Source organism: Cervus canadensis, chromosome 8 (assembly GCF_019320065.1).
Source record: "Cervus canadensis isolate Bull #8, Minnesota chromosome 8, ASM1932006v1, whole genome shotgun sequence".
Taxonomy (NCBI): domain Eukaryota; kingdom Metazoa; phylum Chordata; class Mammalia; order Artiodactyla; family Cervidae; genus Cervus; species Cervus canadensis.
The window spans coordinates 66,153,990-66,297,040 of NC_057393.1; the positions used below are offsets into that span (position 1 = coordinate 66,153,990).

Genomic DNA, 143,051 nt, shown 5'->3' on the forward strand with positions numbered 1-143,051 from the left:
TATTCTTGGGCTTCCCTTGTGGCTCAGCTGGTAAAGAATCCACCTGCAATGCGGGAGACCTGGGTTTGACCCCTAGGTTGGGAAGATCCCCCGGAGGAGGGCATGGCAACCCACTCCAGTATTCTTGCCTGGAGAATCCCCATGGACAGAGGAGCCTGGTGGGCTGCAGCCCATGAGACCGCAAAGAGTCGGACACAACTGAGCGACTAAGCACAGCACACAGCACAAAGAGTCCAAAGGTCTCAAAGAGTAGACACAACTTAGCAACTAAACACCACCACCAACAGAGTCTAAGAACCCAGGTCAGTAACCCTGGCACCCCAGAAGCTCCTGTGTTCCAGTTACTGTGGCTGCAAAATGAATGACCCCAAAATGTAGTGTATAAAACAACTGTTTATTATATTACAGATTCTGTGAGTCAGGAATTTGGTTTAAGCACTTGGCTCAAGGTCACTCGGAAAGCAGATGATGGAGTCTGGGTTCAAACCTAGGGCAGGCAGACCCCTGAACTTATCCCCTTAAAGCCATAGCTGAGATGGGGCTATGGGTAAAATAACTTCTATTTCCTGAGCCTCCTCAGTGCCACACCTCGTGCTTGGCACCTCCCAGGTGGTGGCTTTTATGCCTCCCACACCCTAGATGTGGGCACCATCGTCACTCCCTGTGGGAGTCAAGTAGCAGAGGCAAGTGAGCAGGAACCCAGGGAGCACAGAACCACATGGGGATGCTGAGCCACATCACGTGAGGACCTGGGAGCATTTGATTGGGGCAGAAGTGGCTCCAGGGTGGACCATGAGGGCTGTTTTCAAATGTTTGAGAAGTTTTTAGGGACTAGAAGACTTTTAAAACTTATTCTTGTTGGTTCTTGAAGGTAAAATCAACCCCTTACGGTGAAAGTAAGTCAGCACTCAAATGCCAGCAATTATTACTGTTAATAAGTAATGAGTTCCCCAACCCTGAAAGTATTCAAGCAGAGCTTGGTCAAGCCCATGTGTAGGCCATTGTGAAGGGAATGCTGGCATCGGGTGAGTGTAGATTAGCGAATGGTCAAGAACCCCAGCTCTGCATCCTAGATGTCTGTGAAATGGATCCCAACGAACCCCTGCAGTCCGCAGGGACTGCCTCTGCCCAGTGTAACCCCCTTGGGTAGTCACAGTATTTACTGGTGTGAGTGCAGGGCATCCGTGCCTGAGTTCCTGGTCATGGGGGCATCGCTGGGACCTGAGGGCTGGCAGCTTAGCCCCGCCCTGGGTCTCATCAGGAGAGGAGCAGCTGAGGCCACCATCGGGTGGAGGGATGAAGGAGGGGGGCTGGGACAGGGGCCACTGTCCCTCTGACACAACCTGAAGAAAGCAGCACCCAGGCAGGGCCTCTGGCAGTCTGCAGAGAGGACCAGGGTCTCAGGAGGGTGTCCTGGCTGCCCCTCTCAGCCTGGCTTCTGCCCGGTCCTGGTGTACCCACTATAAGAATTTGCTTTTCATTCTGTTGAGCTGTTTGAGGGCTGAGTCCAGGTCTGATTCACCCCTGTGTACTGTGCTGTGTCAGTCTATGGATCAGATCAATAAATATTGATTGAATTTCCAAATATCCAGACCTTCTCCTTGAGGAAGCTTCTTGGCCTGAAGAACTGGGATGGGCAGATTCAAATCCCCTGCAGTGTGGCCTGGGCTGGGCCAGCCCTTCAGGACTGCGGGAATAGCAGACTCGCTGGTTCCCCCTCCCACAGACTCTCCCCCGCCTCCCTCTCCCAGGTTAGGATCCTTAAGGGGACACCAGCCCACCCACACCCCTCACACTCACACACAAACACACAGATAGGGCCCTGAAGCCACCCCAGCACCTCTGGCAGACAGCAGCCTTCACATCTGGCCCATCACCTGCTAAAAGGACATCAGCGCCTTCTCTGTGTAAGAAGTTTCATTAAAAAAAAAAAAAATTGCTGCCGACTTTTGCCTGAAAGCATCTTCCACAAAATGCGTAATTGAGAGAGACTGATTCAGAGACACCGACCCTAGCATTCTAAAACATCATTATTCCATAAAGTCTTTGTGGAACCCCCAGGCTTAGTTGGAGCTTCTGTGGTCCCCTTGCCCATCTGTTTCCCTGTCTCCCCCTCGGCCATGGCTCTGAGGGCAGTGTGTGCTGCCTGGACCTGGTACCCAGCAGTGATGGGCCCCGTGCCCAGTGAGATGTGAAGCAGCATGGAGGCACGCCCTGCCCCACCAGTTTGTGTTTTGAAGTATCAGGTCCTGGCGGTTCCTCATCTCCTGTCCCTGTAACGATGGTCCAGGGCAGGGATTATGGTTAGAAACGGCAACGTTTCTAGGAACGGCCCCTAGCCTCCCCCGCGTCCATTTGGAGAAGGCTGGGGTTTTGGAGTGAGATTCGTGTACCTGGTGTAGGAGGCTGCAACCGGTTTGATGGCAGCTTTTCAGATGAAGTGACAAGGGTGTAGGCTGAGAGGAAGGAAGATATCCGGAAGTTGGAAGCTGGGAGTGGTTGGCAGAGGCAGTAGAGGGGGAGGGCAAGGGGGAGGTGCAGAGAGCTGGCAGCACAGCCCCCAGTGGCCTGTAGAGGGCGCTCCCAGGGACTTAGTTAAACATGTGGTTGGGAGTTCCAAGACGGATCGGTTGAGTCTTAGCAACCAAAATGAATCTGTCTTAATAACTGCAAGGGAGAGAAAAGTTAGGGACCTCCGTGGAGACATCGTTAAGGGAGTTTGCTATCCAGCGGGAAAGATGGTGTCAACAAAATGAATATCTGAGCAGTTATTGGAAAAATAAAACTAGTTCATATTTATACCTTGAGGGGTTGAGACTCTTGGATCAAACCCATTATATTTAAATATTTACATGTACAAATATATGTGTGCATATGCATAGATCTTCCTGAGGGGATATATAAGAAAAGTAACAATTGCCTCTATGGGGGGAGGACTGGGAATGGGGAGGGTGGCAGGGGAGGGGTGAGACAGGAGGAGGTGGGGTATCTACTTTTCACCTATTCTTTTGTACCTTAATTTTTAAACCATAGGAATTATAGCATTTTGAATTAAAACGAGCAAAGTTTCCAAAATTTGCCAAACAGGAATGGATGAAGTCTTCGTGAGTCTGATCTTAAGCTGTCAGCTGGGGTTGGAATGGACTTTCTCTCCTTCTGGCCCCTAGTGAAGGAAGGGGCAACTGGTGAAACCTGAACCCAGCAACCCTTCCAGGGCAACAGCGGGTGGCCTGAAGATCGTGCCTGTGCCAGGCTGGCTGGCATGTGCGGCAGCCTTGTCACCTTGCTGCTCTGCTCTAGGGCATCTCACGTGGGTACCCGGTTACAAGGGCAGAACTGGCCCATCTTCTGCCTGCCCCTGGTTTTCCATCATCTGCCCTGGGACAGCGATAGAGGAGGGTCCAAGGGGTGGGGCTGTCACCTCCCTTCCCCCAATTACAGAACCACACCAGCCGGAGGAAGCTTACAGAGCAACAGGTCTAAGGCTGCCATTTCATGGATGGGGAAACTGAGGCTTGGGAAGGAAAAGTGACCCCCACAACATCAGGACCAGAATCCAGTCTCCTGTCTCCCAGGCTGGAACTCTTTGCACCCCACCAAGGAGCAGGTGGCAATCAAGGCCTTCCTGCTTAGGTGATGGGATAGATTTAGGGGTTTTAAATGGGTGGCTCCTGGGGGGACCACAGATAACCTACCTGCCTATGGAGGCTACTTCCCACCCCCTCTCTGGGCTGCTGCCCACCTCAGGCTATATCCTCTTTCCTTTTGTACACACACACACATATGATGGCTCTAAGTACTCCTGGACTCCAGGAAAGGATGACAGTCTGAGTCATAGGTCTATGTACGTGTATGTATATGTGCCTTGTTTATCCTGCCTTCCCCACTAGGCCATAAGCTCCCAGGGGACCCAGCCCACAGGTGCTCCCTATCCCCAGGGGGACAGCCAGGCCATCCTTGGCACACACCCCAGAGCCACAGTTCCCTGCAAGTCAGAGCTGTCAGGACCCTTCAGGGCATGAAAGGTTTAGAAAAGGGTCCCACAATAGATAATAAATAAAGAGCTACTGTATAGCACAGGGAACTCCACTCAATACTCTATAATGGCCTGTAGAGAAAAAGATTCTGAAAAAAATGGATATATGTAAAACTCATTCACTTTGCCGTATACCTGAAACAGTGTAAACCAACTATACTGCAATAAAAAATTTAAATATAAACAGAAAACGTATCCCATGGCCAAATACATGTGGTACACCCTCTATTATGAGACCAGCATCTTCACACAGGCCTGCTCAGGGCCTTTAATGTGCTACGACTCTCTACCACGAAGCCAGAGGGTGCTCTCACCCCAGAATTTAGAGATCGCAGAATTCATCTGCAGAATAGGCAATGAGTGCTGGAAAATGCTGGGACCAGACTCAACTCACACAGGGAGAGCTGAAGTCTACAGGGCAGCTATGATTGTATGGTACCTTGCTGTAAATTAGGAAAAAAATTCCCTCAAGACATTTTCAGCTATAGGAAAATTAACACCAACAGATTGATGTTATTAGAACAAGGCCCTTTACGGTCCTCAGCTGGAAATATCTCATAGTATGATAAATACACAAGTCTTCAATCTGAGTGGGAAAGGCACCACCTTCCCCCTTAGATATGGCTTTCTTGTTCAGTATGTAACCTGCCCAACCATCATGGCAGCCATGGGCCCAAAGCCACACAAGCCCAGCCTGCCCATCATTCCCTTTCTGCTGGCATGATTTTGTCTCAGGTGAGTGCTCTCAGCCGACCTCAGCCTCGGCCCCAGCTGGGAAACATGCTTCTGAATGTCTCACAGGCAGACAAGGACGCTGAGGGCTTCACCTCTGTTGTTCCTCTCGCTCATCACCTAGCCCTTGACAGGCTCAAATGACTGACCCTGAACACATCCCACAAATGCTTCCACAGTGAGAGCACTGGCTGGGGAGCAGGGATGTGCTCAGAGTCAGCGTGGGCTCCAGCTTGCTGCGTGGCCAACGGGGAAGTTCTCAGTCCTCTCTGGGCCACTTTCCCCTTGTAGAAAATCAGGCAGTTGCACTTGATCATTTCCAGGAGCTCAGAGGGAGCTCTGGCAATGACCCCTTGTCCCCAAACTCATGGAATTTTGAGAAGAGCAGGAAGATCATTCCCAACTGCTGACAGAAAGGCAGTCAAAAAGACAGCAGACTACAACCTGAATTTTTTATTAGACTAGGAAATATAATTTATTTCATAAAAATTAATTTTGTTACAATAGGAATGCTAAATGTTATTTACAGGTTGTAGTACAGAATAAACAGAGGTGGGACTGGGGCCAGCCCGGCAGCCCTTGGGCATATAACCATGTCCACTGCCCAGGCGGGTGGTACAGCCCTTGGCCCGCAGGAGAGCTGCTCCCTGCACCCAGGCTCCTGGTCACCTCTCCCCAGAGGGCCTGTTAAGGGAACTGGCTCAGCTGCCTGGTTGCTGGGGGAAGGAGACCAGAGGGCCTTGGAGTATCCAGGAGAGGGGAGGGCCCCTCTGGAGCCCAGAACCCTACGAGAGAAGGCAGAGGGAGAGGCACGTAGAAGAGACACTGACTGACCCTGTGTACTCAGAGAGGCAACCTCCAGGCGGCCCAGCGTGGACTCGAGGAGGGCACACACGCACACACAGGTGGGGACATGTTCCCGGAGAGGCACGCTGATGTGCCCACAGATAAAAGCACATGCATACACGCACAGATGTGCAAGCACACCCCAGAGACGAGAGAGACGTCAACACAGTGCTAGGCCTTGCAGCGGCACTTAATCTGTGGCTCTCAAGGTATTCGGGCTGCGTGGGGCTGCCTCTTAGGCCTGAATAAGCTGAGAAACCTCCATGCCACCCTGAGGCGGGCAGTCTGCAGACACAGTCACAGTGGCCCAAGCAGATTGATGGAGCCAGCAAATCCTTTCCAGGCTTTTCTTATAAAGCTGGACAGTTTGAGCCCTCCCAGGAGGATTTAGCCAATTGGTTCTGTGCTCCAGGCCCTGGTACACAATTTCTGGAAATCAGGTCAGAAATGGCACCTGGGTGGCTGGCCTGGCCTCATCCAACAAGAGCTCCTGGGTGCTAAGGAAGCAGGTTTCTCAGGGTGGGGCAGGGAGGAGGGGCAGGGAGGGAGGAGGGAAGGGAGGAGGGGCAGGGAAGGAGGAGGGAAGGGAGGAGGGACAGGGAAGGAGGATGAAGGTGGGGCAGGGAGGATGGATGGAAGGGAGGGAGGAGGGGAAGGGAGGGAGGAGGGGCAGCGAGGATGGAGGGAAGCGGGGGAGGAGGGAAGGGAGGGAGGAGGGGCAGGGAGGATGGAGGGAAGGGAGGGAGGAGGGGCAGGGAAGGAGGGACAGGGAGAAGGAGAGACAGGGAGAAGGAGGGACAGGGAGGAGAGGAAGGGAGGGAGGAAGGACAGGGAAGCAGGGGCAGGGAGAAGAGCCATGGCAGACCACAGTCAACTTCAACCCACCAGGGTTCACCTCAGAAGCCTAAAATGACTTATCAGAGACCCAAGGGCCTCAGACAGCAGTTGTGGAGGCTTCTAGGTCTAAAAAGGAAAGAGGCCTTGAGAAGGCAGTCACACACCTGAAGTCACACAGGGGCCTCAGCAAAGCTGGAGCTTGAACACTGGTCCATGGACTCCAGACTGCCCCCATGTGACCACCCAGGCCCACATGGGTGGGGGTGGGCAGGGAGACTGAGCCCGAGGTGGACGGCACCTTTGGCAGGGAAGGCTCGCTGCTTTTGTTGAGGCAACGTCCACACAGGCACTGGGGTAAAAGTAAGTCTGTGGTCTCAGCCTCAGGGGCTCAAGCCTGATGCAGGCCTGGCCCCTTGAGCAGCCTTGATAAAAAGGAACGTCTCTCAAACCCAGGAGGCCCTCAATGGCCAGCCGGCAGCCCGTTCCCCAGGGGGCTGGGGAGTGATGAAAATCTCACTGTCCCCACACGCCCCCGAGTACATGGCTGGGACGCCAGGCTTAGGACACTGGCTGGGACTACAGCCCCCTAACCTGCTTTTCTCCCAGGAGATCAGACTTTCAAAGGCCAGGATACGCCCAGGCTGGTCCCAGCAGCTGCTCCTGGACCTGCTGGGGCAAGCCCTGGGGTGAGTGCCCAGAGCTGGCACTTGCTTTGGCCTGGGTGCCAAGAGGAGAGGCCTTTGATGTGGCCTCTGTGCCAGCTCAAGAGTCTGGTTCCAGCTATCACCAGATGGTGGAAAGGGACCTTGATGGCCCTCAGAACATCCTGGAACAGGCAGGCTGGAGAGGGGGTGCCACACCCGCCTCCACCCTGCTGGTCAAAGCTTCCTTCAGACTCTCCCAGACAGCAGCAGGAGAGTGAGAAGAGGGTTGCAGGGAGATGCCTGGGGAGATCAGAGCTGGGAAAATAGCCCTCCACCCCTCCTCCTCCACTCCGGGCAGGTGTGCAAAGCACAGCCAGACCAGCCGCCTCCCTGCCTCCCACGCCGCCCACAGGGCTGGCTGCTCACACGTTCCTCAAAGCCGCACCAACCCCAGGAGCTCAGGCTTCTGAAGCAGGAGAGCCCGTCCTATCCTCCCCTTGTTTTACAGAAGGAGAAATGGAAGGGAATCTGCAAGGAAGGGCAGATCCTGGATTCCTGGGCATTAAAAGAAGGCCCACCTGCTCCAGCCCAGCTGGTCTAGAGGCTGGGGTGTCCCAGCTGGCCCCACCTTGGGGGGAGGGGGAAGAGAGGTGTCCACAGGGGATTCTCATTCCTGACTCCTTTCTCTGTGAGGACCCTCTCTGGGCCACGCCCCCTCTCCAGGAGCCCCCAGACCATAGGACTCCCTGGCTGGGCTGGCCCACCCACATTTTCCATCCCAGGTCCTTTTAATCTAGATTCCTGGGAACCTGGAGGAGCCATGGGGGCACCTGCCTGGGGCTGTGAGAGGGAGGCAGGACCCCACCCCACGCCAGACTTCAGGTCTCCTTGGCTTTACTGATTCAGCATCTGTTTAAGATTTCAGAAAGAAACACGGGACCACGTCTCAGACCTCATCTGAACCTGTAGAAGTGCGGAAGCTGAGGGCTTGTTAGAATTTAGTCTAAGATGGAATCATTAGCAGCAAAGGGTTTCCTATTCAGTCTCTCTCTCCCTGATTCTCTCTCTCTCTCACACACATACACACACACAGGCTGCTGGCCAGAATCACGAGCACGCCCACACCCACACTCAAGAAAAGCATTTTCTATTTTTTTGTGTTGTTTTTTCATTTTCTTTTTTTTTCTTAAAAAGAACTTATCCAAATATCTGGATAATAAATCATTTGCGTTTCCTAAGAAACTGGGTTTTCTTTTCCCTTGTGGTTTTGGTGTTTTTCCTTTTTTTTGAGCCTTACTAGTGGTTGGAAGCTTTCTTTCTTTCCTCTTCATTTTCACTTGTGGACAGGAGAAAGCAGTTTCTCTGAATTGTACTTGACTCTTCAAAGAGGAAAATGGTGTGAACGGAGAGGGAGGAGGGAGAATCAATAACTGAGGAAGAGAATAAAGAACACAACTAAAACAGGTGCCCCGAGAGTTCCTGGGGCTGAGGGTGGGATGGCCACCTCCTTGTTCCCCTAGCTGCCTCCAGAGGGCCCGGCCCCTCCTGCTTCCTGCACAGAGGTCTGAGGTCAGGAGAGACAGCATGGGGTGGAGAAGGACCGCTGAGTCCTCCCAACAACGAAGTCCATGGATCTCCTAAGGCTGGTTGTGGTCTGCGGGTGGGGCAAGTGGGGGGAGGAGGAGGAGGGGCGATTCTGGCTGTGAGCTCGGGGGCAGAGGAGGCCCAATTGCCCCCCAGGAGGCTGCCCCGGGCCTGCCTGTGCCCGCCTCCTGCTGGTCCCTCCCAGCCCGCAGGTGCGGGCCAGCTCAGCACTCTCCATCGGTGGCCATGGCCACCAGCATCTCGCTCTTGCCCATCTCCTCCAAGGCACTCGCCAGGCTGTTGAGGTCCCCGTCGTCCTGCTGCAGAGCTTCCCAGAGGTCCAGGATCACACCTGTGGGGCTTGCTTTGGTGGCAAAGTAGTTCAGGTACCTGATGGAGGGAAGGATAAGGACCCTGGGCTCCCCAGACGCTCAGCCCCTCCTAGGGGCCGTGGGTTGAGGGGCCCCTGGGAGGACCTCCCCAGAGCACCGGGACTGTGGGCTCTGGGCCCCCACAATCCTGGGTCTGAGTCCCAGCCCCTCTGCTTGCAGGTTGAATGGCCCCAGGCCATACACTGCTCCTCTTTGAGCCCCAATGAGGATGTCTGTTGCCATTATATTTATCCAGCATTTTAAGCTCTCCAGAAGAGTTCTGACACCAGGATGTATTCTGTCACCCAGCAAGCATTTCCAGGACACCTGATGTCCTGGGCACAGGGCTGCTGCTGATCACACCTGGCTGGTATCCTGGCTCAACCTGATTCTCACGGGCTGGCACTCTGAGCATGATGCTCTTCAAGGAACCACTATCAGGCTGCCTGCCCCGTGGAGACACTGGAAAGGGGGGCGGCTATGGCTCCAGCCCAGCAGACCGTCCCTACACTCACCGGTCCATGGAGAGCTTCTGTGCCAACAGCCGCCAGTCATTGCCACGTGAGTTGGGGGCATCCAGGCTGTTGCATATCTTCTGGCGGATGGACAGGGGGATCTTGAAGGCGTAGGGTCCCAGTTGGGTGGTGGCCACACTGCTGGGCGCAGAGCAGAGGGCGTCTAGGGAGCCAGCAGGCGTCTGGAAGGAAAGGAAGCAAGGGTGAGATGGGGAGAGGGCTCCCTGTGTGCGAAGCCACTGGCCATCTGTCCCTCCAGCCTCCCTGCCCAGGGACTGTGAGCTCGGGGAGACTCTGGCATCTCTCTGTGCTCTGGGTGGGCTCCAGCTGCTCAAAGGCCTCGTCCCCTGGAAGGTGAGCGCTCCGGGACTGGGGTGGCACACCCTTCCCCAGCCTCAGGGTGCACATGCTAAGGCATGGCCCTGGCTAGTGCTGATGCTGTCTCGTGATTACAAAGCCACGAGGGCCTCAGCCACAGTCTCATCCACATGGACCCACTTTTACACAAGCTAAAATGAAGTCTAGAAAGGGGAAGTGACTATCCATGGTCACATGGTGAGTCAGTGACAGGGGTGGGTCTAGACTATATCCAGCACTCTCTACACTGCACTGCAGGGAGGGCCCAGTACTGTCCCCCTGGGTGCCTTAGGTTTTATAAACCTCAATCTGGGCTATAGTGATGGAGAACGACAGGCTCGGGCCGAGCATCAGCCTGATACAAGATCCACAATCCCTGCCCTCCATTAAATCTTTTTTCTCATCTCCCAGGTGGGGATCCTCGTATTTGTCTCCCTGGTGGTTGTGAAGATCTGGTGAGATTTGGTACAGGTCAGGCCCAGGCTTGCACTCAGTAAGTCACAGCTGTTGGCCAACAGTGAGGATGTCCCAGCCCAGACATGGGAGGTGAGGGGTTTCCTAGGTGGTGCCAGTGGTAAAGAACCCACCTGCCAATGCAGGAGACATGAGAGACACGGGTTCGATCCCTAGGTTGGGAAGATCCCCTGGAGGAGGGCATGACAACCCACTCTAGTATTCTTGCCTAGAGAATCCCATGGACAGAGGAGCCTGGCAGGCTACAGTCCATGGGGTCACAAAGAGTTGGACACGACTGAAGTGACTTAGCATGCATGTTGGCCAAGAGTGAGCACGTCCCAACTCAGACATGGGAGGCGAGGGCACAGTTCTGTGGGAGGTGGCCCTTCCCCCAAATGAGGGGGAGCCTCGGGTCTGCACCCTGCAGCGCCCAGCCCCAAGGGGTGTCCGCGCTCTGGCCCTCACCTCTGCCAGCGTGGTATGAAGCTGGAATATCTGGCCCTCTCCCTCCACCTGCCGCACGCAGATCTTGCAGGTGAGCTCCGTGGAGGCCAGGCTGTGCCTCTCCAGCGTGAAGGTGCAGTGCAGGGCCTTCTGGCTGCCACTCCAAATGTGATAGAAGGGGATCTCCTGGGGGAGGCAGGCAGGGTTAGGGAGGTGAGGCCAGCTGGCCCTGCCCTCAGGGAATGGAGGCGCAGGCAGGGAAGGGGCCCAGCCTCAGGAAGGGCTAGGACTTTCTCATCCAGGCAGGCAGAGGAAGAAGAGCTGGGCAAGGGCCCTCCAACTGAGAAAGGGAGTATATAGGCAAGAAGGCACGAGTTTGAATATATATCGCTCTCTGTGTGTGTGTGTGTGTGTGTGTGTGTGTACGTATCTGTGTGTGAGACTGTGGGACTGGGAAGCCCTGTGGACTCAATAATTTCACACAGATGGGCATGGGCAGAGGGATGTGACCATCAGAGATTAGTCTGGACAATCTGGCAGTATGAATGCTCTTAGAGATGGTAGGACCTCTTTAAAGATGATGTATACAGACTGTGTGTGGGAGTGTATGACCGGGGTACAGGGGGAGAAAGAGAGACACAAGGGTGGGTGTGGGGACCGAGGCTGCAGGATGGAGAGGGAAGGTGGGGAGGAGGGATTGGCTTTCTCTGGGCAGCCCCTGCCCCAGCTCCACCCTCCTCCCTCCTTTGGCCCAGCCCTCACCTGGTACTTGGCCAGCAGCTTGCTCCTCCAGTGGGCATGGGGGATGTCGTGGAGGGAGAGGCGCAGGTTATGGTAACTGTCCTTAAACAGCAAGGGTTTTGGCTCCTCCACTAGGTAGCCACCCAGGGTCCGTTCCAGCTCCAGCACCTCCTGTGGGCCAGGGAGCAATGAGAAAGGGGAGCCCATCACACTAGGCCAGCAGGCTCTTTCTTGCTGCAGGTTTGAGACTTGGGGACACATGTGGGCAGAGGGAACCAGGCTGTAACATTGAGAGCAGGGGCCCATCTGAGCCACAGGACTGGACATTTGGTAAGTGCTCAAAGAAAACTTACTGTGTGGGTGGATGCATGGATGGATAGACAGAAAAAATGGATTAATGAATGGACACAGAGTGGAACAAGTGGATGGATGAATGGATTTATAGATGACCAAATAGATACATGGATGGCTCAATAGACGGGTTGACAAATAGATGGGTGGATAGATACAGACAGACAAAATGATGTGTAGATGAAAATACAAACGGATGGGTGTGTAAACAGAAGGACAGATGGAAGAAAAGATAAATGGATGGGTGAGTAATGGCTGGATGACTGGATAGATGGACAGAGGTTGAATAAACAAAGAATGACATCAAACCAATATGTGGCAACTTCCCTCTTGATCTCCATTCCATTCTCTGACCATAACTGGATGTTAGCCAGTGCCCTAGAACCAAGAGATCCAGGCTTCAAAAACACCTTCCCAGAGCCTCTAACCCATTATGGGCCTCCTGGAATTTCAGGTCAGCCTGGTCTCAGGAGGAGACTCTCTCCCATGAGGCCTTTTCACCTGTGTTGCATCAGTCAGCAACTTGGAGCCTGAGACAAGTCACATGAGACCGGGAAGCAAAGGAGCTAGAAGAGCCCACAGACCATGGGTGGAAGAAGCCACAGGAGCTCTTTCCTGGAGCCACAGGAAAGGAGGAGGATTCAGAGAGGCGGGAGATGGAAAGATGGAAAAGGAAAAGGGGTTTAAACAGGGCCAAGGGTCTGTGCTCTCCCACTGTTTGTCAGGATGAGACTGAGGTCCTGGGAACCGGTGGGAGGGTGGGCAGACAATGGACAGGGTCTTAGTGGCTAGGGAGACAGGGAGGTACTAACACCTTCTGTTACCAGGTTGTAGGTGCTAAAATCCTTCTCTCTCTACCTTCCCTGAACCCCTCCTGATCTGCCATGGCCCCCCTCACTTAGGGGCACGATCCACTGTTCTGCACACACTAGGAGCTTGGCTGTCAGTCCTGACCCTTCCTCCCCTTACTCTTTCCATTGGTCAGTGCTTCTGTCCATTCTACTAACTAAACAGAGTTCAGCCCCCTTGCCTGCCTGTTGTCCAGGGTCCAGCTCAAGGTCTGGCTGCAGCCTCCCAGTCTTTTGTCTATCCATCCCTGCAGAATAGCTTTCAAGAGAGCACCTGTGAATAGGTGTCCACCAGGTCTCTGCCCCCACCCACTGGATGGCTTCCAAATTCCTTGGCATGACCCCAAGGCCATTGGGAGGCTGAGCCCTGCCATCTCTCGAGCCCCGCCTCTCACACCACAGCACGCTTCGGCACACAGACTACCACACCTGCCTGTGCATAAACTGCTGTCTACTGGAATGCCCTTCTCCCTTCTCTGCCCGGAGCTCCCACCTGTCCCCGGGAGCTTAGGGCTAAGGTCAGCTCTGAGAAGGCTGTGAAGCCTTCTCAGACGCCCTCCCCAACAACCAAGCCCTGCCAGCCCGCATCCCCAGGCTGAAGCTCCCTCAGCCCCGCATCAGCTATCCTCAGGTCTGTTTCCACCTCTAGCCCGCAGCTTGGTGAGGGCAGAACTGTGTCTGACTCATCTCTGTATCGCGAGGGTCTGATGCCATTTCAGTGTTTGAGGAATGAAGGAATGACTGGATGAGGCTGATGGTGGCAGAGGGTGCCTGGCAGGTGCCATGATCCCGGGGAGGGAGTACTGGAAGGTACCATGCAGTGGGCTGGTTGTGGATGAGGCACCCACAGTGTGCGGGCCTGTGCGGGCGTCCACGGTCTGGCCTTACCTTCAGCGCTACAGGCGTGTCCTCCAGGCAGTAGACTCTGAGGCTGTACTCCAGGGAGGTGCAGAGGGCTGGGGCAAAGATGGCCAGCTGGAGCCGCTTGACTGCCGAGCGGGAGTAAGACTCACCCGTGAACACGTAGGTGCCCAGCTGGTCCAGCAGGATGTGGCAGGACCTGGCCTCCAGCTGGCAGTAGCAGGGGGTGTTCAGGGTCTCCTCGTCCAGGGTCACCACTTCCTGTAGGGTCATGGGGGGTGGGGGTGAGGTAGCCGGGTCAGCCAAGGACCTGGAGGGGGTCCATCCAGGTTGGACTAGGACGAAAAGGGCTTTCAGATCCCAAGGCCCCCCAGCCTTGCCTCCTCACCTCCCAGTGGCCCTGGTGGGCCTGGGTCTTGAGCTGGAAAATCCAGTTGCCAGCACTGACTTCTGCGCAGTGGGGCACCGTGAGGATGACGGGGCGGCATAGCAAGAGGCCTGTGGGCCCGCAGGTCACTGCGGGGCTCAATACTGTCTGGGTCCCTTCTGAAAGTGGGCTGGGGCAGGGTGGGGGGTAAGAGGGAGGCAGTGAGGAAGCGGGGCTGGGCTCCCCCCCGCCCCCGCCCTGAAGGCAGCTCTGTACCCCTGGGGCTCCCAGAGTTAAGGAAAAATGGCACAGGCCTTGAGATTGTTTCTAAATTTTTGCTATTACATTGCAACATTCTCATAGTCAAATCTTTGCTCCTATTTTCAAAGGTTCTGCACTCTGCAGATGCTGTGGATAGGTACTGCTAAAAGGCCCTCTGGAAAACTACTACCCATCCACACTCCCACCAACGCGTCATGGGAGGGCTGTGTTCCCACACTCTTGCCAGTATGAAGGTACTATGGCATTTGAAAATATCTTTGCAAATTCATGAGCAGAGAAACTTCCAGCGCCTCATAGCTCTTTTACTATTTCTTTGATTACAAATTATGTTGAACATTTCCTCATAACCTACTGGCCACTGTGTGTGTGTGTGTGCATGGATCTGTATGTATGACAGTGTGTGTGTGAATCACTTGTTCATATCCTTTGCCCATTTTTGTACTGAGATGTTCAGTTTTTCTTACTGGTCTCTCAAACCTCTTCACATAGTTAGGATATTAGCTCTTTGTCATATTGTAGCCAGCTGGTCATCTGGCTTTCAGTTTTATGATTTGTTGAGCTGGTTTTGTATGACTTAAATGGGAAAAAATATCAAGCAATGTCTTCCTTGGAGAACTATCTCTGGTCTTGGCACTGGGCTTAGAAGGGGATATACTTGAGCCCAAGGTGGGCAAGCAGCAGGGAGACAGAGGCCAAGCAGGGGACAGCCAGGCTGGGGCTGGGTCTCTCTACTCACAGGGTGTTTTCTGCCTTGTTGATGATGAGGTACATCTCGTAGAACTTGCCCTGGGGGATGGCTCCGTTGGGCACCAGCAGGCTGACCCCTAGGGGGAGGGAGAGGTTAGTAGGGAGGGGCTATAAGGAGTCCAGGAGCTTAGCACAGGGTATGGGGATTTGGCCTCCAGCTTGCAATAGGGAGAGAAAGACATTTTCTGAGATCCTGGTGGTCACCAGCAAGGCATGGGGAGAGTGGTTGGGTGCCAGGAAAGGCCAGGTCACTGACCGCAGGGAGTCTGTCCAGAGGGACCGCACAGAGGAGGCATTGCAATGGGATATAGAGATAGGCCAAAGTCCTGGAGGCTGAAGGGGTGGTTCCAGTCCCAGCCTAGCTCAATGTATGACACTAGGAAACTGTCAACTGCTGGCTATGCAACCTGAGCTGGGCAGCTCTGTCTTTTTAACAGCATCCTGTGGGTTTGTTGACTACATGGCAGTATTCTTTCCCACTTACTAGATAGTGAAATTGAGGTTTAGAGAGTTCCCCTCCCCCGCGAGGCAGAGGCAGGCCTGGACCCCAGGTTTTCATTTTATCATCACTTTATCCCCTTTGGGCCTCACTTTCCATGTCTCTAAAATGGGACCAGGAATTCCTATTTTTGGCTGGGTGAGTGTTAGACTGTCTAGAGGGGAACATGCCGAGGCCAGGCTAACGGGCAAGGAGAGCAGGGACCCACCTGTGCCGGGGATGCTGAGCCTCCCGCCCAGGCAGCCAAAGGTGCCACTGACACTGCTGCCCGGGTCACGGGGCAGGCCCAGGAGCTGCTGGGAGCCGAGGCTGGCACTGCGCAGGTGCAGGAAGTGGGTGTCCCGGGCAAAATCACCAGGGTACGTGCCGGGCGGCAGGACTCCCAGCAGGTCGGCCCCATCTGCCAGGCCTGGCCCAGAGCCGGTGGTGCCAGAGCTGTAGACCTTGATCTTGAGGTTGGGCAGCGGGTCCAGCAGCGGCGAGTTGGTCATGGGGATCTTGTCGGCTGAGTCTTGCAGGGCGTACTTTGGCCCGCGGTAGATGCTGGCACTGGCAGTGAGGTCAGGAGGCACGGATGGGTGCAGGAGCTGTGGGTTGTCTGCAGGGCAGGGCTGCAGTCAGACTCAGCCTGCGGTGCCTCCCTGGCCCCATCCCACCCTCTGCTACTGTTGGGGGCCCTTCTTTTACAGGCTGGTAATCCCATCCAAATTCCAGCTCTGAAAGGTTCCATTGCCAACTGAGGCAGGAAGCTTAGGGACTTGCCACCTGAGTGAGTTCTTCTCTTTCCTGCATCGCTCTCATCCATACTTGTCCAATGATCTTTATTAAAAAAAACTCTAGAGAAACCTCAGGAGGGACTCAGGCACCTCTGCTCTGGTCTGGCTGGTCTGGCTGCCAAGCCCGCTGAGGACCCTGCCCTCACCCACCACCCCAGGTGTTCCCAGGTCCTTACTGGGCCTTGCAGTCTTGAAGTTGACTGGGTGGAAGCCGCCGGTGAGGGCGGCGGACGAGTCGGTGATGTCGGTGTCAAAGTCCCGGCAGTTGCGGCGGTACACCACCACCGCCACCACTATGAGGACAACCACCACCACGAAGACGGACACCACAAGGCCCGCATACAGCGCCACGTCCCCCGAGGTCTCCAGGACTGCGGGGACAGGAGGGCCGAGTGAGGGGCAGGGGGCAGAGACCCAGGCCTTGGGGGAGCCAGACATTCCCTTGGTCCCCTGGGAGAGGCAGGGCCTGGGACAGACTGGTGCTGTCCTAGGTTTAAATCTGAGCCCCGCCAGACAGGCTGGTGACCTCAGGCAAGCCTTGAAGCTCTCTGAGCATCAGTCTCTATAAGTAAAACAGTCTAAATGCCCCTGCCCCCATGCTCTGCTTCCTTCCCAGTGTAGTAAGGAGAGGAACAGGCACTCCTGGGGTGGACACTCCCAAGAGTGAAGTTGAAGTCACTGCTCTCTGCTCAGGAGGTGACAGGGCCTGTGGCTCAAAGTCAGGGGGCCAGAGAGTGTCCTGTCCAAGGTGGGAGTAAACCCAGGGCCTCACTTGCAGCCTGCAGCAATCTCCGTAGGACCCAAGGTCCTGGTTCCCAGAAATCTCTGCAAGTAGCCCTCTAAGCTCACTTCCATTCTGGACTGAGGGCGGGAGGGGGAGGGGAAGCAGGAGGAGGAGAATGAGATGCATGGTGATGGATGGAGAGGAGGGAAGGGAAGGGAGAGCTGGAAGGGAAGGAAGGGGCTCAGGGAGGCAACCCCAGGTTATACTCCCACCCCAGACAGGCTGCTAAGCTGGAGGATACCCCGCTCCGGACAGTGCGCAGGGCAGGCTGCTGCAGAGCTAGAAGCAACAGCAGGCAGCCAGGCAGAGAGGTGTTCCATCCAATAGAACTTTCTAGGATGATGGCGTATCCCATGTCTACACTGGTTCCCATGATAGCTGCCAGCCACGTGCGGTTATTAAACAACTAAAATGTGGCTGGCTTGGCTGAGGAAAAGAGTTCTTAGGCATATTTATTTTCAGCTAAGATAAATATAATTTTCAAGCCACACATGTCTAGCAGCTACTACACTGGACAGTGCAGCAGAGCCAAAACGGCTGACCCTCCCCCGCCCCCCATTTCCTCTGGGAGCTCAGGGAAGCCCCTGTCTACTCTCCCCCAGCCCCTACGGGCCCTCAGAGAGGGAGGCTGGCTTTCCTGCCCGAACTGGGGGGAGGCCTGAGCTTCAGCAAGGTAGGGCGGGGCCCTCAGCCCTGAGGTTTGCCTGATTCCACCACCTGCCGGACCTCCATCTCTCCTCATTCTTGGGCTCCCTGGGGAGAGCTGCCAGAGCAGGTCCCCAGGGCTGGGCTCCCATCTCTCTGGGGGCTCTGCCTCACCACCTCATCAATATCATGGGGGGTGGTCACTTGCCTGGTGATTTACAATATCTAATCAGTCACCAGTCTGCCCCCGCTGTGAACTGCATTCAGGGCCTCACCACTGAATTTATAATTCTGGAATTATTTGGAAATTGTGGCTGAATTACCACAGGCCAATCTGCCCAAGTGGCTTTACCGCAATGCAGCACAGCCCCTGGGGGCTGACGCAGGGCAGCGGGTGTCCCAGGGCCTTAGGAGGTGTCAGTCGGCTGCTGGGGGGAACAGTGAGAGGCACTGGGAGGGGTAGGTGTGGGCCTGCCTGCTGGCCCCATCCCACAGAGGAAAACCGGGGGCTGGGGCCAGGAGCAGAAGCTCTGGCCAAATATTTAGGTTCCAATCCTAACTGGCTCCTTGGGTAAGTCCCTTCTCTCTTGAGACTCAGTTTCTTCTCCTATAATGGGAAGGTCAAGATAGTGTCTGGGGGCCCTTCTTTCAGCTGAGGGTCTGCCTGTCTGACCATGATGGAGACCATGCCACATGCAGTGTTGGGCGCGGGGAGCCCCACAGAGCTTATAGGGGAGCACCTTCAACTCTCCGTGCCCCTTGCCCTGCCCTGCACTTCACCCCTTGAAAAAACCAGCCAAGGAAACCATGGGTCCCCCCAGAGGAAAGAGGATAGCCATGAAATGGGACTTACGGTGGCTTTTGGGGTCACTTAGAGTTTTCTTATCTGTCGAGGGAAATAAGGAAAGAAAGATAATGACACGGATGACAGGGAGCGGGTGGTAGCGAGGGTGACGGGGAGATGCGTGGGTGAGACGACAGCATGTGGGCGGGCAGGTCTGCGGCACTGCAGGCCAGGAGGGGGGCCTCTCTGGCTCCAGAGCCCCCACCCTGGGCCCAGCCCTCTGAAGACTCACTTTGCACGCACAGCCCGTCAGTGCAGTTCTTGGAGTCGAGCAGGGTCCCGCTGCAGTCCCGGCCTCCGTTCTGCGGCGGGGGCGCCATGCACTCTCGGCTGCGCCAGTGTGCACACTCGGTGCTACAGGCCGACCACTTGCTCCACTCCGTCCACCCGCCGTCGACTGTGGGGACACAGCGCGTGGTTCGTGGGGACCCGGGCACGCACGGCTGCCTGCACACACGGTTACATGTGCCCAGCACAGCAGTGCACGCACACATGGAGTGCAGCAGGACAAGAGGGATCGGGACACACACAGGCCGGCCAGAGAAATCCGCGAGAGTCAGAGGAGCACAGGGGGCAAAGACAGCTCCAGACACGTGCGTAAGATCACCGACGCAGACTCAGCACAAGGGTTCACACACAGGCACAAACCCAGGGTGAAAAACACCGCGCATTCACACAAACACGTCATCAGAGAGAGGGAACACAGATCAACCGATGGGGATACAGAATAAGACACGAGGAAAAGAGGACTGCAGCAAGACGGTGGTCACAGGCCAGGCGTGCTGAGCAGTCAAGGGACAGGCACTCTGACTCCGGGTGCCTCTGGGACCCTGGCCTGGGGGCTGACACGGAGAATTCCCAGCCTGGGGAGGGGGGGCAGAGAGCCTACCCCCAAGAGCCTCCGCCTCCGTCTCTCCCATAGCACAGGGTGGAACAGAGGTCAGAGGCCACAGCATCTGGTCCAGCAGGGTCAGCCAGCTGTGGCTCCCAGGACAAGCCCAGGAGAGAAGTCAGTGGTCCTGGCTCTGTGACCGCATAGCACAGGAGGCAGGGCTGGGCACGGGTGCGGTGCCACCTGGCTTGTGGCCTTACCTGGGCACACGGTCGTGCAGGCAGTCTTCTGGAAGGCCTGGCCCTCGCAGAAGGCGCCTCCGTTGAGGGGGGCAGGGTTGGTGCAGGTCCGCGTGCGCTTCTGCCAGCCGCGGCCACAGCGGTTGGAGCAGGGCGACCACTCTGCCCAGCTGGACCAGCCACCGTTCACTGCGAGGGTAGTAGGTGTCACCCAGCTGGCCTGGCTCTTCACCCTGAGGGCCCCCCAGGCCCCATCCCACAGCCCTGAGGAGGCCCCTCTGCTGGGGACTGGCCCTCCCAAGTTGGACCGCTTCTGCCATCAAGGCTGGGGACTCAGACACCGGCGGGCAGACCTGGGTTGCATTCAGCACCAGAGGGGACCAATGACTCCCTGCCTTTCTGTACAATGGCAAGTAGAGGTTCAGAGACGGCTGGCACCCAAGGTCTCCCCATGAGGAATTCGGGGGGTCTATAACTGGAACCCAGTACAGGGTTCTATCTACAATACTCATCTCAGCCATGACTCCGCCCTCCCACCCAAGGGGACAGCAAGGAATTGCTGAGGGGCCTGAGCAGCAGTCCCAAACTCTGCTAGAATAATGCACTTGAGGATGGGGCTCCCAAGTGGCCCCTGCCTCAGCCCCGACTCCCAGAGAACTGGGTCTTCTTCGGGGATAAGCAAAGGGCTTGAGAAGGGGCGAGTGCTCCTGGCTGGGGGCCCAGGAGTGCCTGACCTCACCACTAAATTTGCTGTGTGACCCTGGAGAAGCCTCCTCCTCCCCACCTGTTCACCAGGGTCCTGCTGGCCTTTGGGTAGGACAGGGTCAGGCGGGCTGTACAGCCCAGGCTCCCGCCCACCTCCAGTATGTGCGCCCACCACCGCCCGCTCGGGGCCGCACCGTATACAATGACAGTGGCCGTGGTGCTGCGGCGCTTGGCCACCATGTTCTTGGCCACGCAGGTGTAGTTGGCCGTATCCGACAGGCGGGCCTGGCGGATGATGAGGTTGTGGTCGATGGTGAGCAGGAAGTTGGTGTCCTGGGTGGGGTCGATGACGTCCTCATTCTTGAGCCATTCCACCTACAGGGGAGGGATTGGGGGTGTCAGGGCCCAGTGCCTGATCCCTGCACCTCGGAGAGTGTGCCCTCTCTGCAGGGGGTAGGTGGGGAAGGCCCGAATTAAACAGGACAGCAGTTCTATCCATGTCCAACCTTGGTGGTGACCCAGGATGCAGGGCCTCTACAGGCCAGGCACTGTGCTGGACACTGCAGAACACAGTGGTTAAGACAACCACCCACCAGCTGGCGGCCTTGGGATGGGACTTCCACTGAGCCCCGGTTTCATCACCTATAAGTGAATATTCAATAGCGCTATCCAAAGGCTACTGTGAGGATGAAAGGAGTCTGTATATAGAAAGTGTGGAGCACATGCCTGGCTCACAGTAAGTACTAAATAAATGCGTGTCTTCATCATTGACTCTCTAAACGGACTCCCTTAGTCAGGGTAAGAGGCCTGGCAGGTGATTAAAAACATGGTCCTCGTTTTGGCAGACCTGGGTGAGCAGATCCCAGCTCCGCTACTCACAAGCTGGGTGACCCTGGTTGACCACTTCCCCTGGCCCAGTGCTGCGTTCCCAGCCCTAAGATGGGATGACATGGGTTGCTCTGAGGACCACTGTGCCAGGTGCTGGGCATGTGTGGGAGCCCCACGAGGGTACCTGTCACGAAGGGTGTCTGAGCTCATTTCCAGATGGTGGCCTGGGCTGGGGGGAGTGATGCCAAGATTCTGATGTGTGATCCTGAGCTGGAAGCCCAGGGGCCCATCTTCCCCAACCCTGTGCTACTGAGGTCCCTAGCAGCAAAGCTGAGATGTTTCCCCATGCCCTGCTCTGACTCCAGGATCACCAGTGCGGGCAGTGGGAGAGAGGAAGCAGGTCTGGAATACAAGCAGGGCAGTGAGGGGACAGGTGGGCATCACCCAGGGATGTGGTGGTACAGAAAGTACCAGAAGGTGGCACATGTGGTACCAGAAGGTGTGATGAACTCAGACACACGCATCGTGAGACTCTTTGGTGTCCATAAAGCTGGGTTCTTGGGTTCTGGGAGACAGTGTGTGCAGCCACTTCCCTTGCAGGAGACCAAGCCTGGGGTCAGCCCAAGGAGTCCTGAGGGATCCTTCCCCAGTTCTGCCCCATCCATGAGGTGAGATTATGCCTGTGGAGGGCCCAGCTGGGACCTGGGATGTGCTGAGTTCTAAAGAGATGGCAGTTCTTTCCTCTGTCTGTGAAACGGGAGGGCTCTGGGAGGCTGAGTTACCATGGCTGGTGGTAAATACCATACCTGGGTGGCCTCTGCCATGCCCAGTATTTCCCACGTCCTCACTCACCTCAGCCACAGGCACCCCCTCTGGTGGGCGGCACTGCAGGAGAACTTCATGGTCCAGGGGCACTTCTTTGCCCAGAGGCTCCTGATCAAAGTTCTTGCGCAGGTCTGGGAGAAGGGAAAGGGTTCCATGGCACCGTCAGGCCAGGGCAGGGAGGAGGCCAGTCAGGCAGAGCTGGATCCTGAAGTGCCCCATTCTAGCCACGAGGTGGCAGTGGACACCAAGGAAATCTCACCAGGACTCCTGGCCTTTACCAGGGGAGTCTCTTCTCCAAGATGGGGGCCTCACCAGGTGGACTTAGGGGGACAAAGTTCCCTCCCTAACTCTGGGATCCTCTGCACATGATGACTAGGGAAGCTGATGGCTTTGTTATATAAATAAGTAGGCAAAAAAGGGCCATTAGAAATTCTGGCACCAAAGGTGGCACAGGCTCTGGGTCTTGGAGCCTTCTTCTGAGCTGGTGGCCCCTGTGCCCTCATGTCTGTGTGTAGAACGCTCTCTCCAGGATCCACGGGGGAAGGGGGAAGGGCCCGAGGGGACGGGGTCGGGGTGTCCGGGCAGCGTACATGCGATGCGGACGTAGGCCCGGCGGCTCTTGGTGGTGCCCGCAGAGCTCCAGGCTACGCATTGGCACCAGTAATCCTCCAGCCCGAACAGCTCCTCCACCTGCTGCCGCGACACCTCGATCTGCACCTTTCGCACCTGCAGGCCTGGGAGGAGGAGAGAGATGCCGCTGATGGGGGGGCAGGTCTGAGGACAGGAGACCCAGGATGTGGGACCATATCTCACTCCTTTTCACCTGGGGGTTCCTCTCCCACTGCCTTCTGTTTCCATTTTACTCATCTCTTCTGCTTTGAGCCTGGCCCAAGCCACCACTGCAGCTCACCTGGAAACAATAGTGGCTAACCCAAGCCCTCTGCCCTCATTCAATCCACTTTCCACCCTGCAGACAGTGTGTGCTCTTTGAAAGGTACAAGTGGCATGCCATTCCCCTGCTACATCCCTGTCATCCCAGTGTAAAGACCCAGACCCTCCATGTGGCCTCCAGGCCCTGTAAGATCTATCCACTGCAGCCTCACTGGGCATCTTTGAGGCCCTCATGTTCCCCCAGCCTCTCTAGTCACAGGGCCTTTGCACATCCAATCCCTTGCCTGGGACGACTCTTCTGTCCTTTCTGTGTCCAGTGAATTCCCAGTCACCATCCGCTTTGGGCTAGATCTCACTTCGGAAGGAAGCCCCTCAATGCTGGCCCACCCCCACCAACTCTCAAAGTACCACTCAGCACTCCCATGGGTACACTGGACACTGGTCTGTGCAGTTGTCATTTCCTACCCACCCCGATTCCCTCATGACACTAACCATGGTCTGAAACTGTATTATTTATTGACATGTTCATGTATTAACTGAATCTCCTGCAGGAGAATGAGGTGGGGCTTTGCCCTGTTCATTGCTGTGGCCCAGGGCCTAGGACAGTCAGTGAGCTCAACGAATATGAGGTAAGCACGTGGTCTCTCTCTGGTCATGGCTCAGGAGCCTGTGGGGTTGAAACTAAGAGGAGGCCCCTTTTCCTGGGAACCCTCCAACCTCTCAATGGCTCCCTGTTGGGGCCCGAGGGGTTCCCTGGATAACTGAAGCCACCAGCACACACAAAAGGAATTATTTACTCTTTTGCCATCGCTCCCTCAATGACAAAATGCTCTACGTTCAAGTAAGGGATGAAGCCTCCTGGATGAGGGTGTCCATCTGAAGCTCCTCCCAAAGCTTGTGATAGAACTGAGACTTCCTCTTCCAGGAAGCCCTCCCTGACTGCCCTGTCTCTCCTCCTTGACATCAGGTATCTAAGTTCATCCTCTCCTGGTTGCATGTGGGTTCTGATAAGCCCCTCAAGGGCAGGAATGTTGAGTGTACACCTTGTGGTACTATGGCTTGGTGGTTAGGTGGAGGACTGGATAGGTTCTTGACAGATTTGAATCCTAGCCCCACCCTCACTCCCCATCTGTGTGACCTTAGCTAAGTTATTGATTCTTAGCCTCTCTGAGCCTTGGTTCCCTCACCATAGTAAAACACTCAAGGTAAATTCTAAATGAGTCATGGCAATTACAGCACCCAGACCAGGCTGGACACACATCTACTCTGGCAGCTCATGTGGATCTCATTCAATTCTAGGGAGAAACTGAAACTCAGAGACGGTAGGTGGCAGGCCCAAAGTCCCACAGCAAATTGCCAGCAAAGCTGAGATCAGCTACTAGGCATCTTGCCCCAGTTAGAGCTCTGCCCTGTAATGACACCTCTCTGAACCTCTCCCAATGAAATCATTGCCTTAACTCTCCTGCATCCTAAGGGAGGGGGGCCCTTACACTGGGAGCTGAGGCAGTAAGGAATCCCCTCCTGATGGCAGGGGATCTAAATTGGGGGTGGAGGCTGGGAGTTTTCTAGCAGGGAGCACCAGGAGGGAAGAGGCTTCTTGCAGAAGGTTTTGGGGTGGGGGTGCCTGGCCCACAGGCAGCAGTGGCTGCCTGGAGTGCTTGCTCCCAAGAGATACTGCATGGTCTGGGGTAGGAGAGTGGGGCCCTGCCCTTTACTTACCAGGCTAGGAGCCTGGAGGAATGGCCTCTCTCAAGGGGGCCATCCACCCAGAAGGTTTCAGGAGCACCCAAGTATTGGACAGACAAACCCCAGCCAGTAGGGCTTGACACCTTGGCAGTGGTCACCAGCAGGCAGACAGGAGGCCAGGGGCCTTCAGCCTTCTGGACTTGGGCCCCAGACGAGGTGTCCCCCAGCACGACAGGCAGTGCCTGACTAGGACGCCCAGGGTTGGGCTGCCTGCCTCGATCTGGCATGAGCTAATGGGTGGGCTTGCCCTGCCTCTGTTGGCCCCCTCTGTCATCCTCTGTGTTTCCAAGGGCTTCAGAGAGGGCCAGGGAGGGCTTGGGGTGGGAGCAGGAGGAACCAGCCACAGTGCTGCCAAGGGCGGGGCCTGCTGGACCATTGTCCATTCTTTGTAGCTAATGGGGACAACGGTGCCTTGACTTCTAGGATGGGCAGGGCTTGTGTGCGGTAGCAGGGGAGTAAGAGCCACACTGTAGTCACAGGGTCTGTAAGGGGCCCCAGCAGGATACCGCTGTCTCCTTGCTCTTCAGGGCCAGAGGGGGTCGGGGGACACAGAAGTAACAACAAGTTTCCAGAGGAAAGAGGCCAAAAGAGAAAAACCCAGAAGGAAGATGGAGGAAATGGGCATTTATTAAGCGCCTGCTGAGTCCCGGCAGTGTGCTCAGTGCTATGCTGGCACCACCTTGTTCCATCCTCACGAGGACCTTCTGGTAACATCTCAGTTTATAAGGAGAGGAACTGAGGCACAGAGAGGTTGAGTGACTACCTCAGGGTCACACAGCCAGAGCAGGGAGGCAGCTGGGATACAGGTTATGTTTCCCTTTTAAAAATTCTTCTTTTAATTTTAAGATTTTGGGTGAGAATGGGATTCCAAATCTAACTTTGTAAATTCTTGAGATTCTTTAAAAAATTTTGGTAAAATATACATAAGCTACAACTTACCATTTTGACCAATTTTTAGGATATAGTGTTGAGTGGCATGAAGTACATTCTGGGGTATGATTTTAAGCCTGAATGTTCTGAAGTCTGTCAGCTTTTCATAGAGAAATAGGAGTTGAAGAAGGAGAGAGAATGAAAGAGAGTATGTCAGGGGAGAGACACAAGAATGAAAAAGAGAGAGATACAAAAAAGAGAGAGACATAAAGAAAAAAAGACGATGTATAAAATATGGAACTAATGAGAATCTACAGTATAGTTCAGGGAACTGTACTGACTGTCCTGTGGTGACCTAAACAGGAAGGAAATCCAAAAAAGAGGGGATGTATGTATACATATAACTGATTCACTTTGCTGTACAGTAGACAATAACACAACATTATAAAGCAACTATACTCCAATAAAAGTGAATTAAAAGAAAAAAGAAGAAAAGGCAGACACAAAAGGAGACAGGGATGAGAAGGGAGAGATAGGAAAGACAGAAGGAAGGAGGGACGGGATGAATAAGGAGGAGAAAGAAAAGATCAGGGGAGAGAGGTTAAAAATGAAATCAAAGACAAGGCAGGATCTGGGGTGAAGGAACCACCTGGAGGCTGGGGTTGGCTGGGGTTGCGTAACCTGGCCGCCCACGGTGACCAGAGTGGACGGCCCCCCTTGCTGGCCTGAGTCTGGGAAAGGCTCTCCACCCCCAAGGGTCCTGTGCTGTAAGCAGGGGCTGGACTCGTGAGCTGAGAGGAGCCTGGGCCTCTGCCTCCTGCCCGGAGTGGGGGTTGCCCAGGGAACCGCACACATCTCACTCTTCCTCCTCATTTCCCACACTTCTGTCACCCTCCTTTCCTGCAGGACTCGGTGACATCTTAGCACCACCTCTATGGTTATTTACTTAGTATTATTAACCTGTTTTTTTTTTTTCTTTTTCTTTGTTTACTGAAAGATAATTTCTTTACAGAATTTTGTTCTTTTCTGTCGAACCTCAACATGAATCAGCCATAAGTATACATATATCCCTTTCCTTTTGTGCCTCATTCCCATCTCCCTCCCCATCCCCCCCCCCCAGGTTGATACAGAGCTCCTGTTTGAGTTTGCTGAGCCACACAGCAAATTCCTGTGGGCTATCTATTTTACATATGGTAATGTAAGCTTCCATGTTACTCTTTCCATACATCTCACCCTCTCTGCCCCTCTCCCCATGTCCGTAAGTCTGTTCTCTATGTCTGTTTCTCCACTGCTGCCCTGTAAATAAGTTTTTCAGTACCATTTTTCTAGATTCCGTTTATATGCATTAGAATACAATATTTATCTTTCTCTGACTCACTTCACTCTGTATAATAGGTTCTAGGTCATCCACCTCATCAGAACTGACTCAAATGTGTTCCTTTGTATGGCTGAGTAATATTCCATTGTGTATATGTACCACAACTTCTTTATCCATTCATCTGTTGATGGACATCTAGGTTGCTTCCATGTTCTAGCTGTTGTAAATAGTGCTGCAATGAACAATCGGATACATTTGTTTTTTTCCAATTTTGGTTTCCTCAGGTACATGCCTAGGAGTAGGATTGCTGGGTCATATGGTGTTTTTATTCTTAGTTTTTTAAGGAATCTCCATACCGTCTTCCATAGTGACTGTATCAATTTACATTCCCACCAACGGTGCAAGAGCATTCCCTTTTCTCCACACCCTCTCCAGCATTTATTGTTTGTAGACTTTTTGATGATGGCCATTCTGACCAGTGTGAGGTGATATCTCATTGTAGTTTTGATTTGCATTTCTCTAATAATGAGCAATGTTGAGCATCTTTTCATGTGTTTGTTAGCCATCTCTATGTCTTCTTTGGAGAAATGTCTGTTTAGGTCTTTTTCCCACTTTTTGATTGGGTTGCTTTGAATGGGGCAATATAGAACTGCCCCATTGTATATTTTTGCCTCCTTTGTCGAAAATAAGGTACCCATAGGTGCATGGGTTCATTTCTGGGCTTTCTATCTTGTTCCATTGGTCTACATTTCTGTTTTTGTGCCAGTACCATACTGTCTTGATGACTGTAGTTTTGCCTATTTCCTCTTCATTGAGTTGTATGGGTTGCTTGTATATTTTGGAAATTAATCCTTTGTCAGCTCTTTCATTTGCTATTATTTTCTCCCATTCTGAGTGTTGTCGTTTCACCTTGTTTATAGCTTCCTTTGCTGTGCAAAAGCTTTTAAGTTTAATCAGGTCCCACTTGTTTACTTTTGTTTTTATTTCCATTGGTCTATATTCCTGTTTTTGTGCCAGTACCGTACTGTCCTGATGACTGTAGTTGTGTCATTTCCTCTTCACTTATTTGGACTTCTCTGTTTCTCATTTGTTCTTTCATTTGTGTAGTATTTTTTCTGCCTTTTCATTATTTTTTTTTTTTAACTTATTGTGTTTGAGGTCTCCTTTTCCCAGGCTTCAAGGTTGAATTCTTTCTTCCTTTTGGCTTCTGCCCTCCTAAGGTTGGTTCAATGGTTTGTGTAAGCTTAGCACAGGGTGAGATTTGTGTTGAGTTTTTGTTTGTTTGTTTTTCCTCTGATGGGCAAGGCTGAGTGAGGTGGTAATCCTGTCTGCTGATGATTGGCTTTGTATTTTTGTTTTGTTTGTGGTTTAGCGCCCTGGCATCCTGCACAGGGTGCTACTGGTGGTTGGTGACGCCTGGTCTTGTATTCAAGTGGTTTCCTTTGTGCGAGTTCTCACTTTTTGATACTCCCAGTGTTCTTGCCTGGAGAATCCCAGGGACAGAGGAGCCTGGTGGGCTGCCATCTATAGGGTCTCACAGAGTCAGACAGGACTGAAGCGACTTAGCAGCAGCAGCAGCAGGGTTAGTTCTCTGGTGGTCTACGGTCTTGGAGTCAGTGCTCCCACTCCAAAGGCTCAGGGCTTGATCTCCTTCTTAATTTTCTCTTCTTCTCCTCTTTTACTTCCTGCTACCCTTACCCAAGGACACCTGCACCACTGCACTTGCCAGGCCTCTCTGTGCCTAACCCTTTTTTTTTTTTTAAACCTAAACCAGTTAATTTCTATGAATGACATGTTGCATCATCATCATGAACAGAAAACAGTATCACTTCTCACAAACCCAGAGGACCTGGTCGAGAATTCTGGTTGGGGGCCAGGGGCAGGGCTGTGAGACAGGACCAGCTCCTCTTTCTCAACAGGGAGCAGAGCAGGTGCTGGGGAGAGGGGGAAAGAACCCGAGCGCTGGACTGGACCTGCTCTCAGATGCAAGCAGAGGATGGAAAGAAACTGGAAAAGGGAGCAAGCACTCAGCAAGCGATGTGGTGCTGTTTCACCTGGTCACCCAAAGCCAGGCAGGGCGGGAGGCCGAGTCTTGGGAAGACACTGATCCAGGGTGAACCCCAGAGGGGAACCAAGGCCCTGGGGGGACCATGGCCATGTGAGGGCTCCCAGGGAGCCAGTGTGGAGCCAGGCCCAGAGCCCTCTGGGCTCGGAGTGACAGGGGGTGCCGGGGGCGGGGGGTGGGGGTGGGGTGGCACAGGCTCACCGGTGGCCTCGTCCAGGCCCTCTTGGGTGACGTGGTCACTCTGGCTGACCCACTCGCCGTTGCACTTGAAGTAGATCTGCGTGGCGGGGAAGGCACGGCAGCCCAGCTCCACGGGCTTGTTCTTCACGATGTAGGCGTCCTGCGGCTCCTGCAGGAAGTGGGGCAGCGTCTCTGCTGGCGCCGATGGGAAGGAGTCGGGGAGCTCTTCCCTGCCCGAGTCAGTGCCTGTAGAGAGTGGAGGGCTCTGTGAGGCCACGGGTGGGAGGTCCCAGGTCCCTTCCAACCCCTGGGGGCTGTGACAGAGAGAGGAGGTGGGGGGAGGCAGAGGTGGGGGGAGGCAGAGGGGAGGGCAGCTGGAGGAGACCTGCCAGGATGCCCGCTGTGACCTAGACAAGGTCTGGCACTTCTGGAGCCTCAGTTTCTCCACTGTGCCCTGCTTTTAGGATTTTTTATTTTGGAGCCAGTCCCAGCTCTATGATGCTATACGAGTCTACTTCTTTACAGGTGGAGGAGGCAGGGGAGCCCAGGGAGGTGAGGCAATCCATCAGGGCAAGGACACCCCTCTCCAGTCCTCCCCAGTATCCCCTGCACTGGCCTTCCAGGGCTTCCCTCCAGTTTCCCGTGGTGATGCCACAGCATGTGAAGAACTGGAAACAGGCCTGAGGCTGGAGTGCAAACCCGGCCAGCTCTGCCCTGAAGCCACAGCTGCCCTTTGCAGCCCCAGCCAGGCAGGCTGATGGACATGGGAAGACGAGCCAGGTCCCGCAGGGGTAAGGGGAGGGATGAGGTGAGGTAGCAACACCAGGCTGGGCTCCCCAGTGCTCGTTCCCAGAGTGCCTCCTCTTCCCGGAAGTCCAGGGCAGGCAGCAACGTGGAGGGGCAGACCACATTCCCTGCAGCCTCCCCCCAGCCCCTCCTCTCCTCTGGTCTGTGGCTCTGATCCATCCCCTTCTGCCAAATCCACACCCTTGGCCTATGGATGAGGACACGGGGAGGCTGGGAAGTCAGTGAGGCTGTGCCGGCAGCCATCTCCTCCCCGAAAGGGGCCAAATGGAAACCCTGGCCCTGCCCGCCTGCCTGGAAAGAACAGCACCTCGGGAGGTGAGACAAACAGGAAGGGAGAGGGGTCTGGCCACCACCAGCGTGGGGAGAGAGGAAAACCAGGCCGGGCCAGGCTACTGGTTTACAATCCACTTAGGAAAATTGACTTTCCAGTGCCAAGCACCAAACAATCAGTTGGCTGGGGACAAGCGGTGGGGGGCTTGTCCTCCTCTGCTAACTGCTCCCGAGGAAACAGCGAATTAAGCTGCAAGGGTGTGTGTCTGCCTAGCCCCTCACCAGCCTGCCACATGCCTGCCCCTGGTCCAGCGCTCCAGTCCCTCAAGTGCAGCTGGGGTCCTAGAAGGCCAAGAGTGGGACACACTCTAGGGAGTCCCCCTATGGGCAGAGGTGCCAAAGGGACACCTAGTTCTTCAAGAACAGAATGAACAACATTTGCCCAACATGTCTAAGCCACATCATCTCCTGGAGGACCATGAGCTCCTGCTGCGATGTGGGCTCTGAGAAAACGCACAGGTTGTCACTGGCTCTCAGCTCTGGGCCCTGGGGTGTGTGGGCATGGCCTGGGGGAGTGAAGGGGAAGCCAGCAAAGAGGAGGAGGAATCCAGCTCCATCTGGCATGTTCTGTGTGACCCAAGGAGAGCACGTATTACTCTGTCTCATTACTCCGACCTCATTACTCTGTCTCTGAAGTGAACAGACAAATGAACACACTTCCTCTCTCTGGGCTCTTTTGAGGATCATGCGAGATAAATGTGCATGAGGGCCTAGACCTAGGAGAGGTCTAGCACCAGTACAAGTTGCTGCATCAAAATAGCAATGAATGCTTCCCTGGAATTAGTAGCTATGTTTTCAGTTACCCAGTTAACTTACCAAATTCTTGCAACAACTTCGTAAGGTATGATATATTGGTCCCCAGTTTATTGATGGGGGAAGCTGAGGTTCAGAGCAGTTAAGCAACCTGCCCAAGGTCACACAGCTAGTGAGAGGCAGAGCCAAGGTTTGAACCCAGGAAATCAGACTTCAGTGTTTGGGATGCTGCCTATCCCAAACAGGACTCCACACTGCCTATCCCTGGAGTAGCTTCATAACACTGTGAGTGTCCCCGCACCTGAGAATCCTAACAGACCCTGACACTGGCCAGGTCTCTACAATTATGGCGCTCTCTCACAGAAAGACTGGGCTTCTCCAGTGGCTCAGCGGTAAAGAATCCACCTGCAATGCAGAGTCACAGGTTTGATGTCCAGGTTAGGAAGATCCCCTGGAGGAAGGCATGGCAACCCACTCCAGTATTCTTGCCTGGAGAAACTCATGGACAGAGGAGCCTTGTGGGCTACAGTCCATAAGGTCGCACAGAGTCAGATGCAACTGGGCATGCACACATGCACACCAAAGGGCTAGCAAGGCGAGGAGCTGTTTTTCTTGTTTCAAAGCTGGGGAAATTGAAGTCCATCCAAACTAATGCATGGTCACTGGTTAGTGGGCATCTAAACTGTGGATTCCAGGCCAGGACCCCCCGACACCTGCTTCCCTCTGCCAGACAGTTACCTTCTCTGTAGGTAACTGGCAGTCTAGGGTCTAGGAGTGTGGGCAGTTGATGATGGGATGACACAGTGCCCGGGGAGCTGGACATTGTGGCCTGAGAGCTGCTCACTGTGGCCCTCCCGCCAGGCCAGGCAGTTCCAGGGAGAGCAGGGTGGAGCCGAGAGGACTCTACACCCACCTCCCGCCACAGCATCCTGCATCAGTCTTGGGACTAAGGAGTGTAGGACAGGGCTCAGGCTTCAGACCCAGACACCCCTGGGTCTCAACCAGTCCTTACTGGCCTCAGGCGCCTCATCTGTGAAACGGGGGGAACAGGCCTTCCTCTGGGGATGGTGGCCACAAGGGCAGCTCATGGGTGCAGCTACAGACTTGCTCTACCTTCTAACCATGCAGCCCCCAGCCTCCAGGGGACAGCGCCCTGGCTCTGTGTGGCACTGCGGGGTGCATTTATGACTTTGTTTTATAACCCTAATGCAGCTCATTTATAAAGCAGGTGCAGACTCGACTGAGGAAAGTAAACATGAGAGGTCCATTAGGGCAGCAGGCCTGAGTCTGGCGGCCCCAGGGCCCCCGCCCTGCCTGCCCCACCCCTCCTCTCAACCCTGGCTCAAAGACTCCGCTCTAGTCTCGGCAGGAGGGTGCCTGGCTTTTCTCATCACTGCCTCCCCGTCATTCAGGGCAGTGCCAGTGGCTCTCGATGCAGCCCCTGCCCACGTGTCACGGTCCCTAGCGCCCAGGCATCTTGCAGGAGACAGCGAGAAGAGCCAAGGGCCCCATCAGCAGACTAGGTGCTGGCCGGCACACAGCAGGTGCTCGGTGAACACAAATGAAAGGTGTGTGGGGGTGCGGCCAGCCCCGGGGTAGCGATTGAGTTGGGCCCCAGTCCTGACCAGTGGACACATCCCCTCCTCTTTGGCCCTGGCTTGGGCCAAGGGCTTGTTGGCTCTTAGTGGCTGAGGAAGGCTCCTCAGGGGTCCTGGGGAGGGCCACCTGAGCCTGCCTCTCTAGCTTAGAGGGAAAAGAAGAATAAAGTCTTGGAGCTCCTGGGTGCTTCCTCGACCAGAGGCTTTTAGAAGGTATTTTCAATCAACTCATTGAGCCCCTCAACAGTCCTAGACAGAACTTCCCAAACGTTTTTGGTCTTCAGTGTTTTGGTCATTTTTACCCAGTAATTTTACCCCAAAGCCAAAAGAAATTCCTAATGGTTCTGTTTATTAAGTAGTTAAATCCAACCAGCTTACGTGTCTGTGTGCGGGTGTGATCTCCTAATAACTTAGTAGCATTGGCAGGCGGATTTTCTACCACTACTGCCACCTGAGAAGCCTATTAGAAAAAATAATACTCATAAATTGAAAGAAAAAATAATATTAGTATTCCATTTCTAAATAGCCACATTGACTTATAATGAGGATGTATGTGTGCCTGTTGGACACGGCACAATACCTCAAATCTCAGAGTCATAGCGGACACTGCTACCCTCATAGTTTGCCTTGGGGTGCTCCCAAATGCCAAAATTCCCAGCTTTGCAAAGGCAAGGTGCCATGTAAAGGAAAGAAGTGTGATGTGATGCTAAAATTATAAGCTATCTTGAGCTAGTAGTTGCAGTATCTGGCAGCTGTCCAGTATCGCTGTGTTTCTTTGAAGGTTAAAAATAGCCCACAGTACCCCTGTGAATTTGCTATAGCATCCTAAGGTGCCTAAGCACACAATTTGAGAACCATATCCTTCTGGTAACTACATCTCTATCAGATAGGTACCATTATTATCCCCATACTACAGATGAGGAAACTGAGACCAAGAGAATTTATAAGTAGCTGGCACAGGGCTGTAAAACTATATAGCAGAGTTGGGAAGCACATTCAGGAAGCTGGATACCTGAATCTGACTTCTACACTGGGAACTGGCATTTATGTCCACTATTTGGGGGATGATGCAAATAGTTTGCCTAGGTGAGCATTATCTTCCCGTGTTACAGATGAAGACATGGGGCGTCAAGGAACTTGCCTGAGTCACCTGGTCGGTGGGAGGAAGCCACTTCTGCAGGCTCAGAGCTATAGCCCTTGGTCACAATCTCCCTGGCTTCACCTCCGCTCTCCCCACTGCCCCATCTTCACAGGGGAGAATATAGTACCTTTAAGAGGAGGTCCCTGAGGAGGAGGCTTTGCCACTGCCAGGCCAGATCTGGATTTCCTCCTGGTGGGAAAACGACTCACATAAAGTGTAGTTTTCCAATGGCAGAATGCATTTGAACCTACAGTTGCAAAAATGCAACCTGCCTTTACAGCTGCATCCACAAATGGCCCAGCTAATCCAAAACGAAGATGTAACCAAAGACAGTCAAACAGGAAAAGAAAAACCACTGCAGTCAGGAGCCCTGGGTTTGCACCCCAGCTGGGGACTGGCACAGCCATGTGGCCTTCCTCTCAGGCCTCAGGAACCCCATCTGTAAAGTCAGGAAGTTGGTTGAGTTAACTTCCTGAGCAGCACTCTGGTTCCCACATTTTGATATTTGAAGGTGGTCTGATGGGGAATCTGTTAATAGAGGACACGGCCCTGTTGGATAAAGTTTTTCTCATGAAGCAAATTTGCTTAAAGTGGGGTCAACTTTCTTGCCGTTATTCCGGCTCAAAGACCCAGCACCTACTGGGGCCTTAAGGCACAATGTTGTGGGGAGCCTGGGGAGGGAGGAGGAGGAACTATTTGTTGGTGGTAGGTATCATTCAAACCCTCACTTCTCACTTACCTATTCCTGCCTGTATGGGATCTCCTGTCAGTTAATCTCACTTGGATGAACAGAGATAGAGATTACTCTAAGGGCTGTCTTGTACAACACCCACCCCGCCCCCATCAATTCTGTATCCAACCTTGACTCACATACCTCCAGGGACGGAGACCTCACCACTGCCTTTCTCAGCCAGGTTCTCCTTTAGACAGATCTAACAGAAAAGCCTTCCTTACTTTCACCTGAAATTTGCTGTCGGAGGTTCCAGCCATCGCTATAATTTCAACTTCTGAGGTCACGCAAAACAGTGCACGTCCTCTTCCCCATGATGGCGTCCCAGCCTCTGCCTACTTGCCCTAGCCTTCTTATCTTTCTCTCAAATATTCACGAGGCACCATGCTGCGTGCCCTCGTTACCAATCTGGCTTCTTCGTGGGCAAGTTCCATTTCGCTCACAATCCGCTTAAAACGTAGGGAGAGGAGGTGACGAGGATGGGGGTCTGGTGGCACCTTCTTGCTTTAGGCAGCTCGAAGGTTCCTTGGTAGAAGTGGATGGCTGCTTCTAGAAAGCAGGGAGCATGTCACACTGTTCTTGGTGTCCCCCATGATGTCCAGGACAGGGTACCCATGCCCTGGGAGGGGAGTGGAGTTTGCAGGACACAGGAGTCTAAGCTTGGTCTCTGCCTGCCAGCAGGATCCATGCCAGGCTGCATGCTCCTTCCCAGGGCTGGGCTTGGGCAGTGCCCAGAGTGGATTTTCTGGCAAGTGGGAGGTCTGATGGGGTGGAAGTCAAGGCTGTGGGCTTATTTAAGAGGTACCAGAATCTAAGCCACTAGAATAAACAGAGTCCGGGGGCCTTAAAGATGAAGGAAGTCACTTTAGGACAAAGGTAAATTAAAGACCCTAAGGTTGGAAAAGATTGAGGGCAGGAGGAGAAGAAGGTGACAGAGGATGAGATGGTTGGATGGCATCACTGACTCAATGGACATGAGTTTGAGCACATTCCAGGAGATAGTGAAGGACAGGGAGGCCTGGGATGCTGCAGTCCATGGGGTCGCAAGTGTCAGACGTGACTTAGTGACTGAACAATAGCAAAGAAACCATATTTACCAGAGCTACGCCTGAGAGGAGGGGGGAAGGGACTTAAACTACAGTGTTCAGACATCCCTGGATGGGAGACTGCCACCAGTTGCTAGGGGAGACCAGAGGGGTTGCGCTTCCCTTATGGTGACCCTGAGCATGGGGTACAGCTTGGATGGGCACATGGCAGAATGGGCTGGCCTGACAGCCAGCAGACCAGTTCAAACACTCACTCTGCCTCAGTTTCTCCATCTATGAGAAAGGGACTAACAAGTACTGCCCTGTCAGTTCTGAGGTGTGGTGGTGAAGGTCAGCTGAGCACACAGATGCAAATATGCTCTATTAACCGGGAAGAGCTCATGCCAGCCACATGGAGAAGTGCCAGGCAGCAATGACTCTCCAGCTGAGCCCTGTATGGGGAGTCCTGAAACCTGTTCCCAGCTCAGAGAGGGGGAGTGACCAATGCCACATCACACAGCAAATTAACAGCCAAGCTGGACCAGAGCCCCATTTCTGATTCAGTGCTGAGGGAGACAGCACAGGATGGCATGACTATGGGTAAAAGTTTGGGTTCTGTATTTCCCATGCCTGGGATGGAAACTCACTATGTCCATCTTAGCCAGGTCCATCCCTGCCCAATAAGACAGAGACCTCAGAGGCTGCAGTGATTTAGTATAGAGGGCCTTGATGCCTCCGCTCCCTTGTTTTTGTCCCCATATGGGTGACAAAGTCTGGCTTGGGTCCCTCAGGCTCAACTGCAGCGGACAGGCATCTGTAGCTGAGCAGGGCTGGCTGGTACGGGATGGTGCCCACAATGCGGGGCAGGACTGGGAAGGGAGAACGGGGGGCAGGCGGGAGGTGAGGGAGAAAGAATCACTCCATGCTGGGCACATTTATCATCAGCAATCACAGTCTTTCTCTAGCCCCTGGACACTGGCTAATTCTCGCCAGACTTGACCTCCCACTGCATGGAAAATCTCTTCCATTCAGTGCGAGGTGGATGTGCTCAGTGGGGTGTGGGGAGAGTTGTGGGGGGAGAGAAGCCCGCTTATTATTATGTTTTAAAACACACAAGCCCCATATGCAAGGACCCCTCCCTGGACACAAAGCCCTTCTTCCATCTGGCCCTGGCCTCTGGCGGCTGTGGGGTTCAGGCTGGGGCTCCCCTCAGAGGTGGCTACAATGGCTGTTACTGATGACGGATGGGGGCTGGTGGGCTTGGGGGGCGCCAAGTTCTTCCTAACAAAGGAGGCCGCTTGCACAATCCTTTTCCCATACCCTCTGCAGACCTGCCTGTGCCTATGACATCATTTCCTCTGCTGGCTACAGGAAATAGCCTCACCAAGATGGCCAGTTGGGGCAGGAGCCTGCATCCTAAAGGGGTGTCTGGCTGATCCTGAGAAATCTTTCCCCTGGAAGGACTTGGGGCAAGCGAAGGATCTCATGGGAGGCTGAGGACAAGCCCCAGGGCAGGCGCAGAGTCCTGGCATGAAGTCTATGGCCACACAGCTTATGAAACAGAGAGAGGACACTTCAGCTCCCGGGTCGCTGGTCTGCCCTAGACTCTCAGTGGTACCTGGGAAGCTGTACTCCACACCTATGGGCCCAGAACCCCTCCCCTCCCCCAGACCCTTCCTCTGGCTCCTGGGCTCCCTTGACCTGGACCTTGGTCCCTCTACGGCTAATTTTCAGTTCCCCTTCCAAGTCCTAGTCCCTCCGCCTAGAAGTCTGGGCCCTGAGCAGGGGGCATTCTGCTTCCACTTCCTCTCTTAGACAAGGAACGCAAAACCCTCTCATCCATCACCCTCCAGATAATAACCACTTATCCAGTACACAATGGGATAATAAACATCATCAATACAATAATCCTGTGAAGCAGGCATTCCATTTCACAGAGAAAACTGAGGCTCATCACTTCTCATCACTGAGAAGTGAAAAGGCAAGCTCAGGCTCTCAGCCTCCAAGAAACAAAGTTCTTCCCATTAAATCACAGGCCTCCTCTGGCTGACAATACCCCCTGAGGGATATCCTTGGGCAGCAGCTGAGTCCACGAGCTTGCTGGAAGGGAAGAGGGCCTCAACGTCCTAACTCCAGCACTTGGCCCCCTTTCCTGTCTGGGCCTGACAAGTTTTGGACTTGTATGGGGTGCCCCAACCAGAGATTTAGCCTCGCCTGGGAAGGGACTGCTGGTAGCCTGGTGCCAGCCCCCAGGATGTCACTCAGACACACATGCTCACACCAGCAGAACCACCCATGCCTCGCCCAAACATCTCCCATGGACACCCAGAGAGCCCCAGCCAGGCTGGGACCGTGGCTCCTCTCTCGGGGCTGCTGACATCTACTTTAAGGCAATGGCAGTGACTTTGGCCTGGGAGGAACCTCCTATTTTATTTGGTCATCACTCCCCCATCCAGAGTTAGATGGAGTGAGTTGCAATACCAGATTCCACCAAACACCCAATAGCTTGGGTCCCACGTAGGGAGTCTTCTCTTTCTCAGGGATGGATATGTACACACTGCTATATTTTAAATGGGCAACCAACAAGGACCTACTATATAGCACAGGGAGTTCTGCTCAATGTTACGTGGCAGCCTGGATAGGAAGGGGGTCTAGGGGAGAATGCATACATGTATGTGTATGGCAAAGTCCCGTCACTGTTCACCTGAAACCATCACATTGTTAATCAGCTATATCCCAACACAAAATAAAGTTTGTTTTCTTAAAAAAAAGAAAAATTTGCTTCAAACTGCATGACCAACCTCCTACAGTCTCCAAGCCCACATCTTCCCGCCCAGACCCTGTCTCACTGTGTTCCCCTTTTTCCCCTCTTGCTCCCTCGAATCCACTCTCCTTACAACAGCTGGGGTAATCTTACAAAATGCAAATAGATCTCTCCCCCTGCTCACACCCTCCAATGGCTTCCATTTGCACCTGGAATGAAGTCTGAACCCCTACCGAACCCCCAGACTTCAAAGGTTCCAGGCCACCCACGGGTGCTTCCTGCCATTGAACATGCCTGGTTTCCTCTCGCTTGAGGACCTTTGCCGCTCTCTCCTTCCGAAAAGCACCCCTCCCCGCCTGTCTCCTGATATTCCTGTGGCTGACTCCTGTCACTGACATCTCAGTTCAAGTGCCACCTGCCACCTCCCCAGTGAGGCCCTCCCTGATCACCCAATGTAAATTCATTCTCTACCCTCCCTGATGCTATCTCCACATTGTCCTGTTTGTTTGTTTTTCTTGACAGTATTCATCTCTTTCTGGAATTACCTTCTCTGTGTATTTGATTGTTTGATGTCTCTGTCTGGACAGGTCTACTCTCTGAAAGGCAAGCTTCTTGAGAGCCTGGAAATCCTGTTTGCTTGTTTAGCTGGGTTCACTGATTATACAAGATTTTCTCCAGCTACGCTGCCCAGCCTCTCCGGAGATACCTAAGGTGGCAGGTAGGGGTGGAAGGGAGCAGCCAGAGGTGGTGGACACAGGCTGGGCTAACCTGGGCCATGGGAGCCAGTCCCTCTGGAAACTCCATCCTGTAGGATGCCACCAACTGATAGAACCTCAGAGACCACCTACGTACTGTTCTCTAGGACAGAAACCAGAGGAGGCATGTGCTAGTCTTAGATCATACAGCATCTGAGCAGCAGAACTAGTCAAAGAATGTGCTCTAGATTTCTGAGGGAGTGAGGACTCTTTTAAAAATGTTCTTTTTTCCCCTGATGAAAAGTACTTTTCTTGGCCTTTTCTGACTACAATTTAGGAAAAAATGATGATGAAGATAAAAATCACCCATTCCCAGCTCCAGCTGAGCAGAATTAACACTGGACATTGGTCCTAACATTCTTAGATGTGCCCATGTTTTGTGACCTAAGGGTCTCACCATACACAGCCTGTATCCTACACTTTCTTTCAAGGCTGTTAACTGAAGACTTTTAAACCTTTTAAACAAGCACAGTGCACCAGGCATCCCCCTCTCCCTCTCCCAGTCACATATATCACATGGGGTGCTTGCCAGCTGGGCTGACCGCCCCTGCGCAGCATTCCAGGTAGCTGGAGGAGCTGCAGGATGCAGAGCTGGTGCAGGCAGCGCTGGACAGTTGACATCAGGATCTCTTTGCATGCTTGGGCGCTGGGAAGAAAGACGCCAGTATCCTGTACCCATGTCCCAGAAAAGTCAAAACGCCCAGGAGTATAGCCTCTGGCCCTGGGGCTGCCTGATGGGTTATGTCCACGTTGCACTTCCAGGCCAAGTGTCCCCATGCCACCCTGGAAAGCTGAGAGTTGGGACTGTTCTTGGAGTGCCCCAAGGCACAAAGTTCCCCTGCCTTCCCAGTGTCTTTCTCTAGGCTGCCAAAACATTGCAAAGTGGAAAAACTGTGGAACTGTTGCCCACTGCTGTCAGCACCATCACCACGCCTGGCCAGACCCCGCCCCAGGGCTGGCTGTGGGCACCTGGGCGGTACTGGGAGGTGGCTCAGACCCCTGGGCTGTGGGGCCCTTAGGACTTCCAAGGGCTTGGAAGTCCAAGCTCTTCACTTCCAGAAGGTGGGCCTGAGGCCAGAGGGGAGCTATGGCTTGTCCCAGTGCCAAAGGCTGGTCAGTGGCTGTAGCACCACTGGTACCTCGGCATCACACTGGCATAAAGAGAACTGCAACCAGGAGAGACAAAGAGGGTTGCCTGGATTCTGGCCTTTGTCAGCCTGTGAGATGGGGTGTTGGACAAGCCGGGAGAGGTGAAGAGAGAGGTAGGGATGGAGTCACAGTGAGAGGGACAGAGAGAGAGAAGTTTGAGAGCACCCAGCAGTTGGGGATGGGGGGTGGGGATAGGAGAGGCTGTGTGGGGGCTTCTTGTACTTTTCTGAACCTGGAATCTACTTGGGCTCCTACTTGGGCCCCAGGGGGAAGAGAAGAAGGTGGCCACCCATCTCCAGCCTTCCACCACACTCTGCTCTGCCTCTTCCACAAGGCTGGCAGTGAGCTAAGGCTCCACGGGCCCCAGGGAAGGCAGCCCTTACAGACTAGGCTCCTGGGAATTCCCTGTGGACCGGAGGTGGGGAGCTTCTGGTCTCAGGTCACACAGAGGGTTGAAGGCAAAGCTAGGACTGGAATGTGGGTATCCGGGCACTCAGCCAAAAGCTATTGCCCCGGCCTCTCTCTAGCCCTGAGCTCAGGTGAGCAGCTGAGCTGTCAGGGGTGAAGATGTGGGAAGACCAGTGGCACTGGCCCAGAGGAAGGCCTAGATGGCCATGATGGTGCACTTTGAGGCAGGCAGGGACTCACCTCCATTCTTCCATTCATTCATCAAATATTTCCTGAGTGCTTCCCCTCCATCATGCCTATAGCAGGGTCTGGAGAGCAATGACCAAGCTTCACCTCCGCCAACAGGAAGCTCACAACAAAGGGTCAAGGTTAAGGACCCAGACACCCTGCCTCTCAGGCTCGTGCTCAGTCCACTTCCAGCCTAGCCCTACAGTCACATGATGGTCCTTCTGCCTGCTGACCCACCATCAGTGTAGAAGTAAATCTACAGCTTTGCCTGAAGCTCTCCTTCTCTGTCAAGGAGTCAGTCCACCTCCTCCAGGAAGTAGGCTTTGACTACTTCTGCCTTGATGACTATAGGGATTTCTCATCCTCCAGGCTCCTAAAATCCTTCGTATTTCTTGGCTAAAGCACACGGGTGCTTCCACTGGCTCATGAGGTGACATTGAGCAAACCACTTCCCTCTGGACCATAATCTCTCCTTCTGGGAAATGGGGCCACTTTGACTTGCTTTACCCTCCAGGGTTGTTGGGAACATCAAGGTCAGAAGTGTGACACTGTTTTGCCAGCTGGGCTGCCATGTGTGTTTGCTAATTTTTATGGCTTCTTTCTGCAGTGAGAAACAATACGCATACCTTCTCAGGGCTGGCAGGGGCACTGGCTGACATCTTGAACAACAGCTCCAGGGTCTTCCTTTACCTTCCAGGTGCTGGCCAGGTGTCCCACTCCCCACCCCCTACATTGCTTGCACTCCCAGCTGCTGCCCAGCCCACTCTGTGATGACATGGAGCTGCAAAAGGCTGATGCAAGCTGGAAGGAGGGAATGAAACAGACTTGAGTGGGGTGGATAGAGCTCCACCCCCAGCCCCGTGGGATGCTGGGCCCGGCCCCTGCCTGCTTGTTTGCACCTGCTGATGTAATTGCTGGGCCTCCTTGGCTCAGGGCTCGGCCTGCTCACTTTGGCTTTCGGAGCCAGAGGAAGGGTGTGAGGTTACAGCTGTGTGCACCATGAAATGGCCCTTCTCTAGGGAGGGGTGGCTGCGCCCCAGAGAGGGAAGAGGGAGGAAAGAGCTAGAAGAACAGGATGAAAAAGAGCATGGTTCAGAGGTAAGCAGGATCTGGGTCAACCCAGCTGTGTTACTGTGTCACTTCAAGGGAGGGAGGGGTCCCATGTCTCTGAGTCTGGACAGGCACTCAACTTGTCACTCTTTTCCAGGGATGTCTCAAGGGTGATGAAGAAGTCTGAGAGGGGAAAAGAAAAAGGATGGAAGCATGGCTCGTGGAGTGAAAACACTAGTCCAGGGCTGGCCACCAGCTCATTTCCCGGGGCCTCAAGCTTGTTGATCTGTAAAATGGGCACAACATCTCTGTAGGCCACCTCACAGAGACAGCTGGGGCCAAAGGTGTGAAAGTGTGACATGACACTAAAGTCTGTGGATAGCTCGGGCAGTGGAAGGGGGCTGGGGATAGTTAAGGGAGGTCCTCGTCAGGAGCCTGGGGCGCCCAGAGGCTGGGTAAGGGAGGTGGGGCTGTCAGCTGTGCACTCTGCCTGGCTTGGCCCCAGGAGCCTCCCCTTGGGGAGAAAGGCATGGAGGACAGTACACGACACCCCAGAGGCCTCTAAGGAACCATCAAAAGCACACAGGTGATAAGGACAAGAGCCAGGACCTACACCTGGAAAATGCAAGGCCACAGGCATGGAGCTGAGGGTGTCCCCAATCTCATGAGTCCAGGGTCTGAGGATTACCCTGTCTCTAGACTGTAATTCTCCAAGCTGGTTTCCCTGGAGATGACTTTGCTCTTTCCCTGAGAAAGTGGGGGGTGGGGGGTGGGGGTGGGGAGCAGGGAGGAAAGAGACGCACATAGTTCACATGTCTTTTTGCTTGACACTGAAGGGAAAAAATGACAGGGACCAGCCAGGCGGGGAGGAGATGTCCATCTCAGCCATGCCTACCTCCTCAGTCTGGGAGAGGATTACCTTTCCTAACTGGGCCCTCAGTTCTGCCTGACTGCGCTGGACAGGGGAGCTGCACTCCAGCTGGAACTCACGCGCTTCCCTGGCCACAGAGACCCACCTTCTCTTTGACCAGCGACAGCTACTGTTTTCAGACTAACCCACTCCCAGGCACTGCACAAGTCACTTGGTGTACGTACATCACCTACCTGAATCCTTCCAAGAACCATCAAGGCAGGTACTCTAAATCTGATCCCCAGATTGCGGGTAAGGAAACTTCGAAAGAGAGGTTAAGTAACTTGCCCAAGGTCACAGAACAGGGTTGCTAGCACTTCCACCTGGATCTCCCTGACCCTAAGACCATACTTGTTAACCTCTGTGCCAGTGGTTCTGAAACTGCAGCGTGTCCCAGGATTAGCTGGAGGCTTGGTAAAAACCTCTGCCTCCACCCAGAGGTTTGCACTTAGCCGGTCTTGAGAATGTATCCCGTCTAACAAGATCCTAGGTGCTGCCGCTGGTCCGCTGCTCCTTGCTCCTGTGCCTCCCGACAGGAACGTAAAACACTTAGCACACATAATGGTGCTTAATGCGGGTCAGCTCCTTTCCCTAAGCACTTCTGTGATTCAGCTGGAGGCCTTTCAAGAGGAATAGTGGAATTACATGGCAGCATGGTGCCGGCTGCTCTTGCTTGAATCAGGCCCCAGCGTGTGGTAATCAAGATTACGATAGCCATCACCTGCACCTTTGTTCTTGCCAATTACTTGGCCTCTCTGGGCCTCAGTTTCTTTATCTGCAAAATGGGAGTAATAATACTTCTAGGAAATACACTACACATACAAGTTGCTTAGAGCAGTGCCTGGCACATCCAAAGGGTTTATTGGGTATAAGCTGTATTATAGTTTTTCTTTTTAATTACTATTGTTACTATCTACCTCATCTATGTTATCTTTCCAACAACTCTATCCACCTCCACTGTTTACATACAGTCGCTCCAGGGATAAGTAACTGGCCCAACTCATACAGTTGCTAAGTGGCAGAGGGAAGATTCTAAGCCAGGTTTGGAACTTCAGTGGTAGAAACCATCTACCATGAGCAAAGACAGAAGCCTACTCTGGCTGCTTCCTCCGGAAAGGATGGAGAGTTATTTTCTTACTTATGTTTCCTGTGCTTTCTTCTAGACCCCTCAGCTTAGCCCAGGGTTCCATCAGGTCACCAGCAGGGAAGCAGAGGCTGTGTCAGCCACCCACACTTGGTGACCTTGGATGGCCAGACTCCTGCCCGCTATGTCTGTCCATCTACCCCTTGCCTGCTCCTCCTTACTGGGCACCCTCGAGGTGTGAGGGCTGGCCAGGCCTTGGCTAGTCCAGATCCTGGGAGAGGAGACAGTTACTTGCTTATCCGGAGACTCCCTGCCCCCACACCCCCTGGGATCCCCAGTTCAAAACAATGGAGGCTTCAGGGTTCCCTTGATGTAAAGGTTCAGTAGATGGCTAATTTTAGCTGAAAAATACTCGGCATTTTCCCAGCCGCCGCCACTGCCGCACTCTGTGCTGGACAAATGGCCTAGGTTTTCCTCCCCAATTGTTCTCGGCTGGGGGGCTAGGGGCTGACTCCAGCTCAGGACAATGCCCTTTGTGTCTGCTTCCGGGTGGCTCTTAATAACTCGGGGACAGCCTGGAGCTCTCGGTCCCCCCCCCACCCCCACCAGGCTGCAGGGCCCCTGGCTTCACCATCAGGGCATCTCAAAACATAGCACTGAAATAGGACTGGCTGCTTAGTCTACTCACCTCCTCAGGGGTGGAGGCAGAGAAGACTTGAGGTCTAATTCAGGGGCCTCGTGTGGACAGATGGGGAAGCCAAGGCGCAAAGAGGGTGTGATTGGCCTTAGGTCACATGGCACTCTGGGCAGATCGAGGCCTGGACTGTAATTCTACAGACACAGAGTCCAGTGCTCTTGGCACCATGTGCAGGGGGAATCCCTGCTCTGTCCAGGCTGCCCCTCAGCATGGGCACGCCTCAGAGTATGAAGTCCCAGACTGCAGGCCTCCATTCTCCTGGCTTCCAGTGGACACACCTACCCTCTTCTCCACCCCCAGTGGCTGAATCCCTCCATCCTCAGTTCTTACATTGAAGGTCACCTCCTCAGAGAGCCCGGCCCTGACTGCACCCTCCCAACCACACTGAGGCTCTGGCTCTTCGTCTGGTATTTCTTTTCCTTATTGCCCTCATCACCTTTTTAAGTTATATACTCATTGTATATTTCCCTATTTAATGCCAGGTCCCCACCAGACTCTGGGGTCTCAGGGGCAGACACATGTAACCACCTTTGTGGGCCCTGGGTCTGGGTCCCGGAGCTCCTGCTGTGTACTAAGGGAGGCTGGGGGTCCCAGGGGAGTGACTGGGGGCATTCAAGGCTCAGGATAGGTAGTGTATTCAGCTGTTCTCAGCAGCAGGATGGCACTTTCTGCCTGGATGCCATCCCTGGATGGACAGCACCTGTGTACCTACTGCTGACCCCCAGTGCCAGCCCAGCATGCAACGGATGGTCAATAAATGCTTCTTACATGAATGAATGAACCTTCTGGGCTCCTCTGGTTCCTCTTCTCCCTGAAGGAGGACCCCAGATTCAACCTATGCCACACCCTTCCCATGGACGGCTCTTGGAAGCAAGAGAAATGAGGAGACTTGGGGAAGGCACCCAGGGCCCAGGGTGGCTCCGCCCATGAGGGCTGTTTGCTGGTCTTGCAGCCCCCAGCTCTGCACAGCCCCCCACCGCCCCAGCCGGGACCCAGCATGCTATAATTAGAGTCCTCCTTCCAGGCTCCAGTAATGAGGGGTGTTGGGTGCCAGCTGTAATTACAGCCTGGTTAAAACGAACAGGAGCCGCCCCCAAGCCAAATTACAAAGTCTGCAGCCGGACTCCCTCCTGCCCTGCTCCCTTTTTATGGGGCTGGTTACAGGGAGGGACTGAGAGTTTACAGAGAAGCCAGCTCGGGCTGGAGCTGCGGTTTCAGAAGAGTGGAGAGCCGAGGAGAGCCGAAAGTCTGGCCTGTGCTGCTTTGAAACTGTCCTCAAACCTCCCCTGGCCCCACCCTCATCAGAAGTGCCCATCCAAAGCCGAGGTCAGGAATGGGCAAAGAAACCAGCTGAGGCTGCTCTTGCAGTCCTTTCATCAGCAGCCCCATCTCGGCGCTGAGCTCTCTGCCAGGCCCGGCTAATGGCTCTGTACAGTAGTATTTCATGGGCATAGCCAACATCAACCCTGTGTTACTAACTGAGGTTTGGTGCTCAACTAACTGCCCCAGATGACACAGCCAGTAAGAGGCAGACCCCAGGCTTGAGCCAGGCCCACACAGGGAGAAGGTTCTGGAGTGTGGGTACATTCCATCTTGTGCCCCTCACTGCGCTGGGCACAGGGTGGAGGACAAGGAAGGGCTCAGCGAACCCCGAGAATGATGTGTTTTGCAGATCGAGGCATCAGAGGTCCAGCTGAGTCCTCTTCTCCCTTTTAGAGATGGACAAATCGGGATTCTGATTTCCACTGGCATCTCAGGATCCAGAGGCAGAGCCAGGATGTGGGTGGCCTTATTAGTCTCACAATCTCGGATATTAGCCGGTGAGACCTCTAGAGAAAATCTAGTTCAGGGGCAAACACACAGCAGCCTGGCCCACCTCGAGGCTGTGGCAGACATCACTAATGGATCATCAATCATGGCAAGTCTGGATGAGGCCTCAGATTCCTTCTCAGTCCAGGACCACACAGCCATGCCTATCAAGCAATGAAGACGATTCCATCGTCCCTGATCTGATTAATTCCCACTCACTCTCACTTACCCAAGGGGAAAATGAAGCCTAGAGAGTTGGGGTGACTTGCCCCAGTAATGGAGTGGCTCTTAATCCTTAATGGCCCAGCCTTTGTGGATGCCAACCCACCACTCCCACTGCACCCTCAGCCCAGCCCTGTTAACTCGGGGCTTCCTGTGTGGAAAAGACTTCCTGAAGGCTCCCTGCAGGCCCTGCAGTATTGACCCAGCTGGCTGATCTGCAGCCCTGACCAGAAGGCAGCTTTCATAACGGGCTGAGGGGAAGCAGGCTTGCTCACTGGCGGAGGGGCCCCAGCAGCAGCAACCTCACCACACGACCCCCAGCTGCCCACATGCCCCTTCCTGGGCCTCTTGACTGGGCTCGCCTCCCAGCCCAAAAAGCTGGCTCCAGCCACCCGCTGCCCACTCACCACAATTGGCCTGCGGTGACTCAATCTCCTCATTACCTCCTCCCCCTCCTCCTCCCCACGTCTTCTGCCCTTGGCGGCCCCCGCTCTGACAAGCCTCTTCAATAGCGCCTTTGATCCAGGCTCTCCAGCCTCTTAGACAAGGATGGCCTGCTGCCTTCAGCAAGGGCTATTGGAAAGAGGTATCTGGAAGGACAGGGACCACGACAGGATGGGCACCACCCGGAGGTCCTCACTTCCCCGTGACCGCGCCCCCCAACCCCCAGCCTGAGCCTTGCTAGGATGACCAAAGGCCTTGAGCTCAAAGGCCCTCCAGGGAAGGTGTGAAAGCCGCTGAGCTTTCTGGGAGGTGCCTCTGCCTCACCCAGCAGTTCCAGGCCTGGACCGGAGGGCATTTTCAAAAGGACACTTTAATTAGGGAACAGGGCGGCCAGCCAGCGGGATTATAGGCCACACCCGGAGCCATCCGAGGCCTCTAAACTCCCAGGCCCAGCCTTCCGCTCCAGCCTCCACCTATTGCCACCTCCTCCCTGGGACTGTGGCGAGGGGAGAGCCCTGAACACCCCTGTGTGCTGCCTCCATGGTGAGGCCCTGAGAAAGGAACACTAGATGTGTCAGGGGTGGTTTCTTGAGCTGAGGTTTGGGTCTCAGGCATGAAAACAAGGGCAATGAAGACTGGCATGATTGGAGAAGCCATCCTCAGGCAGGAAGAGGGAGCAGTGGCCACCCCTATGCCGGGCCACGAAAAGGACTGGGCACAGGAGAGTCCACCCCTGGCCGTCCGTGTCCTCACCTCTGTCCACCAGTAGGGACAGTGACAAAGGTCTGTCTGTCTCCTAGAGGCTCTGGCTTAAACCCAAACCAAGCTGTTCCAGGCGTCCTCCCCAGCAGACAGTGTTCTCCCACATCGAAGGTGGGCAGCCTCAGGGCTGTCTGCCCCTGAAGGTCAGGAGTGGGACAGAGGGCCCAGGCCCACTGCCCTGGCTGAGTTTGGCTGTGGCTGAGGCCCTGTGCCCACAGGTTTTTTTACGTGCCCTAAGTTTTTTCTCTATAAAATGGGGAGAGCCACAGGAATCTCCTAGGCCCATAGTTCAGGTAAACAGTCATGAATGTGAAAGAAATCAGCACAGGATCTGGCTGGGCTGCTCAGAAAACTCATGCCCAACATGGTTTACGTTGAGGTCCTGTCCATATACTAAATTCCCTTCTCTGGGCCTCGGTTTCTCAACCTTCAGATAGGGTGAACAGTGCATTCTTCTCAGAGATATGAGAAGTGCTTTATAACCTATAAAAGGCTGTCCAAGGCTAAGATTACTCACTGTGATTTTTCTAACAGCTACACTTACCCTCCCTCCACCCTGCCCACAAGGTGAGGCTAGCCCATGTCTAACCCAGCTCGCCTGTGTGAATCTGGGGACATCTGGCTCACCTGGCCCCACGCAGTCACCTGCCCTGAGGCTCGGGCTATTTTTCTTATCTGCCAGTGGCCTCTTGGACAGGGAGGTCACTGAGGGGTCCTGGGCAGGGAGGATGGATAGGGGCTTTGGATGCTTGGTTCTCTGAGGAAGAAGTCTTTAACCATCAGGTGAATCCTCTACCCAGCTGGACATCAATCCCGAGAGAAAAGGCAATGTTGGGCCAGGACTGGGGTGGGAACCCTGGGGGCAGACAGACGTGGGTGAGAGCCTGCTGGGCAAAGCCCATCCTTGGTTCCTCCTGCCCTTTCTCTGAGGGAGCTTCAGAAAGATTCCCTGGAATGCATGCCCTGCTGTGTAACCTTGGACAAGTCCCCTCCTCTTTCTGGAAGTACTTCTTCCTCTGAAAGGAGACCTGTCAAGTACACGCTGGTCCTGCTGCTCTTGGGTTGGCAGGAGGAGAGGGTTCTGGGAAAGGCACGAGGGAAGCCAGCCCTTCCTCACAGCTCCGTGAGGGGCCAGGCGTCCTGGAGGGGCCTGGTCTGGAGGGACAGGGGGTGGCCTCTGGACACTCTGGAAGCAAGAGTGGTTGAGACCACGAGGGCAGCACCCCTGCCCTGCTGGTGTCCAGAGACCAGCATGAGGTAGCGCATAGGTTCCTCCAACCTGGATGGAGAAGTGGGGAGCCCTGGCTGGAGCTGAGGCGTGGGGAAGGTGAGGCCCTTGCTCTGGGTGGGAAAAGCCAGACACTCAGGAGAGACTCAGCATCAGCAGCTGTGGGCTTTTAGGCATGAGGCTTTACCTCTCTGGGCCTTGGTTTCTTCACCTGTGTCAGCCCCTAGCCTAGAGGATAACTGGGAGGAATGAGTGGGACCACGTGTGGAATAAGTACAACAGCAGTTCCCCAGTGCAGCGGTGCTGTCCTTGGACATATCACTTCAAGTCCCCAGGCCTCTGCTTTTTGGTCTGTAAATTGGGTATCAGGATCTTGCCAACCTTCGATGGATCACACATATGAGAGGCTCTAGCAGAAGTGTCTGGTGAAAGCTGCCATAGCCAGGTGACCTGGCAGACTCTCCCACACACCTGGCCACAGCCCATCCTAGTTCCAGGGAGGGGACCGAGCCTCATCCCAGTCCTGCAACAGGCGTGGGTTGTTTTCTCAGCCTTGTTGTCAAGTCCCAGATGGCTGCTGGGCCCCCAGCCAGGGGCAACACCTTCCAAACCCACGCATCCCTCTGTGAAGCACCTGGCATGAGGAGGCAGGAGCTCATCTCTCAGCCGGGGATGTTTTCCTGCCAGGGGCTGGAGGGGAGCTGGGAGCCCAGGTAGGTGGTTTGATTCTGCCCATTTCACAGATGGGACTCATTTCACAGAGTCACTCGCCACTAAGAGACTGGTCTGGGTGAGGCTGGAAGGGGATGGGGTCCAAGGGGCCACTGAGGGTCCTTAGACCCCTCACATGAGGCCAGCACTTCCTTTTCGCTTAGACTTCCTCTTAGCCCAAACTGCCCAATATACTCTCTCCTTGAGCAGAATGGTCCCATTTAACAGATAAGGAAACAGAGGCTCCAAAGAGGTGAATGGTGGACCTGGCTCACAGGCTGAGCTGGTGGCAAAGCTGGGGCTCAACCTCAGGACTTTTCTCTGCCCACCAGGAGAGCAAGCACATTGGCTGGCAGATGCCAGCAGAAACAAAGTAAGATCTAGAGGTACCATTGCCTCTTGCCCCTCAATGCTAGGCCAAGAACCTCAGGGACACTTGCTAATTAACAGAGGGATCCATCAGGGTGTGGCTTTCCAGGTTCCCTCCTTAACTTGCCCCTGCCAGGATGGAGGACACTAGCCCCCCCTTCCCCTCCCACTCATGTGGCTATCCCAATCGTCCTTCTTAGTAAACTTGCTTAATCCGCATGTCCCTCCTTCTCCCTGGACCCTGACTGCCCCCTACCAACTCCATAATCTCTGCTTTATCTCACCCTCTCTGCCTTCTTCATGGTCTTCCTTTCTATCCCACTAGGCTGGAGGGCTCTTATGACATCCCAAGGAGGCAGGGAGCCTGGGTTCTTGTCTCAGGTTAGGAATTGACTGCTGTGTGACCCTGGACAAGCCCCTGACCCTCTCTGGGCGCCTGCTTGTCCCTCTGTCATTGAGAGGTTAGGTGAGAAGTTCTGATGCTCTATGAATATCAAAACCCACCAAATGTTCAGACTGATGTGCTGGTGGGCATCTAGGACCTTGGGCTCCTGGCTCACTTCTTGGCTCCCCCCCTGGGGTCTTGGAGAAGCTGGTCCAGGGACTGGGCCGCCACACAGTACCACCCTCTGCACCCCTGAGTCCCTGTCTGGCTCCATCTGTTTTCTCAGAGCCTTCAATATGCCTCTGTCTCTGGCCTCTGCCTGAGTTCCCTCTGTTCCCTGTCCAGTCTTCACCCCCTGGCAATGGTGGTTGCCCCCTGTCACTGGACTCAGCTCCTGGCAGAATTATTTCCTTCTGTGCTGGGCTTCCATTAGTCAGTAAGTACACCGGCCCGAGCAGGGCACTGGGGGATGAGGTGGCCATAAATTACCGTGGCTCCCTCTCCCCCAGCCTGGCTGCTGACAGCCTGTAAGCTCTGCTGGCTCAGCTGAGTCTCCCTTCCTAGAGGAGCTGGGGCAGGCCCGGAGGGGCTGTGTGAGGGGCAGTGGCATGGGGTGTGGCCAGCACACAGCCACTCCTGCTGTCACCTCTGAGGTATGACACTGCGAGCAGGAACCACAGGTTCCTGCACAGAGTGTCATCCGGCAATCACTCAAGGAAAGGGACGTGGTAGGGACCTTGGCAGGTCATTGTGACCCTAAGCCTCAGTTTCTTGGTCTGTAAAATGGGGTGATAATACACCAACCCCACAGAGTTCATGGGAGGATTACCTGAGACCCGCTACCTGAGACCCATCCACACATAACGCAAAAATGCCAGAGTATGACTCAGTAAATAATCACCCGCCTTCCCTCTATGGGGGCTCAGAGTTGGGAGCACTTGCCCACCTTTAAAGCCAACATCTTTTTTTTTTTAAATTAATTTATTTACTTTATAAAGCCAACATCTTTAACACTGTACTCTTCCCTCTTGTAGCTGGACAGGGACAGCGCTTTTGCTTGGAATCTAGTCTGCCAGAGGCAAAACAATGCTTTGCAGAGCTGCTGGAATCAGACCCACTGTTTGGAAAGGCTGAGAACCCAGCCCAGGCTGGGAGAGCGCAGGAGCCTCTGGCATCCTCAGTGAACAAAGTTTGGTTGAGAAAATTAAATGAGATCACAGGGGTGATATTAAAAGAGCAAATTGCTTTAAAGGGTTTCCGCTCACTGCAGATCTGACTGCAGATGGATGGCGCTAATTACCAACAAGGAGTGGCCTGCGCCGTAAGACAGGTCCCTGGGGGCCCTGCGTTTCTAAGTTAGGGACTCTGGAAGCGGGAGCCCTGAACTCCTTGTCTCCGATTCACACTCCCTGCCCCCATAACTAGGAGCACCTGGTGAAGTCTGGGAGTCTGCGCTGTCTGGGAAACACCTGTCACCACCTCCTGTGCCCACGCACATCTGCGGGGACTTAGGTCGAACTGAGGATAACCTTGCTCCACATCTACTGACCAATACAGACAAATTCCACTTCTGGGATGCATAGAGATGTTCACTGTGGTGTTATTTACCAGGCTAAAATATTCAACAGAGGGGGAGGGATGTGAATAAATTAAAGATGGGAGGGGGTGAACAAAGTACATTGGCAGTGTGAATGATTCTCAGATATCACGGTGCAATGTGTGAACTCTATGTAATGGCACAAGAAAGATCTATGGAACCATGCTAAATAAGGAGGCCAGGATGTAAAGGGAAGCATTAATTTGTATTATACCATGAAACAAACCTGGACAAACCTGGGCCTGAACCTAAAGGGAAACATACTAATGTGCAAATAGCAATTGAGTCTGGGTGGTAGGATTATGCCAGATTATTTTTCAGACCTTTGTTTCCCATTATCTGGGGCAATAGGCAACACTATTTGGACTTATAAACAAACAAATGCCTCTCAGAACCAGAGGTACTGGAGAGAGGGCCAGAGAGCCCCTGGTGTTCTTTCAAAGGGCCCCAGGATTCTAGCAAGTGACCTTCAGGCTGCATTCTGGAAGTAGAACTAGGATCATCAAATGCCTAAAAGCCGAAGGGCTGGGAGCTTGTGGAGGCCAGTGGCCCTTCTCCCTACCCTCTGCACCTGTAGCCCCAGGAAGGCCTCTTAGGGATGCCCCATTGTTCTCTGGCCAGGAAGAGGGTGGGGGCAGGGAGAGTGGCTGGTTCCAAAGCCAGGAAATAAATCTTCTCCCGCAATCCAGCCTCTCCATTCAGGCTGGCTTATTGATGGGGACCCAGGGGGCCTGGGGAGAACGAGCTGCCTTCCCAGGATGCGTGAGAAAACTTCCCTGTGCTAAGCCCACGGCATCTTGCAGACTCTGGGGGCCCATCCTGGAGGCTTCCTCTGGCTGTTTCCTGGCGTCGTCGGACTCACAGCCAGAGAATGCCAGGTACTCACAGTCCCAGAGCCAGAGCCGACTTGCACTCCTCTCCTATCACCACAGTCCGCTAGGACCCTGGCCTTGGGGTGGGTAGGATGATCCACTTGCCTTATCAGATCTGATAGTCTATGAAGGGAGAAGATCCCCATCAACCCCTAGGAAGTGCATCCCCCACTCCTGCTCCTAGGTGTAGAGAGCCACGTCCATTTACATATAATTTACATTGATTTGCATAACCACCTGCTATAGTGGAAAGAGCATTGAACTGAAGAGTCAGAAACCCTGGAGTCTAGTCCCAACACCACTGCTTACTCAATGTGGCCTTGAGCAAATCCTGTCCTCTCTCGGCACCAGTCTCCCATCTGCTGAACTGCGGATGGCACTGTACCGTGGGCAGGAAGGACACGCATGCAGCAGGGAGGAAGAGGTCCCTGGGACCGCCCCTGCCCAGCCAGGGACCCCTACCTAGGACAGGTGCTCCCCGAACACCTCCTGAAAGACATCCCTGAGCCATCATTCTGGTCACTGGGCCACCCCCCGAGAATCCCCAGGCTGAGATGTCCCTGGGCAGAGAGAGTGCTCATGGCCCTGCCCAGCTCTCCTGCCCCTCCTTCCCTTGGCAGCCTTTGGGAACTCAACAGCTCCGACACCCTAGAAATGCTCTGAGCCAGGTGCCAGGGAGATTGGCAGGGCCCCAGCAAGAGGGAGGCAAGCCCCAGGCTGTCCAGGGAAAGACCCAAACAGTGCCACTCCTGACATCTGCCACCCTGGCCTTCCCCACAAACCTGCCCACCTGTTGCAGGGGAAATGGAAAAGGAGGTGGTGGAAGGAAAACCTCATTCCTGGGAAGCTCAGCCATTGCTTCTCCTTGCATCAGGATCTCTGGGGCATGGTGTTGGAAGAAGGGCAGGCAGAATGCCAAAACTCAGGGAACTGTCTATTCTGGCACTTGTGCCTTGCTGATGGGGTGCCTAGTATGGCCACATCGGGGGTGTGGCCCTTCTGATACTCAATGCTAGGGAGGGCTGAGCCTTTGGGGGGGTCCCCTAAGGCTGGAGGAGATGTAAGAGATGTGGGTTCGATCCCTGGGTTGGGAAGATCTTCTGGAGGAGGGCATGGCATCCCACTCCAGTATTCTTGCCTGGAGAATCCCATGGACTGAGGAGCCTGGCAGGGTCCACAGGGTCACACAGAATCGGACACAACTAAAGTGACACAGCATTTAGCACAAGGCTGAAGTCTACAGTGAGCAAGTGTTAGGGACAGAGGGCACAGGTTCAGAGCCCATAGCTGATGAGAGATGGGGGGGGTACAGGAGGAGGGGTTAAAGGTCTGAGCCTCCAAGAGGCAAAGAACTAAGAGGGACAGGGTGGGCTGAGCTTAGACCCTGGGGCCCTGGTGCTTATGCCTTGCTATCCTCCTACTCTTTAACTTCTCCAGGAAAACCTTCTCTGCTCCCTTGACCCCCACTGCCTTCCCCGCCACTTCCTCCCCTGTCTCTGGGTGTTACTTTAATGCTTCAAGCCCCACAGGTGCTGTCTATTGAAGCAAGTCCCATGCAACAGTCTAGCCTTGGGCACATCACTTCACCACTCTGAACCCATTTCCTCCACTGCAAAATGGGAAAGATGACGTCTACCTCTTGCATTGTTCTGAGGACTAAATGGAGGCAATTTAATACAAGCTTAGCACAGTGCCGGGCACATAATTAAAGCTGGAAAACTGTTAGTGGCTTTTATTATTAGCAACCCCTTGGAGCCTTGGTTTCCTCTTTTGTACAATGTGACACAAGTCCCACCTTCACAGGGTGACCGTGAGATTAGAAAGAGATGAGAGAGGTGAACGCACTCTGTAAACACAAGCAGGTTAGGCTGCGGGCGTGAGGTTGCTGTTATCAGTGCTCTGGGGCTGATGCTGGGCCCCTTATAGGCAGCAGGTCAAACCCTGCCCTGCCCTGATACACAGCCACAGAAGGGAGCTGCCTGCTGTAGCCTGTTGTTCTGTCATTGATGGCCCAAGGTCATCCCGTTTGATGGATGAAAAACTGAGGATCAGAGAAGACTCTTCAGAGTCCCTGGGTCAGCAAGGCGATCAAACCAGTCAATCCTAAAGGAAATCAACCCCAAATACTAATTGGAAGGACTGACACTGAAGCAGAAGCTCCAATACTTTGGCCACTTGATGTGAACAGCTGACTCACTGGAAAAGACCCTGATGCTGGGAAAGATAGAGGGTAGGAGAAGAGGGTGACAGAGGATGAGATGGCTGGATGGCATCACTGATTCAATGGACACAAACTTGAAACTCTGAACTTGAAACTTTCTTCCATGAAACTCTGGGAGGTGGTGGGGAACAGGGAGGCCTGGTGTGCTGCAGTCCATGGCATTTCAAAGAGTCGGACATGACTCGACAACAACAGAGAGGGCAACAGACCAGCCTACAGTCACACAGCACAGTGAGTAAGCAACTCTGAAGGAAACAGACCCAGAGAGATGAAACTCAAGATTCAGACCTGCTGAAGACAACTTTGGACAGAGAGTACAGACACTAGGGAAATATTGTAATATACATGTAATATACATGGTAATTATTTTAACCCAGATTTCAAGTCACATTTTTTGTTGTTGTTGAGGGAGGGAAAAAAAAGCACTACATCTTATTTCGTTTACTTATAAAAACTGGCATACCTGATATACTTAAATATGCAAAGTTCCAGAAAAGTAAGGTCAATATGAGGGCAAATGAAATGACTGGCTTGAAATATCCATTCCCAGCCTATGGATTTTTTCAAAAAAGAAATGAAAAAACTTGAAGAAATATAAATGATCCCCAATTCTTCCCCACCTGTGAAGGACTCTGCAACCGTGAGATTCTCCCAAGACAGGAGTTATTCCTTGGTTCATTCATTCCTTTATTTGCCCAGGACTGACTGTGGGGCAGGGGGTTCAGAGAGGGATGGAGCTGATGTCGGGACCATGTACGTGCTGCAGCTTCCATCACTTGGCGGGACAAGCGAAAGGATCTGGAGGGACAGTATTTAAAAGCGGACTTACTGAAGTGCAGGTCACCCTTACCACGTACCAGCACATGATGGGTTCTCGTTTCCCATTGAAGGGCAAATGGAAAATCACTCTTGCACACAAGGAGGGAGTCTGTGGCCTGCGAGTCTGAAGTCCAGGACAGTGGCCAGAAGAAAATTCAATTCATCTTTAAATGCCATTTACAGAGTGTTTCTGTCACACCAACCACCCACGATATCAAAGGGAAAAAGGGAAAAGTGTAAAAACTGCAGGAAGTCTTACGAAGACTGCAGCTGTAGGGACCATCCTCAGATACACATCGTCGATGTGTCTGTCCTGGCTTCCTTGGGCTGTTGCTGTGTCCTGCTCACCAGCTGAAAAAGGATGAGGTTTGCCAGGTGATAAGGCAGAATGTGTGTGTTTGTATGTGTTAATGTATATGTGTATGTTACATGTATATGTGTATGTAATGTATATGTTCATGTATGTGGATACATTTGGGAGTAGTGCATACATGAGTGTATGTGTTTCTGGGAGAAGGTGAGTATGTAAGCACAAGTGGAAATTTATGAGCATGTGCTGGAAAACTTCCTTCTTTACTTACCTTGGCTCCCTTAGCAGAAGCCAGGATTCTCTAATCATTCAACCAAGCAAAGGGATGACCTCTGACAGATTACCACTTCCTGGGTGCTTGGAAGCACCCAGTATACTTGGAAGACTGAAATAAAACAGAGACAGCAATACTGTGGGCTTCCCCGGAAGCTCAGCTGGTAAAGAATCTGCCTGCAATGCAGGAGACCCCGGTTCAATTCCTGGGTCAGGAAGGTCCCCTGGAGAAGGGAGAGGCTACCCACTCCAGTATTCTTGGGTTCCCTGGTGGCTCAGAAGGTAAAGAATCCACCTGCAATCCGGGAGTCCTGGGTTCGATCCCTGGGTTAGGAAGATCCCCTGGAGGAGGGCATGGCTATCCACTCCAGTAGTCTTGCCGGGAGAATCCTTGGACAGAGGAGCCTGGTGGGCTACAGTCCATGGGGATGCAAAGAGTCAGACACGACTGAGCAACTAAGCGCAGCACAGCAATGCTGCAATACTGATGCTGTCATGGCTGAGCCCGTGGCAGACATCACTAATCGACTGTGACACTTTCTGATGGAGCCTGATCTTAGCCTCGGAACAAGCACAGCTCCTGGAAATCCTTATTGCTTGCTCAAAGTTGATAGGCAAGAGGAAGCCTATTTGACATCCCTGAACTCAATCGTCTCTGGAGTTCCTTCCACCTCTAGAATGCTATAGGTGCTGCCCTCTTCAATTTCTTCGTGTCTCTGGACCTATGTTAGAATCTGTGGGAAACAGAGATGTATGCTCTGCTCACATGAAAAGTTATCCTCTATACTGGGGTGCTGGGAGTCAGGAGGGAGATAGGATAACCCTTCACGAAACCACTAGAGTAATAATGAGACTTTTTGATTTAGCCCTGGGTCAGTGATGGCAAATACCTGGCATTAGTACCACCACATTCCAATCCTGGGCCCACAGAAGACATTACCAACTGATGATGACCTTTACAAATGAATTTGGACGTGGTCCTAGAATTCGCCTCAGCATAACACACCAGATAGTCACCCTCAGGTTTTCAAAACAGCCATCTGAGATGCACCTTCTTTTTGGGCCACTGCTGCCCTAGATTTTGAGAAATGGGCTAAACAGGTTCGGGGAAGCTGGGGTTATCAAGAAAGACTTCTTGGGAGAGGCAGAAATTAAACTGTGGCTTGAGGAAGCACCCAAACACCCAAGCAAGACTAGACGGATGAGGGAAAAGGAAGGCTAGGACTGGGGAGGGGCTGTGGTAGGGATTCCCAGGAAGACCTGAGAGCATGCCAACCAAGGAAGGGCATCCTGTTTGGATCCAAGAGACCTGCTGAAGGGTCAGGATCATTTCTGGGGACCAGGTAAAATGGGCTCTGAAGTCTGTCCCACTGGCACTGTCCCCCGACTAAAGACATTCTGGGGAGCTGGGCCTGGGGTCCCCACAGGATAAAAGGCCTTTAGCAGCCAGGAAGCCCAGGTCCAGCAGGCCCACAGATTCCCAGTGGCCCTGCCCTGCTTAGAAGTGGCGGGAGCTTCTGCCATGATAGACCTGGAGGAGGGGTAAGGAGATGGGCACCTGTGGCCCACATATTTTTCCACCTGGCTCCCCTGGGCTGCTCTCCTGGGCCTGGACAGGTGCTTGGGAAGGAACTACATCCCTACCCCATCCCAAGCAGCAGGGCTACAGCCTGAGTACCAGTATGAGAAGAAAGATATCTGGGCTCCAAAAGGTCCCACTGACACTGGGATATGTGGCCAGAATCCTAAAAGGGACCTTTCGAGAGACCTCTCTAAGTACTCTGTCCTGTGGCCTCACCTCCTATAGCCTTGGTTTTTGCCTCTGTATAAAGGGTCATCTCACCAACTGTATGCGTGAAATGCCCACTAGGCTACCTGCCTCCTTGCCATCTTGTGCTTTGGGGACCATGGGGGATGATGTGAGGGAGGGGCCAGGAACCACACCGGGGGCTCTCCTGAAGTTAGGGATGAGAGCTGGGAGGCCAACCTCGAGGACAGCTCTGGATCCTAAGAGCCTGGTCTGGAGAGCATGGTCTCAGCAGAGGTACAAGGTGCCCTCCCACAGGGCTCGGGGCCCACTTCAGCTGCCACTAGACTGGGACACACACACACAAGGTACGTCACTCTCTGTCACTGTGGACATCACCCCCTGAGGAGTCCCTAGCCCTTGCACGCTGGCGCTGGGGCAGCCGGGCTGGGACTTGAGGGCAGTCAGGAGCTGGCAGTCCTGAAAGCACTCCCCTTGGCAGCTGGGCTGTGTCAGGGCAAGAGCTCAGGCTGCCGGAGCCCAGGCTGCAAGGCTCTGCTGCCAAGGCCAGGTGGGCAGCATGCCTCAGATGCCCAGGAGGAGTTTGGAGCTGGTGCCAGCCCATGACGTGTGAGCGGGCTGGAGACATGGCCACGATCATGTTCTCACCTGTGCATCCTGCCCTGGGGTCACTCAAGGAGGGACAGAAAACCAGCACATAGAATGGCCCACCTGAACGCCATCTGGGCACCACCGCCAACCCCCCCCCCCCCGCCCCCGCCACCCCAGCCTCTTTGCCAGAAGGAGCTATGTTTGGGACCACCTGGCCAACTCAACTGATGGATATCCAGGCCTATGTGTACATCACTGCCTGGAGGAGAAAGGAAGAATGTACAGGTGGAGTGGAGACGGCAGGGCGTTGAGTTCTGTGTTTTATATCTTTGTGTGTATAAAATCTGTATCCTCTGCCTCAGTGTATGTGTGTGCAAGAGGGTGTATGTTCACATTGGCTGTGAGTTCAGGCCTCCTCCTGTGTGCACCTGTGAACACATGCACAGGCCTGTATAAACGTGCATGTATAGGAGCCGCTTTTAAAACAAAGACCCTGGGCTGCAAAGGAAAATGATGAGATTCTTAAGAACAGCGAGTACAGCAGATACTAGCCGGTCTACTGGGGGCTGTTAGACTAACCGCGTGTCCATTCTGCCTAATATATAAATTACTAATGTAAATTAAAGGATAATTCAAGCCCTTTAGGCCCAAATATTTAACAGGCAGTCAGGAATGGGAGCAAAATGGGAGGAAGAGCCTGAGTTTAACACCCAGAGGAAAAACTGCCAACTCAGGGGAAGAAGGGGAGGGTGGGCCTCCCCACTGGTTCATTTCTCTGGGATGGGGTGAGGATGTGCCGGCTCCCGGTGGAGTCCAGGGAGGGGAGGGCCTCTCCTGCTCCAGGACTCCTCTCCCTGGGCTCTGTCTATATTGTCTGCCTCCCTCTATTCCTTCCTCCCCTTTGGCTGCAGCCTCCCAGGGCATTCCTGCTTGGGTAAGCACTGCTGAGGCCAGAGGCAAGACTGCCCACCCAGGGCGGTGGCTGGGGAAACCTAACTGTCTTCTGCTTCTCAAAGTCTCTGTCACGAGGAGCTGTGAGCTTGTCCAGGGGCCCAGGGCCCATGGATAAGTCCTCAGGGAGGAGCAGGATCTTTATCCCTGAGACATCACACATGCAGCAAGCCAATCCTGGAAGAAGGGTTCAACGGCCACTGAGTCCACCTCTCATCTCACAGAGGAGGAAGACAAAGGCATGCAGGAGGAAGGTGATCACAGAAAGCTAAAGGCATGTGTGGTATTCCCCATCTCTTATCCTATTCTTGGAGGTCTCAAGAGAGGTCACCCAGAAACAAGCTGGTCTCCAAATTACTAAGGGGAGTCTTACTTCCTCTGGCATCAGACCCCAGGGCAAACCAAAGGAAGCATGTCTTTCTTCAGGCCCTCTGTCTAATGCCTATAGAACTTGCTGCCTGGCTTCTCATAGACCCCAGTGGCACAGAACTCCCAAGCTTGCACGGGTTCCAGTTTGGGGAATATAGGTACTGCTCACAATTGCCAGGGTGGGGGAGCTGGGAACACAGAGAGAGGCCTGGACTTGGGTCTCCGAAACAGTTATGCTGGGCTGGGGAGTGAACATCAGGTTAGACATGCAAAGGTCAGGGATGGGAGGCTCATAGAGGGCAAGGTCCCCAGCTGGCAGTATCTGCAATGTATGGGAGCTCATCCAAGAGCAGAGACCTCAGTGGGTGAGAGAGAAACAAGACAGGCCAGCTCCAATGGCATCTGCCCCCAAAGCCTTTCCTACATGCCAGGGACCTTCACACCACAGCCCAAGCTGCTGTGTGTGACCTCTCTGTTCCCAGATGCCATGTGCACCTTTGCCGCAGGAAGAGACCTTTACTGTCCTTACTGTCTCAAGGAATCACCGGCAAACAGCTGGTGCTCAATAAATGTCCAGTGATGAGCTCCCTGGATAGCCCTGCTGGACCCCGACCTGCCTCAGGTGGACAGCGTCAGGGCCATGGACTTTCTCACTGGGCTTGTGCTGGCATCTGGGGAAAGGCTGATGTTGGCACACTCCAAGCAGCAGGAACAGGACCAGACAGACGGGCTGTGGATGGCCTGCAGGCTGGGTCCCTGGTCGTACAGGGCAAGGGAGTGTGGATGAGTTAGTGCCAAGCCCGCCTCATAGCAGGGAGCACAAGGAAACTCTTCATGGGAGGCTGCTGCTGGCCAGGTGGCTGCCGGCTTCCCCTTCCTGGGTCTGGGTCTTAGTCTTATTGATCCTGTCTATGGAGAAATACTGTGGCTTGTTCTCCCCCAGAGGGCAAGTGTGGGGTCAAAAGGATGGCAGATGTGAAAGGGTTGTGACAAATGCAGAAGGTTAGGATGGCTAACCTTCTCTTCCCTCCCTTCCTTCCTGTCTTCCCCCCTCCCTCCCACCCATTCGTCCATCCATTCCTCCCTCTCTCCCTCCTGTCACTCACCTACTCATTTATCTTCCGATTATCAATGAAGAAATATTTACTGTGTACCTACTCTGACATGTGACTTGGTCACCTTCTGTAGTGAAGGATCTCAGAGCACACACAAGGGCATTCCCCGTCTGGACTCCACTACCGTCAAGCGAGGACTCCTCTACCATCCTGACCCCCACCCCATGAGGACCTCACCTTCCTGGGCTTGGAGAACCACAAAGCCATCCCTCTGGAAGAAGCCCTCTGGGATCCTCTCCCTCTGAGGTCTCCACCTTGCTGGGAGCTCGCCACATCCCTTGCTCCCTTCAGAATCGCACCTCTCCCAGCCTGCAGCAACCCCTTCCCACCTTATCCATGAAGGAACTCCTGTCAGCTCTGTCCTTGCTTGAGGGGGCAGCCTTTGCTCTCTGGTGGTCTCCTGCACTGGGGTCTGATTTTTCCTTAACCTTCCAAAGGTAAGAGACTTGTTTCCCCTTAACCAGCTGAGGTCAAGCCCAAGCCTGGGTCTCAGGCCTCTCTGAGTGTCTCCCGTGTCCATCCTGAGCCAGTCATGCCAGGCCTCTGCAAACCCTTACTGAGAGACGGAGAGGCGGGGAGACAGAAACACAGGGCAGGTGTCGGGTCTGACAGTTTATGGGGCAGTCACAGACACAAGTTCCTCAGGTCCCCACGAGGCAAGTGGAGTCTACCGTGCATGCGAGCTCACTCAGTCATGTCCAACTCTTTGTGACCCTACGGACTGTAACCCGCCAGGCTCCTCTGTCCATGGAATTTTCCAGGCAAGAATAGTGGAGTGGGTTGCTGTTTCCTCCTCCAGGGGATATTCCCAACTCAGGGATGGAACCTGTGTCTCCTGCGTCTCTTGCACTGGCAGATGGGTTCTTAAACACTGTGCCACCTGGGAAGCTCAGAGCTGACCTTCCTCTCTCTGTTTTCACAGAAGGCAGGACCACAAGCCAGGCCACACAGGGACAGGAGAATACAAATCTTGTGGCATCCCACCGGAGATGGGGGAGTGATCCCACAGGTCACTTGGGGACAGAGCAGGGACAAACAGAGCCCAGTAAACAGAGGGCAGGGCTGGCCGGAAACCACTCTTCCAAGCTGCATGGCCAGAGCAGCACTTAGCCTGCTGCCCTCCTGGCTGCCAGGGCTGGGATGACATTTGGGAGAAGAATCTGCCTGCCTGGCTCACCCGACCAGGGGCTCCCTGGGCTGCCTCTGCCCTTGGCCCACCCAGGCTCCAACTGTTGGGGGCTCACAGCCTGTTAGACTATACCACCAGATCCTAAGTGGCTTGTGCTAAGAAAGGCTTGATGGCAAGGCCTTCCACCCCTAGAGTCAGCCCCCATTCCTCATCAACAAGGCCTGGGCCTAGATCACCACTTCTTGAACTTGAAGTAGGTATGAATCAGCTGAGACCTTGTGGAAATGTAGACTCTGATGCAGGAGATCTGGGGTAGAGCTGAGACTTTACTTCTCTAACAAGCTCCCAGGGGATGTGGGTCCAGGGACCACACTTTGAGTAGCAGAGCTCTAACAGGTTCCCTCTCTGCTCCAGCTTCCCCCAACTCTTCACCCAGCCCCAGCTTCCCAGAGAACCAGCATCACAGAGAGGGGATACGTCATGTAGAATAAAAAGAAATCTTTTCAAAAGCGGTCCCCGAGGGTGGAGTTGGGGGAGCAGAGGTCAGAAAGAAGAGAGCCTGGGGACAATAGTGAATAGAGTTGGGATTATTTCCTGAACTCTGACTCCTCGTGGGAACGGGGTTATGAAAAGCTTTTCTTAAAATGGTTATTATTTAGTGGGCTGTCCAAAATAAACACACACACGCACTGCACGGAGCCAGGCAGGAAGTGAGAAACATCTGGGAGACATCTGTCTCCTGGAGCACAGGGAGGCCGGCTGGGGAGGGCAAGAGGGAGCTGGAGACAGTCTGTGTGCCGCGGTCACCCACGGGCACACGCCGCCACGCAGCAAGCCCCAAGTCGGCCGGCCAACGTGGAGCGTCACACACGCGTGCACGCAGGGCGGTCCCAGCGACCTGCAGGAGCCTGACTCACAGCGGGGCTGAGAACGCAGGCTCTCGGAAGCGGACATCCTTGCTCTCAGCATCCGGCTGCCCTCCTCCCCACTCTGGGATGTTATTATTATATTGATGACTTGCCCCTCTGAGTATGTAAGCTGAGTGTTTTCCTTCCACCTGCTCCCTGGTTATCCTAGAAAAGCAGCCGCAGGAGTCAGACAGAGCCTGGAGATGGCGTCAGGAGAGCGGAAGGCCGCCCTGCTCTGCCTTGAGCAGGGGTATGAACAGGGGTGCCTCTCGAGGCTCCTCCAGGTCTCAGATTCCTCTGGAAAATGAGAGATGTGATTCTCCCGCCTGGCTCACTGGAGAGAGAACATTAGAGAACATCCATCCAGCTATTTACTTCGAGCCAGAAAACTGCCCAGTGCTGGGTATCGTTTTAAGAGATTAAGATTCAAACCTCAGCATCCAGGTTTAGGGTGTAGCCATAATGCCTGAGTGGTCCCAGGGCAGGAAGCCAGGCTACAGGGACAGACCTGCCACACTCTGTGAAGGCTGGGCTCAGACACTCCTGCTGATGGGGCACTGGGCCCCCCTTTACTGTTTCTGTACAGGGAGTGATGTGTGAAGGAGACTTGGAGGGCAGGGACCTTGCCTGTGCAATTTCTTGTCCCCAAAGATGCCTGACCTAGTGCTGGCCACAGCAGAATAGTGGAGGGTAAACAAACATGGAATTGTGAAAAGAGCACAGACTCTGGAGACAGACACACCCAAGGGCAGATCCTGATCACACTAGCTGTGTGACCTTGGGCAAGCTGCTTCACCTCTCTGGGCCTCCGTGTCCTCAACTACAAATTGGGAAGAGCAATGCTTAGCTCCCAAGGGCCAAGCAGCATGACATGTCCAGCAACTGACACAGTATCTGGTGCTTGATTTGCACCCAACAAATGTTATTATTACAAGGCACAGGAGAAGTTGCCCCACGTGATCAGCATTGCCATGGTTATTATTTCCCTCTCTGTTGCAGAAAGCTCTGAGATAAGCAGGGAGCCTTCCAGTTCACCCCAGAGTCTCTGGTTCTCTTGTCTTGGCCATTCGGGTGGGGTGGTCTGTGAGGAGCCCCTCGGGGGAGCAGGGAAGGGGACCAGCCCTGACTGAGTGCCTGCTGGACAAATGGATCTTCCCAGAACCTTCAGAGCTGTGCTATCCAACACGGCTGCCTCATGTGGCTATTTAATCTTGAATTAATTAAAATGAAAAACCCAGTTCCTAAGCTGCACGGCCATAATTCCAGAGCTCAACAGCCACCTGCAGCTATGCTACCGTCCTGGACAGTGGAGAACATCCCCACCCTGCAGGAAGGTCCCCTGGACAGCGCTACTCCAGAGGGTGCTGTGAGGGCGCCCTGCAGACAGGGAAACCCAGCCTGAAGCCCAGGCCCTTCCTGCTCGGCCGAGGGCTGTCTCCCCAGACTCCTCAGTGGAAGGGCTGTATCCTCATTAGGTGTTCCACAGTCCCATCTGCTGTCCTGCTCAAGCCCAGGACAGAGCGGATAGCACACATGGCCTGCTCTCCCTCCCCCAGGCCTCCCTGAGGTGCTGTGTGTTTGTGTGTGTGTGTGTGTGTGTGTGTGTGTGTGTGTGTAAGGGGGCTGGTTCCGGGAGCCCCTAAGAGCTCAGACCCAGGGGTCTGCAGGGAACAGATATGGCAGTAGGGGGCCGCGGGCACCCGTGACCTGTAGGCTAAAGCCCCAGCCCTCTTCTGCGGGCAGAGGTCTCATGGGAGACAATGGATATACAAGGGTCTGAGAGGCATTCTCGCCATGTCCCAGCAGCAAAGCTGGTGCTCACGCATTTTGTCTGTCACTCTCAGGGGGCGGGCCAGGCAGATAGCAGGCCCTCTGCACTCACCCCTGGCACCCCAGGCAGAAGAGGGGGTCTCCCGACCGGATGATGCAGGAACAAGATGAAGATACTATCGCCCCTCAGAAGCCCAGGGTGGTCTCCCCTCTCCCTCAGCAGGCCTTTTCTTGTGACGGCAGTAATTCGGGGACCTCGCAGCACCCCTGCATCAGTTTCACTTGTCTCTGGCCTTGTCACGTGGGGCACCCTGAGCTTCTGTGCCCTCATCGGCACCAAGGTGATCATCCCGCCTGTAGCAGGATCAGATGAGCTCCTGTGTGTGAGTACCAAGCACAGGGCCTGGCACACAGTCAGGGAGGCCACACGGGAGACAGACAGGGACAAAACCAAATTGGCCCCCTGAACTTGCCCCCTTCCCTGGGCCCTCCCTACTCTATTCTACAGGGATGGCGCTGGCTGTAGTTAGTCCAGGAAGAAGGGCTTGAGACCTTAGCAAAGCGGATCAGCGTGATGGGCTTCTCTGCAGCCTCCTGGAGCACCAGACCCTATGTGAGCATTTCACTAGTGCCAGGGACTCCCGGGCATTCCTCTCTGGGCTGTAACCCTGGCCAGCCCCACATCCTCTCTGGACTGTAATCTCACAGGAGGTGAGGTACAGGATAACAGGGCAGTGGCCTGGGCTCTGATTATGCCCATTGTTAGAAGTTTGCTATTAAGACTAACCTGGCTTTAACCCACTCTAATGGCCCAGGAGCACCAATGATGATGTGTCCTTGGTTGGCACTTGAAGGCTCCGGGCCTGGACTTGGGCAGTGGTAATGGGAGGTGCCTTCCAGCTCTGACAGCCTGTGATTTAAAGATAGAGATCTCCTGGGGAGGTGCCAGGCTAAGAAGAAGATGGGCCTCTGGCTTGGTGCCAGTTACAACCGTTACTGTTCAAGTCCGGCCCATGCTCCAGGGACAAAGCCAGATATACCCAATAAGCACACTTCCCCGCTCTCCCGGCCTTCCCCCTACTCAGATAATAAGGGGCTCCCTGCAAGGTGCACAGCAGGAGGCAGTCAGGGTGGGGAAGGACAGCAAGGTCACCCTCAAGGGCATCTCTAGGGCTCACACGCTATCTGTGGCCTCTGGCTCATTTCCTGCGCAGATCAGGTCACCGGGGCCAGCACGAACCTTGGCGGTGGTCAGCCACCAGGTTCCATGACACAGCTGGTCCTCTGACTCCAGAGGGCTGAGCTGCAGTACAGATGTGGAATGTCTGAGGAAGGCTTTGAGGGAGGCTTCAAAAGCCTTTGCAATGAGCCAAGGCAACGTGGAGGATATGTGGGGGGACCTCTCACCGCTGCCCTGCAGTTGGTAAGTCTCTCTAGGTGGTGCCTTGGGCCATCTGTGACCCCTCAGGCTTCTTGGGGAGGCCTCGGAAACCTCTCCCCAGAGCTCCAAGACATAGATTTTGAGAGCTGTAGAAGGCAGCCAGGCAGAATGGAGGCAACGGTGGGAGCGTGGTGATTATGGGGGTGGGGTCTGCAGGTGTGCTGCCAGAGTATGAGATGCTCTGCTTCTCTGAAGATGGAGACAGAGTTCCCACCCAAGGAGGCTTTCAGAAGCAGTGGGGTCAATGTACACAGAGAGAACAGAACTGTTACTGCCACACATGGAAGCTACCAAGACGATGGACTCTTAGAAACATCAAGCCTTGAAGCAAAAAAAAAAAAAATCATAGAATCCTGGACTCCCAGGCTGCTAAGTGAAAAGAAGCCAAGCGCCATCCTGAACTCCGCTCCAGGCAGGAATTCCTGCTAAAGGCTTCCTTGACCCTTGGGGCCTGGTTCCAAGGAGCTGCTCCGCTTACTTCTAAGGGCCGTCAAAGGACCCTGCTTCTGTTTCCTCAGCCACAGGTGTCCTCAGGCTAGAAGAGCAGCCAGAAATATCAAATATGCTTTCTGCTTTCTCCTGCCGCTAGAGGGGCACTGGGGGACATACAGGGCAGGCAGGGGCACAGAGGGTAGGCCTCTGTCTTGGTCAAAGAGGAGACAGCCGTCCACCAGGCAGGGAGGCAGTCATTGCTGCTGGCCTCTGCTTGGCCGTGACCCTAACAGGAAGCGATGGCATGGGCCCCTTGGAAGGCTGGAGTCTGAGGACACAAAATGCGGGACAAGGGATGGAGGTTGGACCTTCCAGCACCCACTGTGCTGGCCCTGCTCCCATGTTGGAGCCTAGCAGAGGAGGACCACAGGTATTACCATCACCTCCACGGCTGGGACACTGGTTCTTGTGGGCACTGCCCATGCCCCGAGAGCCTTCATTCCTTTCTAGGGTTATTGGGGTCCTGGGGGAAGGTAAGATTTAGGGACTCAGGAGGTTACATCAGCAGAGGAACTATTGCTTCCTTAGTGGCAAGTGGCTGGCCCAAGGCCAGAGAGTGGAAGCCAAAGGAGGCAGATTTAGGTTTGATATCAACAGCTGTTCAAGTCATCCCCAAATGTAGCAGGGCACCGGCAGGAGAGCAACAGTGTCACTTGGGGTGAGGAGCAGAGGTTGGCACATGAGAAGTGTGGTTCATAAGCTCTGGGGCTCTTTGTGGGGGGTGGGGCAGGGGCAGAGTCTCTGGCAGGGAGGAGAGATGAACGGATAGGGACACAGGCTCAAAAGGGACAGAATCTCATGAGCCACCCTCTCGCCCTGTCTGAAGTCCCCAGAGCCCAGCTGCTCCCACCTCCAAGCAGCCCACATGAGACCTGTTCCTTTCTCTAGGAGTCTAAGGTCAGTCTCCCCCTTGAAGCAGGCAAGCCCTGGAGGGCAACTCTACGTACAGGGCGTACCTGCGAAAACGGGGTAGAACCCTGTGAAGCTGACCTGAGAAATCTGGGCTTTGGGCTCACCCAAGAACCATCTGGCACTCGCAACCACCCATAGCCCAGAAGCGTGCTGCCCACCACCCACCTGAGGAGCCCTGCTCTTGCACTGCTGAACTGAGAATGGGATGGGGTGGGGTAGAGTCTAGCTTAGCACCAAATACTAGTATTAGCACCGGGAGAGGCATGGCGTGCACTTCTGAGCACTAAGAATTAATTTACTAGCCCTGAGCTGGACACTTCTCAGGGCTCCTCAGTCACCCTCAGGCTCCTATGTGGTGGCAACAAGGATAGTGGGGGTGCAAGTGAAGTGATCGGGCAGCCTGGTGACTCACGGTGGGTGGAGGAACTCCTCACTGCTCATCAGGATGGGGACTCACAGCCTGCCATCCCTTGTCCCACCGCCCTGCTGACAAGATGGCCACAGTCAGCCTCATTCACACCTTGAACTTGCTGCTGCTTCAGCAGCCCTCCCCCATGACTAGGCTCAACTGGGAGGAGGATCTCTGTTGACCCTACATTATGGAAGATGGTTTCCCTTCCCAAGTGGCAGCTAAAAACCTACGGTGGTGGTGGTTTAGTTGTTCAGTCATGTATGACTCTTTGCGATCCCATGGACTCACCAGGTTCCTATGTCCATGGGATTTTGCAGGCAAGAATACTGGAGTGGGTTGCCATTCCCTTCTCCAGGGGATTTCCCTGACTCAGGGATCAAACCCAGGTCTCCTGCATTGCAGGCAGATTCTTTACTGACTGAGCCACCAGGGAAGCCCCAAACCTACCCTACTATCCCTGAAGTCATCACTGCCCTGTGAACCACGGACTGCTAGGTGTCTGCAAGGTGAGAGGAAATAAGTCAGCTCCTCCTGGATTATAGCCACCCTGGGAACAGAAAGTGGGGTTTGGGGTGCCTGGCGGACAGGCCACTCAAATTTGAACCCACCCTCTCCCCTGCCAGTGACCATCCAGGGCAGCTCAAGGGCAGGGAAATAAGTTATCAGGTCTCAGTTTCTAAGTCTGAGCTGGAGGAGGCCCAGATGGAGACTGAAGATGCATGGGGAGGGGAGAGGTGGAGCTGGCAAGGTCAAGGTGGGTAGGGAGGGTGGGTAGTGAAAGAGTGGAGATGCAAAGCCTGGGGTCACTGGAAGCCCAGGGAAGACAAAAGCAGCTCTGTGGAAGTGACCCACCAACAGTTTTGCCACCCTGCTCCCTGGGCAGGGACGAGGAGGATTCTGCACCTTTCAGTCGTAGTCAGAACTTTCCACAACAGTCTACCCCTCAGTTTCTTGAGCAGTCCCTTCCCAGGACTCCAAATGGCCCCAAGACTGGTGTTTCCAGCAGGAAGCAGATTTTCCACCTGGGGTGGGGGCCACCAGTGCCGTCTTATTTTTAAAGATCACTCTCCTATTTGTTTAGTTTCTGAACAGCCCCTGATTTCTGCCTGAGGGAGTCACAGGGCAGTTGGGCTATTTGTGGTGAAGTTAATGAGGCGACAAAGCAGTGGAAGCCAGGTCTCTCCCAGCCCCCTGTGGGAAAAGACAGGAGGCCCCTCCATCCCCAATTACCTGCCCGACAGGGGCCTCTCCCCACCTTCCCCAGCCTAACCAGCTCAGGTTACCATCCCTCCTCCCCCAGCCTCCTTGCCACAAACCAGGAAAATGGACTGGCTGGCGTTTTACAGTTTTCAACTTGCCTTAGGGTAAGCATTAAATGTTTCTTAAGAAAGAAAAGAGGACTTAAGAAGCCCTGGTAAAGATCATTCCTGCTCCCAATAAAGCTGTCCCTTCCTGAACCTATAGGCTGAGTGAGGCTGTAGGCAGGAGCTCCCAACACACACTTGACCCTGCATCTACTCTGCCCTAGCCGCTGTGGACACACTGTGCCTGTTAACAGCTAACATCAAATCTTCACTACTCTCACCCCCATTTCACAAATGGGAGAACTGGGGCCTTGAGAGGTGAACTAACCACCAAGGCTACATGGTTGGTAAGCGGTAGAACTGAGTTTGGGATCCAGTCTACCAGACTCCAAAGACTCCTGGCCACTGAGACAAGATTCCTTTTCTATAAGCTCTCATTTAAACGTTATGACTAAGGTCATTATGGAGTGGATCGCTATTAATTCCATTTCAAGGTTGAAGATGAGTCTCAGATAAGCTAACTTGTTCCAGGACACATGGCTAATGGAGAAGGTGGTATGTGAGCCTAGTCTGTTGCCAGGGCCTGTCCACACAAGCATAAGTTGACAGGGTATCCTCAGAGGATGTGTTCACAAAGCTCCCCGTGGCCCCCAAGTTCAGATGCTGGCTACTTGGCCTCTGCCTCTCCACGCTCACCCTGGACTCTGAGCCGTGCTCCACCCCACTTCCCCCCACATAGCTGCTTCCTCCAGGAAGCCTTCCTGCATCCCAGCCTTGGAGACACTCTTCCTCTCGCTATAGAAAATGTGAGCTCTCCTTCCTAGGCATCCATCTGCTCTCCCTAACTGCAATTTTGAGAGCTCCTGGGGGCAGATTCTGGGTCCACTTAGGCTAGGCACAGAGAAGGGAATTAGAAATAATGGGGGTTTCCCTGTTCTCAGGAGGAGAAATGCAGGAGCAGAACCCTCTATGACCTCTTGAAATCTCCACTGACCTTCAAAGAGCCTCAGGGACCCCTGAGCCTGGGCCTTCCCATCCATCTCCTCAGACTTCCCGTGCACAGAGGATAAACCAAGGCACAGCTAGTGGTGGGAGTGACTGGCGAGTTTAAATGGGGACTCGGACAGAGGGAGCCCAGCACACTTAGAAGAGGAGCCCACTGCCCATCAGGACAGGGTGGGAGAGACCTGGGCCAGCTCCGAGGAGCTCCGAGAAATGCTTTATGACTTTCTAAGTGGGCAATCCGCTGACAGCTTAACGGCCAGCTCCTCCCAGCCCTGGGCTTCATATTTATGAGCTGAAGGCTCTGAGGGGGAGGCTCAGGAATCCAGCCCACACCACCCAATCCTCAGCCCTCTGCCTCTGGGGCCAGGAAGCCATAAAAAATGATCTTGCATCGCTTCCCCTCCCCCAAATGGTTTTAGGGGTGTGGGGGAGGGGATGGCAAGTGGAGGCAGGGGGCAGGGAAGGTGTGGGGCCTTTTCCAAAGCCTGCACAAGCAAACACTCATGAAGAGAGAGGGCTGGCCCCTCAGCCTCCTGACACCCCACAGCCCAGGCTCCTGCAGCAGCTGTGCCAGCCCTGGGTTTCCCAGCCTGTGCTGCTAACAGCTGGCCATCCTTGTATTTAGGGAGCACCTATTCCAAGCCAGGGTATCACCTCCTACATCTCATTCCGTCTTCACAAGAACCCTTGGAGGTCTGACAAAGCTTAAAGAGGTGATGTCTATGAACTCAGGCCTCTGCTGTCCTCTCCCGTTCCCACTGAGAGAAGGCTGTGTGTCCTCATTCCACATAGGCTGCCTCCCCAGTCTATAGTGGAAGAATGTTAAGGCCCAGAAAGAAAAAGGAACTTGCCCAAGGTCACACAGTATGTTAGCTGTAAAGTGTGGGCTTCCAAATCCCAGTAAGTGGGGCCCACAATGCAGACTCCTCATCCCTGGAAGATGGAATCACATCTGACTTGCCAGGTGGTGAGATGAACCCAATCCCTTCTCTTTCTGAATGGTCTCCTTGTCTGGACACTGCTTGATATAACCGGATGCTCTCCAGGGAAGCCCAGGCCTGAGAAGGCTGGGCTTCTGTGATGGTGCTCAGTCGTGTCTAACTCTTTGCGACCCCATGGTCTGTAGCCCGCCAGGCTCCTCTGTCCACAGAATTCTCTATGTAAGAATACTGGAGTGGGTTGCCATTTCCAGGGGATCTTCCCGACCCAGGGATCGAACCTAGATCTCCTGCATTGCAGGCAGATTCTTTACCGTCTGAGCCACCAGGGAAGCCCCCTAGGCCCAGGGGAGGGGGATGTCCCTCCTCTTCAGGCTGAGGCCAGGGGGCCATGCTAGCCCTGGCTGTTTTCTGACACCAGTCCCCGGGGCTGGAGGCTGGGCTCTGGGAGCCCTCCAGCACCCTCCCTCTCCTGTCCCTGAGTGTCCTCAGACCCTGTCTGGCCTAGGAAGGGCCAGCGTCTCCCACAGGATGTGGCCGTCTGGCTGGCTGCAGCCTCCACCACATCCCCTCTGGGTATTGTCCAGGCCCAATGCTGAGGAACGCTGACCACCGCAGTGACCCCACCCCCTGTCCTCATCCCAGCCCCTAGCTCGCATACCCTTTCTTCCCACTCAAGTGGGTCAGTTCACCCAGAAAAAGCAGTCCTCAGCTCTCTGCTGAGCTGGGTGCTCAGGTTGCAGTGGGGGCTTAGTCAATGGCCGCCACGACCCCAGATGGGTGGCTGCAGGCCTCCTGGTTCCCTCCACCCCCATGCCTTTCTCTCTGCTCTGAGCCCCCTCCCAGGTGGCCCCCCTAGTGAGGGGCTGTCTGCAGATAATCAGGGAACATATTCGGAAAGCAAGAGAAAAAAAGCACTCAGGCGCCAGACAGGATCCTTATCTTCTGGGGCGGAATGTCAGAGGCAGCGGCAGCAGCAGGGCAGGAGTCCTGCAGCAGAGGGACCCTGCAGCTGCAGCAGGAGGGGGAGGGAAGGAGCGGGGAGGGGCAGGGAGGGGAGAGGTGGGAAGGGGAAGGGAGGGGAGGGGAGGGGAGGGCGCCCTGGGCACTGGGGAGGGAGGGGGCCTTGCGGGTCTGGTCTGGGCCAGCAGAGACGGAATCAATGGGAATCTGGCCTTGCCTGGGAGGAGGTCTAAAACCAAATCTTCCCCTCTCTAGCCTGGCTCTTTAGCCCTACTTGTTCAGACTGGCCCTGGGACCTCCCCGAGAGAACAGGGAAGGGGCACTGAGGTGAGTCCCCAGACCCTGCAGCCCAGAACTGGCTGGACCCTAAGACTCCAGCCAAGCTCCTGACGGGCCGTGCCTCGGTGCTCTCACCTGTAGAAGGGGGATTAAAAGCCCCACCGCCTCTTGCACTGCACTATTGGCACCCTCCGTAGACATGTCTGTGGAAACCTGCAAGGGCCATGCGGAAGGGGGCTCTGTTCTGTCTGGTCTCTCCACTCTGGAGGCTTCCCCACTGGTTCTCACACAGCTTGGAAGCCCAAAGAAACCCCATGCAAGAGGTTTTGCTTCTTAGTTCTTAGCACTGGCTCCCACATGCAGTGGTCCCTCTCCTAGAGTGGAAAGCAGATTTTCTGATGGTGCAATGTTTTCCCAGAGTAGGCCATAAACCGAGTATATAGCACCAAGGAGCCCTGATATCCTGGCCTGGACTTTCTCTTCTGGGGCTGGGCTAAATCCCAAAGACGAGACGTCATCTTTGTGGGGCCCTAATGAAGGCCCCTGGAGAAGGGCAATCAGTGGGGTTAAGGGCAGAGACTCCAGATGTGGGTTCAAATCCAGGCTCTGTCACTTGTCTGGGTAGGTGTGACCCTGGGTAGGTGTCCTCACCATCCAGTCACTACCTTGAGACCTCAGTTTCCTTCTCTGTAAAATGAGGGAGATGTCTTTTTGCTCTAATATGCCGTAACTTGACACTTGACGCAACAGGTGGGGGATAGGAAACACTCATACACATATCAGAGAAACATCAAACCAAGTGTGAGCCATCTATCTGGAAACACCCTGGGGTCACCTATGTGTGCTCTGGTCCTAATATCTTGGTGGCCTCAGCCAGAAGTAGTGAGTGGAGCAGCATCCTATTGGGTTCTGGCTAGTCCATCTCCCAGGGTGGGGACCAGACATGCCAGGGAGTGTCCACAAAGAAAGGCTTCTGGCTGGCACTGGGGATTAAAGACATGCTCCCCTACGTACTCCTGCCCCCAGCCCCATGAGGGCCTGGCTGGCCTGTCCCCCAGCTGTCATCTTCAGGGCCTGGTCCTCATTAGCTGCTGCGGCAGCTGGGGTGGGGTGGGGTAGGGGGCAGGCCATGAGCTAAAGCTGGTTTGGGACAATGCCTGCCTTTGGGGCTGGAGTGAGTGATGGACAAGGGAGGGGGACGGGGAGGCACAAAGGCACAGCCAGTGGGAGGGGCGAAGGTGAGAGCTGGCTGGAGCCCCAGCATTTTCCGGGCTGTTATTCTGGGCAACTTTTTATTTATTCAGAGGCTGGGGATGCGGCTTAGCATCTGTCAACTCAATATTTATTGCCAGCACATTGGCCTTGTACCACGGACCCCGTGACAGGACCACCGCAGGACCCTCTCCCCACATTTCCCCCCACCAGGGCACGTGAACACCAGCAAGGAAACGCGGAAGGGCGGCACCTTCCCAGGAGACCACCTTTTCCAATTCTTTCGGTTCACTTTTGGGGAACTGAGGCCCAGAGGGAAAAGCAGCCTTGCCCAAGGGCACAGGGCACTCTGGTACTTGATCCTTGGTCTGTCAGCTTGCACGCCACCAGAACAAGCAGACACCACTGGATTAAGAACACCGCGGACCACTGAGATGCGACAGCTCCCTGCCCTGCCCTCCCGTCCCCCTCCAGGGGCAGGCAGAGCAGAGAAGAATCTTTGGCACAAGGTCACAGCTTTGCTTTCCCGAGGTACTCCAGCCCCCACCCCCGCCTCAGTTTCTTCCCCTGCACAAACAAGGTGATCACACCCAGCTCACAGAGCAGCAGGGAAGACTGCACGGAAAAAACCCCGGAAATATTTAAGTGCTGTGCAACTGGAATTTGTTTATTGATTTAGATGCTGCATAGTCTGGGCTGAGAAGAAGGGAGGCGGGATGGCCATGGGGGAGGAGTGGTGTCTGTCTGTGGCCACCAAGCCCCTTCCTCATCCCAGTCTTCGAGGCAAGGTGGGAGGCGGCTGACACGTCAACAGCAAGAGCGACCAACGGAAGACACATAAACGACCCGGAGCAGACCTGCCTGTGGGCACCAGTTGGCAGAGCGGGTGTGGACATGACATTCCCTCCCCACCCCCCAGCGGCCATGAGGTCAGCTTGCAGAGTGCTGGCACCTCCCCCACCCATCACGCGGAGCCCAGAGGAGCGTGGCACTGCCAGGGCTGGGGCGGGCGCCAGCTCGGATTCCCTGGGTTCCTCCTTCCTCCCGCACCCCCTCTGCAGTAGCTTCTCCTCCTCCAGCCCCCCGGATCGCGTCCCAGAGCATTTCCCCCACGAACACAAGACGGCTGCTTCTCATATAACACATAAGCTGTGGTGTGAACTTCTGGTAAATGAAGATCTTATTTAAAACTGTGTGCTATCAGGGGAGAGGAAGAGACAGGTTCCAACACAGCTCAGCCGAAATCTTGCCAGGAAAAGGAGGTGGGACAGTGCAGAGAGCCACCAGTCGCTCCCGGGAAGTCACTGGAGAGGGGCTGTGGGACCCCGGGCAATGCTCCCAACTCATCCACAAGAGTCAAGCACGGTTATCACTTTCTTTATCTGTGCAGGAGGGTAGGACAAGGAGCTGACCCCCACTGGAGATTTGGAAGAAAGTGAGGCTTAACCTTGCAAGACTTTCCAAGAATTGCAGACCTTTGGATCCGAGAGGCCTCGGAGAAGATAGGGTTCTTAGGCCTCTACATTAGCAGTACAACAGAACCAATGGAATTACTTTTAAAGCACAAAATGGCCAGGCCAGATTCTAAGTCCAGCTGAGTCAGAATCTCTGGGTGAGAACCAGGCAGCAGTGATCCCACTGATCAGCCAAGGCTAAGAACCAGCAGGTTCTTCTCTTTTAACAAGGTGTGCATCTGAATCACCCGGGGTGCTCTGGCTAAATTCATATGCCCAGACTTCCTCAGCCAGCACCGCTAGAGGCAAAGGCCACACATGTCAATTTTGAAAACAACCTCTAGGCGATTCTTAGGTACAACCCCAGTTATTCGTTCACTGGGCACCTGGACATCAAGGGTCCCGTCTATGCCGGGCACTGTGTCTCTGCCGGGCACTGTCCCGGATCTGGGGGGCACAGTACTGACAGAGTGGCACGGCCCTACCCTCAGGGAGTTGACATGCTAGAGGGGTGACAGACGATGAACCAGCAAGCACATAAGTACGTACACAAAACATAATTCCCAATGGTAACAAGCACTAAGAAAAAAGTAAGTGAGGCAGAGCAGCGGCAGTGGGGACGGACCCTCTGAGCAAGGGACATCCCAGCTGGGACCCAGATGACAGGAAGGAGCACACCACGGGGATGTCAGTGGTGAGAGTACCCCGGACAAAGGCATGTTTACTGACGTGGGAGCTGCGTCTCCTGTCAGCTGCAGACCCACACTCTCATCAAAACCCCTATGTACATGACCTGTCTAGACAGGAAATGCCGAGGGGAGGCCAGTGGTGTCACAACTGTCCTTTTTGGGTTCTCAGGAAATTCAACAGGTGGCTGGAATGGACAGATTTTAGAAAACGTACACCTGAAAGCTGACAGGGTCCTCTGAGTTCCCTGGTCCAGCCCCCTTAGTTAACAGATGGGGAAACCATGGCTTAGCCAGAGGTAGCAATTGGTGTGGTATCTCAGTTCACAAAGGGTTAAACGGGACCATGACTCCAACATGAGTCACTGTCAGGCCCAGCGTCCACCCTTCCCCCAAACTCCCTTCTGCTCTTTTTCTCTGTTGTCAACAACCTGTGTGTTTCAGCCACAGTACAAAGTCATGACACACTGGGGGTGGGGGTGGGGGTCATCAGTGGGGTGGGCTTGGGTGGTAGGAAAGTGGACCCCCCCCATTGTCTCTCTGAGGGTGGGGAGGTCCTTCCCCCACACCAGGAAGCCCATCAAAGGTCAGAAAGAATGGTGCCAGATAAGGCTGTGGAATTTGGAATTTAGGGGATCTGGAATTTCCCTTATGTGGAAGGCTGATCTCTGCTGTCCACCCTTGGTGAACATACAAGGGAAGATACAGTATATCCCGGGCAGGGGGTGGGCAGCCCAGGCACTCAGGATCAGAGGCGGGATGTCGAGGGGAGGGCAGTGTGGGCAGAGAGAAGGTGGCTGGCTGTTTCTGGAACATCCCTGCCCTGGAGAGGCAAGTTGGGTCACTGAGTCACTCTGTGGACACAGCTTTTTGCCCTGGAAGAACAATCTAGAAGAATCTAGAATGCCTGTTAATCTTTCTCCATGTTAAGAGTAGAGAAGGGCTGGTAAGGGTGGAAAATCAGGCAGCAACTGAGCCAGTCCAGAGATGACATGGGCATGTCAACCCCCTCCCTCTGCCTCAGATCCCCCAGCTGTAGGCCGGGGGTGCAAGCACTCAGCCAAATGACATCCTGGGGTTGTTGAGAAGCTCAGCTTCATTTGTGAAGGTGCTTTTTGCATGCAGTGCTCCACACCTGCGGGCAATGGGCACCATATTGACATGTGGTGGGCAGGAGAACTGAACACAGCACGTGACTGATTGACACTACCAGCTCCTGCTCAAGCTAAGGGGACGCTGGGCCCTCATGAGATCCTTTATAAGGTCTACCAGGCTGTGGTACCTAGGACTGCACCCTCCCTGAAAGCACTACAATTCCTGGAAAGGAGCCTTGGGAAGGAAGTCCAGGGCAGTGAGATGGAGATGCCCAAGTACCTGGGAACTTCCGTTCAGCCAGCTTTCTTCAGCAGTGATCAGGGGCTTGGGCAGCCACTCTGGTCCAGTGGGCTGTGATGAGGAGGCGGGAGGATGGCTTACTTCTGGCTCCCAGCAGCCCCTCTCCCTGGAGAGGCCAGACTCTCTGCTGGCCTTACCCTTCCCTTTTCAAGCTGCAAGGACCCAGGGTGGGGCAGAGGAACATGCTGTCAAGGGCATAATAAACGACTTATTGATTGGCAAGCAGAGTTCTCAGGGCTCGGACCATGACCTTCCGGCAATTATGCCCTCCACTGCCTGCCAAAGGCCCCTCCTGCTCTGTGGAGACTGACGTCTGGCTTGGCCCCTTCCCCCCAGACCACTGGACCTACAGGGGCCTGAGGAGCACAGACAACCCCCTGCAGGCTCTTCCCCATGCTCCCATGTGAACATATGACTATACAGGTGCATGGGGAGGAACATGGTAGAAAAGCCCTTTTAGTGAGGCCAGAATCACATGGCTGGGGGATTCTGCATTTCACAAAGCAGTTCCAAGTTCTGTCCATTCACCAATCATTCCACGAATTATCACCAAGCAGCCAGTGCTCACTGGGACATCCAGGTAAGTACACAGAGGATAAAACATGGTCCCAGCTCTGGAGAGTGGATGCAGAGAGGGATCCTGGAAAAAGCACTAGATTTGGAGTCTAGAGGCTAAGGTTAGATCTAGACTAGGCTCTGACTCCAAAGCTGGGAGATTAGCAGGTATCACTTCACTTCTCCAAGCCCCATTTTGCTCCTCTGCTAGGGTCTTCCTCCCAGAGACATTCAGTTCAGTTCAGTCACTCAGTCATGTCCAGCTCTTTGCAACCCCATGGACTGCAGCACACCAGGCTTCCCTGTCCATCACCATCTCCTGGAGCTTGCACAAACTCATGTCCATTGAGTCGGTGATGCCATCCAACCATCTCATCCTCTGTCATCCCCTTCTCCTCCTGCCTTCAATCTTTAAGAACTAAACAGCACAATGGGTTCAAACTGGCCAATATGGGCCCAAGAGCAGGCCCAAGAGCAGGAGGGAGGCCGGGGACCCAGAGGGCCTGAAACACACATGATGGGCAGTGGAGAGTATGTGTACAGGACCCTCACAGGTAAAGGAAACAACAAATTAAGCAACCACCTCCGCATCTTCTACAGCTCTGAATGGAGGTGTACAGTGCAGAATGGAGTGTGTGTGCATGCACATTCATGTCACAAGGGACTGGAAAGGAGGATCTAACACCCACCTGAGCCCCAAGGAGCAAGGTACAGAGCCTTATGTAAGTAGATAATAAATAACATATTCCACATCATGCAAAGCCCTTTGCATACATGAATAATTATGATGTTGGTCCCACCTCCTGCCTGTGTAGCCAATGGTGTGGGATTCATAATCCCCCATTCAATAGAAGAGGAAAGTGAGTCCCAGGGGGCTGAAGGATCACATGGAGCCAGGAGTCATAAATCGGGCGAATTGTGGGTCCTGCCCCTCTCCTCTCTATCTTCCTAGGGGACAGCACAGGAAATCTGTCTCCCCATGCAGGGCTCACTGCCCAGATCTTTAAGCAGACCAGAACTGGGCATTTGATGAGCAAATAGAATGTTGTTAAGAAGCCATGCAAAAAGAAGGAGAAAAGAGGTCTGGGTCTGGTCTTATACCTACTTCTTTCTTACATGAAAGGCAGCAGCCTTTAGATACTATTTTGTGCTTTGCTTGTTTTAGTTTTACTTGTCAGTATGTCCTAGGAATCTCACCATATCAGTTCTTAGAGAGTTTTAGGATCATTTTTCAGAGCTGCATAGTACTCCGATATGTGGTTGTATCATAGTTTATTCAGTTCCTCTACCAGGGTGTTCAGGTTACTTCCAATATTTTGGAATTACAAATAATGCTGTAATCATTCACCACGAGCATAAGTATTTTTATATTGATAAAAGTGTACCTTAAGGGTAGATTTCTAGAAGTAGGACTGTTCGGCTGAAAAATAAAGCACATACGAAGTTTTGTCAAGTGTTGGTATATTAGCTCTCCAAAGGACTATACCAATTTGCGTTTCCAACAGCAGTGTCTGAAAGTGCCTGTCCCCCACTGCCTCCCCAGTGGAATGTTTGGTCACAATTTTTAATTTTTTCTAGTCTTGTGAGAGGTAGTATCTCAGAGTTGTTTTGATTTGCTTCTAAATATGAATGAGTTGTAACATTTTTTTTCATATGTTTGAGTGTCACTGTTAACATCTTATTTTGTGAATTATCTGTTCATGTCTTTTCCCACTTTTTAAAAAAATTATTTTTATTTATTTTTATTGCACCTGGTCTTAGTTGCAGGATCTTTAATTGTAGAATGTGGGATCTAGTTCCCTGACCATGGATCAAACCTGCACCCCCAATGTTGGGAGTGTGGAGTCAGCCACTGGAATACCAGGGAAGTCTCCTTTTCCTACTCTAAAATCAAGTTTTTTGGTCCTCAATATTTAAGAGTGTTTTATGTATTAGGGATATTAGTCTTTTGTCTGTGGCATATATTATGAACATTTCCTCCTAATCTGTCAAATATTTGTATTTGACTTTCCTTAGGGTGCTTTATTGTCAATTTTAAAAAAAATTTTATATAATAAAAATTAGCAAGTTTTAATTTTATTGTCTCTGGGTTTTGAGTCATAGGAAGCCTTCCCCTACCCCAACATTGGGCTTCCTGGGTGGCTCAGTGGTAAAGAATCTGCCTGCCAACACAGGAGATGCAGTTTCAATCCCTGGTTGGGTAAAATCCCCCGGAGGAGGGTGTGGCAACCCATTCCAGTATTCTTGCCTGGAGAATCCCCATGGGCAGAGAAGCCTGGCAGGCTACAGTCCATAGAGTCAAAAAGAGTCAGACACAACATAGTATGCACGCACGCATACACCCCAACATTAAAGAGAATTCACCTGAGTTTCTATCCAGTACTACCTGTATGATACTTCTGTTTACATTTAGATTCCAAATCCATTTAAAGTTTGTTTTTCTGTTTGGTGTAAAATGTGAATCAAAGATCATCATTTTCTAAATGGCTACTCAGTTGTCCAAGCAGCATTTATTTAAAAGTCTGTCTTTACCCCGGTGATCTGGGACGTCACCTCTGTATATACTATATTTTCATATGCATATGGGTCTAATTCTGGGCTTTCTCTTATCTTCGACTGGTCTATCTGCCAATTCAGGCACCAGCTTCACATTATTTTAATTATACAGGGATTATAGTATGTTTTAATATCAGTAGGGATAGTTTTACTTCTTTATCCAATCTTGGGCCTCTCATTGATCTCTCTTGTTTAATTACATTGGCTAATACTTTTAGCAGTGTTGGATATAAGAAAAATGGTGGGTGTCCATGTTTTATACTGATCTTAATCAAAATGGTTTTAGTGTTTTCTCATTAAACAAGATACTGGCTTTAGGATCAAGATATATATATGGGTCTTCCCTGGTGGCTCAGTGGTAGAGAATCCAACTACAATGCAGGAGACATGGGTTTGCTCCCTGGGAGGGGAAGATTTCCTGGAGAAGGGAATAGCAACCTACTCCAGTATTCTTGCCTGGGAAATCCCATGGACAGGAGCCTGGCAGGCCACAGTACATGAGGTTGCAAAAGAGTAGGCCATAACTTAGCAACTAAACAACAACAACATATCAGTATATATTATACTAAAAACTATTATTTCATTCCTATCTTCTTGAGTGTTTATATCATGAATAAATACTGAATTTTGTCCAAGGCATTTTCAGCATTTATAGATATAATCACATGATTTTGTTTCCTTAGAATCATTAATATGGTATACAATACTAATTTGGCACATGTTATTAATATTAATGGATTAGTCTTGAACCAACTTTGCCTTTCTAGAATAAAAAAGATTTAGTCATTATATATCATTTTCTTCAGAAAGTGGGGGGGATGGAATTGGATACCAATGATGACAGCTACCACTGATTGAACGCTTTCTCTGTCCTCTACATGCATTATTGTCTGATTTGATCCTCAGGATACTGATGTGAACCCCTTTATCATTCAGTGATAAGTGAACGAATTGCTTTATCATTCCCATTTCATAGATGAGGCAACTGAGGCTAACACTGGTGAAGTTGCCCTACCAACATCACACAGCTAGCAAATAAAAGAGACAGGATTGAATTTTAGGTCTCAGTGATTACAAAGGCCATAGCAATATATGGGTAGCATTATTTAGCTGTTATTTAGATACAATTAAAATGCTTATTATTTGATAAGGTGTTAGAAGAGGAACACCTCTGTAGGAACCGGGGGGAGGGTCTGCCCCTACTTTCCTGAACCCTGAGCTGCCCTCCTCAGTCCATTCTGTCTGAGCTCGGCAGAGGAAAGATGTGAGAGGGTGTGAGGACTGTGCCTGCAGGCTGCCTCCAGGCCAGGCAGCAAGCAGCCCTCAAGGACTGCCTCATCCCCTTCCAACCTCAGCCTGGCTCAGTCCCAGCATTTATGTCTCAGGCTCCAGACAGTGTGGGAACAACTCGGAGAATGAAGACGGGTCCAGGGAGGTGGTGGGCTGTGAGGGAACAAAGCATAGGGAAGAAAACACTGACCTCCACTCTCTGCTGGTCCTGCCTGCCCTGTTTTCTAAGAACAGGCAGCCGGCCGAGGGATTATGTAACTTCTGGTGGGCATGGCAGATGGCGTGCTGGCTCGGACACATCCAACCCAGCACTGACACTAACCTTCCCTGACGTGGAACCCCAGCCTCCCCTGCTCTGGGGTGTGGAGCAGAGAGGGATGGGAAGCGGCCCAAACTCTTGTCATCCCGCTCAATAGCCATTGCCAGCCAGGCCACAGGGAGAAGCCAGGGCCCACCTGCCGCGGGAGGTTCCAGCCAGGGAAGTGGAAACGCGGGCCCTCTCGTACCTGCCCCACAGTGAGCAGCTCCCAGGACGTACCGCACAGCCCCTGGGGACAGACCTTGCTGTGTGGGCCTCCTTCCTACTCAGATCAGCAGCCCCTGGGGTTTGGAGAAGTTTCCAAAGCACCTGTCCAGGCATTTTCTCCCTGAGCCCTGCCTAGCATTCGGCTTCTTTTATTCCTTTCGCTGGTGGGTAAACTGAGGCTCAGAGTGGGCGAGTGATTTGCTTGTCACACAAAGACAGAGTTGGTCTCAGGGCTGTAGCTTTCAGACTCCTAGTCCAGTGCTCTTTCCAAATGCATATGACAATGCAGGCTTCCCCTCTTGATGTAACCCCCAGGCCCCAGGCAGATCATCAAGTCACCCTGTGGGCCATCCTGAACCTTAAGTCTAACACTCGATGTGTCAATAGGGTAATACTGGAAAGAAAGGAGGAGTGTAATCAGTGGTTTGCAGATTGATTTCCTTCCAGGTAGAAATAAAAAGGAGCTGACCTTTACTGACCATGCCCCATCTCGTTTCATCCCCCCAACAACAATCAGGCCCCAATTCACAGTGAGGCGATGCAGGCTTGGGGAGTTACAGTTAGTAATCAGAGCCAGGACTTGAACTCAGCTTACTGATTGTAGGGCAGACCATCTTCCACCGGACAGATGAAGACACTGAAGCCCAGAGAGGGAATGGGATTAGCTCAGTGACACACAGCAGATTAGCTGCATGGCTAGGATTAGAATCCAGCCGTTAGAACTCAACTTAGAGTTCTTTTTGTATGTGTGTGTCTGTACAGAGCAGGGTGCACCAGCAGGAAAAAGTGGGGCCAGATCAGATGTGTGGATCAGCTCTGGCTATCTTGTGCTGCCAGGCAGGAGTTCCAGATCAGTGTTGGGGACTCCTGGCAAGAGCCAGCGGGTGCCCAGCTGTGAGGGTGGCGGTGGGGCTCGGACTACTGCTGCCTCGGCTAAGCGCCTGGGGGTATTTAATCTCCTAGGGATGCTCTCTGAATGTTAACACTGGATGCAGTGCTGGGGGAGCCTGCCTTAGCCAGACTCTGCAGCCAAAACTGTTCCCTTGCATCAAACCCAGCTCCTGCCAAGATGCTGGTGGCAGCTGTTCTGGAGGGCTGAGGTCTTCGGGCAGACCCTGCCAAAGAACTTTCAGATATACTGTCTCAGCCCATGCCTACTCCCAGGTCTCGGGACCAGTGTCTCTGCAACAGACATTGTCTTGAGCCACTAGACAGCAAGGTAGAGGGGAATGATCAATGGGCTTGGGGCTGCAAACTGGAAACAAACATCTTTAAAGGGTCTGGACCAGCCTCTTGGGCCTCGTGAAGGCCACCTTGCAGGTAAGTACAATGTTTACCAGCCCAGCAGATGTCTGTCCGTCTGCTTCCTCTGAACACAAGCACCAAGGGCACCTGACTACAGTCCTTGATCAGTTCTTCGTGGCTCCACTGGATTTCGTGAATACATTCTTTCCTACCTCAGGGTTCTGACCACTGAAGGCTTGGCTCTGATTTCCATGGCACCCCATGCACAGTAAGTGATCAAAGACGGAAAGCAGGAGAAAATGAAGGGAGAGAAGCAGGCAGAGTCGGGGTGGGGTGGGGGCTGTGAGACTCTTCTAAAGCAGCAGCAAGTCCAAAGTGTGGCAGGGAGTGAGTCACGGCAATCTCCCGAGTGAGGAAGGCCTGCATGAATCCCTCATTCATCTGCCCTACACGTGTTTATCAAGCTCTCTCTTCGCACCTGGGATGGTGCTGTGTACCAGGGACATGTGATCGAGCAAAATCAGACAAATCATACCCTGTCTCCCTAGGGGTGGAGTGTCACAGCTGCTTTCCTATCATCTAGTTGTTCCAACCTCATCCTGCCTCCACTCACTGACCCTGCCTCCTCACCCCCAGGGCCCTGGCTTGAGTGATAAGGAAAACGAAGGATGGGGAGCTGCTCCATAAGGCGTTCCCTACTCCACCCCATGGCACACCTGAGTCCCATCTCTGAGTCTCACTCTGTCCTGCAGAGTGTCACAGAATGAGCAAAGGTGGGATGAGGGAGGGAGCGAGGAACAGCATTCCTAGAATCCCCGCTCAACTTCTTGCAAGCTCTTCATCCTCCATGGGTGCCCTGGCCCAGGCTGGGCAGGCGGGCGCCTCTGATCGCATTACAGAGCTGCTTGCCTTCAGCTCTGTCTCCTGACGCCAGTAATGCCTCTAGACGCTACTCAAGGCCTCTGGGGGTTGCAGGCTCCTGGGTGATCTCAGCAGAAGACGTTTCTCCCAGACCTTAGGGATATCTCTTGATATCCACCAGGCCCAGGTAGGCCTCAGGGACAGAAAAGGCAGCCTCCTTCTTCTTGCCCCTCTCCCTGACTCTCTGGTCAACCAGAAAGCTGCCACCAGGAACTCTCTGACCCCTGCTCTCCTGCCCAGAGAGGTACAGGCAGAGAAGGAGGGCCCAGGCCCAGCCAGGGGGCGACCAGACAGGGGGCGGGGGGAGGCAAGCAGGAGGGAGGCCATGGGAAATCGATGGAACCTGCTCTGTGCCAGGACCGCATGTCTATCTGACGTCACATCAACATCCCGGGAAGGCAGGGGGTTATCCCCACCCCACAGATGGGGATACTAGGGTACACGGAGGTTCAGCCACACAGCCCTGCCACTCGGTAAGAGTCAAATCCTTCTAATTCCAAGGCCTTGGCTCTTTCTACCAGGAAGGGAGCCCTGGCTCCTGAAGTCCTGTTTTATCAGATGATCAAATGGCTGAATTCAAAATCCATTTCATGGGTGGATATGTCAGACGTTCCCATCCTACACTTTAATATACATACCCCCTACCAAGAATGCACTTTCTATTCACCCGAGCTCTGCTCATCCTTCAAGGCCAGTCAGGCACTATCCTTCCCTCCTCCAGGAAGCCTTCCTTAACCAACCACCTGGGTCCACAAGAGCCTTCTCTCAACACCTGAAGGACTTCCTGTTGTATCACTCGATACTTGGCACCAACAACAATGAGGAGGAGGACAGTGAGTGTCATTGAGTGCTTTAGAATGTGCAAAGCACTTGCATACATTATTTCATTCATCCCCACAAGGATCTGATGAGATTGGCACTGTTACCACTCCTCCTTTACAAATGAAGAAACTAAAGCTCAGAGAGGTAGGTAACTTGCTCCAGGATACACAGCCAAATGCTAGAATAGCCAGGACTTGAACCCAAGTAGTCTGATTGCACAGCCCACCCTCTAAACATCATGCCAGAACCCACTCCAGCACCACAAGCCTGGCGCATGACTCATGATTCAAGAAGCAACACAAATCAATCCAAGGGTCAGGCCAGTGCTTTGCCCACCTCTGACCCAGTACTTCCTCAGATCAAATGAACGTCCATCTGTGCCAAGTTTTAGGACTGAGTGTATTTGTGTTCCAATACCTGGTGTGGGCACAGGATTCTTAAACCCCCAATCCTAAGTTCAACTACACTCGACCCCTGAGAAAGGAAACAGTGAGTGGGATGGCCAGGTCTGGACAGTGTCTTCCTACCACACCCCCCACAGGGCCTCCCTGAGCCTTGGTGGGGGTGGCAGGGTGGGGGGAGCAAGTACCTCTTTGTTCATATGCTCAGAGTGCCTTTGCCAGTGGGGCCCTTCTCTGCCTCCCAAGCCCTGCTTAGCATCTGGGGTTCTCCGTCTATGAGGCAGGAGATGCTTATGAAACAGGAAAAAGGGACTGAGGTCCCAGAGGGTGATTTATAGCTTTAGCGAGAGAGAGACCCAGGGCCGCATAATGCTCACAAGGGCATTCTAGTCAATATATTGACTTCCGAGAGGGGCCTCTGTAAACACAGTGGTTCTGGGCCTTGGTTACCTCTGTCTCTTGTTGGCTGCTAGGGCCTCTTCAGATGGAACCAGATCAAAAATCCTAGAGCCCTTAAGGATGGATCATCCTTCCACCTTTCCCCCATCCTGAATTTACAGAGGGGACCCAGAGAAGGAAGTCACCTGCCTAAGGTCACACAGCAGAGAAAGAGCAAAACCCAGAACCTCCCAACTCCCAGGGCAGGGGTTGCCGGGACTGCAGGCCCTGAACCTCCTGGCCTTCTGGAGGGGGTCCTCTCTGGCATCACAGGGCTGTGCCCGAGTGCTCCCTGAGCTCACTGTGTGCCAGGCCCTGGGCTAAGTGCTTTATCATATATCAGGTCATGTGATCCTCAAAACTGTCATTACCCCCACTGTACAGGTGAGGAAACTGAGGCAAAGAAGAGTTAGGCGAGCTGCCCAAGGCCATAGGGTTACTAAGTGGCAATGCTGGAGGCCTATATTAATCTCCTCAGAACCTCAGCTGACCACATCACGCACCTGCAGCTGAGGTCCTGAGGGTCCTCTGTGAGGAAAGGGGTTGGAGGGGCTGGGGGTTCCTAGAGGTGTTGACAATTGAGCTTGCCCTCTCCAATTAGCTCATGGCAGTAGCTGGGCTGAGGATTCTGTCCTTCGCTTGTACCCCACTCCGTGTTTTCTGGTGGGGGCCTGGCAGAAGGCAAAACAGTATACCTTTCCACACCTCCATCCCCAACGTAATTCCTATCATTGCTTAAAAAGTGTTTTCTGGGCTCACTCCATTTTCAAGAACCACAGAGAGCAAATCAAAGAATAAGAAATCTTTTCCTCTCAAGTGCCAGCCCCAGGTTGCAACTACTCAGAGGTAGTTGAGAGGGGCACCACCCCTTCAGCTGAACCTGGGAGGGACAGGATGGAAATATGGCTGAAAGCTGGCTCACCAAGGATTGGTGTCCACACAGGATGGAGCCCTTGCAGATGCTGGCAGGGCCAACTTCTCAAGATTTGGAGAAGTCTCAAGTGGGCACCCCTGTCCCCATCTTGTCTCCTCTTCAGCAGTGCTCTTAGAAAAAGAGAGTCAAGGTCTGGCTCACATCACCCTCTCCAGGAAGCCCCAAGGCTCTCTTCTCTGAATAGACAGTTGACCCTTGAACAACACAGCCTTGAACTGTGTGGGTCCACATAAAAGTAGATAATTTTTCAATGAATGTGGTATCCGTATTTTCATTTTATAGATGTTTAAGCTTGGGGATGAGTTAACGTTTGATTAGAGATTACAATATGTGGAATCAAAAGAACTGTTTTGAGTCCTGATTCTATCCAAACCATTTCAGCTTCATGCTCTTGGGTGAGTCATTTGTCAATTTCTTTATTTTTGAGGCTGATGAGGCAAAGATATTTTCAACTGCTGGGGAGTCAGCGCCCCTGACCCCCACATTATTCAAAGATCAGCTGCAGTGTCATTGGCCTCATTTGCCACAGAGGCTGTTGGAATGTCACTTACCATTCTTTGGAGTGGACATCAGCATCCCTCACACATAGTAACCACCTTGAGGGCTGGGGCCAGGGCTGCTCTGGTTCTGAGCCAGGTCCGAAGCGCATGTCCTAAGTGGCGCCTGCCTCCCCAGTGGGGTTCTTACAAGGACAAACTGAGGTCTTACATATGAGAGGGTTTTATAACCTGTTAAACAAAAGTTTGTCGGTGGGACTATGATTTTCCCAAAGGTCTCTCTAGTCTACAACAGCATACCTTATCCTAGAGTTAAGGATGGCAGGGGAGTGCTTTGTAACCAAGGAAATGAGGAACAGTGGAGTCCAGGGCTCATTTATGTGTCTGTATGTGCCTGCATCCTGTTTTACATCCATGGAGAGTCCCAGGCCCAGCCATGCCTGCTCATGTTGCTCTCCATGGGTGACGCCACTCATCTGAGCTCAGCTTGCTTCTTCCCTGGCAAATTCCTGAGGACCCCACTCCTCCTGGAGGACTGAAGCAGGAACCTGACCCAGAGCAGAGAGCAGACCTTCAAACCACAGGACCTGCCACTGTTTTAGGGAAGCAGACTGCAGGAGACCCCAGGACTCAGACTCCTGTCCTGTCCTCCTGGGGGGAGTCACCCAAGCTCCTGGTCTAGCGAGCTATAGAGCCTGTCTGTGGCAATCCGTTCCACCTGTCCTCAAGTGAGGGAGCTTCTTGCCCTTCCAACTCCATAACCTGGCATGCAGACCAAATGGATCAAATCTCACTCACCTGGGTCCCACCTCCTAAGCACATTGGAGCTTCCCTAGTATGGTGGTGACTCACCGTCCCCATACTACACACACCTATTTACACACACACGCCACAGCTGCACCCATTTGCATTACCCACCCCCAACCCAAACACACGCACGCCATCCCATATGCAAAAGGCACAACTCAAGACATGCGCCCCATCCCTCCTGCACACTTCACCCCACACGCACACCCAGCACCCAATGCAGCACCACACCTACCCTCACTCCCACTTCACACTCCCACCTCTGCCCACCTCCTTCATACACATTCTCACCCCCACCCCGACCCACTCTTCCACGCACACTTTCACACCACAGCCTGCCTTTTTCGAAAAGAGCCGCGCAGCAGCAGGCGGGGAAGCTGTGAGGCGCTGGGGTCAGCCTGTTCTGGGAGGTGAGAAGGAAGCTCCGCGAGCTCACTCCTTGACCGTGGCCGAGAGCTGCCCGGGCTCCTCGGCAGGGGAAGGGGTAGAGGCGGTTGGTGAGGGGGCCAAGGACCAGGGGGTACACGGGAGAGGAAGGGAAGGGGGAGCGGTTGGTGTCGGTGCCAAGATACGTGCGTCCCCCAGGTACCCGCGAGCTGAATCAGCCCCGCCAGCACCAGCCTCGGAGATGCTAACCAGGCTGCTTTGTCCGCAAGGGTAAATTCGGGAGCTTCCAGCAACCCAGGGCTTTGGAAGAGAAGGAAGAGGAACAAAGCGGGGAGGGTCGGGGGAGCGGGGAGGCGGCTGATTTATGCCTTCATTTCAGCAAATGTTTTCGTTGCCATTAGCCTCGCCGAAGTGGAGGGTCGGAGAGACAGGGGCGCGGCGAGGACCCGCCTGCCGAGGGGGCGCAGGGACTGGAGCGGTTGGTGCTGGCCGCCTGAGTTCGAATCCAGCGCAATCCAGCCGCCCGCCCAACTCCCAACGAGAAGCCAGGCTTCTCTCAAAAAACGCAGAGGAGGGGCTCACCTGGCCCTCGGTCACCCGGTCGGGTTGGGGACAAACTCCCCAAGCTCCAGCGACACCCGGCTGAGCGCAGGCCCATGGTGGAGCAGGAGGTGGCGCCCCATCCCCAACTTCAGGAGCAAATCACAAGGAGGACACGCGTTCCCTCCACCCTCCTGAAACTGCCCTTCCTCATATTATTCTAATTACGGTATTTTAAGTTTTCCTTTAAAAAAAGGAAAGTAACAGAAAAGCACAGAACACACTTGTTTGCTTTCATTTTGCCTTCACAGCTTTAATGATTCCATTTGTGGAAGCTGTTTAGGAAACTGGGGAGGAGGAGGAAGAAGAGGCCAGAAGCGCCAGCCCTTGGCCTTAGTGTCTGAATCCTTCTCTCCCTGCGTTGAGAGTAGCTTCTCCCTACAACCAACCCCACAGGCAACCCCTAAATCCCAACCTATGACCCCTGCTCCTTAACCCTTTCCTCCAGGCCTCAGGGGGCTCCAAGATACTTCCTTGCTACCCTAATCCCAGCCACAAGGTTCAAATGACCATATGTTTGGCCAGCAGGCCCGGGAGGAGGCTCCAGGATGGGCCATTCAGAAATACCAACCAAGCACTTGGAATGTAAGAGACCCACCGCCCCTTCAGCCTCATTGCCAAAGTCCAAACCCTCCTTAGAAGATACTGCCGGTAAGGAAGTGGTAGGCAGACCTGACACCCTGCTCTGACAGCCAGGAACAGGTCACAGTACCTCAGTCCAGGAAAAATTCAACAACAAAATGGGTGCAGGAGATGAGTTCCTAAAGCTTCAAAATAAAAATGTAAAAACCTATTTCGCCTCCAGCTATACAAAAGAGTGTCCAACACCTTGTGACCTCATGGACTGTAGCCTGCCAGGCTCCTCTGTCCATGGGATTTTCCAGGCAAGGATATTGGAGTGAGTTGCCATTTCCTTCTCCACAGGATCTTTCCCACCCAGGGATCGAACCCTCTGCTCCTGAATTGCAGACAAATTCTTTACCATTGAGCCATCAGGGAAGCCTCCATACCAATCAGTATAGAGCTTTAAAATGCTAATATGGAAAAAAAATGCTAATATGTAGTCCTGCAGACCAGGGGAGCCTGGATTGTGATTTATCTCACCACGGGCAGGTGGGGGCTTTTACTGAGAGGATCAGTGTTGGAAGGCCAGGGAGGAAGCTACTTTTGGGCACTTGCCTGGTCTTAGGGTCTCACCTTGACCTTTGGCCCAGCCCTGTTCCACCTCTCCCAGGTCCATGCTCCTGCAAATCTTGCCCCTGCAAGTCCCAGTCCAACTCGGTTACCAAACCGACTCCATCTTTAGCTGCCTGGCTTAGCCAGGCCTTGATTTCAAAATCTCAATCCCAGACCCACGCGGACAGTCTGCAGCCCAAGTGGAATAAAGGAGCCCTGACAAGAATGAGGTTTACAAGGCCTGAGTGCAAATCTCAGATCTCTCCATGAGTCCAAGTGTAGTCCTGGGCAGGTCAGGGCCTGTCCCAAAGCTTCAGCAGTTAAATAAGTGGATTGGAAGAGAGGGGAATTAATTTGTCCTATGGAATTCCCAGTTTGTGGGGTGGGGAGAGAAATTACATACAGAATTCCTCCCCTGCAGTGGTCCTCTCACTTTAATGAGAAGAAGAATTAAGACACTCTCGATTTTCCATTTGTTTAAGTGAACTTGGCATTTAGTATAGTGTACAGGAAGACAAGGACAGGCCACCACCAACATGCACACACACACAGAGCAAAAACACTAGGAAAATTCTGATTTTAACTGCACCTTAAAAAGAAGTATTACCATGACACCTTGGTTCCTTCTCAACCATCCCAGCCAGAGGCTCATTAATAGCTCTGGGAAAGGCTGAGGGATAGGTGGGAGGAGATTCCCAGGGCTAACCTCAGCTTTTAAAGTGTCCTCTCTGGCCAGTCACCTGCTGACATCTCCTCCTAAGAGTCTGGGGTTTTATGGTTCTGGGTTTGATTTCTCCACCATCAAATTTTATGGCTTAAAAAAAATTCTCGGTACTGTAAAGGGAACTCATTTCCAGATCCACTGGGAATAGGAGGAGGGGGAAGGACAGAGAGGTGCCTGCCCATTCAGGAGAACTTGGAGACTCCCAAGACAGACCGTGGATGAGACCATAAGCAGGAATTCAAAGTGAACTGAATCAGTCTGGCTATTGAACAGGAGCCTTGGATTTAAATCTGCAATCTGTGGTCAAGTGAAGGTAAGATTTGAGGAAACGCAACATCTTGGCCTTTTTTTCCCCCATCTGTGCAATGGAGCTCATGGGGGATCGCTGGGAAGACCTAATGAATATTCTGGAAGTTGCTCTGTACATTAGAGTACAAGGGCTGTGTAGGAGGAAGGGGCATGTTCTCTGTCTTAAAGGCAGGCTTCTAAGGGCAAGGGAAGGCGGCAGGCTGATCCCACCGGCTGGCCCCTCTCCAGGCTGGTGGGCAGGCAACCCCTGCTGCGCTAAGTAATGAGCACAATTCCAACGCCAGTTCTACTCTGCTAGTGAGAAATCAAAGCCCAGTATTAGAGGCCATTTCTGGCTGGGCACCGATCATGCCCAAATCCATCAAAGCCCTGGGCCTGGGGTTTCTTTTGGGGAAGGTGGAGGCCGGATGCTTTGTTAAGCAGGCAAGGCGGACCACCCCCAGCCTCCCAACGGAGCCTACTCTGCAGCTCTGGAGAACTCCAGGCCAATCAGTCTTGTCTTTCTCCTGCCTACCCAGCCCCCCACCCTCAGTAATCTCGGTATTTATTCCTTATATCCTTGCCCTGCTGGTCAAAGACAGCTTCCGAAGACCCAATCCTGCCCGTGTGCCATTTACAGAGACTTCACCCAACCCTTCAATCACGTCCCCTCAAACACCCCAAAACCAGAAACCAACACCCCAGCCCAGCACCTCCCACATCCAACTGCACTCTTTAAAACAAAGTTGGTCATTCAGCAGCCTGCCCCCTCCCCCATCATTACCTTCCAACTTCAAAACACTGCTTTAAATACCAGAGTCTGCCCAAATCATAATTAACGTGGATCAAATGATTGTGTCGTAACTTTACAACATAGGGCTAGGGGAAAAAAGGGGGCGGGGGGATATGCTAAAACCAAGTCCTCACTTGGGCCTGGGCCGTGGGAATCATTAATTCCAGAGTGAAGAATCTCTGACTACAAGTTGGGGGGTGGGGGCGAGGTGGTAAGGTCGAGGGGAGGCAGGAGGGCGGCGGACGTCAACACCTCAGCGGAAGATGCGGGGGGGGGGGGGGCGGCTGCGTCATCTGTCCACTTTCTGCACCAATTTTCCTGCCCCATTCTCAGCCTCAACTCAAGAGGACTCTGCAGGATACGGCCCTTCCCCACCCTACCTCGAAAGCCCGGTGCTTCGGTTCCTGAGAGAGAACGAGAGAGGTGGATGGATCCCGTGCGTCCACCCTGCTCCCCAGGAAGACTCAGCCCAGTCAGCCGCGCCGGACCCAGTTACAGACCAGCGAGACGTGTACACATCCACGGCGGAAGAGGCGGAATAGCTTTAATTTTTAGTAGCCCACCGACTCCCTTAAGGCACCTTGGTGGGTCCTGAGTAGGAGCCTGGCGAGCGCACCCAGTCGACTCCCCAGACGGGGAGAATGTCAGTGATTCATTTAAAAAGAAACTAGGCAGATCGCTACGTACTCCTCCCTTCAACCACCAACACACAGAAAAAAAAAATATCTTCTAGACCCGCGAATCCCAAGATCTCGGGGAAAACTGTACGTGCAAGACTCAGCCCTATTCTCATCGATAACCAAACCCCTGCAACCTGGCCTCATCCGGCTGGTGGAGCGGACCAGCGCTTCCCGTGCTCCCCAGGTTTCTCGCTCCCTCCTTCTAGTCTGCGGATTCCGGTCGGTGCCGCGGTAGGAGCTTGGGCGAGCCGGGACCTGGACTAGGAAGTTGCCAGCGAACCGGGAACGAGCGCACACCTGGCCTGTGCAGCGACTGTGTGTGTGTGTGTGTGTGTGTGTTTTACGAGCCGCTGCCAAGCACGCGCAGAACCAGGGGTCCCCTGGAGGCCAGTCTTCCAGGAGGCGCAGACCCCGACTCGGATATCATTCCAGGGAAAAGAAGCGACCCCTCCTTTCCAAGCAGGAGCTGGAGGACCTGCGCACCCCGCGCGAGATGACTGCATCATCGCCCACTTTGATGGGGCAGAGAAATCTACCTCCGAACTTGGGCGCCCTTGCCTCTTTCCCTACGCGCACTAATGGAGCGATGGACCACCTCAACTTCGGGGCAGAGTGAGGCGCCAGGGTTCCCTCGCCCCACTCCCCCATGCCCGACCGCTCCCTACCTGCTTGACTCAGCCTCAGGTCCCAGCAGAGCAGCAGCGCCAGCAGCAGCGCGCCCCGCGCTCCGCTCCGGGCCCACATGCTCCCTCGGCCCGGCTCGGGCGCCTCTCCCCCGGGGCTCTCTCCCTGGCCCCAGCCTCGCCGCCGCCGTCTCCGCCGCCGCCGCCTCCTCCTCGCCGTCCTCCCCGGCGCCCGGTCGCGCCAGCTCGTGCCCTCCGTTGGGGCAGAGGCAGCCACGCTTCGCAGAGGGCTGCCGGGCGCTCGGAGCGCGACGGGTGACTGGCGTCCGCTCTCCGGTCAGGCTCCGGCGCGCCCCTCTCTGCGCTCCTCCGGCGCCGGGACTCGAGCTCTCCCCGGGTTCTCACGTCCTGGCTACGAAGTTGCACGACTGAAGGTTAGACCGCTCAGCGGCGCTCGCAGCGGCTGACGCCGCGCGGTCCGAACCCCAGTACGCGCGTTCCTGCGCCCAGTTGCTACCCGTGGCTCCTGCGTCTTCGCCGGCCCCAGCCTCCAGCCACAACGCCGAGCGCTGCCGCTCGCTCACCCTAGTGAGTCTTTGAGCTGAGGAGGACCAAGCACGGCCGGGGCGGGGCGGGGCGGGGCTTTGGGAGGGCAGGGGCGGAGTCGGCGCGGGGCCTTTCGAGGGGGTGACCGACGGCCTCTGGGGCGCGGCCTCAGCGAAGCTGGGGGCCCTTCAGGGAGGTCCTCGAGAGACGGTGGGCCCGGAGCATTGGAAAACTCGGCCTCTGGATCGAAACTGGAAGCGGAGTCTGCCCAATTTTCCTTCCCAGGAACTAAGGAAATGTATTTTTGAGCTCCCATTTGGCTTGGCTGTGTCAGCTTTCTCCTCTGATTAAACTCAGGACTCTGTCGTTTTTGGTTCCCTGGTCTATACTATCTGTAAAATCTATGTCTTCTACATGGGAAGGGGGTGGCGGTGGGGTTCTTTCCCAGAAAACCCTTCTTAAGTGAGAAAAATCTCAAACCCTCAAGTCCCGGGTTAAGTTGGAACTTACAGCTCTGTGAACTTGATTGTGGATCTGGATCATCCTGGTTAGCCAGGTTACTTGTTGGCATGACCCTGGGCAGAACTGTTTGACCAGACCCAGCTGAACCTCCTGTAGCGCCCAGGGCCTAGGATGTTACCCCCATCCCAACTGACAGTGGGGCACGGGGGGAGCCATGTTTGGCTTGGTGTAAATTTGGGCTCTGCCCCTTGCCTGCTGTGTGACCTTGAACAAGTGACTTAACCATTCTGATACTTCATCATCTCCAAAATGGAGAAAAATGATAACAATTTTATAAGAGGGTGTAGAACTGTAGGGCTTCCCAGGTAGCACTAATGGTAAAGAACCCGCCTGCCAATGCAGGAGACAAAAGAGACTCGGGTTTGATCCCTGGGTCAGGAAGATCTCCTAGAGGAGGGCATGACAACCCACTCCAGTATTCTTGCCTGGAGAATCCCATGGACAGAGGAGCCTGGTGGGCTACAGTCCATAAGGGTCACAAGAGTCAGACACGCTGAAATGACATGGCAGGGCATGGAAGAAATGAATTTTTAAAATATGTATAGAGGGAATTTCCTGGCAGTTCAGTGGTTAGGATTCTGTGTTTCCACTGTAGGGTACATGGGTTCAATCCCTGGTCTGGGGAACTAAGATCCTACATGCAGTGCAGCGTGCCTCCCCGGCCAAAGTACGGAAACTGCTGTGCAAATGTCAATAATCTCTCAATCTTTCTTTCTGAGATCTCTCCTCTCAGTTAATCTGACTCCTGGTGGAAAATCCTGACCACCCAAGAGTGAGCCAAAGGGCATGAGGAGCCAGGTGGAGTTTGGGGTTAGGCAGTATCTTGAGATTGAAACCCAGTGACATTAGAAGGGGTGGATCAGCTAATGCCAGCAAGGTCCTTCTATGTGCCAGGCACCAGGTTAAGCTCTTTATATGCACCACTTCAGTTAATCCTCACAAGTCTGGGAAGTAAGTACCATTTGTAATCTCATTTTACCTATGAAGAAATGGAGGCACAGAGACATGAAGGCATTTGCCCAAGATCACACAGCTTTGAGTGAATGGGTGGATGAGTCAAAGGACAAGAGAGATAGGACTGGAAAGAAATGCTGAGCTGGGGATCCTCCACCCTCCTACCTCTTCTGGGGCTGGTGGGTGAGAAAGCACTGGCAGCCAGCAGGAATGCCCCTTTCTCTAGTCCTGGACTGTTCACTACTTGGGGTTTTTCCAGAGCTGGGATCTGGAATCACTCCTCCAATACAGAGGCAGTGGCTGCTTCAAGTAGGGGTAAAGGAAGGCAGAGGGAGGTCCACCCAGGCCAGTAGGGGTAGGCTGGAACATGGTCAGTGCTCCCAGGATCGCTTCCTAGATTGGTGGCGAAAGAACTTGGAGGTCAGAACTGCAGGTTGGAAAGGGATTTTTTGGGTAGGGGCAGGTAGAGAAAAAACAAGGGCCTGCCTCAGCTGTCTTCCCAGAGGACGAAGGGCAGGACTGCCCAGGACTCCTGTCCATACAGATTGCTTCCACAGCTTGGGTCTGGAACATGTCGGAAGGGGGTCTGTGGATCAGTTCACCTCCCCAGCCTTCCTGGCCAGGCACCCAGGATCAGGAGGGTGGATATGGGGGAGTAGAACTCCCTGGGAAGAACTTAGGCCAACTAAGAAAGGCCCCCATGTGCAAAGACAGATTATTTTTAGCTTGGCCCAGGCAAGGGCAGTAGGTGAGGGAGTCAATAGCTCATCACACCCAGCCAGCCCCACCTAACCACAGTACAAGCACACATATACACACCCACCCCTAGACAGTTACAGGCACACCTACAAAGGTACACACACAAGCAAACATACAATGAAAATATACAAGTGCAAAATGACCCAGAAACATCACAAAGGCACCCACCTGCAGAGAGGCCCACATACTTAAAACATAGGATTTAAAAAGTACACACATACACCTTGTCACAGACACACACACAGGCATGCAAATCCAAAAGTACAAATACATTCTTAGGCAGATGACACCAAGGACAAATAGATATTTAGATGCTTAACTTCCACCAGGCAACACATATAGGTCCATGTACTGTCAACCCCTGGCACAGGCACAAGGTCAAGTGCTTTTTGCTAGATAACTCAGTGGGGACCTCAGTAGAGCCTTGGCAGGCAGGGACCACAGGACAGGCATGCTCTCTCTCTTAACCAGAAGACCAATATGATATTGGACATTTTTCAAAAAAGTTCCAGTGCACAGGACTTTGCTGTTTAGATAGTAATTGCACCAGGCAGGCCCTTCTAGTCCTAGTATCAGATTTCATGACTTTAATTCCTAACTGGAAAGAAGGGGTCTCGGGGAGGACGGGGGTTGGGCAAGCAAAAGGAGAACAGTCCATTCCTCTTATTCTGCTGATCCCCATCCCATTTCCCCTGATCCTAGAAATATGCCCATTGGAGGTCCTGGACCCTTCTTTGGCTCCAGGACTCCCGCATTGGGGTAGGAGACTTACCACATTGGGATTCCTCCATAACTCCTCTGCACCTCCCTGCCATTCCAGTGTCTGGAAGGATGTCCCTTCCCCAGACACCTGCAGTTAAATAACCACTGGGGGTGTGGCTGCTCCCCAGCCCCAACATCTTCAAGTGCCAGCCCTCAACTGGTGGGGGTGGGGGGCAGCAAAAGGACTTCAGAGGGAGTCACACTACCCTGAGCTCACACCTTTCCCCAGGATGGGTGAAGAATAGGCAAGGTCCTAGCCCTGGGATGACACATTGGAATAGCTGGATTAAGACCTACCAGGGTGTTCCCAAACCCAGTGCCATCAGACTCACAGTGAAGAGGTCTTGCTGTGAGTTAAGAAAGAGGCTGAGGGACTTCCCTTGTGGTCCAGTGGTTAAGACTCTATGCTTTCAATGCATGGGGCCCGGGTTGGACCCCTGGTTGGGGAAATAAGATCCCACATGGCATGGCCAATAAATAAGTAAATAAATAAATAAAAGAGGCTTGGAGGCCAGGCCCCCCTTTTCTTGCTCACCATGATATATCCGGTACCTCTGACTATCCTGCACATATATAAGCATACATAAATATTGGTTGAGTGGATGCATCAGTGAGGCTGAGGAAAGAAGGGTTACTGGTTAAAGGGCCTACAGCTTTGCCTGATGAGCCCTGGACGGAGCCTCCCACCTCCCCTCCATTTCCTACAGGGGTTCTACAGGGCCTGAGGTTGGAGGTGGGGCAGACTTTGTGCAATGCAGTTGCTTTGAAATCAGTCTCAGAGCTAGTTCTGACCCTTAGTGGGGTCTGTGGTGCTTCCTTGGGTTTACCCTCATTTTCCCAAATCAGGAGAGAGCATCACAGACAGTTCTGGAATCTGGAGCTGAGCTGATGGATGAACACCAGACGCGGGGTTCCTCTTCTTACCTGCTGGGAGAACTTGGGTTGGCTGCGGAGCCTTTCCAAGCATCAGTTCCATCAGGTGTAAAATGGGAACAATAACTAGCTCGTGGGATTAAAAAGAATTTACAGAGAGCCCCTAATCTGGCTGAATGCACGCCACCTATTTTATAATAAGGAGCAGCTGTCCGGGGTTCCCTGCAGGCGTGGCTAGCGGCTTTGGTTGGCGGCTTCCCCAGGCGGCCGGTACCGCTGTGCTCCAGAGCGCCACTAGGCGGCGCGCTGCAGCTCGCACCTCCTCCGTGGCTGCTTCGGCTTGCTTCCTAAAGCAGTGGGTCTGGAATGGAGATGCGCTCTGGCTTCCACCTTGGGGCCGCCCAAGAGTGGGTTTCCATTCCAGGTTGTCTGGGGAGGGGGCTCTCAGACCACTCTGTTTGCAAAATTTTAGGTGCGAAGTCTTGGGGATGAGTTCATAATCCCTCCCCTGACCCTTCAAGGCCGGGATGGACTCCGAACGCCTGGATCTTGCTGACAACAACCTTATGAACTAGGGACTGTGACTACCTCATTTACCAGATGAGGGAAATGAGGCACAGAGAGGTAATTTGCTCGAGGTAGCAGACAGCTAGTAAATGGGACCCTGGAGATTCAAATCCAGGCAGACTGGATCTCAAGCTTGTACTGTGTTTTTTTAATCAAGGTAACATAACATTTACAATTTTAACTATTTAAAGCATACAATGTAGTCTCTTTTAGGGTCTTCACATTGTTGTGCAGCGATCACCACTATCTAATTCAATAACATTTCATCGCCCCAAAAAGAAACCACACACCAGTAAGCAGTCACTCCCTATGCTCCCCTCCCTTCCCCCGCCCCTGGCAACCAGGAATCTACTTTCTGTCTCTATGGATTTTCCTGTTCTGGGAATTTCATATAAATGCAATCACACACTATACAGGACTCCCCTGTAGTTCAGATGGTAAAGAATCTGCCTGCAATGCAGGAGACCTGGGTTCAATCCTTGGGTCAGGAAGATCCCCTGGAGAAGGAAATGGCAACCCACTCCAGTCTTCTTGCCTGGAAAATCCCATGGACAGAGGAGCCTGGTGGGCTACAGTCCGTGGGGTTGCAGAGTCAGACACGACTGAGCGACTAACACACACACACTATGTGGCCTGAGTCATCAAGACCGGGCTCTTAACCTACTAAATACTGTGACAACCCTCCACCTCCCCCCCCACCCCAAGTACATCTTTTCTGTTACCTCTAGGAGAGGGCCTTCTCCCTGGAATTCAAGCAGTGTAAGCAGTCATTCACAAAAGCTTTAGGGTCAGGCAGATTCAGATTCAAATCCTGGCTCTGTCTTGCACAATTTTCTCCACTATTGCCTTCTCAAAATTCTTTGTTGTTGTTACTTAAGAAAAAATAATAGTTTTAGAACAGTTTTAGATTTATGAAAAAATTACATAGCACAGAAAGTTCCCATAGTCCTTCATCCCTCTTTCCCCTAATATTAATAACTTAGGTTAGTGTGGTAGATTTGCTATAATTAATGAACCAATATTGAAATACTATTATGAACTAAGATTCATTTAGATTTCCTTAGCTTTTACCTAATGTCCATTTTCTGTTCTAGGATCCCACATTACACATAGTAGTCAGGACTCTAAGGGCTCCTCTAAGAGTTTCTTAGATTTTCTTTGTTTTTGATGATCTTGACAGTTTTGAATATTATTCATCAGGTATTTTGCAGAATATCCCTCAGTTGGGATTTGTCTATCTTGAAGTTCTTAATACTTTTTGAATGAGGAGCCCTGTTCCAAATAACTTTGCACTGGGACCAATAAATGATGCAGTGTGTCCTGCTTGTGGGTTATGGGGCATAGAAAAAGCAGATGAAGACAGAGCTGGAACAGACTGCTGACTGAGACTGCCATGCTGGGGCCTGCCTGCAGTGGTGGAGGGGGTTTCCTTAGTGCTCTGAAGGGGTAGTGTTGGGGGTTAGACCCAGGGAAGAGAAGGAAAAAGTAAACATGAAAGACGACTGCATTCCAGGCAGAGAGAACATGGTGAGGAAGGCCTAGGATCAGGAATGTGGATGGTGTGACTGGGAGCGGCTGGGTCCATGTGCTGACGTGGTGAGTCAGAGGTGCCTGTGGACTTCCAGGGCACAGCTGTGACCGAAGCACCAACCAGTCCTTAGAGGAGGGGTTGCCGTCTCGAAAAATAAAAAAGCCAGCTGACGAAACTGCAGCAGGCCCGACACCGTGCCAAGGGTGCTGCGTGAATTGGTTCCTTCAACCTCCATGATAACCAGTGAGGTTGATGCAATGATTATCCCCATTTTAATGGGAAAAGTGTGACAGGTTTTCCTGCTTAGCTAGAGATGGAGGACAGATTCAAACCCAGGCAGCCTGGTGCCAGCGCCTGCACACTCAACACATCTCCAGGATGTAGTTTTTTGTTTTTTTTTTTTAAATCTTAACAATGTAATTTCCCATTGCTCATTTCCATTTTTGCTGGAGGTAGGTGTTAAACATGGGCCCATTAAATGGAAACTGGGGCTCTGAAAGGGAAAGGGACATGCCTAAGGTCAGCTGGTAAGTACTGACTCTGAGCTTTAAACCCACATTATTATGACCAGCCCATGCTGCTCAGGCCATGCTGAATTTCAGTTCTTCTGTGGAATTCAGTAGGAAATTATCCATACAGAGGGAAGAAGGTACACTCTAACAGGGTACAGTCTAAAATAGCAAAATAGACCTTTCAAACTTTCTTATACTCTGTTTTTCTTTTATAAACAACCCAATTTAAGTGTATTCAGGTAAGCACCAAGGTACTTTGCCTAAGAAAAACATCAAGGCACTTCATATTTGTTTTAAAACTATGGACTACAGCCCTTGGCATATATGCCTTTTGCCATTTCAAAGATGTCTAATTTCCCATACAGATGGCCAATAGGCACATGAAAAGATGCCTAACATCACTGATTACCAGGGAAATGCAAATCAAAACTGCAATGAGGTACTATCTCACACTGGTGAGATTGGCCATCATCAAAAAGTCTACAAATAACAAATGCTGCAGAGGGTATGGAGAAAAGGGAACCCTCCCACACTGTTGGTAGCTGTGTAAACTGATGCAGCCACTATGGAAAACAGTATGGAGGTTCTTCAAAAAACAAAAATAGAGCTACCATATGATCCAACAATCCTAATCCTGGACATATATCCAGCCAAAACTATAATGTAAAAAGATATATGCACTCCTCTGTTCATAGCAGCACGATTTACCATAGCCAAGACAAGGAAAGAACATAAAGGTCCAACAGCAGATGAATGGATAAAGAGGATATGGAATATATACAATGGAATATTATGCAGCCATAAAAAGAATGAAATCATGTCATTTGCAGGAACATGGATGGACCTAGAAATTATATAAGTGATGTAAGTCAGAAAGAGAAAGATAAATACCATATAATATCACTTATATGTGGAATCTAAAATATGACATAAATGAGCATATCTATGAAACAGAAACTTATGGACATAGAGAACAGACTTGTGGATGCCAAGCGGGAGGGGCCGGGAGAGGGGAGGACTGGGAGTCTGGATTAGCAGGTGCAAACTATTACATACAGGATGGATAAACAGCTAGGTCCTACTGTATAGCATAGGAAACTATATTCAATAGCATGTGATAAGCCATAATGGAAAAGAATATGACAAAGAATGTATATGTGTATAACTGAATCACTTTGCTATAAAGCAGAAATTAACACATTGTAAATCAACTATATTTCAATAAAAATTAAAAAAATAAGGAGCCCCAAATAGTCTAATTTTAGAATTGCTCATGTGATCTTTCCTGTATTGTTTATATAATTCTGGACAATTAACCAAATTAAACACAATGTTTAAACTATCTAGAAATTACAATATAATGTAAATAATTCACTCACTGAGATTAATATTTCAGAGAAGAGCAAGGAGAGGTAAGAAGGCCTTCTTAAATGAACAATGCAAAGAAATAGAGGAAAACAATAGAATGGGAAAGACTAGAGATCTCTTTAAGAAAATTGGAGATATCAAGGAAATATTTCATGAAAGGATGGGCATGATAAAGGATAGAAATGGTAAGGACCTAAGAGGATCAGAAGAGATTAAGCAGAGGTGGCAAGAATATACTGAAGAACTATACAAAAAAGGTCTAAATGACCAAGATAACCACAATGGTGTGATCACTCACCTAGAGCCAGACATCCTGGAATGCAAAGTCAAGTGGGCCTTAGACAGCAGTACCAGAAACAAAGCTAGCGGAGGTAAGAGAATTCCAGTGGAGCTATTTCAAATCCTAAAAGATGATGCTGTTAAAGTGCTGCACTCAATATGCCAGCAAGTTTGGAAAACTCAGCAGTGGCCACAGGACTGGAAAAGGTCAGTTTTCATTCCAATCCCAAAGAAAGGAATGCCAAAGAATGTTCAAACTACTGTACAATTGTACTCATTTCACATGAAAATCCTTCAAGTGAGGCTTCAGCAGTACATGAACTGAGAAATTCCAGATGTACAAGCTGGATTTAGAAAAGGCAGAGGAACCAGAGGTCAAATTGCCAACATCCACTGGATCATAGAGAAAGCAAGGGAATTCCAGAAGAAAAACTACTTCTGCTTCATTGACTACACTAAAGCCTTTGACTGTGTGAATCACGACAAACTGTGGAAAATCCTTAGAGATGGAAATACCAGACCACCTTACCTGTCTCCTGAGAAGCCTGTATTCTGGTCAAGAAGCAACAGTTAGAACTGAACATGGAACAATGGACTGGTTCAACATTGGGAAAGGAGTACAACAGGCCTATATATTGTCATCTTGCTTATTTAAATTCCATGCAGAGTACATCATGCAAAATGCCGGGCTGGATGAATCACAAACTGGAATCAGGATTGCCAGGAGAAATATTCCAAAAATGGCAGAAAATGAAGAGGAACTAAAGAACCTCTTGATGAAAGTGAAAGAAGGGAGTGAAAAAGCTGGCTTAAAGCTCAACATTCAAAAACCTAACATCATGACATCCGGTTCCATCACTTCATGGCAAATAGATGGAGAAAAAGCAGAAACAGTGACAGATTTTATTTTCTTGGGTTCCAAAATCACTGTGGACGGTGACTGCAGCCATGAAATTTAAAGATGCTTGCTCTTTGGGAGAAAAACTATGACAAACCTAGACAGTGTATTAAAAAGCAGAGACATCACTTTGCCTACAAAGGTTGGTATAGTCAAAGCTATGGTTTTCCCAGTAGTCTTGTACAAATGTGAGAGTTGGAACATAAAGAAGGCTGAGCACTGGAGAACTGATGCTTTCAAATTGTGGTGCTGGAGAAGTCCTTTGGGCAGCAAGGAGATCAAACGAGTTAATCCTAAAGGAAATCAACCCTGAATATTCATTGGAAGGACTGTTGCTAAAGCTCTAATATTAATACTTTGGTCACCTGATGTGAAGAGCTGGCTCATTGGAAAAGACCCTAATACTGGGAAGGATTGAAGGCAAAAGGAGAAGGGAGTGGCAGAGGATGAGATGGGCAGATGGCATCACCGACTCAACAGACATGAGTTTGAGCAAACTTTGGGAGATAATGAAGGACAGGGAAGCCTGGCATGCTGCAGTCCATGGGGTCACAAAGAGCTAGACATGACTTAGTGATTGAACAACAACTTTATTTACAACACACTATCTTGATACTTATAATTCTGTAAAGCTTTCATTTGGGCAAAAGTATGACTACTTAAGTTATAGCAGTTTCTTAAACTAAGACTGAGGGAGAATTCAAAATGAACTTGGAAGAGAGACAAAAATCCCTGTGTTTCTTGCTATGGTTTTGAATTTTTAGGAGCAGTTTCCTTTGAATCCTAAAGATAACTCACTATTGTTTTCGGGACATACACCAAAGAAACTCTTCAGTGAAAAGGATTCTTGAGGTTTTGTATACAAGCTTCCCACAGGAGTGGGAAGAAGAAGAGGTACCTGAGTTGTGAACTCTGTCCCCTGGGATGTATTGGCAAGAAAGATCTTAACTGGAGGGAGATGCAAAGGAAGGAAAGAAGAGAGTGTGTAAAAGGGAAGGGGTAGTGAAAACCCTTCCTTATGAGGAGCATGCCTTGTCAGGTCCTCTGATCCTCTGCTCTTCTTGCAATATCAGCCGTCAACTCACCAGGTCCCCTCTGCTCTGCATTTTTGCTATAAAATCGATTCCACTCTGAACTATGAAGTTGGACCTATTAGCTTTTCATGGTTTGCTTCTAGAGTTGCTGTTCCTGATGATTCTTCATCCTTGCCGACATCTTTTAGCAGGACTTGAGGCTGTCAGTGTGAAGGCCCACACATATTCTATCTCAACATGGCTAAGCTTTTTGAGGATTTTACCTTTTCTTTCAAGTAGTTTGCTTAAGTTGTATGGTGAGAGATATTTAAACAAGTAAAAACTTCAGCTCCAAATTCAAGGAGCTATTAAAAATTCCAATGGATGCTGCCCAGAACATCATCACCCAAGATGTGCAGAAATCAGGACTTAGATTGCTGTTGCCTTGTTAGTATCACCAGCTGGAACTAATGGTGAAGAAGGTCAACTGTGAGGAAAGGAAGTTAAAGAACTAGCACATTTACATTCCTGCCCAGTGCTTCCTCTTCTCTCTCCTTACAAAAATTTTTTGATTGAGGTATAATTAACATATAGCAAAATACACAGGCCTTCAGCATAAAGTTATATGACATTTGTCAAGGGAAAGCATGTACTAAACCACCATCCCAATCAAGATTTGAATATTTCCATCATCTTAGACCATTCCCTCCTATTCCTTCCTGGTCAGTCCTCACTGTGCAGAGGCAACCACCAGGCTGATTTCTAACACTAGAGATCAGTTTTGCTTATTCTGAATGTTCATACACGGAAGCAAATAATATGTAGTCTTCTGTGTCTGGCTTCTTTCTCGCAGTATAATGACTGAAATTCATTCCAGGGTGCTGTGTTGTTGTGGTAATGGAAGTTCACTCCCTGTGATTCTTGAAGAGGATTAATTATTTGAACACTGTAATTTGTTTATCCATTCACTTATGATGTACATTTGGATTGTTTCCCATTTTAGTCTAGTATGAATAATGCTGCTAAAAATATTCTTGAGCAATTATTTTGTGGACATGTATTTTTATTTTTCAGCAGGAAATGTATAGGAGTGAAATTGTTGGATCATCAGGTAAGTATATGCATAGTTGTATACAAAACTGCCAAAGCAGTTTTCCAAAGTTATTATAACATTTTATATTCCTACTTTCAATGGATGAGAGTTCCAGTTGTTCTTCACCAGCATTTGATATTGTCTAGCTTTCTAGTGTTAGCCAGTGGGTGTGAAGTGGCATTTCAGTTTAGTTTTAACTGGCACTTTCCTGATGATTAGTGATGCTAATCACTTTTTTATGTGCTTGTTAACTCTTTGTATACCTTCTTTCATGAAGGATCTGTTCAAACCAATTGCTCAATTTTTATTGAGATATCTGTCATTTTATTATTGATTTGTAGGAGTTCTTTAAACATTCTCAGTACACATCCTTTGTCAGGCATATGTGTTCTGAATACTTTTCCCCAGTCTACAGCTGCTTTCTCATTTTGTGAATCGTGTTTCAAAGAGCCAATGTTTTAAATTGATAAAGATCAATTCTATACTTTTTGTTTTCTTTTATGGTTACTGCCTTTTGTGTCATAAAGATATTCTGTTTCCTTTCAGAAGTTTTAGAGTAATTAGCCTTTTTGTTTAAGTCTGTCCATATCCAATTTTTTAAAATGTATAATGTGAGGTATCGGTTGAGGTTCACTTTTTTTTTTCCTGTATGATTATCCAGTTGTGCCAGCACCATCCTTTTGAAAAGACTTTCCTTTTCCCATTGAATTGCTTTGCCTCCTTTATCAAAATCAATGGGCTGTATAAATGTGGATCTATTTCTAGATCCTTTATTCTGTTTCATTAATCCATTCGTCTATCCTTACCCTAATATCACATCCCATCTTTAGCACTATAAGCTTATAGTTAATCTTTAAGCCCTCTAGCCCTGTTCACATTTTTCAATATGATTTTGGTCTTCTAAATCTTTAGCATTTCATTTAGAGTCACCTTGTTAATTTCTGTACCAAAGCCATTGGGATTTTGAATATATAGATCAATTTAGGGCACTGAATATATAGATCAATTTAAGGGAAACTGACATCTTGATACTGAGTTTTCCAATCCACAAACAGGCATATCTCTCCATTTTCTTAATTTCTTTCAGCATTGTTTTATAGTTTTCAGTGTAGAGGCTTTGTACATTTTTATTAAATATATTTCTATATATTTTATGGATTTTTGGCTATTAAAATGTTTTAAATCTCATTTTTATCTCATTTTCTAATTGTTTGGTTAAAAATACTATTGATTGGATAACCACAATGGTGTGACCACTCACCTAGAGCCAGACATCTTGGAGTAAGAAGTCAAGTGGGCCTTAAGAAGCATTACTATGGATAAAGCTAGTGGAGGTGATGGAACTCCAGCTGAACTATTTCACATCCTAAAAGATGATGCTGTTAAAGTGCTGCACGCAATATACCAGCAAGTTTGGAAAATTCAGCAATGACCCCAGGACTGGAAAAGGTCAGTTTTCATTCTAATCCCAAAGAAAGACAATGCCAAAGAATGTTCAAACTACTGCACAATTGTACTCATTTCACATGCCAGCAAGATAATGCTCAAAATCCTTCAAGCTGGGCTTCAGCAGTACATGAACTGAGGATTTCCAGATGTACAAGCTGGATTTAGAAAAGGCAGAGGAAGCAGAGATGAAATTGCCAATATCTGTAGGATCATAGAAAAAGCAAGGGAATTCCAGAAATGCATCTACTTCTGCTTCATTGACTACGCTAAAGCCTTTGATTGTGTGGATCTCAACAAAATGTGGAAAATTCTTAAAGAGATGGAAATACCAGAACCTTACCTGTCTGCAGGTAAGGTGAGAAACCTTACCTGAGAAACCTGTATGCAGGACAAGAAGCAACAGTTAGAACTGGACATGGAACAATGAACTGGTTCAAAATTGGGAAAGGAGTACATCAAGGCTATATACTGTCACCGTGTTTATTTAACTTCTATGCAGAGTACATCCTGCAGAAATGCCAGGATGGATGAATCACAAGCTGGAATCAAAATTTCCAGGAGAAATATCAGTAACCTCAGATACGCAGGTGACACCACCCTAATAGCAGAAAGCGAAGAGGAACTAAAAAGCCTCCTGATGAAGGTGAAAAGAGGAGAGTGAAAAAGCTGGCTTAAAACTCAACATTCAGGAAACTAAGATCATGGCATCCAGTTCCATCACATCATGGCAAATAGATGCGGGGCGGGGTGGGGGGAAGGAAACGGTGACAGACTTTATTTTCTTGGGCTCCAAAATCATTGAGGATGGTAACTCAGCCATGAATTAAAAGATGCTTGCTCCTTGGAAGAAAAACTATGACAAACCTAGACAGTGTATTAAAAAGCACAAACATCACTTTGCCAACAAAAGTTCATATAGTCAAAGCTATGGTTTTCCCAATAGTCTTGTACAGATGTGAGAACTGGACCATAAAGAAAGCTGATCCCTGAAGAATTGATGCTTTTGAATTGTGGTCTAGAGAAGACTCTTGGCGGTCCCTTGGACAGCAAGGAGATCAAACCAGTCAATCCTAAAGGAAATCAACCCTGAATATTCATTGGAAGGACTGATGCTGATGCTGAAGCTGAAGCTCCAATATTTTGGCCACCTATGTGAAGAGCTAACTCATTGGAAAAGACCCAGATGCTGGGAAAGATTGATGGCAGGAGAAGGGGATGACAGAGGATGAGATAGTTGGATGGAATCACTGATTTAATGGAGTTGAGTTTGAGCAAACTCAGGGTGATAGTGAAGCACAGGGAAGCCTGGCATGCTGCAGTCCATGGGGTTACAAAGAGTCAGACATGACTGAGCATCTGAACAATAACAACCATTGACTTTGTATGTTGATTTGTGACTTACTAAATTAACTCATTTGTACTAGTTGTTTTATTCTCAATTCCTTTGTATTCTGTACATACACATATTGCATGTGTGTTAAGTCACTTCAGTCGTGTCCAACTCTTTGTGACTCTATGGACTGTAGCCCACCAGGATCCTCTCTCATGGGTTTCTACAGGCAAGAATACTGTAGTGGGTTGCCATACGCTTCTCTAGGGGATCTTCCGAACCCAGGGATCGAACCCATGTCTCTTATGTCTCCTGCATTGGAAGGTAGGGTCTTTACCTCTACCACTACCTGGGAAGCCCATACAAACATACTTATTATTTATGAATAAAAAACATTTTATAGATAATAAATATGTTTGTATTTATTTATATTTTATATATAAGTAAATATTTATATATATTTTATATTATATTTATAAATTATATATTTATATTTTATTTGTAAAGTATATTTGTTTATAAATTTATAATTATAATTTATAATAATTTATAAATCTACTTATAAACTTATATTTATATTTTATTTATATTTATTTATACATTTATTTATTATAAATGTATAATTCATATACATTTATGAATCGTATTTATTTCTCTTGTCTTATTGTACTAGCTAAAATCTACAGTACAATGTTAAACAGAAGTGGTGTGATGGACAAGTTTAGGATCTGATAGATATTTGTGAAACACTCCATCTCAAACAGTGAAATACATATTCTTTGAAGTATTCATGGAAAATTCACAAAACATACCATACTTTAGACTATAAAATTAATCTCAATTAAAAGAATTGAAATCATAAAGAGTCTGAAATCTGACCACAGTGGACTCAAATTGGAAATCAATAACGGAAAAAAAAAAAGGAAAATTTCCTAACACTTGCAAATTAAATAATTATGTAATATGCAGTTCATTCAGAAAGTTTCAAAATAAATTTTAAAAATACTTAGAACTGTGATAATGAAAATACACAATATCAAAATTTCTGAAATGCAGCTTGGGGTTAAGAAGGAAATTTATCATACTGAATACTTACATTGGAAGAAAGCAAAGGTTCTCAAATCAATTTCATTTAGTTCAAAACATTGTCTAATTTCCCATGGGATTATTCTTTGACCCATGAATTATTTATGTGTGCTGTTTAATTTCCAAATATGCAGTGTTTTCCAGATACCTTTTGTCATTAATGTTTAATTTACTCAAATGTGGTCACAGAGCAAACTTTTCATGGTCTCAATCCTTTAAAATTTATTAGAATTTGTTTTCTGGATGATCTATCATGATGAATATGCTATATGCATTTACAAATAATGTGCATTCTGCAATTGTTAACTATACTATTCTAAAAATGTCAATTAGGTAGTGTTAGTTGAAAACAACAAATTGATAATTTTGTTTGAATCTATATCCTTACAAAAATTTTAATCTCATTCTTCTATCAAATGCTGAAAGAATAGTGTTAAAATATTCTAATGTAATTTCTCTACTTCTTCCTTTAATTTTGTGAATATTTGCTTCTTGTCTCTTGAAGCTTTATTATTAAGAACCTAGACATTAATAGTATCATGTCTCTTGATGACTGACCATTTATCTTGATGTAATATCTCTCTTTATTGCTGATAATAGTTTTTGTTTTGAAGGCTACTTATCTGATATGAATATAGCAACAATAATTTTTCTTACATGTTAAGAAAATGTGTTTTATATGGTACAGCACAAAATTGATAATAAAAAAGATAGTTACATCTGAGCAATAAGATAAAAGGCAAATAAATCAATGTGAATTTAGATTCATTGTACATACGGATCATAGCATATACTTAAAAAATTTAGATGGCTTTACTGAAATATAATTGACATATAATAAACTTCATTTTTAAAAACTACATATATTTGACATATAAAAATGTATTCATTCTGGAGATATATATGTGAAGCCTACACTGTAATCAAGATTGTGACTCTATTCATCACTCCTGAAAGTTTCCTCATGTGACTTTGTAATCTTCTCCACCCACCCTACTTGTCCTCTCTATCACTGCCACGCAAACGCCAATTTGTTTTCTGTCACTGCATGTTAGTGTGAAGATTCTACAGTTTTACAAACATGGAACCATACAATATATACTCTTCTTCTGTCTGGTTTTTTTCATTCTGCATACTCATTTTGAGATTCACCCATGTTGTTGAGTATATCAGCAGCGCATTCCTTGTTATTTCTGAGCAGTGTTATGGTGTGTGGATTTCCCACAATTTTATTTATCCGACCGCCTGTTGATGGGCACTTGGGCTGTTTCCAGTTTGGGGCTGTTACAGATAAAATTTCCACGAACATTTGTGTCCAAGTCTTCATATTTGATATATGCTTTCATTTTCTCTTGGGTAAATATCTTGGAATGGAGTACCTGGATTATACTATTGGTGTATATTAAACTTTTAAGATATCAACAAACTGTTAGTTTTCCAAAGTGGTCGCACCATTTTACATTCCCATCAGTAGTGCATGAGTGTTCCAGTTCCTTCACATTCTTGCCAATGTTTGGTATGGTCACTGTTTTGAAGTTTAGCCATTTTAACAGGTATGTAGCAATATGTCATTGAGACTCTAATTTTTATTTCTCTAATGACTAATGATGTTGAGCATCTTTTCATGTACTTTTGTGTCATCTTCGATGAAAGATCTGTTTAAATCTTTTGTCCGTTTTTCAGTTGGTTATTTCTTTTTTTTATTGTTGAGATTTGACATTCTGGGTATTAAGTCCTTTATCAGGTATAAACTTGAAAATATTTTCCCCCAGTCTGTGGCTTGTCTTTCCAGTCTCTTAATAGTGCCTTTTAAAGACTGGAAGCTTTTTATTTTGATGAAATCCAGTTTATTGATTTGTTCTTTTATAGATTGTTTCTGGTGGTATATCTAAGAAATCTCTCTATTTTTTTACAAAAATTTTTCTCTATGTTTTCTTCTATAAGTTTTATATTTTACAGTTAGGTCTATGATACATTTGGAGATACTTTTTTTATATGGTACAAGGTAGTGATCCAACTCCATTTTTTTTCTTCTGTCTTTTATTTGTTTTTTTGCATATTGACATCCAGTTTTTCTAACACCATTTATTGAATAGACTAACTTGTGTCCCTTGATCTGCCTTTGCACTTTAGTAAAAAAAAAATCCGTTATCCGTCTATGTGTGGGCTTAGTTTGGGATTCTTCATTCTGTTCCATTAATCTGTCTATCTTTGTATCAATACCACACTGTTTTGATTGCCCTAGCTTTAAAGTAAGCCTTGAAATCAAGTAGTGTTAGTTCTCCACTTTTTTCTTATTTTTCAAAGTAATTCTCACTATCTAACTCCTTTGAATTTCTGTATAAATTTTAGAAACAGCTTGTGAATTTCAACTAAAAGCCTGCTGGGATTTTAATTAGAATTGTATTGAATCTACACACCAGTTTTGGGAGAATTTATATCTTAACAGTATTAGCTTTTATTTAATTTCTCTTGGCAATATTTTACGGTTTTTGATGTTCAGGTATTCACACATTTTATCATATTTATCCCTGAATATTCTATATTTTTACACTATTACAAGTTATATTTTTTAAATTTCAATTTACAATTGTTTCTTGCCAGTAGAGAAGTACTGCATAACTGATTTTTAAATATATTGATCTTATATCCTGCAACCTTGCTAAACTCATTAAATCTTCTAGCTTTTTGTAGATTCCATCAGATTTTTTACAGAGATCATCAACTTGTTTGCAAATAAACAGTTTTATTTATTTCTTGCTGATTTGGTTGCCTTTGGTTTCTTGTCTGATTTTACTGGAAAGAACCTGTATAATATTTTTCTCCTCCAAGCTTTATTGAGATATCATTGATATAAAACATTGTGTAAGTTTAAGGTGTATTGTTGTGGTCTTTTACAGACCGGGACCTGGGGACTGGAGTCAACAAAAAGAAAGAGAGAAAGAGAGAGAGAGAGCAGTATCTCTCGGGTTACATGGAAAACCAATAAAGCCCATACACAGGACTTGTACTGCTTAGGAAGGCACAGGGCATCCTCTCAAGGAGGTCTTGAAAGCCCGGGCGAGAAAGTGAGCTCTGTAGGTTTCCACGCTCCGAAGAGAATGAAGACAGAAAGAAGGATGCGGGGGACCCAAGTCTTTAGTGGAACAAGGATATTTTATTAGCAGAAATGTATGCTTATATATCTTCAGTAAAATGATTACTCAGCCATTACAAAGAATGAAATTCCACCAGTTGTAACAAAATGGATATTCTAATAAACACAAGGTCGCTGAAGACAGTCACTGAAGGGAGTCACTGAAAGGAATCCAAGCAGGTGCCCTTTCCCATGATCTCAGTCCTGAGAACTGCGTGCAGCTCTACTCCTTCCTGTATTCCAGAACATAAGGAACAGAGAGTCCTTGAGAAATGGCATACAAAGGAAAATGCAACATATTGGATCCCTTAAAGTTGAACGTCCCCTGATAGTGTATAACATATTGATTGATATCTTTATGTATGACAAAATGATTACTACCTCCATCATGTCACATAGTTACCATTTCTTTTTGTAGTGAGAACATTTAAGAGCTATTGAGCAATTTTTAAGTATATGATACTGTATTAGGAACTATAATCACCATGCTAGACATTAGATCCCCAGAAATTATTTATCTTATAACTGGAAGATTGTACCCTGTGACCAACATCTCTCCATTCCCTTCACCCCACATCCCCTGGCAACCACCACTTTACTTTGCTTCTATGAGTTTGACTTAATTAGTTTCCACATACAGGTGAGGTCATAAAATATCTGTCTGTCTGACTTCTTTCACTTGCATAATATCCTTAAGATTCATCTACATTGTCACAAATGGCAGGATTTCCTTTTTTCTCATGACTGAATAACATTCCATCATATATACGTACAAGGGTTCCCTTTTCTCCACATCATTGTCAGTACTTGTTATCTTGTCTTTTTGGCAATAGCCATTCTAATAGGTGTGGGGTGATAGCTCACTGTAATTTTGATTTGCATTTCTTTCATAATTAGTGATGTTGAACACCTTTTTATGTACTGATTGACCATCTATAGTCTTCTTTAGGGGCTCCCCTGGTGGATCAATCATAAAGAATCCTCCTGCAATGCCGGAGACTCCCTGTGATGCAGGACATCCAGGTTCGATTTGTGGGTCGGGAAGGTCCCCTAGAGAAGGAAATGACAACCCACTCCAATATTCTTTCTAGGGCAATACCATGGGCAGAGGAGCTTGTTGGGCTACATTCCATGCGGTCACAAGAGTCAGACACAATTTAACAACTAAAACCATCACCACCACCACCACAACCATGTCTTCTTTAGAAAACTGTCTATTCAGTTTCTCTGCCCATTTTTAAATTGGTGGGTTTTTTTTTTTTTTTTTTTTGCTATTGAGTTATATGAGTTCTTTCCTATATTTTAGCTACTAACCTCTTCTCAGATATATGATTTTCAAATATTTTCTCACATTTCATAAGTTGCCTTTTCATTTTATTGATTTTTTCTTTTGCTGGGCAGAAGCTTTTTAGTTTAATGTATTTAATGCAGTCACACTTATTTTTGCTTTTGTTGCTTGTGCTTTTGGTCTCACACCATAAAAATCATTGCCAAGGCCTGTGTTGAGGAGTTCTTTCCCTGTGTTTCCTTCTAGGAGTTTCACAGTTTGGGTTCTTGTGTTCAAGTCTTAATGCATTTTGAGTTAATTTTTGTGAATGGTATAAGATAGGGGTCCAGTCTCATTCTTCTGCATGCAGTCACCTAGTTTTCCTAACACCATTTTTATTACTCACAACTCTATTTCCTTTACAGATGCATTATACAATTGTCTTTCCTTCTACCATCATTCCTATTAGCCTGAAGAGTATCCTCTTATTAGTTCTCTTAATGTGCATAAAATGACAATGAAAAATGCTTTATTTTATTGTAATTTTTGAAGACTGCTTTTGCTGAATAGTGACTTGTAGGTTGACAGGATTCTTTTCCCCCAACCACTGGAAAAATCTTCTTCCATTATCCTCTAGCTTTCATTGTTTCTTTTTAGAAGTCAGTGTTCCTATTGTTCCTCTGAATATAATGTGTCATTTTTCTCTATCTGCTCTAAGACTTTCTTTTTACATTCATGATTTATTGCTATGTAACAAATTACCCCCAAACTTAGTGTTTTACAACACTGAACATTAATTTCTTCATAGTTTCTGTGGGCCAGGAATTTGGGAGCAACTTCATTCATGTTTTTTGCTTCATATCTTTCATGAGATTGCTGTCAGGATGTTGCCTGGAGCTACAGTTTATCTAAAGGTTTGACAGATCAGAGGACACACTTCCAAGATGCTTCACTCACATGGCATGAGCAGGAGCGATTATACCGCTTTTTGGCAGAAGGCTCCAGTTTCTCACCGTGTGGACCTCTCCATGGGTCTGCTGCAGTCTCCTCAGAGCACGGCATCTGACTTGCCCCAGAGTGAGTGATCCAATAGTGAGCGTCACCTCTCATGACCTAGTCTTGACAGACACACTCTCCCTTCTACCATATTATTTATTAGAAGGGAGGCACTAAGCCAGTCAGTTTTTCTTTCTTTCTTTCTTTCTTTCTTTTTTTTTTTTTGCCTGATTGCTCTGGTTAGGTCTTCCACTACTATGCTGAATTAGAGTGGTGAGAGTGGGCACCCTTGTCTTGTTCCTGAGCTCAGCCCTGTGTGACATTTAGGCACTGTTCCTTCAAATCATGTTGGTTGGTTCCTATCCTGGCCTCGGGTAGTTTCCTCAGATGAATTTGCTGATCAGAACTCTGCTGAATACTCAAAGGGCAATATCCGCAGATCTCTTGAATTCTTTTTCTGTACCATCTTCTTCTCTCTAGTGCTAGAGCTCTGTCTTGTGAATTCTAGATGACTTAATCTCTCTGGACTCACAGCTCTGTGTCCTCAACTTAGGATATCTTCCAAGCTTTACCTGAAATACCCCTCCTTGAACTGTAGCCTGGAAGTATTTTCAAATACTAAGCTGAGGAAATCATCAGATATACCTCACTTATTTCCCATATCTCAAGAATCACTGTTCATCTTCTTTTAATTATTTTTATTATTTTTTATTTGGCTGCACTGGGTTTTAATTGCACCATGTGGGATCTTTTAGTTGCAGCACATGGAATCTTTAGTTGTGGCATGCGAACTCCTAGTTAGGCATGTGGGAGCTAGCTCCCTGACCAGAGATTGAACCTGGACCCCCTGTATCAGGAGTGTGGAGTCTTAGCCACTGAACCACCAAGGAACCCCCTGTCCTTCAGTTTTTTGATGTTTGGTGTCTTGAAAACCATGTTTCATGTATTTTGTCATTGTCAACATTCAAGGGGTGAGAAATTAGGTATAACCAACCTCCTGCAGGGAAGGACTTCCCTGGTGGCTCAGATGGTAAAGCATCTGCCTGCAATGTGGGAGACTCGGGTTCAATGCCTGGGTTGGGAAGATCTCCTGGAGAAGGAAATGGCAATCCACTCCAGTATTCTTGCCTGGAAAATCCCATGGATGGAGGAGCCTGGTAGGCTATAGTCCATGGGGTTACAAAAAGTCAGACACAACTGAGTGACTTCACTTTCACTTTCCTGCAGGGAAGGGCATCAAAGAATTTGTAGACATGTTATAAAACTACCATAGTTTTCATTTTTAACTTTCATCAATTTGACTATGATATACCTAGGCTGTGTGAGTTTTTTTGTTTGGTTGTTTTTTTTCTCCTCGTTTATTTGCTTATTCCACTTAGGATTCATTGAGCACCTTAGATCTCTGAGTTAATATTTCTCATCATTTAATCATTATTTTTTTCAAACAAAAATGTTTTTTTGCCCCATTATCTATCCTTTCCTTCTGGGACTCCAAATACATATCAGACAACTTAATCTTATCCCACAGGTTATTGAGGTTCCATTCATTATTTTTATATCAGTTTTATTTCTCTGTTTTTATTTGGATAATTGTCACCTAACTTCAAGTTTCACTTATCTCATCTTTTGCAGTGTTTAAGTCTATAAGTGAATTGTTTCATATACATTTTTTTCTATAATTTCTGTTTTAGAGTTACTATTTCTTTCCTGAAATATTCCATCTATTCACCTGTTATGCCCATCATTTCCTATGCTGCTGCTGCTGCTGCCCCATAGACAGCAGCCCACCAGGCTCCCCCGTCCCTGGGATTCTCCAGGCAAGAACACTGGAGTGGGCTGCCATTTCCTTCTCCAATGCATGAAAGTGAAAAGTGAAAGCGAAGTCGCTCAGTCATGTCCGACTCTGTGCGACCCCATGGAATGCAGCCCAACAGGCTTCATCCATGGGATTTTCCAGGCAAGAGTACTGGAGTGTGTTGCCATTGCCTTCTCTGATCTTTTCCTATACATAGTCTCTAAAGTGAATTTATAACAATTCTGTTAACATCTTATTCCTCTTATTCCAATAACTAGGTCATCTGTGGATCTGCTTGTAGTGACTGTTTTCTTCTTGATTATGGATCATATTTGCAGTGGTATAAATGTTTAACAACCAGCTCTCTGAAGAAGGAGAAGGAAGAGGAGGGTGGGGACGTGGAAAAAAAGACACGGCAGCAGCAGTCGTTATTTGTGGTGTTTGCCAGTTTTCATTGTGTGAATACTCCCATTAGACCTGAGTTCAAGTTACCAACATTTCATAACTGAACACAGAGTTATAAAAAGAAATGTGCACAATAGGCTCTCAAGAGCAGAGCTAGTTCCAGCACACCACTGCAGATTTTCTTATTTCCTCATATGTACAATTGTTTTAATGACTACTATCTAGAAAAAAAATATGGGACTGAAATGTAATTTTGCTTTCTTTGCTTATGTTTTTCACACAGAGTATAAACTCTTTCCTCTGTCCATGGTAAGAAGCAGATCAATCAGATTCTTCCTGGATTGAGTTCATTGGTGTTGGGCTTCAGCTTTAATTAGATCGAGTCACTTATAATTAGCTCTATTGGCAACCTCAAGTACCTTGAGCAGGTTTTCAATCTTGTTACTGAGCTGGGAATGGGTTTGGCTGCAGTTTCAGGTGGTCTTTTGGTTTACCTTTGGATCCAATTCTAGCAGGACCTTGGAATTCAAGGGCTTGAGGAAGACAGAGCACCATGTGATTCTCTCTCTCAGAGTGAACATAACTTAATGGTGAAACCCAGAGGTAATCGAGTCAGACTGCTTGGATTGGGATCTAAGCTCCTGTCCTTGACAGTTGTGTGCATTTGAACATGACCCCTTGCTTGTCTCAATCTCAGTTTCCTAACTAGGAAATAGGCATGATTCCTACCTGGGAAAGAGTTCTCATGGGGCAACTGGGAGGAGGAAATGAGATGAGCTATGTGACTTGACTAGTACAGTGCCTGACACCCAGTCCTTCCCCTTCAGCACTATTATTCCAGTCTGAGGTCACAGGATTCACCTCTCCTGGAGGGGCTAGCTTAGACCTCTCTCTTACCAGTGGCAACAACAAAAGGGGCCTGGTAGGAGCTTTAGTCCCTTCATGATGCTATTCCATCTTTCCTCCAAGCCATCACTTAAAATAATATTGCTTGATATGGGTGGGCCCTAATCCAATAAGACTGGTGTCCTTACAAGAAAGGGACATTTGGACAGAGACACACACAGACGGAAGATGACACGAAGATACACAGGGAGAAGCCCACGTGAAGACACAGGATTGGAGTGATGCAGCTGTGAGTCAAGAAGCTCCAAGGACTGCTGACCAGGAAGCTAAGAAGAGGCGAGGAGGGATTCTGCCCGGCGTCAGAGGGAGCACGGCCCTGCCGACACCTCATTTTAGACTTCTAGCCTCCAGACTGTGGGACAATAAATGTCTACTGTTTTAAGCCACCTAGTTTGTGACATTTTATTTTTGCAGCCCTGGGAAATGAAACAAGCCCCTTTAGAAAGAGTTACTATAATGACCCTAATATACAACAAGCATGTCTGCTACACCCTCTCTGCACTCCCTTAATATCTGAGTTTCTCCCCCAAAGTCCCTCCTAACTGAGGCTCTACTGCCCCTTCCCCAACCAGAGAAGAAACTACTAGTTCCCCCGACCCTCCTCCTCTTGCCCCTCACTGCCCCAGTCCCATCCTGCCCTCACCTTCCAGGAATCACCTCTGCCCTCATGCTCCAAAGTGGGGACCTGGACCCTCAGAGGGGCAAACAAATCTTGAGCCTCTTCTGGGCTCTGCAATACTTGGTCCGTTGGGATTCTTGCAGCCCTTCTCCCACAAGAAAGATGCTGCCAGCCCTGTGTTTTATAAAGACCCTGAGGCTCACAGTCATTGGGGAAAAGCGGACTCCAGAGGGGAGTGTCAGAAATCAGGCTCAGCGGTCACTCCAAAGTCTTCCTCTTTGCATTCCCGGAGACAGTGGCCAGTGCGTTGGCCCCCAGATGGGCCTCTCTTCTCCCTGGGGCTCTCCCAGACTGGGCAGGCTGAAGGACTCTCTTGCAGTCTTTGGGGATTCTTGCTAGACAAGCAAGCTCCCTTCCTCATGGCTCTAGTTTAGCCAGAGGGCTTCCCCACGCAGGGGTGGCCTTTCCTGTTCAACACTAATTTATTGTGTCTCCCACTGAGCTCGCTTCAGGGGAAAAACATGCTGGGAAGAAGTAGCAGCTTGTGAAGGCAGTGAGTCCTCTTAGGCACTTTCCTTTTTTTTTTTTAAATCACTCTCCTGAAGTTAGTCAGTTGCATAACATCCTATTAATTTTTTGTCCAGTCTCCATCATCTAATCTGGAAACTCCATTGCTAGCTGACAGGATCTTAGTGGGTGTGGGCAGGGCATTGGAGGCTTGGGGTCCAGTCCTGACTTCTCTGTTTGCTTCCTGTGTGACCTGGGTCAGGTCACCCAGACGATGATGGCTATAATTACGACTCTGTTTACTGAGCATTTACTATGTTGAGGGCTTCCCTGGTGGCCCAGTGGTAAAGAATCTGCCTGCAAATCCCAAAGCCAGTGCCCTGTGACAACCTAGAGGGGTGGGATGGAGGTTTAAGAGAGAGGGGACATGTGTATGTGTATGCCTGAGACTGATTCATGTTGGTATATGGAAGAAACCGTCACAATATCGTTATTATCCTCCAGTTTAAAACAAAATTTTAAAAAGAACTCACCTGCCACATGTTGTCTTATGTTTGCTTTTGGTACAAGAGTAGAGTTGAGTAGTAACCATATAATACACAAAGTCAAAAAGATTTACCATCTGGCTCTTCACAAAAAGAGTTTCAGCCCATAGTCTAAAAATAATGAAACTCCTATTCTATTACCCACAGAACAACAGGTTTTTAACAATTTAAGTCAAAATAGGCCAGTTTGTTTCATTTTTGTGATAAGACCACTAGAGAGAATTTTAAAGACTATAAATTTGGGATTCCCTGGTGGTCCAGTGGTTAAGACTCTGTGCTTCCAATTCAAGGGCAATGGGTTCAATCCCTTGTCAGGGAACAAAGATCCCACATGCTGTGTGGCATGGCCAAGAAAATAATAAAAAAATTTTTAAAAGACTACAAAAAAAAAAAAAAAAGGAAAAAAAAGAACCCATTTGCAATGAGGGAGATGCAAGATATTCAGGTTCTATCCCTGGTTTGGGAAGATACCCTGAAGTAGGAAATGGCAACATACTCCAGTATTCTTGTCTGGAGAGTCCCATGGACAGGGAAACTTGTAAGGCTACAGTTCACTGGGTGGCAAAAGAGTTGAACATGACTTAGCGACTAAACAACAACTCTGCTCTGGGCCCTTTGCACAAATCATCTCATCCACACTCATAGACCCCTCCAAGGCAGAATGGGGACAGTACTACCAGATGTGGGAAGTGAGGCTCAGAGAGGCTGAGGAACTCCAGTGAGGCCACCCAGAGAATGAGTGAGGCTGGGGTTTAGGATGAGACCAGTCAGCCTAGATCGTCTTTACTACACCAGGCAGCTGCCACTTCCCACTTTGGACAAGATGTCCCCAGTTAGACAGGATGGCTATTAGACCCATTTCCAGCTTCCTGGGGCAAATGTGTCCATTCTTATCTCCCGAAAAATCCCTTCTCCATCCAGTGGCCAGTGACCCTTTAAAGCATAAACCAGATCATACCACTTGCACAATCTGCTAGGGACTTGTTTGTTTATTGTGTGTCCTCGTCTGACGGCAGGGACCTGGTCTGTCCTCTCAAGGATGAGTCCCAGGCACAGTGGACAGTGCCTGGTGCCTGGCAGGTGCTCAGAGAGTGGCTGCTGGTGGAGTAAATTCTTCACAGCATGGGGCCCGGGTGGGAGGTGAGTTTGTAGGGGAGTTTGGCTGCCCTGGGTTGACCCTGAGGTTAGTTAAAATCTCAGGTTTGTCTGCCAGAGTATCTGTTGGTGAAAATGATGCTAGTGGTGAGGCTGGTCTTTGATTTGGGACTGACCTCCTTGACTGTCATTCCAAGCCCACCTCTGCCAGATGCCAGTTCATCTTCTCCAAGGTCTTAGCTGATGAGCTGTTTCTGTCTCCTATATACATTGTTGTTTTTTAGTCACTACGTCATGTCCAGCTCTTTGCCACAACATGGACTGTAGAATGCCAGGCTCCTCTGTCTATGGGATTTCTCAGGCAAGAATACTGGAGTGGGTTGCCATTTCCTTCTCCAGGGATCTTTCTGACCCAGGGATCAAACCCCCATCTCTTGTGTCTCCTGTATTATTAGACAGATTCTTTATTACTGAGCCACTGGGGAAATCCGTCTCTCATATATAGCTTCTACAAGAGAGTGAAGCATAGATCTGAATGAAACATAAAACACTAGGGATCCAAAGAGATGCAATTTGCTAATGGTGGAATTTTAGACATTGTGAAAGAATTGAGGAGACATATTTTGGGGCAGTTAGTGTCTTTGCTGGAGAAGGAAGTGGCAACCCACTCCAGTATTCTTGCCTGGAGAGTCCCGTGGACAGAGGAGCCTGGTGGACTGCTGTCCATAGGGTCGCACAGTGTCGGACACAACTGAAGCGACTTAGCATGCAGGCATGCATTGGAGAAGGAAATGGCAACCCACTCCAGTATTCTGGCCTGGAGAATCCCAGGGACAGAGGAGCCTGGTGGGCTGCCATCTATGGGGTCACACAGAGTCAGACACGACTGAAGTGACTTAGCAGCAGTAGCAGTGTCTTTGCAGGACCTCAAAACTTCCTCGTATGCAGTGGCTCAGTCCAGAGGGTGGACTGCCATCCGAAGAGATGTGGCTGCTCTCAGGTTGCCTGTTTCAGGACGGGTGAGACACTGTCTCACTTATGCTCATGGTAACCTTCCCTCTTTTCCCCATGTAGGGTTATGGCCATCTATTCAGATTCACCCATCTCACCCTTCTCATCTGACTAAAACAGACCTGAAGCCCAAAGAGATTAGTAACTTGCCTGAAGTCACACAGCAAGACAATGACTTGTGCTGTATAGCCCAATTCTTCTGACTCCTAATCTTTTCTCCACCTTGGTGATTTTCAGTCTGTGTTCTAGGGAGTCCTGGGGTTCTACACAGGTATTCAAGAGGCTGCCACAGCATCGAGTTGGGGAGAATGGATGTTGGGTAGGAGGATTCCACAACTCTACCCTCTCCTTCAGTGTAGCTGATTTACAAATTGGGGTCTATTCAAAGAAAAGGTTTAATTACTAAAAGAAAAACGTTTGGAAACCTCAGTGATCCTGGGTAATGGGCATGAGTGTGTAGAGACTTTGTAAAGATAGAGGAGGCAGTGGATAGCCCCTTCATAAGGCTGTAGAGCCATCATCTGCATCATCCCTGGGACAGTTTGGTCCAGGGAGGGAATATTCAGTAGGTGATAGTTCCCCCAGGAAGAACATGGTCTATGGGGAAGAGTGTGTTCAGTCCTTGGAGTAAAAGAAGAAGATGATGATAATAATAATATATTTTAGCGGACTTTCAGCATTGTTCATGATACCAATATTATATTGATGTTTGTTGAGTGAAGAAATGAATAAGATGGGCCTATTCCTGTATAGGGAGGCAGATGTCCTAAGTGTTCAGAGAGAGAGGAGTCTTTAAAGAGAAATGGGGAAGCACAATGTTTGCAGCCTTCACTTAATGAACTGACTTGCAAACCCAGATTTCCATAAAGTCAGCCACTTCTTCTTGGGTATTGGTTCTGTGACTGAATCTCCTATCTCTGCATGACTGCACATATACAACTCATCCTAGCTTTCTTTCCTTCTGTAAAGGTTTGGTTGATGTCAGGTGTGGGATATCAGATGGGATTCTAGGACAGTCTTCCCATTTGGGCAAACAAGCACAGAGAAGCAAAGTGACCCTCCGCAAGCAGCATAGCAATTCCAGTCTAGTATGGCGGCCCCTAGGAACTGCCTTGGCCAGAATTCTGGCCTCTGATTCTCTCCCTATGACAAAGACCAAGTCAAAGGTGATTTCAAGGACTGGGTGAAAACATGCCCTATAAAATAGTTCCAGGTAAACTAAGGAGAGAGAGCAAACTAACAGGCCAGGCCAGCTGATCTGGTTCCTCCCTTGGCCTAGAGAGGACTTGGCCCCAACTTCCTGTCCCCTCTGGCTAGGGAGTTTCCGACAGGCCTGGGAGCCTGGGAGCGCTTTGCGAGCAGGTGGCCCAGGCCCAGACAATGCAAGGCAGCAACCGGGGTCATATTTCACTGGCCTGTGTATCCTTTCTACAGCATCAGAGCTGACAGGTCTGATGTGTCACGGTGTGCTCCCTCTGGGAGCCCCCTGCCAGCAGCCGGCCACAGGAAGCCTGCAGAGGCCTGGGCTGACAGCGCCTGTCCTGGGCCTGTCTGTGCCGCTGTTAGGCTACAGGCAGGGAGGTGGGAGGAGTAGGAGATGCCTGCTTTTCATGCCTGGCTGGATTTAGGACACTGGGCTTGTGCCTGCTGACAGCTAGGGTGGGTTGGAGGGCAGCAGAGCCTAGAAGCAGAACCCCAACTCACGCACCCCAGTCACAGACTCTGGACTTAAATAAATAAAATACACTAATAAAGCCTTAGAGTCATAGTGCTTTCTTTATGTTGAAATGGATGCGAGTGCTCTGGAAGCCCACAGAAGGGGTCCTACTCATTCTTGGGCAGCAAGGAAGACTTCCCAGGGCCACTCACATCTGAGCCACCTAATGGATAGTGCGTAATTCTAAAGCTAAATTTAGGCCAGTGATCAAGACCTTCAGCTCTGTCTGGTTGAAATATAACTCAAGTCACATATGTTATTTAAAATTTTCTAGTGTCTACATTAAAAATTTTTTAAATTGAATTAATTTGGATATATTTAACTGAATATGCCTCAAATATTTCAACACATAATCCTGTAATCAATATAAAATTTATTAATAATACTACATCCTTTTATTATTAATAATACTACATAATACTAAGTCTTCAAAATCTGGTATGTATTTGACACTTAAAACTTCTCTAATTTGGATGCTACATTTTCATCAGAAACACTTGATCAGTGTTTACATTTCATAAAATTCACAGCAGAAAAGTATCCATGTTGTTCTAAACATACTAAAGCTTTCCAGTAAGTGAATCAAGTATCAGTTTTAAAATTAAAAATTTTAATTTTAGATTTAAATGAATTAAAATTAAAACTTTTAAAATGAATTACAATTTAAAAATGAAAACTGAAATCTCAATTCCTTAGTCACTCCAGCCACACATCATGTGCTCAGTAGGCACTCGCTGCCAATGGCTGAGACATTGGACAACACAGACATAGGCTACCTTTTGAATTATCCTCCAGCTTCATGCTCAAGCTCCCTTCACCTCCATCCTCTCCTGAACATACCTGGTTACTGCCTTTCTGTCCCTTCAGACAGGTGGCCTCTTCTCTTGTCCACACCTCTAAACACTGCCCCTTCCCCAGATACCACCGGATTCACCTTCACCAGCAGAGGGTGTCAGGGATGAGCACCCTCACCCTTGAAAGTGTCTGGCTGTCACTGTGGTCTGTCCTTTCCTGTCCCCATAGCCTGGGAGGGCCATCTGTCACCACGTGGAAAGCCGGCCACAGAGCTGATACCCAGATCTGCCCGACACCGTGGTCCCATAGTCAGGATGCTCTGTGCCCTCTTGCCTGCGGGAGGGGGAGGACCCATGGAGTCCTGCTCCCCTTCTTCAGAAGGCTGAACTCAGGAGTGGGGAGAGGGGCAGTGTGGGTTGGGGATGGGGGCCATAGCAGGCACTGAGGCTCACCCAGAGAGGGCGTAGTTACCTCAGAACAGCCCCTGTCTTGATTCTAACTCTGGGCCCCCTACCTCTCTGAGCCTCAGATTTTGCCTCTGCCCAATGGGATCTTCTTATTCTTTGAAGACAGTGACCTCTGAGGGGACGGCACAGTGAGCTCACCAAATACAGCACACACCTGCAGCTGCCCCCTATTAACACCTCAGCTTCACTCAGCCATGCCCCAAACCTGTTCCTATAGATGCCACGTTCAATCCAAAGGGGATCTGAGGTCCCCTAAGATCACTGTTGTTGTTCAGTTGCTAAGTTGTGTCTGACTCTTTATGAACTGCAGCATGCCAGAATTCCCTGTCCTTCACTATCTCCCAGAGTCTGCTCAAATTCATGTACCTTAGATCATATGGGCCCATCTATTACCACCAGCTCTTCCCTTGTCAGTCACCCATCCAAAAAAGGACCAGCTCTCTCTGCCCCTCAATTTCATCCCCTTGAGAGACCTTTTGCCCCATTCTGGCTCATAAGCTTGGATGGTGTACTGTGAGCTCCCAGCATTGTATGGGTCAGGGTCTCCAACCCTTCCAAGGAAGCACTTTCACTCTCCCTCTGTCCCCCATGACACCTGCCAGCCAAGATCTCTTCGAACCTAACTTTCTGCAGTTGGTTTACAAAAACAATAGTTTTGTTACATATGCATTTCCAAATTGGATAGGTCTACCCCATCCCTGGCTGTTCTTTTGTCTGTCCCATTCTTCCTCCCAGACAGTAGTTACACAACCATGTCAAGACAGAGAAATAGAGGTACCCAGCATAAGGTCTGGCACTTCTCAGGGGCTTGATGAGTTGAAAGAACACATAGACATAGTCCCCTATGACAGTGGTCTCTGTCATCAGCTGGATCCTTTAGGGCACATGATGGAAATGTGATAGAAGGATCCAGGGAGGGAGCTGGGCACATAGGAAGTGCCTGACATAACTACTGAATCAATGAATGGGTCTTCCCAGAGCCAAGGTCAATTCTGCAAAGAAGCCCAGAGCCACCATCTATGGTGACTAGTGGCCAGCAGTTGACAAAGGTATGCCTGACACTCCCTGGAGTGGAACCCTGCTCTGAGGCATAAACACTGTGGCACACATTCCCCAGCCACAGGATTGCTAGTTGTTGTTAGAGCCTGGAGGCATGAATGTGCCCACCACATTTAGTTCTTTTTTTAAGTGGTATCTATTATGGTAGGTTATCGCTTCTCCTTTTGGACTAGTAAACAGGATGTGTTCATTTCCTCCTGGCTGCCCTTAGTCACTGCAGACAACGTTCTGACCTCTGTTAACAGTCTCCTGGGGAATGCCTCAATTAAGTCCTAAGATTATATAGAGGTGTCAGTTTATATCAACATGGTTAAAATATATTGTAGAAAGAAAAATGGGTATATGCTTTACATTGGGGTACAACTTGCTTTCCCCTTAACATTATTATGGTGATGTTACTGGAAGTCAGCAGACAACCATCTCCATCACTCTTTTCAATGCTTATATGGTGTTTTGTAGAATGAATACATCATGATTTGGTCAGCCAGTTATCCATCCATCAGTGGACACTTGAGTTGTTTTCAGCAGTGCATATGTGTGGGAACATAAGCAATGCTTCTCCAATAAGACATATAGATGACCAAAAATCACATGATAAGATGCTCAACATTGCTAATTATTAGAGAAATGCAAATAAAAACTACAGCAAGGTATCACCTCACACCAGTCAGAATGGCCATCATCAAAAAGTCTATAAATAGTAAATGCTGGAGAGGATGTGGAGAAAAGGGAACTCTCCAACACTAAGGGGGCAACAGATGGTTGGATGACATCACTAGCTCAATGAGCATGAATTTAAGCAAACTGCAGGAGAAAGAGAAGGACAGGGAAACTTGGCGTGCTGTAGTCCATGGGGTCACAAAGAGTCAGACACAACAGAGTGACTGAACAACAACAACTATGGAGAACAGTATGGAAGTTCTTCGAAAAACTAAAAATAGAGTTGCCATATGATTTAGCAATTCCACTCCTGGGCATATATCCAGAGAAAACTATAACTTGACAAGATACACACACCCCTATGTTCATAGCAGAAGTATTTATACCAGCCAAGACATGGAAACAATCTACATGTCAACTGACAGAGGAATGGACAAAGAAGATGTCATTCCATATACACAATAGAATACTACTCAGCCATAAAAAGAATGAAATCATGCCATTTGCAGCAACATGGATAGACCTAGAAATTAACATACTAAATGAAGTCAGTCAGGAAGAGAAAGACAAATGCCGTATGATATTAATTATATGTGGAATCTAAAACACAACACACATGAACTTATGTATGAAGCAGAAACAGACTCACAGACATAGAGAACAGACTTGTGGTTGCCAAGGAGAAGGGGAGGTGGGGGAGGGAAGGATTGGGAGACTGGGATTAGCAGATGCAAACTATTACATACAGAATGGGTAAACAGCAAAGTCCTACTGTATAGCACAGGGAACTATATTCAACATCCTGTAATAAGCCATAATGGAAAAGAGTATGAAAAAGAATGTATATATATGTATAACTGAATCATTTTGCTATACAGTAGAAATTAACACAGCACTGTGAATCAACTACACTTCAATAAAATACATTTTTTAAAAAAGCAATACTTCAAGACCATGAGGGCTAGTTGACCTGGCAAGACAGGAGTGGCCATCTCTTAGCTGCACTGGGTGTCCCTGCCACCAGCCTTGTGAATGGATTTTGCAAGTCCCAAGGGTGCTGGAGGCCTGAGTAGGAGGTGGTGAGGTGGGCAGGCAGGGTGTGCAGAATGGCAGCAGCCTCAGCCTTCCTCTGCCCGTATCCTGGGTTCTGACTCCCTCCTGGATCTGCCCAGTCTTTGAAGGGGAGAGCCAGGAGTGGTGAGGCACTGGAGAAGCTCTCACCTGAAGCCGTGGGGATGAAAGTAAAGCAGTGTCCCTGCAGGTCCAGTCTGAGAACACTGATTAATCCAGGGGAACTTGGTATCAAGAAGTGGAGACAGTGTTCCAGGAGGCAGGGGCAGGGCTGGGAATGGCTTCAAGGTTCCCTTCCACAGTGCTGGCCCGGCCCTAGGCCCAGCTGCCAGGCTGGCTGCTATGGGCAGATAGAGCTGCTGTGGGGGGTGGTTGGTGCTGACCCTCAGCCCCTGAGGAGCCAAAGGAGAGGCTGCTGGCTGAGCAGAGAGGCTGCAGGGAGCCCTATACCACAGTCCCTGTGGTCACAGCTCTGGACATGGACAGGGTAGATGGTGGGAACACATCTGCAGGAGGGAGTACGTGTGGGGTCTGCTGCCTGCGCCCTCCTGCTCCCTCGGGCTAGGAGGATGGAGCTGGGGCTGCTGAGTGGTCGAGGAGCGGACAGGTTAGAGGCATCTAGGGACCGGGGAGGAGGGGAAATGCTATTAAAAAAGTAATTTGTGGTGTGTGTTTTTTCTGATTACAAAAGCAATGCATATTCATTGTAGAAAATTTGGAAAAGAGAGATAAGTGCAAAAAGCAAATAAAACCCCTCTTAATCTCCCCCTTCAGACAGATTGACAGTCACTCTCATACCCAATGTGATGGGTAAGAAAGAGTCCAGGCTTGGGACCTAACTACCTGGGCCTGAATCCTGATTCTGCCATGAAAACTAGCTGTGTGATGTTGGATGACTGCTTTAACCTCTCTATACCTCTCCCATAGCATTGCTGTGAGGACAGTGTGAGTATGCCTGAAGCTCTTGGCACACAGAGAGTGCCCACCAAGTGTTCGCCATGGCTGTGATAACAAACATCCTCCCCAGCTCCACCTAGATGCCTGATGGCTTTCTCAAGCCTACCAGGATGGCTGGGTCCATCCCACCCAGATGTCTGTCCCCTAGCTTGCCCTGTCTTGGGACACAGTGTCCCCAGCACTTGGATGTTCGGCACTTGAGTTGTCCTTGATGCCTCTTTTTGGATGCCAGCCAGCCCACCAGAGGTCCTCTTCCAGGTCAGAGCACAGGAGGAGGAAGTGGAGGAGGAGGAAGAAGGGGCAGGAGGGAAGAAATGTTGGCCCTGGGAAGGGGGATCTCAAGGAAAGATTGAGGCGGAGTGAGAGAAAGAGAGGAACACTGGTATCACTCTCTGGCCTAGGGATGGGCATAGGTGTACCCTCCTCATCTTGGGTCTTCCTGCCCAAACCAACTGCATGTCTCTCTGGCAGGCATCCTGTACAAGCTGGTCCTAGCCGCCTCCCCTTGGCCCAGGCCGCAGCCCCTTGCCTCTCCGTACTCTTGGTCCTGTCAATAATTTATGGCTCACAGTCTACGATAACTATCAATAATGCACAGGCAATAATGTTCTACAGCTCTCTGCACAATTGTGTTTCTTCTAATGTATGCAGGTCTCGGTCCTGGCCCTGAGCCTGCTCACCGCTCCTCCCACCACAGGACCCCCTGTGGTTCATGAGAAGAGCTGGGCTGGCCGAGAAGGAGAGGCGCGGGGGTGTCAGGTTGGGAGGTCAGTTCTGCCCACCTCCCAGAGTTGCCCCTTCTGAAGTCTGTGGTCAGGCCAGGCCTCAGCGCTGCTCCCCTGTCCCTCCCAGGCAGGACCTGCCTCTAGGTTCTGATATGCAAACAGGCGGGGAGTGCCCCACAGCCCTCCGCTGTGGGCAGTGACCAGCTCACTTAGTTCCAACCCCACAAGCTCACTTGCTAATCAGTTTTCTCACCTGTAATATGAGGCTGCTGATACCCTCTCGCTACTTCTCCCCACCACACTTCACAGTGCTTTAGGAGGCAGGTATGGTACTGCCTTAGAAAGGCAGGAGAGCACTTTCCAAGCCAAGACTGATGGGATGAACGCCTCCGGTGGTCATTATTGCCATGGAGGCAAGCACCTGGAGCAGACACTTTGAGGACGGGATAGCAGCTTGGGCTCCTCCCCTGACTAGAGGAGGGGCTGGCACCACACACCCCCCCAGGCTTCACCAGGGTCTGCAGGCCACAGCCCTCCAGTAAGTCACTCTTTGGAAGCCCCTCACAAGTGAGACCACCTGGGTATGGGGACTCCTTGGTCTCTGGTAACTGGGCCCTCCAGCTTGGATGGAAGCCAACCTCTCTACAGCTGAATTGTCTCCGGTAAATTGCCGCTGCTAAAGCTAACAGCAAAGGTAGGTCCTCTCCCTGTTGAACTTGTTTCACTATCACATCAAAGGCTCGCAACAATCCTGCAAGGTAAAAGCATGATCCCCATTTACGAGGGAGGAAAAAATAAGCAAAAAGCCCACTAAGGTTCAGAGAAGGTGGGCAATTCACCTAAGGTCACACAGTGAAAGACAGTGAATGTGAGAACCCTAATTCAAACCTAAGTGTGTCCTGTTCCAAATCTTAATCTCTTGCCACATTCTTCTGCCCCCAAGTAAGTTTGAGATTTTTGGCATGTGGCTCTCCATGTTCCACTCCTTGGAGTGGAACTTGCCTCTATGAGTAGGGGTGAATGAGAGCCAAGGAAAACAGCCCACCACGTGCAGAGCTAGGATGAAGCCACAGGAAGCCTGGTGAGGCTCTTAGGATCACTGCCCCCTGAGCTCCTCATGACCATCCTGATGGGGGCAGGGCAGAGCGTACCACACCCATTGTCCAGAGGGGAATGTTGAGGTCAGTGGTGGAGCTTAGCCCTAAAGTGGCAGAACTCTGAGACTGGAGGCAAGAGCACAGTTCTAGGATCCTGGCTCTGTCAGCTTGGTGACTCTCAGAGCCGGGGTCCCTTCTCCTCTTCCTTCTCGGCAGGACTTGTGAGAATTCAGGCCGATTGCATATGTGGAAGTGCCTGGCTCATATTAGGTACTCAGTAGGTATTTGTGTGTAAAAGAAAATAGGAAGAGGATACAAACTTCTTAATGACCACTCATTTCCTTGGTATCTTGGTTGGAGAAAGGAACATGGTGATCGTTAAAATAAGGTGACCTGCATTGCTTGCTACTAGGTTTGATGGGATTGTGTTTAAAAACACAATTTTAAAGAAGAAAAGGAGAAGAGATGAAAAAGAAAGATGAGGTGAGGCTGTGGCTCCCAGACTTTCTGCAGTAGAATTGACAGTGGGGAAATGGTGGGGTTGGGGAGGGCTGGAGGAGACTGAGGACTTGCAGGGGAGGGGACTTCTGGTTAAGGCTGCCGGCTTGTTCCCTGGCTGTACAGCCACAGAGGCTTTTATCAGGGGAAAGCCAGTCCCTGGACGTAGGGCTCAAAGGACTCACCCAGGCCAGGAGCTAGCATTAGGCAGGTCAGGCTGGAAGGGCAGCTGGGCTGCCCTGGGGCTGCCTGCCTGTCTGGGGAGGGGCCCTGCTGGCTGAGTCTCAGGGCCTGAAGCCAAGAAGGGCCTGGGAGTCGAATCACTTTGAAGGACTCTGGCTATTTAAATTTCTCTTTTTTAAACACTGCAATGAAATACCACCTCGCACCTATCAAAATGGCTATCACTGAAAAGAATACAAATAATGAATGTTGGCAAGGATGTGGAAAAAAGGGAACCCTCCTACACTGTTGTGGGAATATAAATTGGTACAGCCATTACAGAAAATAGTATGGAGGTGCTTCAAAAAACTGAAAACAGAACTACCATACCAGCAATTCCACTCCCAGTTACATATCCAAAGTGGGGGGGTGGGGGTGGGGAAGAAAGAACAAATTCAAAAAGATATACACACCCAATGTTCATAACACCATTGTTTATAATTGCCAAGATATGGAAGCAACCCAAGTGTCCATCAATAGATGAATGGATAAAGAAGATGTGATACACAGACACACACAGACACAGGAATACTACTCAGTCATAAAAAAGAAGGAAAATTTGCGCTTTGCAGCAACATGGATGAACTTGGAGGGTATTAAAGTGAAATAAGTCAGAAAAAGACAAATATTGCATTACATCACTTATATGGAATCTAAAAAAAGCAAACTAGCAAATGTAACAAAAAAGAAACAGACTCATAAATACAGAGAACAAACTAGTGGTTATCAGTGAGGAGAGACAAGAAAGGGGAAGGGGATTAAGAGATAAAAACTGCTATGTATAAAATAAATAAGCTACAAGGATGGATTGTACAACACTGGCAATATAACCAATATTTTATAATAGCTATAAATGGAGTATAAGTTTTAAAAATTGTGAATCACTATGATGTTGTATACCTGAAATACAATACTGTACATCAACTATGTGTGTGTGCTCAGTCACTTACTCGTGTCTGACTCTTTGCAACCCCATGGACTGTAGCCCACCAGGCTCCTCTGTCCTCTGTCCTTGGGATTCTTCAGGCAAGAATACTGCACAGGATTGCCATTTCCTCCTCAGGGGGATCTTCCTGACCCAGAGATCAAATCTGAGTTTCCTGTGTCTCCTGCACTGCAGGCAGATTCTTTACCCCTGAGCCACCAGGAAAGCCCCATAGCTCAATTTTTTAAAAATCAATGGAAAAATTTGCTTTTTTATTTCTCATCACTCATTTTAGACTCGTCTTACCACTTTACACCCCATGGACCTATACTGATGCCAACTTGATCAGAGCAGTGTATTAATAACCCAAGCAAATGTCTGAGTTCTAGCCTAATTTGGGGAGAAGGTAAAATAGCTCTAATGAGGCCCAGAGAGGTGACACCATGTGTCCAGGTCACACAGTAAAACAGGTGTGAATTCTGAACAGGAAACTCCTCATTGTAACTCCCTGCTCCAGCCCCAGCCCCTTAGTTCCTCTTAAAGTCACATGTGTAATTGCATTTTTTCAGGTAAGCTGAGTCTGAGAGGGGCACCTTAGGGTCCTGTCTCCATATCTGCGGCTTGGCCCCTACTGCATTATTCATCAAGTTCTTATCAATGTTTCATCTGCTTTCTATCCCATATCAACCCTGCTACTGTCTTCTCACATTCAAGCTTGGGATCATGAAAAATAGATGTATTCACTCCACTTTCTTTTTCCCAGGTTTGGGCCGTAACAGGAAGTGATCTTGTTCAAATGTTCTCCCAATCATCTGAATTCCCTGGCCCCCCACCCCCACCCAGCACCTCCTGCCCTAGCTGAACTCAGCAAAGGATACTAAATGTACCTTACTTTTGGACCCGGCTTTCACTTTTTCAAAGCACACTTTTGCCCACTGTCTGTATTCCTGGTAGGCAGGAGAGCTATCTTTGACCACTGAGCTCAGACACACTAAACCACTTGCCCAAGGCCACACAGGAAATTTTGGAATGATGGCAAAGGAGCAGGAGTCAATTCTGGTGGATTGTCATCCTCTGATCTCTTGGTTTGGGGTGTCTCTCCATCAGTGTCCTCCTACAGTTGCATCTTCTAGCAGAATGGGCTCCTGAGGCTCAAGCCCATTCCTTCACATCCAGGAGGGAGAGAGGAGGCAGGAGGAAGCTGAGGCTGGTTACTCAGCTTTCATCACTTGTGCCCCTCCTCAGAGATTTTCAGTGGCTCCCCACTGGCCATGAAGTGAAAGTTTAACCTCTCAGGTTTTCAAGGAAGGCCCTTTGCAGAACTGGGCCCCAAACCCGCTTTCCACCCTGTCTCCCTTCTTCCCCCTCCAGTAGTCACACTGGGAGGTTCATCTTTCTAGGACGCCTGTCTGCACTGTCCCTCCCTTGTCTGGAACTGCCCTGTCCCCGCTGATCTCTTTTTCCTCCTAATCCAGGCCAATGATTCTCCAACCAACAAGGGTTCTGTGCAGAGAACCTCCTGATGCCTGGGTCCTGCCCCCAGAGAGTCGGCCTAAATTGGTCAGACGGAGCCTGGGCTTCAGTGTCTTCACCTCCCAGACTCTTGGTAAACTATACGCTTGTATAAACAATAAAACACATCACCCACAGTCTGCCTCAGAATGAGCCTCGCCAGGGCAGGGAGGATAAGTTTTAAAACTTGATTTTGTGTCTAATTTCAATCTATCACCTCTTCTCCCTGAAAGCTGGTGAGCTTGTTTTCTAGAGCTGGGGAGACAGCTTGCCTCAAAATGACTGGGCTGGCCTTCCCCTCTGGCTGCCTCTCCTTCTCTTCAGGTCTGGGGGCAATAGGAGGGGCTCCCCACTGCTACCTGTGTTTGCCCCTGTTTTCCTGTCACTCCACCACAGGCTGCAAACTCCTCCAGGCAAAGGGCTGCATCTTTAACCACCACCTCCCAGCATGCAACAAGCGCCCACTTCACAATAGGTGCTCAATAAAGGTTGGCTGAACTAATGACAGATGGGATCTGACCCCAGCAAGTAACTCTCCAGTGTCCCTTGAGGGAGCTGGGGGCAGAGCTGGGCCTGAGACCCATCTGCTCTGATATCTAGGATGTACTCTTCTCACTCCCCACCCTCTTCATCTGCCTAACTTCTCCCATCTGCTGCGACTCCACTCTAGGAAGCCCAGCAGTAGGAAAGACACAGGTTCATTTCCAAGACACGGTATCCCAGGGTTTGCTGATGCTAGGTGTCCCCAAAGGCCTTCAAGGCTAAGGCAGGTTACTCTCCTTATCCAATCCCAGGATCAACCACAATGCATTAAAACTATTCTGATAAACCCAACTCCACCTGTACCTTCATTCAAGTGAAAGGCACAGACCCTTTTCATCTCTGAAAACTCTAGAACTCAGTGAGTGAGCCTTACACTAGAAATATTAGTATCACTTGGAAATATCTTTGAAATGCAGATTCTCCAGCCTTACCCCAGGCCTACAGAATCAGAAACTCTGAGGATAGGGCCCAGCAATTGTATGTTAAAAAGACTTCCAGGTGATTCTAATGTATTTAAAGGCTTGAGAACCATGGTTCTAGAAGCAGCAGTAGGATTAGGGGTCTATAAAAACCTTCATGCAGTACCTTAGCCGGTTTGCCAAACAGGCCAGCTGCCGGCTACTGTGTCCCCTCAATGCCTAGCAGAACCCTTGGGGGACACACCTCCCATTCAATCCCAGGCCAAAGTAGGCAAGGATAGTGCCTGGACTCCTTACCCACTGACCACAGTCCAAGAGGGTTACTGGCTTCACATAGATCTCTTTAGCCCCTTGCTTTGATCTCGGATTGAGTAGAACTGACTCTAGGAGAGCCATGACCAAGGGAACACATGCATGCTGGTGGCTGATGAAGACGAAGTTCAGACTGAAGGCTCAGACCACCAGACTTGGTCTCTTGACTGTGGGGCTGAAGGTTGGCTCTCTGGGTGATGTGCTTGCTCTGGACCGGGAGAAGACAACTCACCTGTGACTGGCTACACCTCTCTGACTTGGACTTTGGTAAGAGGCTGTGCAGGATCTCTGAAAGCCAGCCTGACCTCAGCGTGGTGTCATCTAGTGGCCAGTGCTCAGGATGGGAGGCTGCTGGCCTGGGGATACATCCAGATCCTGCCTCTGTCAGCACTCTGGACGCCTCCCACCCCCAGCTCCCACCTCAATACCTCCTGTTTCAGTTGGATGGGGCCTGGCAGCCTCCCCCAGAGGAAGGCAGTCCTGGTTGGAGGAGCTAGCATAGATCTGGTGCTCAGCAGAGCAGCCCATCTGGGGGCCTCCTGACCATGTGGGAGGAAAGAACTGCTGGGATGAGAAGGCCCTGGTGCACTGCTATGTAGGGTTTCCACCTGACTAAGGGTGGAGTTGGGAGGAGAAGGGAAGCTGGGGCTTGGGCCAGCACCTGTGGTCTGGGCTGGATGGGAACCTGATCTTGCCCTTGGAGTGTGGCTGGAACAGACCCTCTGTGGGCGGAAGGAGTGGCTTCCAGGGGAATACCTGGCATCCCTGGACTCCAGGTACTTGGGGCAGACTGATCTGCTAAGAAGGCCTGGGCTTGAGTTCCTGAGCTGGGCAGGCCCTGGGTGGTTGGCTGGGGAAAGAGGTCGAGTATTGGGCTTGGTCAGTGAAATGACCAAGGTCTTGCATCTCTGTTCTTGGGAGGGCCTCCGTTAGCTACTGCTTCTGACGTCCAGGCAATGCCACAGACTGGATCCCAGGGGAGGACAGTCTTGCACCTGGAGCACAAGCTTTGGGCTGGGTCGTTAGAACTAAGGGCCTTCTTCGAGCAAGGATGGGATTTGGAAAGGAGACTAGGGGCCCTAAACCACTGACTGGCTTGTAAAGGAGCTAATGGCCAGGTGGCCATGAAATTCCCTAGCAGCCTCGGTCTCACCTGAACCCCTGGTATCTACTGGGAGAGTTCCAATGTGGCACCGTCTGGCTTCATCTGTGGCTTAGGAGGCTGGCAGGAAGCTCGGTGCCTGTGTGCTTGACACAAAGGGCTCTGCAGAGACCCAGGTCCTGTGCCTAGGCCTTGTGTCTGGGACCCACATCTTGCACAACCAGCTGTCCCAAAATCCAGGTAGGCAGAATTCTCTTATTCTGTCTTCAGGTGCCATGGTGAGGAAAACAAGCTTGTGGCCAGGGAGTCCCTGAAGCCTGGACCTGAGGATTTCGGTATATCTGAGCTGAAGCCAGGAGATGTCACCTCAGTTATATACACTCAAGACATGTTCAGCTAGATTCTTATGCTGTGGCTCCCAGGTGAAGGAACTAGAACCAGAGGGCCTTGTAGAAAGGAGGCCTGGTCACAGGATCCCTAGTGTGGATGCCTTGCTATTGTCATAGCAATGCTCAGCCACTGCTCCAGCTATGCTGTTCATACACGCCTCCTTGGCAGGAGAGCCTTCAAAGGCTGGGTGGGGTTCCCTGTCTCCTTCCCCACTTGTCCCCAGTTCAGAGCAGGCCCTCTGACTTTGGGGGCAGTTGTAAACGGCTCTTGACTTCCTGGGCATGACGTGTGAACCAGCCGTGGCTGGATGGGAAAGGACTTGCGAAAGCCCACAGGCTGGGCTGAAGGTCCTAAGCAGAGCTTCTTAGGTGGCCTGGTCCCCTTCCAACCAGTGGTCACGTGGTGGGAACATATCCTTCAACACTATCCCACTGGGCTTCCAAGGTTCCCAGATCCATGTAGTGGGATCCTGGCTCTATGACAGAAGCCCATGCCAAGGATGAATGGGATGGGTCCTATGCTGCCTTGAGGCCTTCAGGCTAGCAGGGGAGGCTCCTGTGAAGAGAGGCTGGACACTGGCTGATCCCTGAGTGGGGGTAAATGGCCCCACTTCACCAAGTGGGGGCAAGGAGGGCAGTAGCAGGAATACAGGCTGCAGGTGGGAAAAGGGTCCGTTCTCCCTCACAACGATGCAGGGTGTTAACACCCCCTTCTTTGAAGAGAAGTCAGACTGTGGTAGATACTGGACTGAGGGCTGAGGTCAAGCTGAGGAGGCTGGAGTCACTCTCCCGGGAGAAAGAACCGGGGCGAGGAGGGTGAGTGGACCACGTGTGAAAAGGACACAGCTCTGTGAGGGACTGGAGTGAGGCTGCCGCCAAAACTAAGTGGAAGCAGCTGGGTAAGTGGCATCAAAAGTTTTGCAGGTGTCCCCTTCCTAGCTGGAGCAGCCTGAGCAGGGATGCCCTGGCCCTCCCAGGCCTTAGGCCAGCAGCTGGGGCCTCAAAGGCTGGGCAATGCTGGCTCCAGTGCCTCCTGCCATCTGACAGGGGGCCACGGTGCTCTTCCGTCCTTCATGTGGGTTATGATGGGCCCTTGCTCAGAGATCTAGATGCTGTCTTGCCTGCAGAGGTAGGGTCCTCAGCTTTCCCGCTGTGCTTGGACAGCCACCCTCTTAGCTCCCTTTTCTGGAAGGCCACCTCCTCAGGGAGCCTGGCCTCACCCCTCCACTCACATTCACTGGGAAGTGAGTCTGACTCTGGTCTGGAGTGACGTGCCTTCCTCCAACTTCCAACGACTAGAGTCTAAGAAGGCTCTAAAGTGTAAGAATCCCAGAGCCGACTCCTACAGGGCTAGGTATCCTTACCTTTCCCTTCTCTATGGGCCTTTTCACTCTGTCCTCAATATCTCAAAACCTTGAGCAGTCCCTTCAGACATTCCTGTCTCTAAGATTCCTTCATCATAACTACTGGTTTGTCCAGCTTCCATGTCTTGGCTTTTCTAACTACTTTTGATCTTTCCTTCTGGGAGGCTTTTTGATTCATGCTCCAAGTAAGTTTGCCTGTTCCTTGGCCAAATTCAGTCTCTTAGACATCAGTTCAGTTCAGTTGCTCACTCATGTCTGACTCTTTGCAACCCCATGGACTGCAGCACGTCAGGTCTCCCTGTCCACCACCAACTCCCAGAGCTTGCTCAAACTCATGTCCATTGAGTCAGTGATGCCATCCAACTATCTCATCCTCTATCATCCCATTTTTCTCCTGCCCTCAATCTCTCCCAGCATCAGTGTCTTTTCTAGTGAATCAGTTCTTCACACCAGTTGGCCAAAGTATTGGAGCTTCAGCTTCAGCATCAGTCCTTCCACTGAATATCCAGGGCTGATTTCCTTCAGAATGGACTGGATGGATCTCCTTGCAGTCCAAGGGACTCTCAGGAGCCTTCTCCAACACCACAGTTCAAAAGCATCAAATCTTCGGCGCTCAGCTTTCTTTGTAGTTCAACTCTCACATCCATACATAACTACTGGAAAAACCACAGCTTTGACTAGACGGACCTTTGTTGGCAAAGTAATGTCTCTGCTTTTTAATATTCTGTCTAGGTTTGTCATAGCTTTTCTTCCAAGGAGCAAGTGTTTTTTAATTTCATGGCTGCAGCCACCATCTTCAATGATTTTGGAACCCAAGAAAATAAAGTCTGTCACTGTTTCCATTGTTTTCCATCTATTTGCCATGAAGTGATGGAACTCTTAGACATATCCTTAATTTTAACTATCTTCATGCCTAACTGAACTTATAAAGTCTTTGGTCTGGTCTGTTATTTCTACCTCTGGAATCTGATGCAGTTAACCACCGTGGAATAGTTGCATTTCTAATGTCTCACTTGGCTTGAGCTCATTTTCCCTGGGGGTGTTGACTACCTCCAGCAATATCTATGCAGGGAGGCCAGAAAAGGGCTCACTGAGCTCCAGGTGGGAGGAAAGATGAACCCTAGGGTGAAGCACTCTGGTGCTGAGAAATCAGCTAATCACTCGTGACCCAACAAAAGGTTTTCTTAGGGCAGAGCCTGCCCTTGCTTACCAGGCATAAGAGGTGATAGAACAGTGAGAGTGTAAATACCCAGCCATTGGGAGAGGGTGGCAGAGGGGAGACGGTCCCTTGTCAAGCAATTCCCCACCTGTTCTTCCTTAGCTCATGGATTCTGCCAGGTCTTGATGTTTTCCCTGGTCTAGAAAATTGAGTTGCTGCAGGCATGAGGTAAGCTCCCTCCCAGAGTAATAGGTGAGAAGCAGGAACATAATTCCAGCTACCTTGGTTCTGAATTCCTCCACAGCCACCAGGCTGCCTCCTTTCCTCGGAGAACCACCCCCTTCCAGGTCATACCATCTCCCATCCTGTGGCTGCCTGTGTTTTTAGTTAGCTCACTCTTCTGGGCCAGATCCTGACAGAGGGGAGGTAGCAAATGAGATCAGCACTTGTGTAAGAGCAGAAACTAGATGCAAACCCCTCATTTTCCAACAGTCTCAAAGGGTATCATCAATTGATTACAAGTTTGGCTGCCCTGGTTCTGGCAGTCCTAGCACACAGAAGTGAAACAAGTACTTAATAAAATATACTAAGTCCATTGTGAAATTCCTAGGTCTTTGCTTTCTTGTACTATGCTTTTAACTGAGTGGTTTGGAAGGTACTCCTTGCCTTCTCTGCCTCACAGGTAAGGCTGTCTGCTCTTGATCTTAATGCCAGTCTTTTCCTGGTTCTTTACTTTTTCTGATGTCTTAGGTCACTGGAGTGTTTGAGAAGCTGTGAGGACATTCAGACCCTCTCTTGGTACCGCTTTCTGTTTCATGACAGATAACGGGGCAATGGGGAGACCCAGAGCACAGTGTAGGGACTTGCCTGTACAACTGTTCATTGGAAGATGCAAAGCCCTTTGCAAGAAACAAAGGACTAAACTGCCTTTACTGTTGTGGCCAGCTTTCAGTTCTCTGTGTTAAAAGACTTGAGGCTTTCCATAGTGTCTTCTAATCCTGGGGTGGATGGAAAGTAACTCTAAGTAACTGACTACTTGAATATGCAGCTTAACCTCACCCAGACATTGCTGTGTTCCGTATAGGTTCTTACAGCTTTGCTTACATGGTCCTACTGCTTCTCTCTGAATCTTGACTTTACTGACTATACCTTTCCTGGGTACTTCACCCCTTCTAGATATCTGGGATTCCATCTGGAAGCACTTGCCTTCTGGCCAAACTCAGTTTTACTGTGAGTCTGCTGGTGACATTTTGTCTTCATCTTAAATTCTGAAGGATGTCTCTGGCAGGTAAAGAGTTCTGGACTGACTCCTACCCTCTTCGTTGTCAAAGTGTCATTCCAACTATGTCCTGGCTTCTTTTGCTCTGGGAAAGTCGACTATGAGCCTTAGCAGTGTTCTTCTAGGCTCTTCTGGGGATTTGTTACCTAAACTGACATGCCTACATTCTTAATCTATTCAGCCTGAAAGTTTGAACTTAGACCTTTGGGCTTGTCTTATTTAGGAAATTCTTGGACACCTTAACTTCTGTCCCTTTCTCTCTTCCTCTTGAGTCTTCTATGCTTGACATGACGTCACAAGTCCCTGCCATGTGGATGAAAGGAAGTGACTTGAGTCATGTTTGTTAATGATCCTGGGTCATGCTGAACCTATTACCCTGAGGGAGGAAGCTGGTCAGCATCATCCTGGGCTGGAGGCAGTGAAGCTTACAATGCTAGGGAGGACAGAGAAGTATGGCTGTGAGCTGGGGGAGCTGCTTTGGGAACTGGAGGAAATTGTGTTACCCAGGAGATATCTCCCAGTATAGGAGGGTAGGGCCTAAGCAGGCACCAGTGTCTCTGCAGACTAGGGAAGGATTGATTCCTTATGTGCCTGTTTGTCCACCTAACAACTCCTAGGGAACAGGTAGAACAAACACTGTGTACCTGCTACTCCATCTTGACATGGAGAAGGAAGGTCAAGGTCAGTTTAATTAGACCATGGGGCCTCTTCCCTGAATGCTGCTGGCGAAGGCAATGGAGATGATCAGTGATAATATCAAAGACCACCTAGATCAAGTCAGGGTAGACTAAAAGAAAGTTTGCAAGCAGAGTGAACATCCCTGGTCCCTATCAGTGGGCCACAGGAGATGTTCCCACCCCCAAGTCCCTTCCAGGATGAGGTTGTGTTAGACACTAACCCTCATGCTTACATATATACTAGGCACTACCTGGACCTCCTAGTCTTGTTCCCAAACCCTACTTCACAGCATCTTTATGTCTACTCAAAAGATCCTTGCCCCTTAGCTTTTATCAGTTCTGCCTCTTGATTCTTCAAGAAAAATCATTTATAGGTTTTTTGTTTGTTTATTTGACTTGTAAAAACCCTGGGCTTTAACATCCAATGATGCTGAAACTTCTAATTCTCACCTGGTTTCTCCTGAATCTTCAGAATTCTTAGCTTTTAAAGTCAGATCATAAGTGAGTTGAATATGCTGTCCTATTGACAAGGGCAAATTCCTGTTGCAGAGCATGGGTACTGATTTGGGTAGGGAACCCAGGTTGGACTTCCCAGGGGGCGCTAGTGGTAAAGAATCTCCTTGCCAATACGGGAGACATAAGAGACATGAGTTCAATCCCTGGGTTGGGAAGATCCCCTGGAGGAGGGTATGGTAACCCACTCCAGTGTTTTTGCCTGGAGAATTCCATGGACAGAGGAGCCAGGCAGGATACAGTCCATAGGGTCACAAACAGTAGGACATGACTGAAGTGAATTAGCATGCACACATACAGGGAATCCACATTACACTCTGCCAGCTAAGACTTCTAGAGACCACTTTTGGTGACTCTTGACTGTCTAGCCTGCCCTTGCTTCAACAAGAGGCTATGGTAAGTATTAGTATAAGGTCTATGTACATGCGTGTGTGTGTGCTCAGTCATGTCTGACTCTTTGCGACCCCATGGACTGTAGCCTGCCAGGCTCCTCTGTCTCTGGAATTTTCCAGGCAAGAATACTGGAGTAGGTTGCCATTTCCTCCTCCAGGTATAAGGTCTACCTGGGATCATCTTGGACAGGCAGGGCTCGAGGCAGAAGAGTACCAGGTTTATGTGGGGGTAACTGAAATGGCTTTCTGGAAGGCAGCAGAGCCTTTCATACTTGAGATTGCAGGCGCTGAAGCTTCAAGAAGGGACTACTGAGGCTGGAGAAGCTGGCCACCTAGAATATGCCTCCACGTGAGAGTTCTTGCAAGGGGGAGCAGCAGATCAATGGTTCTAACATCTCATTGCCTTCAAAACTCTTAGGGTATCAGGATATGCTGGAAACTGGGCAGCAGCACTAGGATACTAGGAATTCAAGAACATGCTGTAACTATGGGGAAAGAGACAAGTACAGAGATCTAGGGCCTGCATACCTCCTATTCCAAGAAAGATGGCTGGCAGAGAGGCCAGCACTGACCTGCAGAACCAGGCCTGGCAGGGTAACCCCAGCTAGTTACCAGATACAGGCAGAAAGGTAGTGATCTCTGTAGAGAACTGGGGAAGGCTCCACTGCTCTGCCCATTAGCCACAGACAGGACTTGGGTGCCTTGGGAATAGAGAACCTCATGCAGAGTTGGTCCAGGATCCTTCTTACTTAGAACACTTGCTTCTGGGCCTATGTGGAAGAGGACTGAAGACCTTCTGGCCAGGGATCTGAGTCGATTTTTCTTTTTCCTCATTGCATTTGAGAAGCTTAAGTTGACATTATCTTCAAGTTCTCATTTCTCTCCTCAGCAGTATCTGATCTACTGATGAATCCATCAAATGCATTCTTAACTTCTGCCAGTGTTTTAACCTCTAGCATTTCCTTTTTAAAATAATTTGGCTGCATTAGGTCTTGGTTGCAGCGTGGGCTCTGGAGTGAGCAGGCTTACAGCATGTGGGACCTTAGTTTCCTGACCAAGGATCGAACCTGAGTCCCCTGGATTGCAGGGCAGATTCCAGTCCACTAGGGAAGTGCCTCTAGCACTTCCTCTTAAACATTTCTAGGATTTCCATCTTATGTTACCCCTCTGTTCTTGCATGTTGCCTTTTTCCATTTGAATCTTTAACATATTAATCAATCACTTTAAATTTCCTATCTGATTCCCATTCCAAAATCTAAGTCTGATTCTGGTACTTGCTTTCTTTCCAGACGTTATGTGCCTTTTAGCATGTTTTGTGAATGCTTGGTGAAATCTAGTCCTGTTGGGTGATAGAAACTGATAATTGGACTTGGTTGAGTAGAAGGTAGCTGCAGGGGCCAGAGGCTCTAGTTTTTTCCCCTTTGCTATTGCCTATCCCTTAAGAACACCTCCTTAAATAGGATCTGGGTCTTGTGGCTCAGATCACTGTGTTGTAATCC

The 143,051-nt window shown here is 50.5% G+C and overlaps 1 protein-coding gene across 2 annotated transcripts; it reads right to left on the bottom strand.

Moving 5' to 3' along the window:
- Positions 1–7,959: 7,959 nt before the first annotated feature.
- Positions 7,960–94,483, bottom strand: UNC5B (unc-5 netrin receptor B). 2 transcript variants are annotated; one of them, XM_043476679.1, is made up of 17 exons: positions 93,917–94,482; positions 29,088–29,312; positions 22,587–22,730; positions 22,024–22,127; positions 20,538–20,718; positions 19,660–19,827; positions 18,800–18,964; positions 18,577–18,609; positions 16,471–16,665; positions 15,727–16,116; positions 15,009–15,096; positions 14,012–14,180; positions 13,651–13,884; positions 11,585–11,734; positions 10,844–11,008; positions 9,566–9,747; positions 7,960–9,069 (listed from the first exon to the last, which is right to left on the bottom strand). In XM_043476679.1, the coding sequence occupies exons 1-17, from the start codon at positions 93,993–93,995 to the stop codon at positions 8,904–8,906; spliced, it is 2,838 nt and encodes a 945-aa protein (XP_043332614.1). In that variant the 5' UTR covers positions 93,996–94,482; the 3' UTR covers positions 7,960–8,903. The 2 variants fall into 2 exon arrangements, with proteins under 2 accessions (XP_043332614.1, XP_043332615.1); XM_043476680.1 differs by lacking the exon at positions 18,577–18,609 and having other exon boundaries at positions 93,917–94,483.
- Between the last annotated feature and the right edge of the window lie 48,568 nt (positions 94,484–143,051).

Coding starts and splice junctions, on each gene's coding strand:
- UNC5B (XM_043476679.1), bottom strand. CDS start 93,995: ATGTGGGCCCGGAGCGGAGCGCGGGGCGCGCTGCTGCTGGCGCTGCTG. Junction 18,965..19,659: donor CTGCACGACCGTGTGCCCAG/GTAAGGCCACAA, acceptor GTGTCCCCACAG/TCGACGGCGGGTGGACGGAG. Junction 9,070..9,565: donor CAGAAGCTCTCCATGGACCG/GTGAGTGTAGGG, acceptor TCCCTCCATCAG/GTACCTGAACTACTTTGCCA.